The following is a 110,983-nucleotide window of genomic DNA, read 5'->3' as shown; positions in this document are numbered from 1 at the left end:
TCACATTAGATCTTGAAGGTGGTTGAAGAAGAGTGTTAGTGCAATGTGGATATCCAAAGATGTGGTCTTTGTGATCAAGCCTTGGATGTTCCATTTGCATTTTATGGATGTCGGTGTTAGATGTCAAAAGTATGGGCAAAAAGATGTTCAAGGCTTAAGCATACTATGGGTCTTGAGAATTGGTGTCAAGGTGAACCTATTTGAAGTTGTTAGTAGGAGGAAGTTGGTTGAGTCTTGAAAGTTTGTCCTAGACTAAGAGTCATTTTTTATCTAGGATGGAAAATTTTCCACAAATTTTCTTAGGCTTTTCCAATGGCTGATCTGTTGATGACTTTGTCTGAAAACCTTTCCGTTTCGTAAGCCAGTACAAACTAGTGAAGGGGTTAGAGTTGACTTAAGTTAGCTTAGACCTTAGTAGGTAGTTTGTATAATGCGACCCGAAAGGGATGCTAGCTTTTGGGGCTAAGGCAATTGAGTTGGATAGAGTCTGGAATTGGTGAAGAAAAGTGGCCGTTGCACTTTTCTAAGAAAGGTGACCCTTGTGCCTTTCTTTTGTAGCGTTGTGCTTGGTGGCAGATTGCACCTTGCGTTTCGTTAAGACTCTATGAGAGTAGTGAGCTCTCACTAATCTTGACTTAGTCTTGGTGGCTTTGCGCCTTGGCTGAGGATGGTGATGTCCAATTTTGTTGTTTGAGTTTGAGATGTTAATACCCATACTATAGCTTTGTCTATAAGGAAGTTGTGTACCGATATGAGTCCATCTCGTGGTCTTCACTTTAGTTTCGACTTAGTGTTGATCATGTATAGCTAGCCTCTTCAAGGCATGCTCAGAGCTAGTGGCTAAATGCATTGGTGAGCTTGTCGTGGTTGAGTTGGATTCGAGTGGTTATTTAGTTTGTGCTTGCCTATGAACCTTTATCTCATCCATGATGTATTACGTTCATGTTGGAAAAGTATATGACTCGATGGCATGAGTTTAGTGTTTGGGTCTTGTGAAGGCAAGTTGAAAGAGTGATTGTTAGTTGCTTTGCGACTAGTGATTCCTTGTACACTTTGTCGAGGACTGTTAACACTTGCTTCACTCGATAATGATTTGGCAGTGATGGGTTTGCTTTACTAGATGGTGTTGCGGAGGATCGTGTTGTTAAAATTACATGGGTTTTCCATGTTGGCATATTGACTCTACCTCTGTTGATATCATTTGGTTGCGTTTAGTTCATAGTGTTAGATTTCATTGAGTCTTGGACGTGGTGATTCACTCCTTGAGAAAGTGTTATCTGTAACTGAGTTTTGCTAAAGGATTGGTCTCGGATACTAACTAAAGTATCTTCGACCTTGGTTAGCTTGGTTGCTAGAGAGCTTTGAGTGGTGATACACTCGTGCCTTCTTCTAGCTTTGTTCTAGTGTTGATGGCATTGAAGTAATGCATTGTCGTTGACATTGTTGATGTTGAAATTTTAGTGAAATGAGATGTCTCTCTGCAAGATTGATGTCAAGTTTCATTAGTTTCGATGTAGATAGTGTTAATGATTTGGCTATGGCTTTGTGTTATTAACATTCTTGCATTTGCTAGTTAGCAACTATATTGACGTTTAAATGAACTGAGTGGCAAGTTGGGTTAGTTGTGTTCTAGACGAGATTGTTTAGTAGAGGATGAGTTTTAACTTTTCCTTGAAAAGTGATTTAGTCGTGGACAACACTAACTCTATAAGAGGAAGAGTTAATGATTGATATTGAAGTGATTGATTCCTTATTGGGTTTGAATTGAGATATATCAATCATTGATGATTCTTTTTGTGCTTGTTATGAAGTGAGTTACGTTTTGCTATAGATGGATTCATGGAGGATCATTTGGTGATCACTTGTTGAGCATAGCTTCGTTATGCTTAGCTTTTGGATTAATGCAGACATGCTCTTCATTAGCTTTGTATGTGAAGTTTGGCTTATGAATGTGTCGAGGAAGATATTGTGGGTTGCACTATGATTTCTTCTTTAGCATTGAAGTTAGTTCATGCGAGACTCGTGATCATTGTTATACAAGACTTGGCTATAGACTTTTTTGAGCTTTTGGTTCTTTGAGTTTTATGCTGGTTGTTCCATTTGTTAGAAGTTGTTGGGGAAGGCATTATGGCTCATTAGCTTTAATATTGAAGTTGGCTTTTGCATTTTGCAATCATTGGTGATGATTAATTATCATCTAAGATAGTTGATTATCCTTATCAAACGTTTTGCTCGATTATTGTTGTTAGATTGTTTCTTCGATGATGATTATGCATATCTCTTTTGATGGGATGATTGATGATCTTTCATGGTGGTTAATTGTTATCTTTGATGGCTTTTGGCTTTTAGCAATACCATATGTTCTTTGTGGTTTGCTCTGGATTGATCTCTTGGGTTTGAGACATCAGTAGAATGTTGCTAACACTTGCTTAAGCGACTTGAGTTCCTTGGTGTTGTTGGCTGGGATCTGTTCAGATTGACTAGTGCAATAGTTGGCATTAACGAGTGTTTGTTGGTCTTACCGCATTCATTCTGTTTTGTTGATTATTGCTCGAGTTAGTTCTGATAGATCAGGATATTATTTCCTTCAGGTGATACATTCGCGAGCATTTTGCTTGTCAGTCAATGATACTTTGTGTTCTTTGAGTTATCTTTTGTAAGTTGTTTGGCATTTTGTTTGCAATCTTTAATAGTTAAACTTTATCATTGAGTTTACTTGATGATACAATTGCTATTGAATTTTGTTGGATGGTCATTCTTGTGTTTGCCAAATTATGATGATCTTGGTGGTTCCTATCTACTATAATCCTAGTTTATCGGATGATAACTTACTTGGAATACTTTTGTGTTCTAATCTAAGGTTTAATCATTGGTAATTAAGACTCTAAGATATCATTGTCTCTGACTTTGATATTGTCCATCTATTGATCTTTGAGTTTGGGCCAGTATAGGCAGACTGGCTTCGGCACTTCGTGTGCATGTTGAAATCTCTAGTCATGGGGTAGCTACTGTCGACTAGTCACATAACCCGCCTCTCTGTCAATGTTCCTTATTCCGTTCAAAGGGCGTGACTGTGTAAACAACTCTAACTGCCTGTTTACAGTAGTCTATCTAAACCTTACCGACGGGTTTGGTTTCTTTGCTTAGGAGGGTTGGGGCCTCTGGCTTCTCTCTCTATGTTCCTGCGGGCAGGGCATATCACACTTTTGTGAGCTGGGTGGGTGACTCCCAGAGCAGCAAGGGTGGCTGACTCCGTTGGTCATTTCCTTGTCGGCGACGGCCAGAAGGTGTCTGAGCTGGTAGCGCATCTACGTTAGACAAAGAGGTTACCCCTAACTCATTTAAGTTGGTGCATTTCTCACATAGTGTGAGTCCCGTGAACTTTTTTTTTGGAGTTGTTTCCTTGGCGGTATTCTAGACTCGAGTATGCATCGACGAGGACGTCGATCTTCCCTAAGGGGGGAAAGTGTCGCAAATGTGACTTCGGGCATCGAAAGTTATCTGTCGGCTAGTCCTTACGGACACTCTTACCTTACTGCCACGATGGCAGGAGGTCGGTATTGCTGGGCCCGTTATCAGTCTCTGCCTAAGCTAGTTGAGAAACTGGTCTTCGCATGTGCACTTGACCAGATGGGCATAAGGACGGAATTCCTACGTGCTATTTGTCAAGCATACTTGACCTGGTTAGAGAAACTCATTCGTTGACTTGCACTTGCTAGTGTTGGGAACCCCCGTGATATTAAGTTTGGTCCCTCAACATCGCTAGATGATAGCTTACCGTGTCTACCAAACACCCTCAAGCTCTATTTCGTTAAAGTGGGAATTGTCATTATCCCACTTGTAAAATAAGGTTTCCAAACCTTTATATAGTATATAAATATAACAAAATTCAACTGCATTGAGGCACATGCCATTTTTCTTTAAACAAGGAAATGTCTACTCAATCACTTCTCCTCCCCCTGCCACTGCTTCACCTCTCTCTTCTCCTTGTCATCGTCGTCCAATTTCTTTCCATCCTTTTAATATTGGCTCAGTTGCTCCGAGTCTAGGTGGAGCCCAAGTCCCCATTCAATCTTTACTTTCCCCTTATTAATAAAACAACTTCGTAGACTTCCAATAACATGCTGTAACACTTCTAGTATAATGCAAATCCTCTCAAAGAATTGTCTTTTAATATTAATACAATGGCATGGAACCCCATGCCATAATAAGTTACATTTTTAAATAAATACATGCCATCTCAGACTGTTATTTTTTGCCTCCAACGCCTATACAATAATCTTGGAATTTCATCACTCTCCACACTATCAGGATTTAAACCCAATAGTAATGCCATCTCTTCTCTAATACGTCCACGCTCATGTTCAGTGGTCGAAGAACCCATCCGGTTGAGCAGATTATGGAGATGCGGATAGTGCTTGGCTAGACAATATACATGCCATAAATGATAACTAGTGTCTGTCCGATCAAATGGCTTCTGATATACCATTCCATCTGCCATTTGGTTGATTTCTGCAGCCACCTCCTGGACTGGCCGGTTCTCTATCACCATCGCTCCAAGCCATTTTGCAAGGTCCCCCAGAACATACGGTTTCTTCTCCCTAGTTTCCATACTGCAAGAGATGGGGTGCACTGCATATGTGTGCGTGTTCGCTGCAGTTTTAATCGGCGAGTCATCGATGATGAGGATTTCACTTGACCTAGCAGTCCGGTTCATCACTACAGCCTCTGGCTTGACGAAGATGGGCTTGCTACCCCTCACATGGACCATAGTCAAGCAATCCTCCTGCGTTAGGAGAAAATCAAATGGTAATATTACTCGCGTCTGATCGTGCATCATCTGTAGCAACGTTAATGCATTGTGGCGCATCATGGATGTCCAAACTCCCAATTGCAAATTGAACCCGGCCCTCTGTTTTAAGTGTCGCATGGTCATTATTAGATCCCGCAGTTTCTCCCGTGTGATTAATGTGAATCTGTCTCTTTTGACCAACTTGCGACCGCAGGCTTTGGAGGGTGCCGTGACATTCGAGGACGAGCCACGCTCATGGGAGAAAAGGACACCGTTCAGATCAAAAACAATACAGTACTTTCGCCGTGACTCTGAAATGAAATGCGTCAGCATAAAAAATGGTACAAGTCAATTTTACCATCTACAATATTAGCGAATGGTGCTCCCGATGGTCGTTCAGAGGGTTTTGGTCGAGGAAACGTGAAGGGCGGAAATACGCTCCTCTGCAATGTGGGGTCAATCGCATCCGATGGCGTGTGGGCACATGCCATTTCAGCTGTAGACTCTGGTACAACTGGCTCAACAGTGGCATGGGGTGGTTTCGATGGCGTGTGATCATACGCCATTTCAGCTGGTGCCTCCGTTGGCAAAGTGGACATGACCGAACAGGCAGCAGGGGCGGTGTAGGGAGGTTCCAACGGCGCGTAGTCAGATGATTGGGCACACGTTGAGTCCGTTGGAAATGAGGATACGACCGGCTCGGCGGCTGGGGCGGCCTCATGCGGGTCCAATGGCGCCTGGTCACCGTCAGTTGGATACGTGGACAAGATTGACTCAGTGGTATGGGCAGCATCAAGTGGAGCGTGGTCAACTTGCTTGGCGTTGATATGGATAGTAGCCTCCACCAGCTCTGATGACTCTTGCAGGCAAGTAGAGTCCACTGGCGGATCCATATGCATGTCCAAATATCTCCCTTCGATTGAGATGGTATCCTCCCTATTGGCTACTAAAAACAAACTCATTAGCACATTGAATCGACTATACTGTATTTACCATCAACTGCTATTGAGGAACTAGGACCGATATCACTTGGGTGCACTGCTGATTCTGAAGGATTGGACATACGTTTCGACCCTTGCTTGGCACTATCCTTCCTCGACACTAAAGGCTAGAGTTTGTATCTTAATTCAACTGAATAATCTCTACTTACCATTTGCTTTGCAACCTACATGGACAATGTTAGAAATGGTAAAAGGTTAGGAATGGATGTACTATTATTTACCTGATGGTTTGTCTTGTATGACCTTCCTCCGCTGCTCTTTGGCCACCTCAGGCTGGCCATCGTCGTCATCATCGTCATCGTCGTTATTGTGATCGTCACCATTGTGAGGACCATCCAAGTCCTCTTCGTCCTCCTCTTCTTCGTCCTCCTCTTCTTTGTCCTCCTCTTTGTCCTTCTGCTCTTCCTGTTCATTATCTTTCTCTGGCCCCTCATCCCCCTCCTGCATTTCTTCCATAGGCTGCTCAGGCTGGATGGCTTGTTCTTCCAGGACCATCTTGGGAAAATCATCTGGCCGAGTCTCCATCTCAAAATACAAGACATCCATAGCCTGTTTTAGTGCGTGACCTAGGACCGTATCCTCATTCGACTGTCTTAACATGGTTTCTGCACGTTCTTGCACCCTTCAAAGACGACGAGATGAGAAAAACGTGGCCCTGACTTGAAAAGCATCCCTCATCCATTGTACCTCTCCATTGAGATTGGGGAAGGGGAGTCCGCCATAGGAATCTGAGTCAGGAGGTGGTGACCGCGAGGCATTACCTATCATCTTTTCGTTGCCCTTCTTCCTTTTTGAATCAAACGCCTCTGATCCCGACGACTGTCCAACGTGCTTTCGCTTTTTATGACCACTGTCAGTTTGAGCTTGGCTGGTGCTTGCCTGTTTTGCCTTTGAAGAAGTGTCTCCTGCAAAGAATGGCATGAGACCACATGCCATTGCAAATATAATTTGTACCTCCTTTTTTCCTATTGCTTGTCTGTTTGTCCTTCTTCGATGTGCCACCAGTGCGCTTTTCAGTTCTCGTGTCTAAATATTCACAACGATCTATAATCAAAATGGCGTGAGGCCTCACGTGACCTTACCTTATGCAGGTTGTGAGCTCGGCCCAACAGTAGCTGTTAACGCCGTTTCAGCATCTGGGGGTGGCCACGCTCCTGCATACAGAGCTTGTGAGATAACATTTAAACTTAAAGTGCGTACTCACCAGGTTCGTAGAGAAGATACTGTTTTTCTTTGGCAACTGTAATTATATGCTTCATTGAAGTCACCTCTTCAATGGAGTTTGTCACCGCAACACACGGGACACCCTTGAGTAGTGCGGCTCGAAAGAATAGTCTACCGCAGTTGTACTCAACAACGCATTTGCCCTTGGAGTCGGAAGTAGGTGCTATTGCGTTGAAGACCCAGCTGAGCATTTCCCATGCTGCACCTGGAGCTTTCTCTAGATTCGAAAGCTCCATAGCCGTCTTTAGTTCCTCAGGCACGGGTAAATTGACCTCCCTCAGATCAATTCGATCGGCCTTGTCGAACGAAGCTGGGAAGTCATTCCAGTCCCACTTTGCTGCAGGACCAATAACAAGGGCGAGTGTGAAGATGCGGACATTTGTCGGTATCTTCTTCTTAGCCATTATCCCATGGATCTCCTGCATCTCCTTGCCTTTCAACTGACCCTTCACCTCGTTCAAGGCCTTTCAGAACTTGTGATAGGATTCGGAGTCGTAGATCATATAGTGGATTGAAGATTCCACCTCCGCAAGTCCCACCATTAAGTCAATGATGGAGCTGACTTCATCTGCATGAGTGATCTCCTCGTTTGTGAAGTCCATCACACAAAAGATGTTCTTGACCTGCTCATCTCCGCGGGAAACGATGCTCCTCCACCTTTGATCCTCATCCGAATTCACGTATACCCGGTAAGGTTCTCGATAGGGCTCTGCTGCGGGGTCGAGCTGTTTCTGAAGCCGGCGGTCGACATCCCTTTTAATGAAATTTGGATACTGATCCAACTTCTCAGCTTTACTTTTCGTGGCATCCCGCAGCAGATCAATGAACTTGGGGGCCCCCTTCACGTAGTCGTCGATGTCTTCATTTGACAACTCCAGCTCTTCCATCATCTCTTGCGTGGTGTCGATGCTCACCCTCTCCACAGCCACTTGCTCGAAGATCCAATCCTTCAATAGCGCACGAGCTCTCAGAGTCGTGCACAAGTCCTCGTATGTCACAATATGGCCGGGAGTCATTTTGGTCTTGTTGAAGACTACCTCACTATGTAGAAGAGCATTAGCCACTGTCAGAAGGTCGTCGTCGTCTAGAGACCGCGAGAAACGCAAGGCGTTGAGCTTCAAATCATTGGGCTTCCGGCCGTCCTCCACACCCATTGAGTTTAGCAACTCCCCGTCATGGTACCTCCTCAGCACATCTACCCATTTGTCAAAAACAACTTTTGTCGCGAGTAGAATGTTATGGATGCTGAGTGTGTCATTGACCCCCAGTGTTTTCGAGAGAAGACTCGAGAATTCCTGCAATGGAAATGGCGTGAGGCCACATGCTATGCCACATGCAACGAGGCTTACCTGCCAGGCGCTAGTTGCTAGTGCACGTCCTTGTCCTGGTTTTTCTGGCTTCTTCAGTTGAACCCAGAGCTTCCGTGTTCGTGCCAATGTCTCATGCAGACCCGATTTGTAGCACGTTTCTTGCTTGATATTCTGCGCGTGGGAGATGGATATGATAGATCGGAGGGGCGAGTTGCCTTTTATCAGGCGGACAACTCTTGTCCTGAAGACTTTCTTCACCTCCTCGCCCACCATAATATCCAGAACTATCTCTTGCATCGCCAATGTTCGGTAGTAGGGGATCACGTCTGCGATGTCGGGTGTTACTGGACTTGCCAGCATCTTCTGCTTCAGTTTCTCCACCCACTCATCAGATACTAGCCTGTGGTTGTATTTGCTTTGGATGTCGATACGGCTCACGTCGATTATATATACTTTGTTGGAATAGTAACAAGTACTATTATCTGCGACGATTTTTGCTGCCTCTTCTTGCTCTTTCTGCTCTTTGTGGCTCTTCTTTTTGGTGGGTGTAGTGTTCGAACCCGAGGCAATGGCATCACCGAGTAGCTTTTTTTTTGGAGCTGCAGGAGAGTCGGACGTTGGCTTGAGCTTGACCACCCTTTTCTGCTTCGGGGTAGTTTCCAGATCGACCCCCTTCCCCTTCGCTTCGTGAACTGGAGGCACTCTCAACGGCTCAATGTTGGAATATAGTTTTTGAACATCGCTGTAGGTGAGGTCCATGGATTCCATGTGATCTTCATAGACCCGCAGCGTCTTTGAAATTGTGGGCCTCCTGGACAACCTCTCCCTAGCTCCCTCTAGGAATTCCTCATAGCCGCTGCCCCCTCCGGGAAGCCGCTAGGATGTGCAAGGTGGATCTTGAAGGCGGACGCTGTCTCTACCACAAGTGCCAGTCCATATTCTTGCATGGAACTGCATGGAGTGTCTGTCACTTGGATGAGGATCCCCATGCATTCTTTTCTCCCACCATCTGTGTTGTACAGCCTCAGATCCTCGCCTTCCATCCCGAAAGTCCAACTGGTGAACTCCTCCCCCTTCTCTGCATCCACATTGACAGTGGCTGGAAGAAGAACGCAATTCCTCGCCTGTTCAGAAATGCACAACAATTAGAGCTGACAGATGAAAAGCTAGCAGCTGGAAATAACGTGAGGCCACACGCCATTCACCACTGCATCAGATGTTTTGAGGCTGCATCCTAAGATGGCGTGAGGCTACACGCCATCTGTAACCGGACTGCACTCGAAAGCCCAATCGGTGCATGCCAATGTTGCTACTGAATGGCATGTGGCCTCATGCCATTTTCTACTTGGCCTAAAAGACTTACCATTTGAAGCCGAATGGAGGCCGTGACAATCGAGGCCGGACTCGCTGGCGAATGTGCACTGTGTGTGCAGCGGATCGTAGCAACAAGGCTACTCTGCCACTTACAGTTGGAGAGTGGCGCTGAAATCTCCCAGGACGCCAAGTGGGCTGCGTATGGGTGGCGGAGTGGGCGGCGGAGTTGGCGGCGAAGTTACAAACTGGGTGTGTCTTGAAGTGGACGCCGATGCACACGAGCGCGATGCGAGCGCGAGTGTGATGCAAGCGCGAGTGGACGCTGATGCACACGAGAAACCTGTAGAGAAGGTAGATGAGCGCGAATGTGAGCGTGATCGCGAGTGGGAGCGCGATGCGAGCGCGAGTATGAAGCAAAATGCAAAACCTAACCTCACACGCACGAAATGTCACGACGGTTAGTAATCCCACCACGTCATCATTCCTCGGACTTGGGCGCCACCATTAATTTCTGGATCGCCGCGCGCATGCATGCACGTGAAATCCAAAAGAAATCCGCAACGTCATCATTCCTCGGACTGCATGCACGTGAAATCCAAAAGAAAGATCATGATTGGGATATCATTTAATACCCTCGCTATATTTATACCATGCATGATTGGATATTCCAAAGCATCTTGTATTTCTAAAAATGCCAAATGTTTAGCTAAATAAAGAATGGTATACAATGGAATTATAAGATCTGGTTTGTCAGAGGATTTGATATGACGTTCAAGCGTGTGGGCTCATGCAATTTTGATCCCAAAAAATGCACCAAAAAATGCTCGGCGTCATCTGGCGTTATCTCTTGAATGGCGTGAGGCCGCATGCCAATTTCAGGGGCACATAGGAGTATATTCCTAGAATATTCTGACATGCGCGAGAGTTTTTTTGAGTTTTCTGGAGATCCAACCGTTAGATCGCAACTATATTTTACAGAATGGTATACAATGTCTTTCTTGATGACCCTGCAAAGAAGCATCTCGATCGGACACCACATGAGACCACACGAGCCTTACAATGTTTCAGGGGCATTTGCCATAGATCCGACCGTTATTTTGCTCCAAGATTTTACAGTTTGGTGTGCATTGACCTTTCCATCGACACTGCAAAGGGACATCACAATCAGATGCGGGATCACAAGAAACTAACTTCACTAACTCTGGTTTCACCAAGATCTACGCAAGGAGTTATGAAATGAAAGGACCCTCTCTATTGAAATGTGTTTATGGTCCTAGGGGCATTGTGACATATCAAAGGATTTTGCATCAAGTTCTGTATTTGCATGTTTATCAAGCTACTGAATTGCTAAACCCTAAACCCTAAACCCTAAACATGTGGCAAATGCTGCGTGAAGAAAGATGCTCTTTCTGGGCAAATGCTGTAAGAGGCAGATGACGAGCAGATGTATCTCAGGCTAGCGAAGGGGACAAACGAAAGCTAGCTATAAACATGACGGGATGCAAATAGATTACTAGGCTGGTCCTGCGAAAATCAAAAACCATAATTGAAAACATTGAAAATGCAAAAAGAAAGGTTTATAATATTTTTGAATTTTAAGCAACCAAAGGAATGTAAGTAGGGCATGTGTTTGTAAGTTTAAAAATGCCTCAACCACTTAAATTCCCAAGTAAATAAAGCTGTTTCTATTTTTGGTACAGGTAAACTTTATAGCGTGTGGGCTCATGCAATTTTGAACCCAAAAATGCACCAAAAAATGCTCGACTAGCATTATTCTTTGAATGGCGTGTGGCCTTATATTGCCATAAATGGACGTACACACACAGCATAATTATTCCTTTACACGGCGAATAATCTTGGCGCGGATCGCTGACATGGCATGGAAAGTTCGAATCACTGACATGGCACAGCTGGATCGAGGCAAGGACATGATGTGACAAAGTTCAACCTCCGACAACAAAGTCTAGAAGCTACTCAGTTTGAAATTTGTCAGAGGAATCATAAGATCTGGTTTGTCAGAGGATTTGATGTGACGTTCAAGCGTGTGTTATTTTTGAATTCTCGAACTCATTCCTAGGTTTATCATTTTTGTGCGCCGTGTTCTTGGTTCCGCTGAGCGCAATGAGCGTTGCTTGTGTAAGCGGCGTTGTGGGCTGTGGTTTATCCGTCTACGAGCGGTTGTGGCATTGCGAGCGCCATTGCGAGCGGCAGTTTATGCGAGTGGCAGTTTGTGCGAGCGGCACTACGAGTAGTTGCGGTGTTGCGAGCGGCGCTATGAGTAGTTGCGGTGTTGCGAGCGGCACTGTCTTTGGTGTGGCTACCGCTTCCTCTTGATATTCGGCACTTGTGCTTCCTGGTATGTTCACCATGGAATGGCTTAGGACCACATTTAGAAATGGCATGAGGCCACATGCCATCTTGGGCCCTTGCAATTTCATGGCTAGCGTATTGTCATGTATGTTTTTACTTGCCTGCAGCTGTGTGTATATCAAGATGGCATGAGGCCTCATGCCAATTTTGTGAATGCAAAATTTCACGTGGGTGTCAATAGCATGTTTGAATAATGGCATGTGGCCTCATGCTATTGAGGTTGTTTGGTATGTTATGATTTAGGCCATTCTCCAATCATTTTTTGTATGGTCTTAACTTCTTTTCTGCACTTTCAGAATGGCCTTCAAGGTTGGGGAAAAGGCTTACATTTTGAATGGTGGGAAGAGAGTTGCAAAAGGGACCCTTGTGTCTATGGATCAGAACTTTGTTATACACTGTCAAAGGCTTGGGGAAGGCAATGCTGCTGTATCAGTAGAGACTGTCTTCGATGGGAATGTGGTCGCTATTGAACGAGGAGAGATGGTCGTCGGGGTAAATGTTGTTGTTGCCTTGAAAAATATTCAGAAGAAAGCAGATGTTGGGGACAGCGCAAGTGCGATGCATGTTCCCTCCGTGGATCTTAAGAATCGTGCTACATGGATTCAGGCAAAGGTGTTTCTAAACAACCCCGAGGGGGAGGTGGTAGCTGAGGGCTTAGCCACAGTTGTCGATCCAAGAGATGCGGTTGCTAATCAAGAATTGAGCTGGGATGATATTGGAGTTGCGATTTTAGAGGTTGTTGACACAGAAGAAAACAGTCTGACTATTGGAAGCATTGTGCGGTGGAAATTGAGGCACTTAGTGTTTGAGAATGTGAAGGATTCACAATCAAACACCACTACAACTGATGACAGAACATCTCTTCATGGGAAAAGAAAGTACACCTTCCTAAAGCGCAGCCAAAGGGATCTGAGCAATGAACCGAAAAGGCAGAAAATGGCGATGGAGGTTCGAATGGTCTCGACAGTTGCTTGTTGCAAAAGGAGGTGCTGTCAACATGCTGATTGGGATGCTATTGAAGAGGAGAGAGCAAGATACAAGACATTGTCCTGGAAGGCAGCTCGCAATTTTGTGTATGAGGCATTACGGTCATCTGTTGATGCTTCAGAACATCAGGTGGGGGGCATGGTCTTCCAGAGGGGTTTGGTCTGCATGAAGGCATGGAGAATCATTTATGGAGTCCCTCGAACCACATTCTACAGAATCAAAACTGAGTTCAAGGAACAAAGGGTTCAACAGGCAGTCCATGGGAACGACGGTACGCACAAAACCAGGGGTCATGTTGTATATGGAGAGGCAATCTTCAAGAGGTTTATCGAGACATGTAGCGAGCAGCAACCACATAAAACCCGCCTCTTGGAAGATGGAACACGAGACACCCAACGAGTTCTCCCTTCCATGTATACCAAGGGGGCCATATTGGAAGATGTGAATCGGGAACTCCAGAGTAATGGCTACAGGAAGCTGAGCCAATCTAGATTTAGTAGATTGTGGAGCAACATGTTCAGGGATGTGAGTATAGGAAAGTACTCCAGCTTTTCAAAGTGTGACGAGTGCACTGCTATCAAATGGCTTTGTCGAAGAATTCTTGCAGCGCTCAAGAGCGAGAGACGTTGGTTAGAAGGCGGCTCGACCACAACATCGAGCAGAGAAGCTGCAGGACTGCATATTATCATAACAGGATTCTCTCCATGGAGAGACCTGACTCTTACCTCTACATCATCCACGACAAAATGGACCAGAAAAAGACGTGCTTACCTCGACTCAATCCTGCCCCCAAGGCAATCTCTTCATCCATGCAGCTGCCTGTGTCTCTATTTGGCATAATCGCTCATGGGCATGGTGCCCAGAACTATGGGAACTTCTTTGTACCTCTATGGGGTGGCGGGGGTGCAAACATGATGATTGTGTCCCTAGCAAAACACTTAAGGTCTCTGCAAAGTGCGCAGACTGAGCTGAACAGCCAACCCTTGCATAAGGCCCTTGTTGATTGAACCCCATACAGGGTTCAGCTGGAGGAGGAGCAAAGGCTTGCAGTATCGCGTGGGGCCCCATGCCATCCCAGTGAATATGTTGGCCGTCAAATTGTAGGGTTATCACGGGAGGCCTCATGCCATTCCGACGATGCTGGTCGCCCGGTGAATGCACAGCCTCATCCAAACGAAGCAGAATCTCAAGGAAGTTCTTGCGGCCGATGTGGCCTTCCACCTCATCTTCTGCTCCAAACAGACAATGTTGGCAGTGAGAACAAAAACATGTACGTCTTCGCGTACTTGGCGATGCTTGTTGCCAAAGGCATATTTGAAACGGTTACACTTGGCTTTCTCATGGTTGAGCACACTCATGAAGACGTCGATGCCATGTTCAGTCACCTGGCAGAGTCCCTCCGGCGATCCAATGTCCTCACCCTCCCACAACTCTACGATGAATTCCAAAATTGCATCAAAGGCACTGTTGAAGCTGCACTTGTGACAGAGGTTCCAGACTTTAAGGGGTTTGTAAGAGGCTTCATCAGGGACGGATCTGAAATGCTGATTGGCCACTCCAAGCCTCTTCAGTTTCATTTCAGCATGCGTGACGGTGCTCCAGTGATGAGGTACAAGATGAGAGAATGGGACACAGTGTGGCTGCCAGTGGATGGCATTGAACTCTTCAAGAGAGATCCCATAACTGGGGAACCTATGATTCCTTAAGGTTCCCCACGGCCGATGCACCCGGATGGACTCAAAGACCAGGAAAGTATAGTGGCCAGGATTAGACAGCATATTGCCTTCTGGAAGAGGGGGTTGGTGTTTGGTGGAGAATCCTATTTTCAGAAGTGCAAGCCTTTGCTCGAATACTGGGAGAAGATTATATCTATTATCCAAAATGGGCCGGTTGTATATGAAGAATTGGAAGAGTCCTTTTGGCCAGAACCCAGAGCACCAGATAGTAGCGGAACAATGTTCTCTGGAAATGCAGTGACAGATAACGATGTTGAGGATCATTATTGTGGGCCGAGGAACAAGAAGCCGGATTCAGCATTCAATCCAGTACAGGTCTGCAAAGGAATGGTCGTGCTTGTCAGACCCAGTAATAAAAAACAAATGATATGGGTGGGGCGCTGCATCACTGATGCAGAGGAGGACGCGGAAACTAACTCCTTCAATATAACTGTGGAGTGGTTCAAGCCAAGTTCCGGATATACGAAGGATTGCCTAGAAAAGAGATGGGTGCTGAATCCAAGGGATCCCAGCATGAGCATATCGGTGGATAATGTTGTGCATGGTTGGATGCGGAAGCAGAGTGCCACCATCACCTTGCCAGACCATGCAAGAGATGCAGCAAGAGCATTCATAACCCGGGTTCAAGGTGAGATTCATTAATATTCCTTTACTAAGTTTCTAATGTATTTTATTTCAAGGTGAACAATCCGAATCTGAATCAGAGGAGGCGTGATGGCATGTGGCCTTACGCCATTCCTAGGTGAGATGATACAAATAACAAGTATAAATTCTTAGTTGTTCTAGCAAATTTTACTTAAAGTTCAAGGTGAACAAGCCGAATATGAATTCATCGGATTGTTATAACAAATTGCGAGGTGATGGCATGAGGCGATACGCCATTTGAGAGTGGTAGCCATTCCTATACGAGGTGAGTGAAATATTTATTAGAAATACCTCATTCAATTGTGCACTTCTAAGTCTTGGTCCACTCAGTACTGTTTGCATGTTTTTATTTTAATTCTTTCTCTAAAATGTTATTTAGCATGTGGCTTCATGCCATTGCTCTCCACAATCATGCATTGAATTTTTCTATCCTTGCATAATACTTCTCCATATATATAGCATGTGCGCACATGTGATATGGTTCATTAGGCCTGATATAGTGTGTGAGGTAAAACAAAGATGATGTGACATATGCATTTACCAATCACACGTGCATAAATCTAATAATATGGCGTGTGGCCCATATTAATGGCACATAAACCCATATTGTGGGCTTACGTGCTTTATGTACCATCATTCCCTTGCAGCGTGTGTGTTGGTTTCCTTTTATAACACAACGAACTCCATATTTTAGGGTGAAGAGCGTTCTCATGGCAAGCACAAAATCTGTAAGTGAGGCAGAAAAGGAGACGGAGAAGGAGATAGGTGAAGATGTAGAATATATAAGTCTTCCAAACTCCCCGTACTATACTCTAGGTGATCATTTTTCTGAACAAACGGCAACATTAACAACTATCGAGAACGCCCCAGTAACGTCAGAGACAACAATCCAAAGCAAAACAACTGACCCGGAGAAGGATGATAGTACCGTTGAGAGTACCAAAAAGGAGGTGTCCACTAGTGCTTAGGCTTATAATGGCGTGTGCCCTCATGCCATTTACTTGATCACCAAATACCTTTTTCCCTTTGCACTAGTATATCTTAATACCGGTCTGAGAAATAGAATGGCATGTGCCCTTAGGCCTTTTACTAAATCACCTTTGAAAGAAATGCAAGCCTCTATGTCGTAAAAAAAAGGTACTAGAGAAATTCCTTAATAATATGAATGTTATTTAGTTTCATGAAAATACACTAAGGGTCAAATGAGTTAAATGACTTCTCCAGACTAGCAATGCCTCTTGCTACACCTTCACAATTAGATTCGTTAGAAAAAGATAACATTGAATAATATCTAAATGTTCTCACCATTAAGTTATATGTCTGGCTAATAGGAATGACGTTCATCTTGGAAAGCTCACCACACGCTCAATGAACAAACAAATAGTGTTTGCGCGCATGCCATCGCTCTTCTTTAGCTTCAGATTCGGCTTGTTCACCTTGACAATGAGATTTATTATACAACCAGATGGACTCAGTCTGGACACAAAGTCACCGCGCTAGTCACCATGCCCCAGATATGTCTAGCCCCTAGACAAAAAACATATAATTTCACGTCATTTTCAAATACTTGAAAATTTGTACCTATTCCCATTTTACTGAATAAATCCCACTTTAACGAAATAGAGCTTCCTCGCTATCATGCCCTTTGTGTTGGTCTCATTTCGGTCCCAAATGCTATTCATGGAAAGTGTCCAGATTTGCTCATTTGGCATATCTACGGAATGTAGAGATCGGCCTGAACACAATGGTGTTCGTCCCGTGTCCAAATTCGCAATCTAAGGACATTCCATATTTAGTAAGTTTCGAGCTTGTCCTAGAGACTAACTCCTGATACTAAGGGAGGCTTGGGGTGAAAACCCAAAGCGTGTGTTCCTCAAGGGGGGGGGGGGGGGGGCTGTGGGGGGTTCCAAATGTGTAGTAGGGATAGTGGGTAGGTCGGGCATGGCCGACCAACCTGAGGCATAGTCTAGCTCCCGCTTGCATGTCTGTCCTTGTTCTGTGTCCGGCTTGGGTCTAAGCCCAAGTTCCATTCCATGTTAGTTGGTGGAGTACCCATGTCCTTGCGTTAGGCCACCGGTATGCCGAAATAGCGCCAGACTCCGTTTGGCTCCGTTTTGCGTGCTGGTCCTGGCATTGGGATGCTGGTTACTCTAGGACTATTCCAAGTCGCTCCGGGCCCCTGTCCCTTCGCTCCTTGGGCTTTATGCTTAGGAGTTGCTCCGTGGTTCGGTTCCATCACTCCTTGGCTCCATGCTTGGGAGTTTGGCACCGTTCTTTCGTTCAGTGGCCAAGGCCCTGACCCTCGGGTTCCTATGGACACGTGGCATGGACACGTGGCATGTGACACGTGGCATCTGTCACGTGGCACAAAGAGGGTTTAGGTTCTGCTTCGTGGTGTTATCCTATGGTAAATCACCATAGGATAAAGGGTCAAAACCACGTGCGCTACAACCACCCCCAATCTACTTCAAAAACTCCACTACACTACCACTCCATTATGAGTCTTATGGTAAATTAAGTTCTTTATCCTAACATGCCTTACTATACCCTTGAGTTTTTTTTTTGCTCTTGTGTTTGTGATGAAGTCCATATAAATATTACACTAGCAGATATAGGAATAGGTAAAAGTTGCAAAAGTTTCCTTAACTTTTCCTATGGCACTTTTACTCGCTAACAAAGTTTGCATGGTTTATAATACTCAAGAATATCAACCTTTATATTGAAAACTACAGTGAACAACATATAGCTTCTCATGAGCTTTATGTAAAAGCATAATTTGAGTGTCCTTAAATGAAGGAGATCATGGAAATAAAGCAAATTCTTAGAAAGAGGATAATTTTTACATAAAGAGATTTCAGTTTTTGGATGTAGCTCATGCTTAAAACTCTCATAAATAGGCTTAAAATAAGAATCAGTCATATACTTATGTGGAAAAGATGCCACAAAATCAGTGAGAACCACTGAAATAGCATTAATGTATGCTCTCCAACTTTTTTTTTATTACCAGGAATATAAATGATCTTAAAATGAAAATTAGCGAGGAAGGCCAACTAGCAAGCCTGTCACTTATTCATAACTGGCTGAGTAAGATAATGCTGTAGTGCATGAATGCACTTCAAAATCCACCCCCATGAGAAAGTGTTCCACTTTTGCAAGGTAAATCATGGCAAGAAATTCTTTATTATAAATTAAGTAATGAGATTCAGCACTTGAAAATTTATAGCTTTCAAAAGCAATTACATGATTGTCTTGCATGAGCATAGCACCAATTTTGGCATCATCATTATGAAGACAAGAGCTGTCATCACTACTGTTTTAAGTTGTGCAAAGCTAGATGTTGGTGCTTCATTCCACTTAAAAAGAGCATTCTTATAAAGCAAACTACTCAAAGGAGATGCTATCACAGAAGAATACTTGATAAACTTGTGATAAAATCTTGCAAGACCCAAAATGTCATCTAGAGGTCACCACATGCCCAAGATACTTAATATGATCTTGAAAGAAGAAATTTTTCTTTGGATTCAAATAGAACTCATTTTTCTTGAGTAGGTCAAGTTGTTCTTTTTCAATGAGTATATCATCCAAGTAAACAAACTCCCTTTTGCAAATGATCTTGAAATAGACTGCTCTCCTTCCTTAATTCAAATTTGGTGATAGCCACTCTTAAGATAAATCTTAGAAAAGTAACACACACCTTCAAGACGATCTAAAAGATCATCAATGTGTGGTGAAGGATAAGAATTCTTCAGTCACCTTATTGAGAGCTTGATAATCAACACAAAGTTGTATGGAGCCATCCTTTTTCTCAACCAGTAGCACTGAAGCTCTAAAAGGACTTTGACTTGGTTGGATATAACTTTTCACTTGCAAGTCCTTTAGTTGATGTCCTTTAGCTGCAAGTGATTTTGCATGCGAAACTCGATAGAGAGCTCTAGACACTGGTTATGAACCTGGTTCAAGCTCAATAACATGATTTACCATCTGTTGCAGTGGTAGATCTAAACTTGATTCTTGCTATAAGTAATCTTTATATTCTCACAAAGGAAAAAATATTGGAAACAATGGATTTTCCTTTATTGGTGCTTTAATCTCTATTACAAAAAGTATAATACCTTTCCTCTTGTTTCTTAACTTGTGTAGCCGTGATAAGTGGAGTCAAAGGCAAATTGTATTCACCCTCTAGACTTTTTGGCCACCTTCAATTTAAGAATATACTTGTAAAAGTAAAAGTAAAAAGCTTTGGAAACAAACACTAAATTATATAACTAATTTAAATAGCCTTGAAAAAATGATGCAATTATCATTAAAATGCATAAATGTGTACTTGAATACATATAGAAGGAGACTCCAATCCTTATATAAACCATTATACTATTGCAACATTATCTTTTGAAGACATGTGGGAAACTTAGATACTAAATATCATCCTAAGAATGATAAGTGGCAATCATTATAAAGTGATCAAACTAATGATATATATCACCTAGAGTCACACAGAAGAAATTTGGTTGGATGCAAAGATTGATAACAAGAGTAAAAGTTGCACCACATTAATTAAGTTTAATTATTCAATTATAACCATATAACATCAAGCAATTGCACCAATTGTTACTTTAAAAGAGGAAGAGGAAGTTTCTTTGCCATGAAAATGAATATTACACACACACACATACATATATATATATAGTTAAGGTTTCTGTAGAACAATTAACCATTAGAACCATAAATATTTGATATGAATCACATTTAATCCTTTGATTCCTTGACATTATACTCTTCTACCATAATTATATTTTACTTACTTTCATTAATTTCTATAATTTTTCCTGGACCACCCGTTTTCTTATTGTTAATATGTATATTAGCAACTATAATTTTGTAATTAAATAGTAATTTTTCTTTTTCTAGTCTTATTAGGAGAAGACTAATTAATAGTAAGGTAATTTTTTTTACTTTTTGTATAATGGTTAATTTTCTTCTAGAAAAAATAGAATGTAAAACATGTTATCAATTAATGACATATGAATATGATAATTGAGGTTGTAAAAATGGTTTAAAGTGGAATTATAAAAATTGCAATACAACAAGATCATGTAAAATTAGTATTTGGTTTATAAATAGGAATTTTATATTTGCTCAAATGGCTTCAAGTGATATATTACTGATGCATTAAAATGCCACAAAATTAAACTTGTATTGAGTTTAATTATAAAAGCCAGCACATAATAATGAATTGGTATGAAAATATAATCGTGGTAGAAGATTAAAAAGTCAATGAGTCTATAGAGGAATTGAATGTGATTTAAATAAATTGTTTATGATTCTAGTGGCTGATTGTACTGTACAAACGTTATTTGATGTATTATATAGATATGTTAAGCCAAAATAAATTATATTTCTATTATTATTATTTTATAAATAATAATAATAATAATAATAATAATAATAATAATAATAAATATTTTGGAACAATCATATATAGAAATTATTGTTACAACAAAGAGTGGTTGGATCAGTTGAACTTCACTTATTATACAGTCAACCACTCTTAAAATTTTGTTAATCCAGTTACTAAAGTTCATACAAATTATATTAAACTGACATGAAATACAGTGAAAAGATCCTTTCCTCGCTATGGTATATTGAAGGATTATACACCTCTTACTTTTAAGAATATATTTTCTAGAAAAAGGAAGAAAATTTTATTTAATATTCTATATAATTATAATAGAATAGATACTTTAATCTTGACAACTACCCTGACAACTAATCTTTACTAACATAAGCATTGAGGGATAAGTTCCCAAGATCCAGATTACATTTGATTCTCAATCTGAAAGAGATCATTCATTGTATTCTGCAATCACATGATGGAGTGTTTTCGTCCTGAGGGCCTTGAGAGTGGTTGAGCCATACAATATTTATAGTAAGGATCTAAAGAAATCCACACCAAATTCGAAAAGTTTTTATTTCTCAGCTTTCTAAACTCGACATCCTGCCATTTGTTGAATTCTCGAAGCCTCACGTGCAGTACCACACAGCCCACGCAAGCTCTCAAGTGTGGCACCACCATCACTTTTGCCCTTGAATCCATGTATCTTAGATGGGCTATGTGTGAGACACAAAATCCCTAGGCCCCAAAGTGGAGCCAGAAGGGTGCCATGTGGTGGTGGCCGAAGCGAAAACTAAACGAGCGTAACACGTTTGGACTAAAAGCTTCGACTTGAAAGGTTGAGAGCGGGAGTGGAACTCCCAACAAAGTGCTCGAGGAACGAGCACGAAGCGAGCAATAAGCGAGGTTCCAAAAAGGGACCCAAAAGGACCAACACATGACACGTGGAAGTGTCTGAGATGGACCCGAGTTGGAGTCCGAAGTGGAGTCCGAGATGGACCCGAGTTGGAGTCCGAAGTGGAGTCCGCGAAGGACCCCGAGATGGAGTCCGAAGTGGAGTCCGAGAAGGACCCCGAGATGGAGTCTGAGGTGGAGTCCGAGGTGGATCCGAGATGGAGTCCGAGATGGATCCGAGATTGAGTCCGAGACGGACCCGAGATGGAGTCCGAGATGGACCTGAGGTGGAGTCCGAGGTGGACCCGAGATGGACCGGAAATGGAGTCCGAGATGGAGTCCGAGATGGACTCGAGATGGACACGAGATGGAGTCCGAGATGGAGTCCGAAGTCGAGACCGAGACCGAGACCGGGACCGAGATCGAGACCGAGATCGGGACCGAGACCGAGACCGAGCCCGAGCCCGAGTCCAAGCCCGAGTCCGAGTCCGAGTCCGAGTCCGAGTCCGAGTCCGAGTCCGAGTCCGAGTTCGAGTCTGAGAGGGTGACCCTGGGGGGTTTGGTGAGCTCCAAAAGTATAGTAAGGGGGAGGACTGCAATGGAGCCAGTTTGGCCAGGAAAGGCCAGTTTGGCCCAGGAAGGCCGGACCCAGTGTTGGGTGATGAGCTGCCCACTGGGAAGTCCAAGACTAGAGTGAACACGGACCAATAAGCGGGGTAGCTTGGTAAAGTGTTCAAGAGCTGGCTCTAGTTCCCCTGGGAGATCAACTGGCCGATACTCCCAGTCCAAGTGTGGGTGGCACTACCTACTTGGATACCTGGTGTGGCTCAACGGAACCTCGCTCTAAACCCATGGCTAGAGCACCAAAAGGCGAGAGGTGGGGAGAGTACCCATGAGGCTTGCGTAAGGCCACGGTGTTCCGAAATGTTGGCCCAAAGTCCCAGACTGTGGAAAGGAAGAGCTAGTGTGGTGACAAGGGACACAGTCACACAGTAAGGAAGTCCTAGAGGACAGTTGGACTTAGTGGTCGGGCATGTGGGCCTTGATCCAGTGGCAGTGTTGGCGAACATGGCCAAGGACAGAGAGGGACTTGGTGGGGACCAGAAAGGAGATGTTGAGGAAGGCTATTCCCCATGTCAGTGGGCATCCTAAGGATGCTAAGGAGTGGATCTGGGATGACCACTCATGGACGGATGGCCCAGTCTTGGAGAGACGGGATTGCAATGCAGGTGGTGTTGGACCACTGATGTGACCAAAGTGATTGGGCATGGCCTAGCGTAACGGGCTGGTATGTTGGTGGTGCCTTGGGGTGTCGGTCATCGGACCAGACACGTGGAGCACTTGGACCAAGTGCAAAGGTGGAGTGGCATGGATGCCATTCTCGGGGCTAGCAAGCCCCAAGTCCTGAGAGGGACTTATGGAGGTTGTGAATGAGACTCTTCCAAGTGGTCGGAGGTGTGGTTAAGTGACTAAAGTAGAATGGAAAAATTAGTCGCTTACACTATGAATCTATGAAAGAGATCACCACCAAAGAGATTTTCATCAGAGCCCGGTTAAGGTTCGGAGACCACTCTCACTAACCAGAATGCATCTTCTAAGGTTTCCTCTTAGCTCTTGTGCACTCCTGATTTGTGAGCTTGGATCCTCCCTCCTTTCTTCTCTTTCTCCCCTTTTTTCCTTCTCATCCCTTCTTCACATCTCATGCAGAATTTTTTTTCTTTGTTTTTTCTTTCCTTAGTGCCGATCAGGGTAGTCTCATTGGTGAGTGAGTGAGAGAGCTAGACAGGATCCAATCTTTCTTAGTAGCATCACATCAAAAAGAAAGAGGAAGAAGAAGAAGAAGAAGAAGATGTGGCTTCTTCCAAGATGCCCCTCCGCCAGAGATTGATCTACTCACTCACCCTGGAAGAGCTCTAGACTTCAATGCTGGACCAGGGAAAAATCGGCAGCATGAACGTGGCACTCACTTCCTTTTAAGAATAGGTTAAGATCATTAGGGCTGCAAATGAATCAAGAGATTGAGGAGGAGGGGTTGTAGCAGCTGCCACTGTGCAATGTTTAGCAAATGCTAACATTAAAATGTTGGATGCTCTAGGACTATTCCAAGATGCTTTATGATCCTATCCCTATACTCCTTATGCTGTATGCTCAAAAGTTACTTTATGCTCCATATATTGCTCTTTGGCTCCTTGCTTAAGAGTTTGTCTCCATTTTGTCATTTAGTGGCCCAAGGCCTTGAAACTTAGATTCCACTCCACTATCATTGGACATGTGGCATATGGCACATGGCATGTGACACGTGGTACATCAAGGGTTTAGGTTCCACTTTGTGGTTATCCTATAGTAAATCACTATAGAATAAGGGTAAAAACCACATGTGCTACAGCTAAACAAAGTTTGGTGGTATTTCAACATACTAATGGCCTAATGTAAAAATATAAGTACTTCATTAGCTAGTATAATATAGAGTTTGGGCTTAGACCCATGTTTCCCTTTTAGATCAGGTTGTAACAAGCCGAATGCAAAACAAAGATAGGCACAAGTAGGAGCTAAGCTATGCCTTAGGTTAGTTAGCCATGCCCAATTTACCCACTATCCCTACTATACATTTAGAATCCCTTCTCTAAAGAATGCACATTTTGGGCTTTTACCCCAGTCTTAGGAGTTAATCTTTAGGACAATCATGAAAACTTACTAAATATGAAATGGTGGTAGATTGCAAATTTAGACACGAGAACAACATCATCATGTTTAGAATAATATCTACATTCCATAGATATGCCTAAATAACCAATTGAGACACTTTCCATTGTGACCGAACAAGACTAATATATGGGGTATAATAGTGAGAGTATTTTGGCAGACATGGTAATTTATCATTTAGCAAATATTGAGGAATCAAGCTCAATATCAAGAGGGTTCTCAACATTAGCAAGTGCAGTTAATATATGAGTTTTTCATACCAAGCTGAGTATGCTCAGCAAGAAATGTATAAAAGTTCCTACTTTATATTTATTTGGCATAAGTACATACATGATAACTAGTTTCTCAACTAGCTTAAGTTGAGACTAATAAAGGGTTTACCAATCCTTACCTTCTGCCGTTATGGCACTAAGGAAATAATATTTAAAAGAACTTGCCAACAAGTAACTTTCAATACCCATAGTCACATTTGCAATAGTTCTTTAAAAAACAATTAAGCATTGCAACTCAAGCTTTCTAATTGCAAACCTACAAAAAATGGTTTAGCGCTTCACTACTATCCATCCTATGACTCACCACTTGTAAGATTGTTATAACTAACATGCATTAAGGTAAAGACTTTTAATTGCATAATGTGAATACAAACAATGATATCATATCTCTTTGCCAAATCATCTTTCGAAGAAAAAAAGATAATTTACATACTTGATTCTTCATCTTTGATAACTCTCTTTTTGGACTCAAATTTTAACTAGTCCTTAAATTTGCATTTGCATTGCTTTCAGTCCAATATAAAAAAAGTTTACAAAAGAGCACAATAATGATTACCTAAACTAATAGATTAATCCCTACAGTTTTGATTGATCCACTCATACTCATATTTATGCCATGCTAAGGAACTATTCACCACTCATAGCACTCAATGAAGAATTATTTTGACCTATGGTAACATGGAATAACTAATACCGATAGACCCTACAACCTCAAAGTGTAAACTTAAATTGTTAATATGCCTCACTCACCAACCCAATTTTTAAAACAAGAGGAAGAGTGTTGCCCCGATTACTGGGTGGATTTTGTAAAATAAACATCAGGGACCTTTGTAGACCCTTTCAAGCAACAGCAAAAGCCCCCACACTGATTAGGTGTCTCTAAAGTATCAATTTTTGAACATTCAGTGAACAAAAAGAGTGAAGGAATAAAGTTTGCTCAACTGAATAAACAGCCCTAAAAGGTTAGTAAGTATATATAAAGATTAAAACAAGGTCTATAAAGGCGGGATTTCTAGGGCTAGGGCAGAGCTGCAGTGATGGAGCTCCAGGAGAAGCTTGAGTACTTGTCGCTCGTGTCAAAGGTATGCACCGAGCTGGAAACACACGTAGGGTGCAGCAACAAGACGCTGGCCGAGTTTATCATCGAGCTGGGCCGACACAGCGAGAGCTTGGAGGAATTCGGCGGGAGGCTCAAGGAAAACGGGGCGGAGTTCCAGGATTACTTCGTCAAGAAGCTGCTGATGATCATTCACGCCATTTTCCCGCCCGTGAGGAAAGACAAGGATAGACATCGGGGGAGGGAGAATGTTAGAGAGAAGGAGCTAGATAAAGAGGAGAGGGATTGCGAGCGGGATCGAGATGGAGAAAGGCATATGGACACGGATAGCAGGAGCAGTGGGAGAAGCAGCAGAGACGAGGAAGACCATCGTCGGGAGCCCGAGTCCAGGCCAGAGCTCTACAAGATTTACAAGGGCAGGGTGCGGAGGATAATGGATTCTGGATGCTTTGTTCAGCTTAACGGGTCCTTCGACGATGCGGAAGGACTCGTCCATAAGTCTGAGATGGCTTCTCGGAGGGTTGAGCATGCCAAGGATGTTGTGAAGAGGGGCCAGGAGGTGTGGGTGAAGGTGGTGTCTTTGAAGGGTGGGACGATGAGTCTCTCTATGAGAGACGTGGACCAGGAAAGCGGGGACGATCTGGTTCCTATTCTCAAGCCATCGGGAAATGAAGAGGATGACTTTAGAACCAATCCTTCCATTGCCAACAAGCCATCGACGACAAGGATGGGCCTTTCTGGGATTCCACTGATCGACGACAACTCAGACGCTCCTCGGCCTTCCAAGAAAATGAGCTCTCCAGAGAGGTTTGAAAGAACGCAGCTGGCTGCTTCAGGGGTGCTGGGCATGCGAGACAATCCCATGCATGACGATGACGGAGGTGGTATGCTGTTTCACGATGATGGCGCAGAAGTAGAGCTTGAAATATTGCCGAACGAGGACAAGCCTGCGTTCTTGAGGGGACAAACAAGGTACTCGATTGATCTCTCACCTGTGAAGATCGTCAGGAACCCCGACGGCTCTTTGCAGAGAGCAGCGATAACTCAATTGCCTCTGGCTAAAGAGAGAAGGGAGCAGCAGCAGCGAACAATGCTGGACTCTATACCCAAGGACTTGAATCGTTCATGGGAGGATCCCATGCCAGAGACAGGAGAGCGGCGCCTAGCACAAGAACTCCGGGGTGTAGGACTGTCTGCGTACGATATGCCCGACTGGAAGAAGAATGCGTTGGGAAAGGCGCCAACTTTCGGACAACGGTCGAAGCTTTCGATTCAAGAGCAGAGACAGAGCTTGCCGATTTACAAGCTGAAGATGGACCTCGTCAAGGCCGTGAACGAGAACCAGGTGCTGGTCGTGATTGGTGAGACCGGCTCGGGAAAGACGACTCAGATGACGCAGTACCTGGCCGAGGCGGGATACACTTCGAGGGGGAAAATCGGCTGCACACAACCTCGAAGGGTGGCCGCCATGTCCGTGTCCAAGAGGGTGGCAGAAGAATTCGGCTGCCGTTTGGGTGAGGAGGTTGGATATGCCATCCGGTTCGAGGACTGCACAGGGCTTGAGACCGTCATCAAGTACATGACAGATGGTATGCTTCTCCGAGAGATACTCATGGACGAGAACCTCTCGGCATACTCGGTGATCATGCTGGACGAGGCTCATGAGAGAACAATCCACACGGATGTTCTTTTCGGGTTGCTCAAGAGCCTGGTGAAGCGGCGGCCTGACTTGCGGCTCATTGTCACGTCGGCAACTCTGGACGCTGAGAAGTTCTCGGCCTACTTTTTCAACTGCAACATCTTCACCATACCAGGACGCTCTTTTCCAGTCGAGATTCTCTACACCAAGCAGCCAGAGACCGACTACCTGGATGCGGCATTGACCACGGTGATGCAAATCCACCTTACGGAACCGGAGGGGGACGTATTGCTCTTTCTAACGGGACAAGAGGAGATTGACACCGCTTGCGAGATTTTGCATGAACGTATGAAGGATCTGGGACCGAATGTGCCAGAGTTGATCGTCCTGCCGGTCTACAGCGCTCTTCCCAGCGAGATGCAGACTCGAATCTTCGATCCAGCTCCTGCGGGGACGAGGAAACTCGTCATTGCTACCAATATTGCAGAGGCATCCCTGACAATTGATGGCATTTACTACGTCGTTGATCCGGGATTTGCAAAGCAAAAGGTGTACAATCCGAAGCTGGGATTCGACTCGCTGGTGATCACTCCTATATCTCAAGCGTCAGCCAAGCAGAGAGCTGGTCGTGCAGGAAGAACAGGGCCCGGGAAGTGTTTTCGGCTTTACACCGAGGGCTCGTTCTGGAACGAGATGCTTCCGACGAGCGTCCCAGAGATACAGAGGGTGAATCTCGGGATGACGGTTCTGATGATGAAGGCCATGGGGATCAACGATTTGCTCTCATTCGACTTCATGGATCGTCCACAGTCCCAGGCGCTGGTTTCTGCCATGATGCAGCTCTACAGCTTGCAAGCGTTGGATGAAGAAGGTTTGCTGACCAAGGTGGGGCGAAAGATGGCGGAGTTTCCTTTGGAGCCACCTCTGTCCAAGATGCTCCTGGCGAGCGTGGACCTCGGCTGCAGCGACGAGATACTGACGATCATCTCGATGCTCCAGGCGCAAAACATTTTCTATCGTCCTGGGGAGAAGCAGGCCCAGGCGGATCAAAAGAGAGCCAGGTTTTTCCAGCCGGAGGGTGATCACCTGACGCTACTTGCTGTCTACGAGGCGTGGACTGATAAGAAGTTCTCCGGACCATGGTGCTTTGAGAACTTTGTACAGTCTCGATCACTACGAAAGGCACAGGACGTGAGGAAGCAGCTGCTTACGATCATGGACAAATATAAGCTGGAGGTGGTGAGTGCTGGGAAGAACTTGACAAGGATCAGGAAGGCTACATGTGCTGGATTTTTTTTCCATGCCGCACGCAAGGATCCTCAGGAAGGATACAGGACGATTGTGGAGAACCAGCCTGTCTACATTCATCCAAGCAGTGCACTCTTCCAGCATCAGCCCGACTGGGTGATTTACAATGAGCTGGTTATGACAACCAAGGAGTACATGCGAGAAATTACAGTCATCGATCCAAAGTGGCTGGTCGAGCTTGCTCCCAGGTTCTTCAAGGCAGCTGATCCAACCAAGTTGAGCAAGAGGAAGCGGGAGGAACGTATAAAGCCGCTATACGATCGGTACCACGAGCCAAACTCATGGCGTCTGAGCAAACGACGAGGATAGTTTGGTGCTGCGACTGAGGTCTGAGATGGAGCTAACAGGCCAGACATTGGTGGTGGTGGAAGCGTTCACCCGGAGATGTCCTTGGTCTTTTCTATAAGTACACCATGATTCTCATTGCTAACTTTGAAGGTGAAGAAGAAGTGGCTGTTGGTTGGAGTGAGACATGCCATATAGGTATGAGGAGGTTTGGCCTGAATACCCCCAGGAGCTGTTTCTACAAGACTGCTGCAAATTCCATGTTATTTTCCATCCCCAATTGTGGTGGGGTTTCCAAGGGGCTTTCCATTTTGAATGTAGATTCAGTCCAGCCAGCTGAAGTGGTCTATATTACTGTTAGAAATTTGCAACCAATTCGAAAACATGAATACAATCAACTAAATGATAAAGTTTGTGATACTTATACTTTAAGTCAAGAATAGTAATAACCTTAAACTTTTACTTGCCAGTAATAATAGGAGGTGATACAAATAAGGGAACATGATAAAGTTCTAATAAAGAAACATGGAACATTATATATAATTTTATGTGGTGGAAGATAAAGTTAATTAGTGACTTCAAATGTGTGAAAGAGTATAGAAAAATGTGAAAAAGGACTAAGTTAATGAAAACAATTAGTAACATATTAATGAAGTAGTGTATATGGTTTTCACTTTTTATTTTATAGTGTTTTACTATAGAATAACTATGGAGTGGAACCTAAACTTTTGAACTTATGAACCAATAGCAATAGAGCAAAATTTAAATTTATAAAGCCTTGGGCCACTGAATGAAGGGATAGAGCCAAACTTTTAAGCATTTAACCAAGAACCAAAGGAACTAAAGCACAAAATAACTTTTGAGTGTATAACATAAAAAGGGAAAGGATAGGAGCATAGAGTGATTTTGAAATAGTTCTAAAGTATCTAACATCTCAATGCTAAAATTAATATGTAAAACAGAGTTAAATAGAGTATGGTGCAATTTTAATATACTAATGGCCTATGGGTATTTTACTAGCATAGTATGGAATTTGCACTTAGACTCAAGAAAATTTAAACACTTTCCATAAATAACCATTAGAATTGAATAGAGCTAACATGGGGTATGTTTTGGCAAATACAGTAAACTATCACTAGATTCAATCATAGGTTCTCAACATTAATAAATGTAAGTTAACATTTGGACTCCATTTCAAACTTCATCTCATATTCTATTTTGGACACTTCCATATGTTATGACACTTGCCATATGTCAGTCTTTTTTATGTCCTTTTCTAGAGATTCATTCATCAATTGCTTCATGTTCATTTCTCGAGCACTTTGTTCAAAGTTCCACTCCCATTTTTTACTTTTCGAGTCAGAACTTTTAGTTCAAATGTATTACACTCATTAGACTTCCGCTTTAACCAATTCCACGTGACACACTTTCAACTCTTCTTTAGGGCTTAGGGATTTGCATCTCACAACTCCACCACTTATAGATGAAGTTCGATATTCTCATCGAATGATAAACCATTTTATAAAGTAACTCTATCATGGATTACTATTTTCATCTTTAAATTCCTTAATAATTCAACACTGAAGGCTCATCATGCTTTGCCCATCCTCTAAGGAGTATAGTCTCTCCAACTTAAAATTTCATTAAACCACATGTGGTGGTTCTCTCCCTTTGTTCATTTAGTTCTCGTTAAACATGTTAAAAAGACTTTTTTTTATCTCAATCTTATTATTCATTTCAGAGTAGTCTTAACCTCTATCAGCGTAACCATTATACTTTAGAACTTTGATATTAACTTCTGAAGTCAATTTTTTTGGTGTTTTTAACACCTTGCATTGCACATGTTGTGCAAACTCCATTTTCTCACCATAGGAAGTCTTTTACTTGAGGGCACTATCATTTTCTCTTTTATTTTTTACCATCTTAGGCATTAAATTTTATTTGTCCATAATTTGTGTTAGGGCTGTTTATGGCCCTATTATTTGGCTACTTTGTTGCTCCATCTCTAAGAGCTTTTCACATTGGATTATTTAGGAAATCCATCTTTGGAAACATATTTCCTTTTCCATAATTTGTTAGCATCTATCACATGGGTGTTCTTCGCTTAATTTATTATTTGGATTCCTTCCAATAATTTTTATGGCCTATTCTAGGCCATTAATATTTTGCTCTTATCTTTTGATTGTTGCACCAAACAATATTGTATCACTACCTCCATCCTTTAGATATCCTTTCAATTCTATAACAAAAGCTCTGTTTTGCTGAGTCTAGAGGGTGTTCACCTTTAATAAGTTTCTTTAGCATTTTCTATTTGAGGGTTTTATCTACAGCCCAACCTTCCTATAGGTTCTTCTTTAAAGACTATTTTATTAAACTTATAATACTATTATATTATGACAGCTTATTTCACCTAGGTGTCTTTCCTATTTAGTCACTTTAACCAAATCACATTATTACCAGTAATTCAAATCAATGCTTTGAACTAAAAAACTTATTCCTTAAAGTAACAAAAAGCTTATCTTTATTTAGCCATAGGGTCATTTAGTGACCTCACATAGACATATTAACATGTCTATCAATAGATATTAGGTCTACTAGACTTTTAAATTATTGACTATGCATCTTCCACACTTGGTAGTGCACCCAAGCTAATACTTATAACTAATGGTCCATAGCAACAAAGATTGGGTATCCCCATTTCATTCATCATGTCCTTGATGCTACCTACACTAGAGTATTTAAATTAGATATGCTAATCTTTTAAACTAAGTACACTAATTGTGTATCATGACTCTAGGGCATCCCTGCTTGGTGGTGTGCCCAAGCCAATCTCCTTACTAAGAGTCTATGAAAAAATGAGTGTCCTTATATTCCAAACTATCATCACACCTTAGTAGGTTGGGACTCAAACCTAAGCGAACTCAAACTCAACTGTAGCGTGGTTATTAAATTTCGAGAAGGCCTATGATTGTGTGGACTAGAGGTTCTTGGAGGAGTGTATGCATACGATTGGCATTCTAAGAGATATGGTTGCTATGATTTAATTACTGTACTGTGGAGCTACAAGAAGAGTCACAATCAACGGTGAGACAGGATTGAGTTTTCAACTAGGACACTTGATATGCCAAGGGTATCCACTGGTGCCCTATCTCTTTCTAATTGTGCACGTTTCTAGTGGAAGGTGGGCGCATCAAAGGACTCACCTTGTCAGCTGCAAGACAACAACTTCCGAGAATGGCAAGGATGGCTCGAGAACTTCTAAACGGAGCATTTGTAGATGATACAGCTTGTTCTTACTCGTGACCAAGGAGAATCTGGATGCAGCTAAGAAGGCATTGGAGACTTTCAACCTCGTAGTTGGTGCAGCAATTGACTAGAACAAATTAGTGGATATAAATTGGGGGTAGCCAGGTATCAAGTCTTGGGGTCAAGACATCAGCTTCTAGTGGCTCAAACCAGGAGAGGACACCAGGTACTTGGGGATTTAGGTTGGTACTCGGTTCAGTATAGCACTTCAGGATGACACCTTACTCCGAAGGATATGAACATCAATCTAGAAGTGGGCTCCTTGGAAACTTGGTTTGCCAGTGAGAGTAGTTGTAGCTAGAAGCACCATCCTGCCCAACATTTGGTACCACCTCTCAGTCTGGTTTGTCCTTGAACACTCTCAGAAAGGTACACATGATGGTTCGTAAGTATGTGTGGCAGGGCGCGCTTGTCACAAGGAGGATCATGGCCAAGGTCGCATGGCAATCCATAGCACATCCACGAGTCTTGGGAGGACTTGGAGTTATTGATCTAACCGACATGGCAAAGGCACTATAATACAAAATCCTCCTTATGGGCCTTCAACTAGGTAACCAACCTTGGAGACTCATGTTCAGGCAAAGTTTGTTGGCAATCCAGCCTAAGCACAATGCTACAAGACTGTGGGAGGAGGATTCATGTTGGATTTTTTTTTAAAGGCTAAAGCAAGTAGTCAAGGGCGACATGCTAGTTCAAGGGATTCTCAAGTTGTGGAGTGAGTTTCCAGTCAATAGGAAAATGCCGAGGTGAGCGGAGGACTGGTTGAACCAGCCCCTATTCTTGAATGACCTCTTCAAAGTGGACGACAAGACACTAGGTAGGGAAGATCATTACACAATCTGGAGAAAACTGCATGGTGAAGGCTTCCGAACTCTTAAGCAACTAGTGGGAGTTCTGGACAAGGATAGGAGGAAGACTACAAGGCATATGCAAGTCTTTAACCCAGGACAGTGGAGGAAAGTCCACCTTGATCTTCTTTGCATCATCAAAGTGGTGAGTGAGGTGAAGAAGGGGCATCTTTAGCCTAGACACTGTCTCAAACCTGGAGATTTTGTGGCTCTGCAATGGGACATGGAGCTAGATGGGGAACAAGTCAGCTTGGGGACCTGGACACGGGCATTTACAGCCCCAACACCAGCTTGGGAGAATGGCGATGTGGAGGTGTGGTTTGTTGTATCTCCCAAACAAAATGTCAGGTGTCCTTTTCAAGTTACGAGAGGTGATATGCTGCTGCCAGCAAGAGATGAACAGGTCATGCCGATAGTGACAGTTGATGAAGTCAAGGGCAGGATTCGAGTAGTACAACATGCTCTAAAGCAGTTGGTAGTGGTTCAATCGATGGCCACACTAGAGGGGGATGGCATTCTCAAATGGTGGCGACAGCAGCTCATCGAAAATCTAGATTGGGACCCAACAATATGGAAATTAGGAGTGAGGAGCTTCTTCTAGTTTGAAGTCAAGGAAGCACGGGATGGTCTCTTGACCAGCAGGGAGGAGGCTCGAGGGGAGATCCCCAAGCTCTGGAAGAAATGGATCGAGCAAGGAGTTGAAGCAAATCAAGTGGTGGACAACATGCTTGCATTCTGGAAATTACCGGTACAGGAGAAAGTCAAGGCCATAACGGGCTGCTAGTAGGATAGCGATTCCAAGAGGAAGCATGCCAACGATGCAAGGAGTATGGTGAGCTAGAGATAGTGCGACATGCACTATGGGAATGTGATGTGGCGAGAGAGGTATAGCCCTAGATCTTCAAGGTGACATAGGAATTAAGAGACATTCTAGAGTTCAAGGCTTAGAGCGAGGATATCCTCCATTGGTTTGAGAGAGCTAGAGGTCTAGCCATTGGTCCAACTTGGAGTGCAAGACGACATAGATGGAACATGTGAGTTCGGTGGGACGTGAGTTATGTATATATATATATGTTTATCGAACCCAAGCTCTATAGGGTTCAGACTCAAACCCAACTTCCATATATTCATTTACAAAATGGTATCACCTAGAATGTTTGGTATGACTCCCCACACTGGTGCACCAATTTATATTTAATGCACTCTATAAATCACAATTTAGGAACTTAGTTACTTCAAGCTTCCAAGTCTTCTCACTTGACAAGTTAGTTGACTAGCTTATAATCATGCATGGACTCCTCTATGCATAAGCACATAAGCCACCCTCTTGAAATCATTATCTTCAAATAGGGTCTTTGTTCCTTCAACTTGCCAACCTCGCTTAGCAAGTCATCTAACCAATGTAATACGGTTCGTTGTATAAGTATAAAAGTCCTTAAATATCGACTCTTGTTCAAAGTCATTTCTTTGAACATTTGGGAAGTATTTCACCAACCTTAATAACCTCATAATTAAATTATAGGAATCAAAAGGCATAGCCAAGGGTGGTTATATAAGTTATGACTGAAGGATCAAGTGGTGCTCAAAGTTACTATTAACAACCATGATGCCATGGAGAGTCTAAAGTATAGAATTGCCCATATTATACTATATGACAGTTAAAAGCTTGCAAAAGGAGATGTTTTAACAAAGTAAGAGATAGAGTCCCTTCAATGTTCTTAAAAACAATTTTAAGTAGGTGAGTACTTAAAAAGACATGTGTAAATGGTTCATATAAATGTGTAAAATCAAAGTGGCATAACAGAAGCATAATCTTGAAACTTGCCATAAGGCAATCTTTTTATTATTTACTTTTGGCCTTATATATTATTTTTGGTTATTCTCCTCTAGGCTAAGAAGGTAACTTTGCACTTTCTACCATGTATTAGCAAATATTCTTAAGGATGAATCTACTTGATAGCTTAGGGAGTAGTTCCTTAATCTAAATATGTTCACTTTATAATCCCACACACTAGAATTAATGTTGCTACTCATGAGCCTCTGTATATCTGTTGTTAGCTATACCAAAATCTTTTTGGCTTTGTCAAATTCAGATAGACAGACTCCTTCCATCTTTAGTTTTTTGCAACTTTGGACATTTAAATAGCACATTTTATTCATTATTCTTTAGAGTTTTAGTCCCTTTATTTAATGCCCTCGTGATACCAAATACCACTTTTTGAATGTTTAGAGTGCTTAGGTGTCCTAATGATAGACTTCTTTGATAATGAACATTTTTTTTATAACATTAACTCACTATATCATAATATAAGCAATTTATCCCCCAAGGGATATATTTAACCTCTTTTTTATTTCACAAAGTTTTGAACTTCCACCAATTCAATTAATTATTCCACACCTTTTATTTAGTTGCTTCATAGTCGTCAAGTTCTACAACTCATTGCTGATGCTTCCACACCTCCATCATTGTTTGGGTCAATGCACTTAAATTGCATGCATTTAAGCTTAAGCTATGCCATTAGGATTCCTTTAGCAAAGGATCTTATGAATTAACCAACTTAACTTCAAAGCCTCATTCCTTGAAACATTTAGTGTTTCCACACTATCAACTTTATAAACCTACCCTCATAATACTTCCCATTTATGTCTAGATCTTGTCAATACCATAATAGTCATTTTTTATACCAACTATCAATTAACACTACACTATAGTATTTATACATAATTTTTTGCCAAATTGTTTTTTTTTTTTTTCTATAAACACCTTTCCACAACTTTAGTATGGCACATTTTACCATCTATGAGATACCTATTATTCTCATACTTAAATCTTATGATCCCCCAATCCTTTGTAAGGTATAACACACATCGATCCAAATGTATTTCTACTAATCCTTTAGGACCATTCTTTGATTGTACTGAGTCATCCAGCTTTTCAATTTTACTAATCTGACAACCTATAAACTCCTAGCCTCATAGCTATTTTTGAAGTGCCACCACACTTGAATATAACTTATGTTATATTCATAAGGACCACCTCATCTTTTAAGCACACCCCCAAAACTCCTTAGGTTGTTTTAGCCTTTATTAAAAGTAATCTTAACTACCATTTCCTTATTTGTATTTGACTTCCTAAGGTCATTAATTCTAGTCTCAAATTCATAAGCACCATCTTCAACCATATAAGGATAATCTTGCATCTCTTTTATTATCTTAAAGTCTTTATTTTTCTTGTGATCCCAATTATAGTTATTTACCATAACCATATTAACTAATTTGTAAAGTCAAATATTTATATGAATCACACTCTAAGGAAAACTTTTTATTGTTTCAAAGATCTCAAAGTCGTTCCTTTATTAGCCCCTTTTCTATCCACCATATTGCCTACACGTTCACATATATAATATATAATATAAAGTCAACTGGAGAGTCATGCCCTCTCGACATGCTACTCCTTGAGGATAGACCCACTTTTGAGACCTTCCGATAATAATATCAAGTGGTAATATACTTGATTACCAATAAGAGTTGGATTAAAGAACAATTCCGATACTAAGTTGTAAGCAATTAAATTTTCCATTCATTTAACCATTTTTTTGACCACTTGGAGGAATTTCACTCACAATTTTTTCAAGTCCTACTCCTAACCTTATTAGCCCTATGAATACCCTCTTTGTCACTCTATTTTTGCATTTGGTCCAAGTGCTTCACATGTCCAATCTCATGATAAACACCCAAAGGTACCACTAACATATCTATCCCTTCATCTTTGTTTCATTAGTTGTCCAAGACCACCCATACCACAGTTCTATCTCCTAAAAACTAGGCCATTTGTCCATAAGTGGTCATCTCATGACCACACCTTAACATCCTTAGGGTGCTCGGAGAGATGAGGAGCACTTTTCCCCAATATCCTTTCTTCGGTCCTCATCAAATCCCTCTCTGTTCATAGTAGTGCTCACTAACACTGCCATTGTGTTAGGGTTCAAAGGCTTGACCACTAAATCCCATTAACCTCCGGAAATTCTTCACCACGTGACCATATCTTTAGTCACTACACAAGTGGATTACTTCTCTTCCTTTTCACAGTTCAGGACTTTGGGATGACTTTTTGAAACACTACAACCCAATGCTAACCTCATGGGTACTCCCCCCATCTTTCGCCTTTAAGTGCCCTAGAGATGTAGCTAGAGCAAGGTTTTAATGAGCCACACCAGGTATCCAAGTAGATAGTGCCACCCATACTTGGATTGGGAGCATCAACCATTTGATTTTCTAAGGGAGCTAATGTTAGCTCTTAAGCACTTCACCAACTTATATTGTTTGTCCATCCATATTCATTTTAGCCTTAGACTCCTTAATGGTTATATCATCACCCACCATATAGGTATAACCTTCTTAGGTCACATTGGCCTTTTTTAGCCAAATTGGTTCCGCTAGAGTTTAACCCCACTCCTTTTTGGACTCCTTTTCAGACTCTATCTTAAACTCCATTTTGGATTCGGTCCTGATGCTTCCATGTGTTACAACACTTATCATGTGTTAATCCTTTTTGTGTCCCTTTCTAGAGATTCATTCATCAATCGCTTCATGCTTATTTCTTGAGCACTTTATTTGGAGTTTCACTCTTGCTCTCGACTTTCCGAGTTAGAGCTTTTGGTCCAAATATATTATGCTCATTACGATCATTGTCATGTGGCACACTTTCAACTCTTTTTGGTGCTTAGGGATTTGTATCTCATAGTATCCTAAGACTTTTAACTATTTAAAAAAGGGGGTGCATTTTTATTCACGGACCCTTTTTTAAATAAAAGTGGCTATTGCACTTTTTTAGAAAGGTGACCCTTACGCCTTTTCTTGGTAACATTATGTTTGGTGGTAGGTTACACCTTGTATTTTATTAGATTCTATGAAAGTAATGAGCTTTCATTGATCTTAATTTGGTTTTTGTGGCTCTATACCTTAGTTGATGATGTTGATGTTCAACTTAATTATTTATAGTTGAGTGTAAGCAATCAAAAGGAAAAACTTAAGAGATAATCCATAAAAGTTCAAATATAATGAGAGGGCCCATAAATAAAAGTGCACTTCCTTTTCCAAATGGTTAAAGGTTTTGGGATATTTGGGTTTAAGTAATATTAAGTTAAGTGACCTCCCAAAAAGTCTAAATTTAGGAGCTTACATTTCAAAAAAGTCTCAGGTCCAACTTTATTGATTGGCTAGGGAAATCATACCACATATTGAAATTGATATCTGATAAGTTTAATTTACCTCTGGCTAGGCTTAACCCAAGGAATAGAGTGTCAAGAGAGTGGGTTTTCAGGAAAGCAATAACTGTTAGTTTCCGTTCACAAGGGTATAAATTTGTAAGGAAGCGTAATTGATCATAAAAAACTAAATAGAACAATTTAATAGACAATCCATAAAGGTTCAAATATAAAAGGCCAAATTTAAACTCTATCCAACTCAATTACTTAAACCCCAAAAGTCAATATGCCTTTTGGGTTGTATCATAGAAACTACTTACTATGGTTATGCTTTATTTCGTTAAAGTGGAATTTTTCATTATCCCACTTATGGTGTGTGGCCACATGCCATTTTTATAACAACAATAAAAAATTGAAGTTTTAGCTTTATAATTTATAAATTAAAAAATTTTCATATGATTTTGTGTTATAATATTGTGAAATATAAAAAATAAATTAAAAAACTGATAGAAATATTAATAAATATTAATTAAGTACTAGGAAATGGCATGTGGACACATGCTAATTAATGTCCCACTTTACTAAATAAGTTCCACTTTAACGAAATAAAGCATGGTTCAAGCTAACTAAAGTCAACTCTAACCCTTTCATTAGTTTGCAATAGCTAACAAAAATAGATTATTTAAGGTAAAATGATCAATAGATCAGCTATTGAAAAAGTCTAAGAAAATTTGCAAAAATGTTTTATTCTAGAGAAAAATACAAATTCTTAAGACTTAACCAACTTCCTCATATCTACAACTTTATATAGATTCACTTCAACACAAATTCTCATGACCTAACAAAATGCATAAGTGTTTGAAAATCATGCTTATATATCTGATTATAATATCCATAAATATAAATGAATACCCAAGACTTGATCACAAAGACTATATCTTTTGATATCCAAATTGCACTTACACTCTTTTTCAATCATCTTCAAGATCTAATATGAAGACAAAATATTAGCAAAGAAATGACATGAAAAATTAAGTTCTAAGGAAAACTCCTTATCACTCAATATAAAAAACCACTTCCACTAACACAAATACTAATAATGTCAATGTCTCAAAAATACCTATCTTCTCTATCCAATGATCTATTCGAAGTGTGAATGGATAAACCAATAAGCTAAACCAAATAAATGTTACAACCCTTTCCAAAACATTAATGGGCAAACTCTCAAGGTACCAAGATACCATTATTAACTTAGCATAATGAATCATCTTTGAGAACATAGTCAATAATGCTACTACTTATAAGTAGATTAGCTTCACCATCAACCATTTTGGGGTTAATCATCGTTTGATCAAGCAACTTCGTAACCAAATTATTGATGATCACAAGGATATGATATAGAAAGAATAATGACTTGATCATCAATAAAAAAATACTAAATAATGCCTATGCCACTAATATAAAGGTTTAGTATCAAGTGCTATCTTGATTCAATAAAATGCAATATAAATGTCACACCCCACTAATAAAGATTTACAACACCTAATACCACCAACTTTATTCACAACATAGACAAACTCATGCTACTCTCTTTTTTACTAAACTCAAAATTAATTTAACACCAAGCTACTTAAGGAGCAATAGCAAGGTTTCTATAGTATATGTAGTTTTCACTCTTTATCCTATGGTAATTTACCATCATGAAGAAGAACCTAAACCCTTTATTTGCTATATACTATATGTCATATGTTTAACAATAGTGGAGTGGAACTCAAGTTTCAAGGCCTTAAGCCACTGTATAAAGGGATGAGCCAAACTCTTAAGTATAGAGCCAAAGAGCGAAAGAAGTGGAGCATGAAACAACTCTCAAGTATACAACCCAAAGAATGAAAGATAGGAGCATACAACAATATAGGAACAATCTTAAAGCATTTAGCACATAAAATAGAATTAAATGGAGTTTAGCATTATTTCAGCATATTAGTAGCCTAATATGAGGATATTCTATCAATTAGCATGGTATAGAGCTTGGGCTTAAACTTAAGCCAAATGCAGAGCAAGGATAGGCATGTAATCAAGAGCTAGATTATGCCTAAGTCAATGCTAACCCTTTTTCTAGCTTGCAATGGCTCACGAAAATGAAATGGTTTTTGAGCAAAATGATTAATAGATCTGCCATTAGAAAAGTCTAAAACAATTTTCCATCCTAGAAAAAGAATAACTCTTTTTCTAGGAATGTAAATTGACTCAACCAACTTCCTTTTACCTACAACTTCATATAAGTTCACTTTAATATAAAATCTCATGACATATTTGATATTTTATAAGAACATCTGCAAATGCTAATGAATACTCAAAAACTTGATCATAAATACCACATTTTTAGATATCTATACTACATTTACACTCTTCTTCAATCATCTTCAAGCTCAAATATAATATTGAAATATTAACAAAAAAAAATGAAAATCAAGCTATAAAGACAACTCCTTATTACTTAACATAATAATGCCACTTCCATTAACAAAAGTGTTAGCAATGTTAATGTCTCAATTACACACTTTCTCTATCCAATATTCTACTCTAAGTGCTAACAGATCAACTAACAAATTATAGCAAATGAATGTTATAACCTTTTCCAAAACCTTAATTAAGCAAACCCTCAAGGAACTAAAGGAACTAAAATACCAACTTAAACTTAACATAATGGATCACTATTGAGAAACAAGTCAAAGCTATTTCAAAGTTACTACTTACAAGTAAATTAACTTCACTATCAACCACTTTAGAGTTGATTATTATTTGACTAAGTAACTTCGTAAACACATTACTCATAATCATATGGATATGATCACAATGACTTGATCATCAATTAAACAATACCATAAGCAATACCCATGTCATTAATACAAATGTTTATGTGAATATCAAGTGCCAATTTAATTTAACAAAATGCAATATAAATGCCACACCCTACCAATAAAGATTTACAACATCTAACTATGTCAAAGCAGCCACATTCACATAAACTTGTAAGAATAAATTTATTGCACTTAAAAAACTTGGAAACTAGATATATTTGTAGGGAAGCTCAGTATTGAGCCATTGAAGTTGTCAAAAATATTTCTGGTTCCAAGAAAACAAGTAAAAATCACACTGACTTAAGAAGCTTACAATGTCTGGAGCCTTCAGAAATTTCTCAAGGCTGGTGGGAGCTTCCCGCCTAGACCAGTAGAGTCCAAGTACCTTCAGTTCTAATCAAGTTGGTGGTCAACATGAAAATGAATGCAAGAACTTACAGCTTACTTAGTGAAGACAGGTTACCAATTTCCTGCGGAAGAGATCCTGAAAAATTGTTGACAGCAAGACTCTTGAAAAGGAAATTATTAGAATATCTTAAATTTGACTTACAAAGTCAACAGTTGAGTAAGATTTCTCATAGGCCCCAATAGTCTATTTGATGCAACATTTCTACATGGCAAAGGTAAAAAAGAGACAGAAACGTAGAAACTTCTGCGAATACTTACAAATGTTCCATGTTGAAGAATAAACCAATCTCATCTGGGATCACACTAGTTATCAGGTTGGCTTGGAAATTCCTGTCAAAAGAAGCATTAGCAAGGCTTGATGCAAGATCCTTCCTCCTTACAAATCATTCATGTAGGGAAAGTTTCTGATCTCCAGAGGAATCTGGCCTCTCATGTTCATGCTTATGATTGCTCTGAAAGATATATCAGAGAAACCAACAAAGCTATCAAGAACACAAAAGAAAAGCTTATGTGATAGGTGCCATCACTTCCAATGGAGCAATTGCATTGAATTGCACTGTGCCTCCGGAATTGATTCATGCTGGTATCCTCACCCTATCCCACGGCACTGCTACAAGGATAAATCCCAATAGTTGCATCCTTAGCTGAAATCCCATTTATATGCATCCTTAGACTCCACATAAACAACATTAGCCTTTGATCCTGTCCTTTACACACCTCACAAACTTGACATTCCGGAACTTATTCCTGTAGGTTTTTTGCATTTGGGGATCATATAAATTGAACAGCCATGATCTTTAGCCGCAAGAAAAGAGTCAATCCATGGCTGATGTCTATGTTAAAGTGTAAATTACCTTCAATTAAAGTTTTGTTTTCATAAACATTATTATCAAAGCCTACTTTTCTCAGCAATGGCCAATTCCTTATCTAGTTAGTGTTTATATTGCAAGTTAATAAGAAGTTCCTTGTTTGTTAAGATTGGATTGAGATAGATGTTGAAAGTTGTTTATTGTCCATTGTCTACTAACACCCTTTTGCTCTAGAATTATTTGAGAATGAAATTTTTATCTTTCTTATATCCTCTAACAAAATATAACAACCTTTGTTAGGATAATACTATTGAGAGTAAAGGTTTGTAGATTTTCTTATAAGCTACCTACATACTTTTTAGACAATCAAATCCCTCATCCTATTTAATTTGAATTTTTACTGCCTTCACAGGAAATATAAGCATCCTAATCCATTTTTTCTGACTTGGACCTCACAACTACTTTTATTAATTTTATTTTTTATTATTTCTAAATAAACAAATTAAATATAAAAGAAGTATTATATAATTTTAACATTTATTGGAAGGAAAGTACTCTATGCAACTGACCATTTTAAGAAACACACCTAAAACAATTTTTCACAGTTAAAATCATATACTTAATCAAATGTAATTTTATTTTAAGTTTTTATTTGTCAAAGAAGAAAAAACTAAATAAAGTAATAGTTAATTGAATTTTTTTTAAAGGATCAACAGAAGCTATTCGACAAGAGAACATAAGAAGCTGAATCTGACATTGTTGGATTAAGTGCTTGGCCGGCAATCTGGGCTCCAAGCTTTGAGTTCTCTTGATTCCTACAAGCACTAAGCAGTGTCCTCCATGCCAAAGGATCTGCCTCAAATGGCATGTTGTTTATTAGCTCCTCTGCCACTTCTAATCTCCCTGATCTCGCAATAAGATCCACAATACACATGAAGTGATCCATTCGTGCCTCAACTCCAAAATCTCCAGTCACAAGTATGAAGTTCTCCCTTGCATCGTGTAATTTACCAGTTTGACTACACAGGCTTAAGACAATTGTGAGAGTCACCTCGTTCGGCATCACTCCTTCAAGCGGGATAGTTCTAAACAAGTGAAGTGCTTCATGAGTCTTGCTGTTCTGTGCGTAAGCAGCGACCATGGTCGACCAAGACACCACATTCTTTGCTAGAATTCCATCAAACAACTTGCGAGCTTCACCAAGGCATCCACAGCTCGCATACATTGCAACTAGCGAGTTTGCAACGGTTGTATCTTGATCAAAGCCCAGCTCCACAGCAGCAGCATGGAGAATTCTCCCTTCGGCCAGAGCTGTCTTCGAAGAACATCCATCCAAAGCACTCACCAAACTTATAGAATCCACTTGAATACCCTCCAGATCCATCAATCTAAACAGATGAACTGCAGTAGCTCCATCGCAGTTCTGTCCGTAAGCCGCCACCATTGCATTCCACGACACCAGGTTCTTCTCTGGCATCTCATGGAACAGATTTCTCGCGCTGTTGACATGCCCGTTTTGGGCATAAGCCGAGACCATTGCCGTCCACGCCACTGTGTCTCGACAGGGCATCCGATCGAACATCTCTCTCGCGTTTCGGAGCTTCCCCTGCTGCGAAAACGCCACCACCATTGTAGTAAATGATGCCAAATCCGGCTTTGGAGTGGAATCAAACGACCTCTTTGCATTTACGAGATCTCCAATCTGCACAAATGCCTTCGTTCGCGTGTTCCAAGAGACGGTATCGCGTTGCGGCATTGCCTCCAAGAGCTCGATGGCCTCGTTCGCCATTCCCACGTCAAGGAAGACCATGACAACCTCATTCCACAGTACCATATCCCTCATTGGAATCTTCTCAAACATTCCCACGGCATCTCCCAGATGCCGTTTCTGGGCATATTCTGCGACCAACGTGTTCCAAGACACGATTGTCCGCTGAGGCATCTTGTCGAAAAGATTCTTTGCGGTGTCGAGAGAGCCAGACAGAGAATATACCCTCATAATTGCGTTCCACGACCAGACGTCCCACTGCGGCATCTTGTCGAACATGTCTAGTGCTGGCAGAAAATGCCGCGCCTGGGAATATGCGGTCATCATCGCGTTCCACGACACGATATCTTTGTCGGGCATCTGGGCGAAGATCCTCCTGGCATCGTGGAGATTCCCATTGCCGGTGTAGGCTGCCGTCATGATGTTCCATGAGTAGGTGTTGGGCGTCGCGATTCTCTCGAATGCCCGGCGGGATTCGTCCAAGCTGCCGCATTTGCCAAACAATTCCACCAGGAGATTGCCGAGGAAGGTGTTTCGATCCCAGCCATTTCCAACGAGGTGATCGCGGATTCGCCTGGCGGCGGAGAGCGATCTCGAATTCCCGCAAAGTCGGATGGCAGAGGCGTAGGTCGCGATGCTTTGAGGGGATTTCCAGGAATCGATGGCCGCGAGCACGTCGTGGAGGGAGTGGAGCTTGATAGGATCTGCCAGAGATGAATAGGATCTCATGGAGTGGAAGTGGAAGTGGCGGCATTTCTTCCATTGCAGCAGCTCATCCCTGATCCCGGGCGATGGTCTCGCGAGCCTCAATCAAGCTATCACACTCGTTGCCCATTCGTACTGCTCGATCGACCATGGCTATGCGAAGCTTGCAAACGCGCAAGAGCTAGGAAAAACATTTCTAAGTTTTGGATTTCTAGGAGGCTGTCTACTCGTGTTTGCGAGAAAGCAAATCCATGGAGCTGGCAATGGCGAGCTACAGACATTTGAAAGACTTAGACGAGGTAACCTCTTCGATCATACTGATCAATCTATCTTTCTTCCTTTTCTTTTTCACAGATAGTCGTTTGCGAGAGATTTAATGGTTAAAGAATCGATGCTTTGGAGGCATATTCCTGCCACTCTACAGCATTTTCGCTATACAGTTTAGGTTTACCGCTGTATCTCGCTGATAAAGCTCAAAATTCGAGAGATATATGGAGCTTGTTTCCACTCTACATTGGAAGTATACTGTTGTAATCAAAACTCTAGAGATATGTGGAAGTATTTTGCATCGTCCTGGAAGCTCAAAACTTGGAGTACTATTGTAAAGTCCTTGGCATCATCCTGGAAGCTAAAAACTCGAGAGATGGAGACTCTACCTTGGAAGTATATTGTTGTTTGCCGAGGAAGATCCTCTCCATGGCGAGTCAGTCCCGATCGCGCTGCTGCTTGCACTGCTGCTAGGATCTTTGCTCGATCGGCTCTCTCGGCTCTCTCGGTCTTTGCTTAGCAGCTCTCGCATCCGCGGAACCATGTCCATGGCGCTGAAGTATCCCGGGAGCAAGGAGCTCACCTTCACCTCCTCGCTGCCGGTGAGCATCGCCACAACTTTGGACATTGCTGGACGCTGTGATGCTGTCGCTTGGGTGCAAAGAAGCGCCACCTTGATCGTTCTTAGAACTTGTTCTTCGTCCGCATCATCCGCTCTCTTGTCCAGGAGCTCTAGTAGCTTATCATTTTGGTACAGATCCCATGCCTGATCATCGACGGCAGTTAAGAAGTAGAACATTTCGTCGATCTTATACGTACGTGATCAAGAAGATGGGTCATGTGTTCACTGGTGGTGTCCAGATTGGTTCTTCCGCTCACGATTTCTAGTGCCAAAACTCCATAGCTGTAGACATCTGCCTTCTCGGTCAGCTGGCCTCTCAGGGCGTATTCTGGAGCCAGGTATCCCCTGAAAGAAGAATCGGAGAAGATCAACTCAAGCACTTACAAGTTGAGCTCTCACATTGTTCCGGCAACCCTCGTACTGATGTGAGACTGATGATCTTCGAAGAGCCTTGCCAAACCAAAGTCCGCTATCTTTGCCACCAGAGCTTGATCCAAAAGTACATTCGTAGCTTTGATGTCTCGATGTATAATACGCGGTGATGACTCCTCGTGCAAGTAGGCGAGCCCTCTTGCGACTCCAATGCATATGTTGAAGCGAGTTGGCCAGCTGAGGTGTATATTTCGCCCCGAGGAACCTACAGAATACATGGAGCATGAGGGAAGCACTAGATTAAAGTACTTACTCAAGAGCGCCTGATGCAGATTGTTGTTTTCCATAAACTCGAAAACAAGAATCCAATTGTTTCCTTCGGTGCAGCATCCATAGAGCTTGACTAGATTGCGATGCTGCACTGTGGAGATAAGTGTGGCCTCGTTCACGAAATCGCCCGTGTTGTCGCTCATCTTATTAAGCTGCTTGATCGCTACTAACGTACCATCAGATAATACCCCCTGAAAGTCCAAACACTTTAGCTTTTTTCACTTTCTGCATAAAGAAAACTTTACCTTGTAGACCTTGCCAAATGCTCCTTTTCCCAACAATCTCGCGGGGTCAAATCCTGCCGTAGCGTTTTTTATTTCATTGTAAGAAAACATATGCAGCTTTCCGTCTAGAAGTTTGAGCTCTGCATCACACAGAACATTAGTATGAATAATCCGCAAAAACATTAACAAAAAAGTGACCTTCATCGTCGTTCTCTAAGTTCTTTCTGTGTCGTTTCCTCCACAACAAATAACCGGAAACCACAAAGAGCACCAGGAGTGGCACGGAGATTCCAACACCTATTTTTACGCCTCTGGAACTGTTTTCGCTCTGACTCGCGCCACCAGTTTCAAATTCTGTTAAACGCAAGTTTAGAACGATGACAAAGTTCAGTAGTATCTAACACTTACCAGGTAGAACTTGGATTGCGGATATCAGAGGACCAAAAGATCTGAATGGAGCACAACAAGTTCCTTTACCCATCCAAAGAAGATGAATGTCGAGAACGCCGTTAGATACATTAACGGCAGTGAAGCTCCTTGTCAAAGCTCTAAGAGACCCATTGGCTTCTTCCCTTATGTTGAAATCTTTGAGCTTCCTGTCCCCCTGGATAAAGACGTCAAAATACCGTCTACCCACTCCTGGCCCATCCTGGCCAGTGCCGATGATAATCTCTGCAAAGTGGAGGTGTACTGTGTATGAGCCACTTCGCATCCCAACTCCGAGGTACCTCAAAGATGTTGGCGCAGTTCTGGCGGTTTGATACAGTACAGCCTGCTGACCAGCCGAGCCTTCTATGCTTTGAAACCAAGTGGGGTTATCTTGAAAGGATTCCGCAAAACCAGAGCTGCTAGTTACCCATCCTCCCGTTGAATAGAAGTCCCCGTCCAAAGAACTTTGCATGTCTGCGTTAAAATCTGTCCCATCTGAAGTGATCTGAGGCCCACCACAGTTGATGGCGAATTGAAAATCTGAGAAGGAAATATGTCTAAATCAATCGAAATCGAAGACTTTATGCAGCAAATATCACTCAACTGTTTCTTTGGTTCACATTGCCGCAGTTTGCTATATCCTGTATACATGTAGCAGCATTCACATTTTGTCTGCAACGAGAACATGGTGAGATGAACCTTCTTGAAACAGGAAGAGAACCTTACCCTTGAGTTCTATTAACTTGGAACTGATTGCCAATAATGGTAGCATTCCTGTGCACGTTTAGAAAAATTAATAGCATGTTGCAAAGAAAAAACACATACTCGCTCATTTGAGAAAAAGGTCCAGTGAGCCTGTTGAACGATACATCTCTGTATATGCAAATATGTACTTGGTTAGAAGAGGAGAACGATTTTGCAGTCTACGTACAAGTCGACGATCCTCGATAGCTGGTTCGGAAGGCCTCCAGTTAGATTGTTGCTTCCCAAGAAACTGAAAATGCTCGGGTTCCCTTTAGATTTAAAACAAGAAGAAAAAACTTACAGTCTGCTAAGACTATCAATAGATGCTAAGTATGCTGGAATTGTCCCAGACAGATTGTTGAAACTCAAATCCCTGCAATAACACCGTTCGTTAGATACATCTTACAAGTTGTACACCTTCCTGAAAGCTTACAAGTGTGTGAGCTGGGTAAGATTTCCCAGGTCAGGTATGAAACCAGATAGCTGACAGTTCCTTAAGGACCTGGTGCATAACAGCCAAAGTAAATGCTAACTGCTAAAAGAAGAAAGATTCATGGCTGGCGACTCACAGTTTTGTTAGAGAAGTCAAACGATTGTAGCTAGGTGGTATTGAGCCTCCAGCTGACACTTCTCCCAGTTCTCTATGTAATAAGCTATTTAGAAATTCAAGAAGACTTTCACAGACTTACAATTCTCTCAGGTTTGTAAGATTGGCAAGAGATGCAGGAAGCGGACCAGTGAATTTGTTCCCATACATAGCTCTGTCAAAGCAGCCGCATTTACATAAACTTGTAAGAATGAATTTATTGCACTTACAAAACTTGGAGACTAGACATGTTTGCAAGGAAGTCCGGTATCGAGCCATTGAAGTTGTTGTCGAAAATATTTCTGGTTCCAAGAAAACAAGTAAACATCACACCGACTTAAGAAGCTTACAGTGTCTGGAGCCTTCGCAAATTTCTCAAGGCTGGTGGGAGCTCCCCGCCTAGACCAGTAGAGTCTAAGTACCTTCAGTTCTAATCAAGTTGGTTGTCGACATGAAAATGAATGCAAGAACTTACAGCTCGGTCAGTGAAGACAGGTTACCAATTTCCTGCGGAAGAGTTCCTGAAAAATTGTTGACAGCAAGACTCCTGAAAAAGAAACAAAGCTTTTTATTAGAATCCAACTGGCTACTTTAAATTTGACTTACAGTGTCAACAGTCGAGTGAGATTTCCCATGGTTCCTGGAATAGGCCCCGAAAGTCTATTCGATGCGACAGTTCTACATAGCAAAGGTCAAAAAGAGATGGAAACGTAGAAACTGCTGCGAAACTTACAAATGTTCCATGTTGGAGAGTAAACCGATCTCATCTGGGATCACACCGGTTATCAGGTTGGCTTGGAAATTCCTGTCAAAAAGAAGCGTTAGCAAAGCCCGATGCAAGATCCTTACTCCTTACAAGTCATTCATGTAGGGAAAGTTTCCAATCTCTGGAGGAATCTGGCCTCTCACGTTCATGCTTACGATCGCTCTGGAAGATATATCAGAGAAACCAGCAAAGCTATCAAAAACACAAAAGAAACGCTACTATACTCACATCCTAGTTACGTGACAGACACCGTCACTTCCAATGGAGCAATCGCATTGAATCGCGCTGCGCCTCCGGAACTGATTCGTGCCGGTATCCTCACCCCATCCCGCGGCACCGCTACAAGGATCCACGCTGAAATCCCACGGCGGGGAGAGGCCAATCGAGGTGCCCAGTGCCCTGAGTGCGCTCACTGTGCGGAGAAATCGAAATCGACCAGAATGGGAAGGAAATCCTCGAAATACAGAGCTCGCGCTTACCTTCTCTCGGATCGGTGACATTAGTTTGCTGCGCGGTAACGCATCGAAATAAGAAGATCGAGCAGAACCCTGTGGCGGCGATCAGCATTGCCGGCGCCATAGCCCACCGATCCATCGCCCCCGCGGTACCCTACTCGGAGAGACGCGATAACACGAGGGCTTTAGACGAAGGAAGTCTCTATTTGCTGGCGACAGGATGAGGCGAGGCTGTGAAGATGACATCCGAGAGAGCACCAAAGTATATTCGTTCAACCCGGAGTCGTACAAAAATGACGGGGATTAGAGGTGGAAGTGACGTGGTCTAAGGCATATTCTCGTATCTAAACTTATCTCCTTTAAAAAGGATATTCTAGGATTTTTTTTAAAAACAAAAAAGGATAAATTAATGGTGTGAGGTCCAAGTGTACAGTTAAGATGCCATATACTAATATTAACATAATGAAATTTTAATAGCTGTCAAATTGATTTAAATCTAAATCACTCACTCTTGTATATAAATTAAAGTTTTTTGGCTAATTAAGATGTACATTTATTATATTCCCTTTCTATATTCCATACACTTACATTAATGGAAATGAGAGGCACCTTTAATTGTCCCTAAAGAGTGCTTAAATTTAGGATTTTGGTTTAAATTTTGCATTGTTTTTTTTCATTTCCTTTCTTTTGTTCTTTCCTTTCAAGATTTTGGTTTAAATTTAACTTTTGCATTGTCTAAATTTCCCTTTCCTTTTAATTTTTTCATTTCATTTCTTTTGCCCTTTCATTTTCATTCTTCTTTATGGTAGAGTAACAGTCTTTTCCTCCTTTGACTTTAGAGCAATAATTGGTGTAATTGCTCAATATTATGCGATTTAGTTGAACAACTAAACTTAATTGATGACAGCATTCACAGTATGTGGTACAGCTCCTCTTGCTTTTAATGCCAATCCTCATGTTTAACCAAAGTTCTTTCATGCGAATTTTGGGGATGATATATCATTGGCTTAATCATTTGTAGTGCATGTGGTTTATCCTATGGTGATTTACTATAGGATAACCATGAAGTGGAACATAAATCGAGTTTCAAAGCCTTGGGCCACTAAACAAAGGAATGGTACCAAATTCCCAAGCATGAAACCAAAGAGTAATGGCTCTAGAGCACAGAATGAGTCCCAAGCATTCAGCACAAGGAGCGAAGGGATAGGAGCATAGAGCGATTTGGAATAGTCCTAAAACATTTAACATCCTAATGCCAAAACTAGCACACAAAACGAAGCTAAACAGAGTCTAATGCTATTTCAGTATATCAGTGGTTTAACACGAGGATATGGGTACTCCACCAACTAGCATGGTGTGGAGCTTGGGCTTAAACCTAAGCTGAACGTAGAACAAAGACAAACATGCAAGTGGGAACTAAATTATATCTTAGGTTAGTTAGCCATGCTCGACCTACCTACATTTGGAACCCCCTATTATCAATGCTGAAATTATCAATGTCATCTTTCATTTAATATGCAGACTGTGAGTAGGTGTTCATGGATCTCAAAGAGTTATTGACGATTCCTCCAATTTTGGCGTATCTTGACTACACTCGACCTTTTATTTTGCGCATAGAAGCTTTTGATATTAATCTTGGAGGTGTGTTGATGCAAAAGAGCCCGAATGTGCCTGGTTAGTGCCATTCTATTGTATATATTAGCCATACATTACACCTAATGAAGGCGAACTACTCCGCAATAGAGAAATAGTGTTTAGCAGCAGTTTGGGGTTTTGAGAAACTTCATATATATCTACATGGTTTTCGAATATTACTAAAAGGTGATTATACTACTATTACTACATTACTAAAGTCGAAGAACATGGTTGGTCATACTACTCAGTGGGCTTTGAAGCTTTAAATATATGATTTTGATGTTGTTCATCACTTATTAAGTTCTATGGTTGATGGTAATGCCTTTTTTTGAGTTCCTCTTTCTTCTTCACTCTTTTCTCATATTTTTGGTAAGCTTATTATTCTAGCATCTGTAGATTTTCTAAAAGAGGATTCTATGCCATCGGCGGTTGATGTATTTAAAGTTCAATATCCACAAGGTGTAGAGCACGATTTACCTTCTTTTGATAAGGTTGATTGAGCTATGGATTCGAAAGCTTTAAAATGGGTTTAAGAATCTTACATCACTTGTTGATGATTTACCATTCCAACATTTACATTCTCAATATCGCCTTGAAGATTGCCTTCTTTATTTTGTAAGGACGGATTCTGATGATCATTTACAGCTAGTGGTGCCTTCAATCTTTATTGCATAGTTTCTCCATGCCTACCATGATTCTCGTGTTCTAGGTAGGCATGTAGGATATCATCATATGATCGAGAAGTTGCACTAATCTTTCTATTGGCCAAAGATGAGATATGATATTATTCGATATATGCATAGTTACGTTTGGTGCCAAGCTTGTAATACTCCCCCTCGTGCTGTGGAAGGACAGTTCAAATCAATTCTAGTTTTCCATCTTTTTGAGTTGGTGGTGTTTGATTTTATGGGACCTTTCCCATGATAGGCTACTAGCAATGAATATGTTATTATTGCATTTGACTACTTAACTCGCTAGGTGGAAGTTAGTGCTCTTACTAGTGCCTTTACAACTACTGTTGAATACATCCTCCTCAATCGAGTGGTGTTCCAATATTTTTGTCTAGAGAAAATCCTTTCAAATAATAGTCTTGCATTTATGACTGAGTCATTTCATGTTTTGACGTCTTGGTTAGGGATACGCAACACTTTCATGAGTGTTTATCATCCATAATCAAACAGTTTAGTGGAATGGTTTATTAAAGGGATGATTGCGAAGTACGTGAATTTTTAGCATTCAGATTGAGATGGTTATTTGTTATCTCTTTATATACATATGTCATAAGGATGCAAAGCTTTGTTAGTGCTTCACCATATAAACTCCTATATCATCATGATCCAATATTACCAATAGAGTTAGGTTTAACTTCACAATTACTATAAGCTTCTAATGCTAGGTTGCATATAGTATTTAATGAGCATTCTTCCACTTGTCTGGGCAAAGTTTACCAAACATCTAAGCCGCATACAAGTGAGACAATAATGTGTAAGCAACTAAAGAGAACGACTCGAAAGACGATCCATGGGGTTCAAATATAGAGGGAAAAAGGCCCATAAATAAGAGTGTACCCCCTTTTCCAATCGGTTAAGGGTCTTGGGATATTTAGTGTTAAGCGTCCTTGGGTTTGAATAGTATTAAGTTAGGTGACCTCCCGGGAAGTCTAAACTCAAGAATTTACATAATGGTGCTACAATTCCTATCATCATCCACCTGTGGAGTACAAAATGGATGACTTGGTGTTAGTTCTGACTTGGTGTTAGTTCATTTTCCCCATCTTATGGTATATGGTTTATCTAAGGAGTTCTTTACTTAATGGAAAGGACCATATAAGGTGTTGTGGCAAGTTGGACCACAAATTTATGAAGTTCGGCATAATGTCTAGCAAGCTAATCCTCCAAAAATTGTGCATATACAGCAGTTGAAATAATTCGTACAAAGGGATCAAGAATAATTGGTACCACTTACAGATCCACCAATCCAAACCACACTCCTATATATAAACTAGGGTTTTTGGGCTAATTGAGATGCACATTTTATGTATTCCCTTTCTGTATTCCATGCACTCATAATGGAAAAATTGTTAAATAAATAATTACAATATTGTATAATATTATTAGCATAAAAGGATTTTGATAGTTGTTAGATTTATTTCAATCCTATTTATGTATTCTATATACTTGTGTTTAGAGGTAATTTTAATTATTCCTAAGGAGTGTTTAGATTTATGATTTTAGCTTTTACATTGTCTAGATTTATTTTGTTCTTATAGCTTTCTATTAGATAAAGCCCAAGGAACAAGGTTTTTAGAGAATAATGGATAAAAGATGCTATCTAATATTTAGGATTGCATTTTTTCTTTTTTATTTATCATTTATGTTCATTTTAAAGCCTCTTTTGCAACAACTTCCTCCTCCTTTAGTAGTATTCATAGCATGTGATATAGCTTGTCCTTCTTTTGTTGCTAATCCTCGAGACCAACCAAATTTCTTTTATAAAAATTCTAGAGATGATATATACTATTAATTTAATCACTTTACAATAATTGCATTATTTACATCAAAGACCATCTAAGCCACTTATGCAATTTGGTGTTTGCTTCTATAGCATTTTGATTTATATAGAGCCAAATATGCTAGAGTGAATTAAGTTAAGCATGTTATAACTAGCACTTCATAAAAAAAATGTGAAACTTCACTTGCACTAGCCACTCTTGACAACACTCTTTTGACTGACACAACATTCACATGAATGGAGTAGTTGCTAACCTTGATGTTGAAAGTCTTGGGAATGAAGGAGTTGATTATAGCTATCGATAGTAATCATCAAGTAGAATTAGCTACTAATGCTAAAAATGATTATAGCTATCGATAGTAATCATCAAGTAGAATTAGCTACTAATGCTAGAAATGATGGAAATAAGATAGGACATATAAGTGGTGATATAAGTGATGGAAATAAAATAATAGTTGAAGGCTAGGCTTTAAGTATGGTAAAGGTTAATATGATTGTACACAATATTATTGTCTAAGCTCAAAAATGAATTATCAATAAAGTGTAGGTGAAATGGCTTAAAGAGGACTTCAAAAATTTAAAATTCCACTTTGTCATCTCAAACAAAGTCATTAGGTGCATTTGGCCTATAGCCTCAACATGGCTATTTATACCTCTTTCACAGAAGTTGAATTTAGGCACATGGTTGAATCATTTATTAACTAAAGCTAAGGTGGAGGTGGTTGAATATATGAAGTAAACTAGCAAATTGGAAAAAAAAAATTTATGGCTTTATCATTATCATTCTTATAAACTAATTGTATAAACATAGTTACTTGAGAGATCAAGCAAACTTGGGATCAATTTAGCAAATGAAATTTCAAGTGTTTGATGCTTTGATGGTGTATCATAAAAAGATAAAAGCCTTTGTAGACTGAATGTTCTACATTATCAATGAAAACCACTAGTGGTTAGTGCTTTCGAGGTGTATTCAAGAAAACTTTCAAGATAATTATAAGTGATATATTTCTGTTCTAGTGGTATTTATGGAACTAAAGGATTGAACTAAGCTATGAGGTTTAATTTAGCTTGTCATAAAATCAACATGTAAAAATTCATTAATAGCTTTTGATCTCACCAATTATATTACAAGCTTAACTAGTTTGCATTTCAAGTGTATTTCCTAATCTATAAGATTAAGCACCTTTAATATGTTGACATGTTCTCTCTCTCTCAAAAATCAAAGTTGCAAGGTTATCGAAGTAGTATAAGCAAAACTTGTCGTATGTAAATGCAAGGAGTTGTTTATCTAGTATTAGATGCTTATGGATTTTTTGGTTGATGTCTGAGCAAAGGTATTTCTCTTGCATAAACTTATATTTTTCTATTTATAATTTTTCTTTTTACCTAATTGTTAAGGTAAAGCAAAACTTGTATTTGAAAATTATGCAAATGGTTGATGAAGGAAAAAAGAACCCTGAACTATGACAGATTGAGTAGTGCATTTTGAGTTTGAAGAAGTCAAAGGTCAATTTGCAATTATTCAATACAATCAAGATTGGTTGGATTACATTATGGAGATATGCTCTCATGGCAATAAACTTTTTATCTTTCTCATTCCACTTTGAAATCTTTATACTTGCAAGATATGGAAAAGCACATGAAAAATTGATTTATAACATTGCAAAAAGCAAACTCTCCTTCAATGAATAAGCTTTTTGCTTGGAGCTTCTCAAAACTTGGTATCGTAATAATGAAAAGAAATTGAAGAGCAAGCTTGAGAATGTGATGAAGAAGAAGCTTTATATTACTTAAAATATTATAGCTACTAAGGAGTTACTTCAAGCATGGGATACAAAGCCCTTTATAAATGCACACACTGGTATAACAGTTTTAAAATATGCCCAAGCTTCCTTTCAAGAGATTGAGGATGTATTGCAAATGTAATTGTGGGTATTGAAAGTTATTTGTTATCTAGTCCTTTCAAATATTCTTTTATTACTATTATAATGGCAAAAGGTTAGTATTGTTAGACCTTTTATTAATCCTTCTTGTGCTAATGGAGTTAATTGGGCATTTTGAATGTACTTAGACTGGACGAATATAAGGACAGAATTTCTATATGCTATTAACTAAGCATACTTAGCCCAATAAAGAGTTCTTGTCTCATTATATCTTGCATTAGCTAGTGATAAAAACCCCTTTGTATTAAGACTAATTCCTCAATATTGCTAATGATAACTTACCATGTCTACTAAACACCCTCACTATCATACCCATGTGTGGTCCCGTTTAATCCTATTGGTTATTTATAAAAAGTGTCTAAATCTACTAGTTGAGCATATTTATAGAATGTATAAATTTTTTTTGTAAACACTAAAACTTTTTAAAACTTAAGAATTCCAGATAAGTGATTCTCCTTCACTTGGCACTTAACACTTAACCCAAAGCAAAGTAGAAAAAATGGAAAATCAAGCAAAATAAAAAGGGAGTAATAAAGAAATATGAAACTAGTTTTGCCCATCATGGTTTTCCTTTGAATCTGGAATTTTTCACTTCCTCCTCTCCTCTTTCTTGGCTTTTTCTTTTGTGTTTCCCTCTACTTTTTCTTGCAGCAGTGTTAATATAGTGTATTATGTTGTAATGGTCATGGGTTTTTTGTATGCAATAAAGTCTATGCAATCCTCTATGGTTGTCTATTAGGACATGCATAACATTGAGTGAGATTCTCTAGAATATTCTATTGTTAAAATATTGAAAAGATTCCTGTGGGTGGGAATATACTCTCCACTTTTAGGGCAAGGAGTTCACACAATAATTGACAACTGGATTCATGTGTTTCTCCCCATGTTGAAAGGTTCAAATCTCCAGTCACAAGTATGAAGTTCTCTTTGGCATCACATAGTTTACCACTTTAACTACACAGCCTTAGGACAGTTATGAGAGTTACCTCGTTCGGCATCAGCAGCATAGTTCTAAACAGATGAAATGCTTGATGAGTCTTGCTGTTCTATGCGTAAGCAGCGCCATGGTCGGCCAGGACACCACATTCTTTGCTAGAATTCCATCAAACAGCTTGCGAGCTTCACCAAGGCATCCACAACTCGCATACATTGCAACTAGCGAGTTTGCAAGCGTTGTATCTTGATAAAATCCCAGCTCCACAGCATCAGCATAAACCTCAGACTCTTCCTATGTGATATTCAGTACTTGTGGTGAATCTGTCCTTCAATTGTCCTTCAATTTTCCCAGAGCCTGCAAAGTTCTGAATTCATAGTTTAAGCTTCATAGCATTCTATATTTAATCCTTCGGCCAGAGCTGTCTCGGAAGAACATCAATCCAAAGCACTCACCAAACTTATAGAATCCACTTGAATACCCTCCAGATCCATTAATCTAAACAGATGAACTGCAGTAGCTCCATCGCAGTTCTGTCCGTACGCCGCCACCATTGCGTTCCACGACACAAGTTCTTCTCTGGCATCTCAAGGAACAGATTTCTTGCGCTGTTGACATGCCTGTTTTGAGCATAAGCCGAAACCATTGTCGTCCACGCCACTGTGTCTCGACAGGGCATCCGATCGAACATCTCTCTCGCTTTTGGGAGCTTCCCCTGCTGCGAAAACGCCACCACCATTGTAGTAAATGATGCCAAGTCCGGCTTTGGAGTGGAATCAAACGACCTCTTTGCGCTTTCGAGATCTCCAATCTGCACAAACACCTTCATTTGCGTGTTCCAAGAGACATCGCCTCCAAGAGCTCGATGGCCTTGTTCGCCATTCCCACGTCAACCACCTCGTTCCACAGCACCATATGGAATCTTCTCACTCGCCGTTTCTGGGCATATTCCGCGACCAGCACACGATTGTCCGCTGGGGCATCTTGTCGAAAAGATCCTTTGCGGTGCCAGACAGAGAATATACCCTTATGATTGCGTTCCACGACCACTGCGGCATCTAGTTGAACATGTCTCTGCACCTGGGAATATGCAGTGCATGACACAATATCTTTGTCAGGCATCTGGGCGAAGCTTCGTGGAGATTCCCATTGCCGGTGTAGGCTGCTGTCATGATCTCAAAAATGGAGTCAATTTTTCATTACAACTTCCCCTCTCAAGATTCACACATCCAAAATTTTATCCTAAATAATATAATACATCCATGAGTGCGTCGCAATTCTCTCAAATGCCCAGTGGGATTCGTCCAAGCTGCCGCATTTGCCAAACTATTCCACTAGGAGAAAGTGTTTCGATCCCAGCCATTTCCAACTAGGTGCACGGAGAGCGATTCGAGTTCCCGCAAAGCTGGATCGCAGAGGCGTAGGTCGAGATGCTTTGGGGGGATTTCCAGGAACCAGGGAGTGGAGCTTGATAGGATCTAGATGAATAGGATCTCATGGAGTGGAAGTGGCGGCATTTCTTCCATTGCGGCAGCTCATCCCTGATCGTGGGCGATGGTCTCGCGAGCCTCAATCAAGCTATCACACTTCGACTAAAAGGATCTTAAGGGGGAAAGGAATATCCTGTTCTAGTGTAAACCCTAATGAGTTTGGGCGGGACGATGAAGCGGCAGCGGCGATCGTCTTCCCGGGTAAGCATTTTCCCTCCGGTGGCGTGTGTTGAGCTCGCTGGTTTTGTAGATTGCTGCGCGCGGTGGTGCGCCGGAGCCAGAAGGGGTGAGAAATGGTTCTCTTGTCGATTTCTTTTTCATGAACGAATTTTTTCCAGGAAACTGTCGACTTTGGTGTGGGCTACATGGAAGACAATGTGCTCGCAATGCTGGATTCACAGGGCGTCAAAGACTCCGAATCCATTCGAGACGACAGTATGAGCTCTCTCGCTTTTTATGGTTTTTCTTTTCTTTAGTTTCTCGTTAACTCTTTTCAGAGCTTTCGTTCCTGGATGTCGTTTTTGAGGAGTTTGTGATGCCCGAGCAAGCCAGGCCAAGCAAGTAAGCAAAGAAAAGAGAAAAGAAAGAAAAACTTTTCTAAGTTTTGGATTTCTAGGAGCATCTACAGAGCTGTCTACTCGTGTTTGCGAGAAAGCAAATCCATGGAGGTGGCAATGGCGAGCTACAGACTTTTGAAAGACTTAGACGAGGTAACCTCTTCGACCATACTGATCAATCTATCTTTCTTCCTTTTCTTTTTCACAGGTAGTCATATCTTACGCGTCGGAAGTCCCTTACAAAAATGTTTCCTGCATTACCTCCTTGGTAACTCAATTCACCATTTATTTATTTAATTTTCCTTTTCTCCATGTTCTGACGGATGCCTTCTAGAATCTGTCATCGCTTGCCAGAGATTTAATGGTTAAAGAGTCTCCAATCCGCGCCGTAAGTGAAATTTTATTTATTTCTTTCTGTTATTTTCTCCTTACATGCTTTTCTTTACAATGGAGTTTCAGTTTCCGGTGAAAACACTTGTGTTTCGGCACTTCATTGATCAGTTGGTCAAAGATTTTGAGCAGACACGGGCAACCTTCGATGGTATGTGTTTTTTTAAGAAAGGGTAGAAGCTAAAAGTTTGAAGATCTCGCAGGTGCAAATATGGAGAGGTTTTGCGTTTATAAGCAGTTGGAGATGTGCGGTGGAAATTCTTCCTTTGATAAGATCCTCCTGGAGTTGCTACATTTTAGTTTGGAGGGAGTGACAGAGAACAATAGTAGTCTCCAGTACTTCGACATCATTTATAAATCGACCCAAGCGTTGATATCTCTGGTAAGTTTTTCTGTGACCTTGTTGTAATAACGTCTCTTATTGTTTTCACAAGCTATTTCACCTTGATGAACTGAAAACGAGGTGAGAATCGTTGTTTATAATGGTGCGATAATCTTTACCTTTGTCAGCTTAACGAAGGATTATATCGACCAGTTAGTGGACAAACTGTTCAAGAATAACGGTGAAAAAATGCCTATTTTCTTGGAGGTGTGTTTATCTATTTACATGCTTTTAAATATCGACGATGTTTTTATTTCATAAGGCAATCCAGAAACCCGAGCAGAAGCTCCAATTCGTAATGGAGTGTTTTGTTAAGCTATTTTCCTCAAGGGTATGTGGTTTTCTTTCTGTAACTTATGATTGGAAGAGTTCGAACGTTTTTATCTTTTTGTAGCGGCCACCTATAGATTTTTCATCCTTCAAAGTCTTGCTGCAACGCTTCGATGATCGAACTGCGCAGGTCTTACTCAAAGAATCACAATCACAATTGCTGCTTGCTCACGCGTTTCAGGTATCGCTGTTTTGTTTCTCAATTTTGCAAAACAATTTCTTTTTCTTTTTCTTTTTCTTTTCTTTTTCCAGGCAATTCTCTGCAGCAATCCTTCCGACGGCTCTTCGATTGCAGGACTGTTCATCGCTGCTTTTGAAAAGCTTCAAGCGGTTCCTCGGTATGCTATGCCTAAATCAAAGTTCTCCAAAACATTTGTTTCCTGTTTTCTAGGGATTTCATTGTCCATCCGACTGCAAAGCAGGCCTTGGTTGTGGCGGAGGTCTTGAGCAACATCTGAAGTCGTCAACTCCAATTGAGAAAGACTAATCTCTAAGACAGGTAAACGCGTTTTTGGAGCAATGTTTGTTCTTGACGATCTTCACAGGTAGTAACAGATTTTTATCGGCTGCGACTCCGCTGTGGAGTGTTCTTCGGACTCTTTCGTGGTGATGGTGTCCTACTGAGGCCTCTTCTCGGAGAACCGCCTCCATTCTCACCACCCATGACTTTCGTGGTCCACTGCTCAATCAATCAATCGATTGATCAAATCCATTTATTCAGAAAAGTTTCCTTCTAACTCCAGCGAGCTTAAGTTCTTACCATGTCGAGAAGAAGCTGGTACTTGAAGTCCAGCATGTTGATCTTATCCTTCATGCCTTTGAGCTCTTCTGTTTTCCTTGCGTACTTGGCCACCTCTCTCTTCTACAAATCCAAGAACTGTAAGTTTTTGGAGCTACTTACGAGTTTTGTTTTGTGTTTTTATTTCGAGTTTTACCAGGTGTTTCCTTTCACGCCTCAAGACATCAATCTCTCGATGGATTCCCATCGCTGTTCTCGGGATTCCAGGACCTGGATCGAGCACAACTAAGACTTGTACTTCCATTCTCGAGAGAGGTAACGGATTGAGTTTTACCAGCAGACCATGATCCATCTTGACAGGTGAAAGGCTGATTGTCCAAAGTGAGCGTGATCGGCCCAAGGTTCTCAATCTCTGCTAGGTTTTGCTCCGATCGAACGCCTCTTTGTCTCCTGAGAAAACCATTTTGTTTTCTTTTTCCAGGACAATCTCGAAGAAAGGAAGCTTACCAGTTTCTAAAGAGGCCAATGACAAAGATTTGATGCATCAGCTCCTTCTCAAAGTAGCGAAGGATGCAATAAATCTTCCAAAGTGGAGCTGTGCACCATTCCAGCGTTGAATACGAGCACGTACAGCAACAGCACGAGCAAGACATCGCCAAGAGGAAAAACAAAAGAGGGGAGAAATCAAAGAGATTTGCCCTCTTCTCTTTTGCTCCAAATTTCTTGTCTTCGCAGGTTTCAAGGGTTGTGTGTATAAATGACCAACGGCTTAAGATTCAGCTGAAGTGATTAAGTAAATACTTAATCTTGTCTTTTAGGGCTGGCTAATGGACGGCTTGAGAGAAGCCGTGCAGGTACAGTTGTTAGGGTGGAGCTCTGTTTGAGACAATCGAAGCGTGGTACGTGGAGAAATACGTACCTAGGAGGAATACCCCAAGGTACACACTGTTTTTCTCTCTCTGCTGTTAAAGGAACGTCCGAAGGCCGTGGAGGGGTGGTGGTCCTCAAAGCTGGATTTCTTTCTTAATGACATCCCGCGCTGCAAGCCATCGGAGTTGAAACTACCCACACAAACCACTGTAACTGCAAGGATCTGGAGCAGCTCCTGGTAGATCTGAGTGATGGCGGAAGGCTTGCTTCTCTTATTACGGTGTGCCCTTACCTTACGCACGAGGAGAACGTCTGCCGTGTTAGATGCGCGGCTGTGGTTGAGCAACCCGGAGCTTCCTGTCGAACTTGTCGAGAGAAGCCGATCTTGTGATCCTTCAGCATTCTCGATTTTTCAGTTTATTTTTCACAGACGAGGCGATCCGTAAGGGGGCCGCTCCAGCCATGCGGCAGCTGCATGGCCACCCTCCCTCCACGTTCCACGTCCTGCAGAGGCAGCGCGCATCGGGCAACCACTTGGGCGTGCGCAGCGACCCGGAGACGAAGGTGTATTACGTGACGCCAATGGATTATGAGCCAGAGAGCCGCGGCTGTTACATGGCGAGGATGTGTGTTTCGTGGGCTCGCGCAAGAGTTCACCGGAAAAGGAGGCAGCACGCCTGGCTCGCATTGACGACGAGGACGAAGAGGACGTCAAGGCAGAGTTCCTCGAGTACACCAAGCAGAGTGAAACATCTTTCATGTTCAAGCTCCTGGCTCGCCGCACATACGACATCGATGTCTAGTCGAGCGGATGCAGCCTTGTTGGCTTTTGACTTGTTGGTTTTGTCCACGAAATCCCTCATCCAAAGATTGACCGGGAGCTCACGAATACCTGACTTTTTCAAGCAATCAATGACACTTACTTGCTTGGATCTGTGATGAGTAAGAGAACAAGAAACGATGATAAACAGACTAAATTACCTGCATTGATCTTTCTCCTGCCCTGGACAAGCACATACGATCGAGCACAACTCTTAGCAGCAGCCTAGCATCGTCATTTGCTAACATTCTATTTTGTCGACTGTGTCTAGTCCTGTACACTCGGACGTAGGGCAGATATAGATGCTGTTTTCCACAAAGTTGGCGACCACTCTGTTTTGTTTCTCTGTCTCACGAGCAGACAGAGCTGCGATCCGTCAGCAGTTGAAGTAGTTCCCTTTTATCTCGAATGAGCCTTGTTTCCTTGAAGTCTACAGCAGGGAGGAGGATCGCCTATTCAAGCTTGTGCCCCCGGGCTTGAGAGAAACCGTGGATGCCACGAGGGACGTCATCTCCTGCTTCAGGTACAGTTGATTGCAGTGTGTGGAGGGCGGAGCGCTGTTCGAGACAATCCAAGCGTGGTACGTGGAGAGCTTTGTACCTAGTTATTCACTCACATGCACATGTGCAAAGATTGCGCACTGAGTGCACTTATCTTTAACACTAGATTCACAAAAAGAGACAAAATTCCACCAATCTTGTGTTACTGTGAACACTGAACAAGTTTTTGAGCACTGGCAGGAAGGCACACTGTGTTTCTCTAGCTCTTGGCACTAGTCAGTGCAGCACGCATTGACGATGAGGAGTTTAAGGCATGCTTCCTCGAGCACAATAAGCAGGATGAAACATCTTTTGTGGCCAAGCTCTTAATCGTGTGTTTAAAATTATATAGCCACTTAATTTTGCTACTTAAAGGATCCCAATCACAAACCTCATGTGCAATCAAAGAGCTGTTGAAAGGATTGATGCAGAGAAATGCCTGGGAACAAGATAGTTCATCACTGCTTTTGAAAAGCTTCCAAGTGGTTGCTCAGTATGCTATGCACAGAACTTTTAATTCCAGAACATTGTTTATTTAGCTTTGCAAACTTTTATCAACATTTTATTTAGGGCTTCCTTAAAATCACTTTTCCTTTAACACTTACTCCAATTCTTATCCGTTTAAACAATATAAAATAATACTTTGTAAATGTTTTATCACAAGAAAGAGGGGAGAAATAGTAATTTTCCCTCTTATTATTTGCTCCAAATTTCTTCTCCCCAACCAACAGTTTAAGATTTTGAGCTGAAGGGATTAAGTAAATACTTTTCACAAATTTAGAGGATTTATCCAACGGCTGGAGATAAGGGCTTTGTACAGTGCCCACGTGGAAACTACGTGGAATAAAGTATGTGGAGGTGGCATATTCGTTTTCTACCCTAGCGAAGAACAAGGAAAAATGGAGGGATGTGTCTGGGCGCCGGGGATGAGTTCCTGGCTTCTTCCAGTCAATCGCGGCGCATTCTTCCAGCTGAATCTCTGCTGCTGCGGTCGCAAGGCGGCGTTTCGACGATTGAGGCATTGCTCGAGGCGGAATGGTATGATATTGTGAGATTTCTTGGCTTCTAGCTCTCGATTCTGGCGCAGTCATCAGTGCGTTCTGGCAAGGCGATCAGAATGTGAGGGACGATGGTGGAATTGACGAGCAACGACAGCTGCTAGAGGCGTTTAGTGTTAAGGAGCAAACAGTGGACAGTAAAACGCCTAGAGGCGAGCTTTCTACTGCTGCGATCAATGCGATTGAGCAATTCAGTCGGTAAGTGTTCTAGTTCGATCGATCGATGAGAATCCAATGACGGTTTTTTCTTTCCTTCTCCGCGGGGAAAAAAAAAGATTGAGTGGAGTGACAGGCAGGAGGATGAGAGAACATTTCGAAAGATATGCTCCAGTTTCTGTGCAAAACGAAGCACGAAACTTACTCGAGTTTTGCTGCTTTCGGTTCCTGGGAAGAGGCTCTGGAGATTTCATACCAAACTTAAAGGTAGAACTTGTCAATAACTTTGTGAAAGCGTTTGTTTGTCATCGCTCTCTCCTTCTCCAGGATGCTGCGTTTCGACGTCTCACCTTTATAACAATGCTGGCATGGCAGCAACCTTACATGGAAGCTCAAGAAAAAATTCAAGTAAGCCTTCTTTTCATTTTTTTTTTCCGTCTCCAAAACTCCTTTTGGTGCAGACACTTGTACAAGAACCAGCGTTTGCAAGAATCGCGCCCTCCGTACCTGGAGCTGCCGACGTAGCCACGGCGCACCACCTGTTTAAAGCTCTTACTGGCGACAAAGATGGTTTGTCGTTTGACACTTGGGATAGATATCTTTGCGAGCTGTGCGGGTGAGTGTCAAAACCTTTTTGTTTTTTTTCTTCGATTCTGTTTTAAGTTTTATGTTTTCTCTAAATTCAGTGTTGTAAATGGTCGACACATTTTTCGTCAGGAATGTAACTTAGAGCTCGATCGTGACGAAAGTCTTATTTGTATTGGAGCTAGCCGGAGGCAACCTGTACAGAAATGGGATAATGGGATGGCGTGGCCTGGAAATTTGACTATGACGGATCGTGCTCTCTATTTCGAGGTTTAGCTTGGTTTCTTTTTCTTCCAGCATTAGTCCTTCTGACTTTTATGTATTGCATAGCCTTTCAGGATTGCTTTCCAGGATAAACAAACACTGCGTCTCAGTTTTGATGGACCCGAGGCTAAAATTGAACGTAGGAGAGTTGGGCCCCTCGGGATGGAGCTCTTTGATTCTGCAATTTCGATTTCTTCGAGCTCGGAGTACGTTTTGAGAACGTTTTTGACTTAAGCGATGTGTAATATCTGTACTTTGAATGCTATCTTGCAGGGACGATCCATGGGTGCTGGAATTTGTCGACTTCACAGGTAGAGGTCGCCGGGAAATTTGGTACCTGTTCATTCTAGAAATGATGATGGTGCACAGGTTTATTCGAGAGTATGCTCCAAAGACGAGCGAAACTTCTCCAGAATACGCTTACGTCTCCAAGACTGGAAGGAGAAGGGCCATAAACAGTGCGCTGCTTGGGATAGCAAGGTTTCAAGCTTTGCAAGCTACCTTAAAGAAAGCACCGGAGCATCCAGAGAAACTTCTCCAGTATTCATATGTTTCGAGGACAGCAGCTGGGTTCTTGGTGCTTCAATCGCTGGCAGTAGACTTTTGGGGTGGTAGGATGGAGCTAAGCTCTTACGAGAACTCGCAGGTCTCGAAAAACAACGAACTCACTTCAAGCGGCTATATAGTTGGCACGGATGGTAGCATCTACTTTCGAAAATGGATGGACTCAGAGACGTGGAACCGCGCAGAGTCCATAGCATTTTGGAGGCAAAGACTGGGAGGAGGAGGCATGGTTCTGGGAAAGAATCACGTAGTTGGAGGCTTGAGTCAGCTGGAGAGGGCAGTGGGGGAATGCAAGGAGCAAAACAGGGAGCTTGAGTTGACGAAAGCAACCATTGACGGGGCTATAATCGCAGGAATTCCAGAAAACATTGATCTTTTCAAGGTACGCAACCTTTTCTAGCGGTGGAAGTTTTAGTGTCGTGTTTTTGTTTTGGCAGGAACTTATGTCCCCTTTGCTAGCGATGGTGATGGAGCTTAAGAAACTTAAAGAATGGAAGGAGCCACCAAAGACACTGGCGTTCTTGGCGTGCTTCTATGGTGCCTTATACTTGTAAGCACTTGGAAGAACTCTTCTCGTTCATTTTTAACTATATATCTTTTGTAGGAGATGGCTGCGCTACGTTTTTCCCAGTGTTTTACTTATCAGTAGCATCGGAGTTTTGGCACTGCGAGGTTTGAGAGCCAGTGGACACGTAGAGCCGGACTTTGGAAAAGTTACAATCCAGGAACAACCTCCCTCCAACACACTCCAAAAGATAATATCCCTGAAGGAAGCTCTGGCTCAACTGGAGACGTTCCTCCAGAACGTCAACGTAGCTCTCTTGAAGCTCCGGACGATCGCTCTGTCCAGCAATCCAAAGGTAGTCTCTTAACTTCTCTTTCATTTGGTTGATCTTGGTTTGAGTTTTCCAGGCGACCAACTTGGCTTTGCTCTCCGTGATCGCTGCCGCTGGCCTTCTCGTGACGCTGCCATTCCAGATCATCGTGGCCCTCCTTGTCCTGGATCAGTTCACCATGGAGCTCAAGTTCCGGAGGCCAATGGTGCGTGAGTTTCTCGCTCGACTCAAGGCCTGGTGGGAGAGCGTCCCTGCCGCGCCGGTTGTGGTGGAGCGCTTGGAGAAGCCTGACAACAGCTTGCCTCTACTGCCGGACAATCCCGTGATCAAGGGCGACGTTGTCATGGAGACTCTCAACCAGTGGTTTGGAGAGAAATAGTTGCGCCTCGTATTTGTTTATGTACATACTACCTTATACGCCTAGGATTAATAAATGCTTATCTGTGTTTGTCCTGCCGTTACACAAGACAATGTCCTTTGTTTGCTTGAAAATATTTAAGAATATTCAAAAATATTTTTTATCAATTTAGCATTAAAAATAATTTATTCATGAAAGATTTGATAAGTTATTTTGTAGCTTTTTGGTTTGCTTAAGCAAACCTCTAGGGGGACTGGGATGGTAGTGAATATACCTAGAATATGCTTGAATATTCTGGGATATTCTACCATCTAATGGTTGGTATTCATTTAGATTAATCTGGTATTTATAATTTATAAACATGTTTATAATTTATAAACTTTCCTAAACCCTTTCTAGTATATTCTTTTTTATTCTATTATCTAATGGTTGATATGCAATAAGATTAATCTTGTGTTTATAAATTACCAACATGCTTATAATTATAAACTTTATTTGATCAATTAGATTAATAAGTAATAATAAAATTACCATTAAGCAAACCAAGCGTTGCTACATTTAAAATTTAATATAAAAATAATTTAATATTAATATAAAGTAAATATGATGTTTTCAAAAAATATATTTCTTGTTTTTCTTTATACAAATTATTAAAAACTTAAATTTTAAACATACATACATACATATAAATTTAATTAATTTAATGAAATTTACTTTTAAAATTAATAATTTAATTTTATTAGTTTCTTTATTCAACTTGAATATATTTAATATTAAACACTGAAAATAATATTTGTAAGTGCTAATGAATATCCAAAACTTGATCATTAAAATTTTATCCTAGATATTCATAAAAAGAATTCTTAAAAAAAGGACTACAAAAGAAAGGGTTTTTTCTTTATTTTGTTGTTGAACTTGTTAGACCTAGAATGTTGTTAAACCTAGAATGGATTCTTAAGTCTATAATAAATTTTTGATACTTAAACATAGTTTTGCATCATAATATTTAATCTTTTAACACTCAAAAATTAATTTTTCTTTTTATAAATTAATGAAACCATTAATTTTATTTTATTTTCCATTGACAATATTTTAATTTATTTTTTACATTTTAAAACCCCTCAATTTCTTTTCATTAAAATTTATTCTGATATAAAACAATTTAAATTATATATTGAGAATCTAACACAATTAAATATATTCTTTTTCTAATTCATTTTAAGGATTGTTGAGATTTCTGAGTTAGGGTTTCAAAAGGAAGGACAATGGCTTTGCCCATGGTGAGTGGTGAGTATAGTCTAGAGGAGATCTTGCAGCGGTGGAGCAATCACCAGTGGCTGTTCAAGTGGCAAAGTTTCTTCTACGGGCTGGGCTATTGGCCACTTGTTTTCCAATCTCTTCTCAGCATCTTGGCGATCCTCAATCTTGAAGGCAATCCAGATAAACAGGGCCTTGATCTCCAGTTCTTCCTCACACTAGTCCCTTTGATCTTCTGTAAGTTTCTTTGCATCACCGTCTCTAGCTAGAGCACTCAAAGGATCATCTTGTTTCCACAGGTGAGATGCTAGCGGTAATCTGGGGCATCAACTTCAACACCATCTACACTCTCATCATGCTCGCCTCTGGTCTGACTGGAATCCTTTCGATGGCATGGACAAATCCCACGATTGAACTGTCCAAGGCAAGCTTGTGCTTCGTGGGCGTGCTCAACATGGCCTGGCAGCTCATGCTCGAGTTCAATGATCCTTGGATCTTCAGCTATGCCTGGTCGATCGTTCTGCCCACTTTCGCTGGCACCACCGCTCTTTCCTCTCTTGCAATCTTCTTGCTGCGGAGCAACTGGTCGATTCAGTTGGACGTCTTCTCCGGGACGCTGGCCGTGGCATACGCGCTGCTCCTCTCTCCCAACTTGCTGGAGTCTCCATGGCACCTTGTCGCAAACTCGAAGATGGCGAGAGCCATACAGAGGCTCCGGGAAGTAGCTTTCATCACAGGGAATGATCTACCAAAGGATCTTGCATCGTTAACAATCTCCAATCCATTGATATGGATCCAAGATATGGTTCACACGTTGTGAAGATCACACAGCGTAATTCGAAACAATAGCATATAAGTCTATGATGACATTTGTTTCCAAAGCTCGAGGATGAAGGATGAAAAAAAAAATTAAGCAACTTTCTCAAGGAATCAAGCCCGATATTGGATTAATTTTCGAATGGTGTGAACTTTTTAAAAGTTAAAAGTCTTTCATTTAATTAATTTAAGGGAATTTGCAAGAATATCCTGCGGGAAGCCAATACTCTCTACGTCTAATGCTAGTTCTACTGTGAATCTCTCTGGATGAAGAACCACAGTCACTTCCACACCCCGGTTTCCAGCGGGCGATGGAAAGAGATAGATCTTGCCGTCGCTCAAATCGTTGGTTCCAAACGTGACACCGGCTGGCCTTCCAAATCCAAAGTCCGTCTCGTAGACCGGATGCCGGGGAGAGCTCACCACAAGGCTGAAAGACGCTTGATCGATCTCCATCTCTGTGATGAATCCGGTTTGCATGACGTGATTCATGAACTTGAGCTGGGCTTGGTTCTTCTTCTCGTCCATGCTCACGATGGCGTCGTGCAAGAGGCCAGCGGCGTAACCAATCCCCTTGGACGTCAGATCCTCGACTCGAGCGCTCACGATCGCGGTGGCGATGGCGTTTCCCAAGTAAAACTCTGGGACTTTGGCGAACCTTCCCCGGCTGTCGAAAAGAATCGCGATCGCGGCCTCTTGATCCGGGCGCAAGCCGCGATGGCGCGCGGTTAGCGTCCAAAAGTACGCGCACACGACTTCATAGCTGGAGAAGCTGGCGCGAGTTTCTTCCAGGCATCTGGATTTGAGCTCGGAGATGTGGCTCTGATCCAGGCGGAAGAGCCTGACGTCCAGCTGCTGCGGCATAGACCTCGAGGAGATTGATTCGCGTAGTTTGGAGAGATCCCGGGGTGATGACGCTGATTTCTTGACTTTGTAGCCTATGGACGCTGCGACCTCGAATGCTTCCTCGAGCTCCATGTCTTGTTCTTCCACTTCGTATGAAACCACTGGCGGATTTCGCAAGACACCATCTCGAGCGATTTGAGCCCAGGAATTGAAGAAGTGCCATCCGCTAACGCCGTCGCAAACTTGGTGGCTGAAAGCGATCGCGACGCTGATCCCACCATCGGCAAATCTCGTCACCTGGTCAAGGAAAAACCGTGTGTGAAAACGAAGAGTCAAGGAAGGTTCTCCGGAAGTACATTCTTCCGGAAACTCCGGAGAACTTGTGGAGAACTCCGAGGATCTAAGCTTACCTGTGCGAATAGTAGTGGCAAATCTGGGCTCCATGGCCAAGCTGGAGAAGATCCCATGTCGCAAAGCTTGTCACAGAAACTCGAGGGCCGGATGGCGAGATCGCCCAGCGTTGCATCGGTCACTGCCTCCGTGAACTGGACCGAGAGCGTGGAGCAATCGATCTCGAGAGAGGAGCTCGAGAGCCTACCGGCGAGAGGATAGAAGCTCACAAGCGCTTGGGCGAGGCTGCCCTTGAGAGATTGGATGTGGCAATCGATGCTGGACGGCTCCACCGGATTGTAGAAGAGGATCCTCTTCTGGTAGAGAGCAAAGCGCATTGCTCGATCGTAGAGTGTAAGCTTGATCGATTCGCGAAAGGAGGAGGGATTGGGCGGCTCTGCCGGCGCAACCATTTGCACGGAAACGATCCTGACTTCCTCCATAGCTCGGTCGGTCTACGCGAGAAGAAGAAGAAGACCCCCTTAAAAAAGATTACGGCTTAGCACGAGGTCGCGGTCTCGAATCCTGGCAGAAAATATTCTTAGCACAACGCGAATATGCTCGAATCTTCACGAACGGCTCCTTTGTGGAAGAAAGTTCTTCTTTCTTGAATGTGTCCGCGGTGGATCATCGGCTCGGCCGCCATAGATAGGGATGATCCACTGCCGCGTCCGGCAGCGTTGCCATCGATCGAATCGGCAGGCGCTGGGACTCGGCGATCGAGGTACTGTTGCGCAGGGCAGGGTTGCGAGGTCTGGTCCCGAATTGAGGCTGCGCTCCTCCGAGGCGGCGGCTAATCGACGCGATCGCGGGGAGGACTGGATCCCGCTGCTCCGCGATCCGGAAGAGGATGAGGCGTCGATCGAGGTATGCCCTTTCTTTCAGCAAGGAATTTCGCCGAGGGGACTCTTTCCACAGGAAGAAGTGCGAGAATTTTGCATTGGAATGGGAGTGATCGCGCCAGCTTCGCGATCGATGATGGAAGAAGATGGTTGCGAAGACCTTCCGGAAGCGCGGATTTCTTTTGATCCTCTGGAAGCTCCTTCGAAGATCAAGACGTCGCCCTCGTCGCATTTGCTGGGGAAGGAGATGGTTTCGGCGATACGAAATGCGGTAGATGCTTTTGGGGAAGATCAACGTGCCAGGCAGGAGATCTCTGTGGATTTGATTGCGGACGAGCTTCTAAGCGAGCTCGAGAGAGCTGCTGCGCAGGTACTACGAAAAGTTTGCTTTCGTTTTCTCTTTGTCTGTTTAGAACTTGGAAGCATGCTTGTAACAGGTTGCTGGCATGGAATCCGAGGTGACAATGCTAAGGGAGCGCGTCCAAGCGAGTGAAACTCGAGAAAGATTCCTCCAGCAACAATTGAATCGAGCTCGAAAGACGTCAAATGGACAGCACTGTTGCCACTGCTCTTCCGCAACGCAAGTAAGCAACGCTCTTGTTTTGTCTTTGCGACGATTCTCTTTTATGATTTTCGCAGAGATTGGCCGCTCTAGAAGACTTTTCCAGGCGTAAAGACGAGACGACCCTGGAGCTGGAGCGAGAGATTCATAGCCTGCAAAGAAAGGTATCTAAGCTTAGACTAAAACACTATGAAAAAACTGACTCCTTTCGTGATTTCTTGAAGATTTCTAGCTTCCTCAACAACAGATCGGAGTGCCCGACTCCAGTGGCCATCAAAAAACTCGTTACCAGATTTTCTTCGTCGCGAGATCCAGAGACAAGCGAAAACAAAAGCGAAAGAGCTAGAAAATATGAAAAGAAAGCCGCCACAAGAGCGAATTCTAGCAGCATCCTAGCCGATCTTACACCCAACATTTGTAGATAGTTTAAATAAAGTATATTCTCCTGGATCAAGATTTAGGGCTAATAGATTTTAGGGCTTTGGGGGAATGGCGCGGGCTCACGACGCTGCCGACGCGAAGAAGGCCGATGATCCGTTCGATTCGCTCGCTCTCAGCGCCGAAAATGTGCAGCACAATCTCAGGATCGCCTACTACTGCCGGACGTTCCTGTCGATCGTGGCGGGCGCCATCGCGGGCGTTCTAGGGCTCACCGGTGTGTATGGATTCCTTTGCTACTTCCTGGTGATGCTGTGCGCATCGGCTGGGCTCGCTGCCAAGACCCGATTCAACACCAGCGCCTTCTTCGATTCGTGGCACCGCGTGGCCTTCGATGGTTTCCTCCAGGGGCTCATGTCTTTCGTGCTCTTTTGGACGCTCGTCTATGACATTGTCCACATTTTCTAGTAAAGAAGAAGATCTTTTCTACCATCGCAGCTGCTTAAACTGGACGCTCCATCTCCATTTATTTATTTTTCTCTAACTTTTGTTTATCGTTTTCTTCCTTGTCCAGTCTTTTACGTTGCAGATTTCTTCCGGATGACGCGGTGACGAGCAAGGTCTGTTTTTTCCTTCGTTTTTTGCAGCAGCTTCTTAAAAATTCTTTTCTTTCACTGCAGTGGCCATCCTCGCGACAGGCAGTACAGTCAGGAATGTGTCCAAGGTTGTGCTGTGTTTATCTTATTTTACGGTTTACACGCTTAGAAAAACTCGGTTTTTGCAGCTAGCTTCGCGTGCCTCAAAAGGCTGTCTATCATTCGCAGGCTAGTGCTGGGAAAAAAAGGAGAACCACATGGGATTTTTCTGGCCTTCCCGTAAGTTTTACATCACCTTCATCCAGTCTAGTAGGCTTTTTCTCCTTTTCTTTCGTAATCGTAGACAGCTTTTGGTTTTCTAGGCCGGAAAGATAAATCCGACTCTGATTTTTTGCGTTTGATGTGGTCACCCAGGTCGTATGAATCGTGTAGGAGCAGCAAGGAGCAGCTACTTTGATCAGTGCGAGGTGAAAGACGAGCGGAGCTCGGGAGACGAGAATGCAGGCTTGATCGAGCAGAGAAAGGCCGCAGCTTGGGCATGGTATGGTCGAGGAGGAGGAGGTGCCGGAAACGCCGATTCTCAGCATGCTGTAGTGACAGCACCAGCAGGTGCTGCTCGAGCTTCGACTTCGCGGTTTAGGATGGAAGCTTTTGAAGCTCTGGAAGAGAGTGGGAAGCTCCAGATTGTGGTAGACAACAGGAGAAGCAATCTGCTCGACGCTTACGAGCTCAATTCTTTCAGCAGGAGGCTCGAGGAAGCACTGCTGGGTGGAGGAGCTGTTGCCAAGCTCGAGCGATCGAGCAGCCTCTCGGGAGCTTTTGGAAAGAAAGGAAACTCCAGGATCATGAGACTGTGTGGGAAATTGTCCGCGGCCTTCCAGGTCCGAAAGAACCGCAATCAAGAGCACCCCTGGAGCTGTGGCGAGAAAATCAAACTTCTCTAAAGATAAAATAAAATAAAAATAGATGCTTATATAGTTGTGTAGGATCTCTTTGATCATATCTTATTTCATGAACTCTGATGAATTACACAGAAATCTACAAGAGCGATTTTCTGTTTTGTAAGTGTTATTTACAACCTTTTAACATCTGTATTGGTTTCTGGACCATTGAGAGGCAATGTCCTCTTTGATCCATCCAAAGCAACGCCGAGAACTAAGTTCTCTTCTACCGACGAAGATCTCGGCAGGCCTTTCTTGCCGTTTCCATCTCCTTTCACTGCTCTTACGCTGCCAACAATCTGCTCTTTGGCATCGTCCTGCACGTAGATCTTGCCTCGGACAACCTGTGCATTTTCACCATCTATCTCCGCCGGTTTCGGTTGAGGAGATTCTTCCCCCTCGACCGGCAGCTTTGCGTGAGATTTCCCGAACGCCGCTCCTAGCAGTGTTATGTCCTTCGAATTCAGGCCCATGGAATCCAGGCCCGCGAGTTGAGGCTTTGCTTCACCCGGATTGCCTTGACTCTTGTCGATGTTCTCGGCCACAATCTCGGACTGTGACTTTGATCTGGTTAGCGGATGCTCTGACGACAGCACCGAGCTCTCACTTATGAGAAGTGGCCTGTCGTACTTGCTGGCCGGAGCCTGTTGCGGCTCGTCTGCTGAAACTCGATGTATCGAGCGAATTGGAGTCGCCAGCCGTGCGTTGTGGTGACTGATTACTTTTAGGATATCGAGCAATATCGTCTCCTACCAAGTGAACGATTAGACAATGGAAATGGAACTGCTGAAAAGCTGACCAATACCTTCACTCGGAGGTACTCCTCGAAGTGGGATGTCTTGACAAAGCACGACACCAAAACCTGAAACGATTGAGGGATGGTAACTAGGCGAAGACAAACAAGAACATCTATCGTACTTACATGTAAGGCCTGGCTCTCTGGGTGAACATAGTCCAGGAAAACGCGTCTGTGCAATCTCTTGTGCTCAACTTGAGAATGCTTCGCCAATACTTTCCGCATGTCCGCGACGATGAGCTGCCAGAGGACACTAAAATGAGTCCCTGAAATGCTGTGGAGTAAAAACAACACTTACGGCTATCTTTCCAGCGTCTAAATGACTGATGGCCAGGTGCGTTTTGATTCGCCAGTGTGTTTTCTGACTAAGGTTCCTAACGACGCTCACGGTGAACTTGTGATTAGGAATATGGACGGCTTCACGGTCATCACCTCGAATGACAGTTGGAGACCACCAACCGACGTGCTAGCAAGCCGAATTTTAGTAACATTTTCCTTCAAGGTCCTTTGACAACATACCTCAACAGTCCCGGAAACCTCCTGGCCTTCAAATTTTGTTTGTATCCATTGATTTTCTATGAAAGGTCGAGTAGCATGAATCATAATACTCGATAGAAAGTTCGTAAGAATCTGTCAGCATTTCACAGTCAGTTCCTTTTGAGAAAAACAGCAACTGAATACTCCCCACCTCTCTGCCTGCTAACGTAACAAGAACTGTTCCAAGGCCTCCAGCCGTGATCCACTTTTGAGTCGAAAATCCTAGAAGTTCCATGAAAAGACAGACCGCTGCTACCCAAACAGACGACCGGACAGCATTGCTGATGAATTGAATCCCGAGCTGGAAGTATAAAAGACCACACGTATAAGATACCGCAACGGAAAAAATAACCACAATACATTTCGGCCCTTATCCGAATCGGGTGTTTCCAAAGACTTTTGAACTTTTTCGGTTAGGCTGAAAAGGTAAATGAAAATCAAAGCATGAGAAAAATAATACAATGGCGAAGAAAAAGCCTACTTCGTTGCACACACCGCAAACGCGAGGACTGTTGATAATGACCTTACAAAATTAATTGATCGATCTTTGATTGCCTGCGACGCTCCAGATGACAAGACCACAGGATCGATAGACCTATACACCGAAATCATGAGAAGATCGTCACTAAAGAAAATCTAGAAATCACCCGCAAATGGAGATAACACCCATCCAGATAAGTAAGGGGCGCACATAAGCTACCAATATGTGTTCCGTTTGAGATTTATGCCAGCTCTCCTTCTGGAAAAAGAACAGTCAAAAACTCTTTCACTACCAGGCATCCAGCTTACCCCAAACACGCCTTGCTGGATCATCTTTATCGTCGGAAGTAGTCCATACACCGCGAAAAATATCATGGCCAGAGGAGGAGCACAGCTCGAGAAAACTGGATGCGCTTTCAACACACTGAGCACTCTACAGCAGCCAAAGAAGAAGAAAACAAGAGTGTCAATACCTCTATGGGAGCCCAAACAAAAATGTATCTGACTTTGCCAGTGCAGTAGAAAAGATTTGGTGAAAATCCTTTCGTGTCGATGTAAGTCCGAGGCATGAAGATACCACATTGGGCTTGCTGATTGCACATTTTGGAACAGCTCTCAAGCTAGCCCACAAATGGACACACCACAAATCCTGGTTGTAAAGCTGCAAAACCACAGCTTTATTCTATGTCGTGCTAGAACAAATGTAGCTAGAAGAGAGGCCTACCCATGCGCAATTAGACGACCGCAGACCTGGCTGGAATGGAGCTTGTCCCCAGCTCTGGAGAAAGATCACGATCAAATACCCTCATTTTGATAACGCGAGCGAAATACCTGAAAATTTCTCTTGAATTGGACGCCACTGCCGTGGATTTGGCCAATTCGCAACGCATTCATCACCGCCATCAGCGCATCGCCGGCAGCGCCCTCCAAATCCCGCCCTAAAAAGAAGAAATTGAGCGCTCTAGAACCCTAGAACGCGAAAATATAAGCGAATGCTAAAGACAGTGTCCGTGAGCTAAGGACTAAGACTTTCGAGCCGATATACGCGTAGGATATCCCCGGCACGTGCTCACCGTGAAGAAGAAATATCCACTGATCAACGGTCTTGATCTTTAGTGCTCTTCACATTTTAGGGTTCTTCAAATTTTAGGGTTTTTTAAATTTTAGGGTTCTTGCAATGCCGAGGACGCCGGTGTCTGCAATTCTCGGCAATCTTTTAGGTGGCGTTCGCGGCCGCGCCAATGTCGCAGCTTGGTCTATAGCTGCGATCACCGTGTACTTCTTCTGGGTCAGGCCGGAGCAGCAAATGAAAGAAGATCGCGAGGTTAGGGCATGAAAATTTTCAGCTGCTAGATTGACAATTCTCGCGCAGGCAAGGGCCGCATTGTTTAGGGCGGAGCAATCTCTTAAGAAAGAGGTAATTTCTCCCAATTTCCGTGCTTGGATGAAAACTGAGTTCTTCTGTTCTTCGCGGCAGGCCGAGTAAGCCCAGTAAAAGAACGAGTTTTAGCAGCAGCGCGTTTTCTCGCAAGTCGGTGATGAAAAGAGAAGAAAAGGAAGAATAAAAATCTATTTGGCCCCCGGCTGGAAACTTCGAAGCCGCGTGAGCGCCCGCCTCAGACGCACGTCTTTTTCCTCGCGGCGGGGCGAGCCATGGATAGAAATTGTAGCTCTGACTTTGGCGCTCCGCGAAGCAGCACGAAGGACGGCAAGCTTGTCGTACTGGAAAGCCAGATTTTTTCTCCAGTCCGGTGTAGGCCAGGCCAGGCCAGGCCATGCCAGGCCGCAGAGCAATTGTCGCGCTCTTGGAGCCCAATATCAATGTTTCCGTCCAGATCTGCGCCGAGAGTTTCCATCAAAAACAAAAAAACGAGAATGAACTCCCAACTTTTCACTGGACCACCGCCGCTTTGGTGCCTGCCGCGAAAAAGAGGAGAGAAAAGATTGCACCACAGTCGTCCCGTCGTGTCAGTCGGAGCACGCTTTCCTTTCAGCCAAATGAGAAAGAGTAAGTCAGGTGTGTGAGAAGTAACTCCAAACCTACCTTTCACCCGTTTTTGTCACGCTTCTTCCAAGGCCGGCACTGGTCAAAAACACGGCAGTGATGAATGCGCAACCAGCGCCCATCAAGTTCTTTCCCTGGGAAAGACGCATTTTCGTTAGGAAAAAAAAAAGAAAAAAAGTCACAGAGATGCCATGACATCTCTTCGGTCACCTTTTGGAAATCGCGCAACAGCAGCGGCAGCAGCTTTAAGCTTACCTAGTAAGTTACTCGCTTTCGTCACAAATCAGCGCTCTTTGCGCACCTATAGCACAAGCAAAGAGTTTTTAAGGGAAAAAAATGTAGAAAGAAAAGGATAGGATTTGTACCTTCTAGGACAATTGTTTGTCAATCACAGTTGTCCGGGCTACGCGGGCCAACACCTATAATAAACACCGTCCACAAACGAGCTTTAAAAATCCCCATTATCGATCATGGGAGCTTCTTGCATTATAAATTACTTTAGAAGACTGCGAGAGAAAGGCAGGGTTCAAGGAAAAAGGAGATGAGATGAGCCAAAGTTTAAAGAGATCTTAAAAGGTTCCCCAAGATTTGGGAGGGAGAGCTTCAAAGTTTTGTGATCATGGATTGATAGATGAGCTAGGCCTACAGAAAAGCGGAGCAATAAGTTAGCCACTTTCTGTAGAAAAATCGTGATTAGAGCGCGCACGAAAACGGAAACAACAAGCAAACAAACAAGCACAAAACAACAAGAAAAAGGGAGAATTTTGGTTTGAGAGCTCTCACCTTGGCGCGGAGAAGAAAAAAAGCTTCGTCGCTATCATGCGGTGGAGGGAGAAGCGTTGCTGCTGCTCAACATCATCCTTTGGAACTCCTCGAAGTTCACAAACCCATCGCCATCCGAGTCGACTCCCCCAATCATCCGGTTGCAATCCTCCATTGTCACCCCCTTCTCCCCCAAGTTAAACATGACCTTGTAGAGCTCCTCCGCCGAAATGTAGCCGTTCTTGTCCGTGTCGAAGACGTAGAACGCGGCCTTGAGCTCCTCCACGCTCGCGGCCAGCGCGTCGCCCAAGATCTCCGTGTTGAGATGCACAAACTCGTCGAAATCCACGAACCCATCCCCGTCCGCGTCAACTTCCCGGACCATCGTTCTCAAGTCCTCCTCGCTCGGGTTCTCGCCCAGGGATTTGAGCACTCCCCCGAGCTCCGCCACCGAGATCTTGCCATCGCCGTTGGCGTCGAAGTAGCGGAAGGCGTGCTCGAGCTCCTGGATGTGCCTAGGATGCTGCTGCTTGTTCATGCTGCTGTGAGCCGAGGAGGAGGAGGAGGAGTCGGAGGAGATCTCGGCCGATTGGGATCTGCTGAGCGGGGCCTTGAGATCGCCCTCCATTGCCGACTTGGATGATCTCGACTCGTTGGAGCTGGAAAACGCTGACGAAGATCCGTTCTTCCTCCTCAAATATTTCGGGAGCTTCATCGTCGTGCGCGCGCCTAGCTAGCCTGGAAATCTCACCACATGCCGCCTTGCGATGCCAGCATTCCGCTACCGCTGCCCGAAATATCCAAGAAATCTACCTCTCTTTTACCTCGGATCCTCGCCGGAAAGCTCGATCGAAGGTGAGATTTCCACCGATCGGCAGCAGCTTCACTGCGTCTTCCGCGTCGGCTGCTTCGTGATCCCACAAGGCGCGCGCCTCTACCGACAAAAGAGACTTAGCGATAGCCCCCGTCCGCTAGATCAATGTGGCGCTGGCCAGATCGTGGAGAAGAAGCGACGCCATAGCCGCGCTGCTTCGATCGCTCCCCAAAATGCTGGTGAATGGCGAGAAACTTAGAGAAGAGAAAGGAAGGCCCTCGGAAAGAGAGGGCGGGCCCTTGGAGCCACAACCCTCTTGGCTCCATGCAGCCAATCAAAACCCTCGTATCCGCCACGTGGCGCATGACTTTAGGGCTCGGGCTGAGGAATATGCTCTTGTTTGTAGCGGGAAGGAGCTAGGGTTCTTGGGCGATGGCGATGGCGGTGGCGCTGTGCTGCGATGGCGCGACTCCTCGATTTGTACTAGGGATATCTCGCACGGCGGCGAGCAAGCGAGCGCGGCTTGGCAGGAGCCGGCTCACCGCGTGCAATGCGAGTGGAGGAAGCGACAAGATTCCAAGCAATCGAGGTATTTATTCGAAAATCTCCCAAAATCTCTGTCACGGAGCTCTTTTTGATGTCGCGTTCCCAGTTTCTGGCAGGCTTGGGGGTCATCGGTGGCGCTCTGTTTGGAGCGGGATTTATTCTCGGGCCTCTTCTAGACGCCATTCATTCGAGCGTTGAACTCCAAGTCTATGACAATTGGGCAATCAACATCGGGCCCCTTCGCACCAATCTCTGGGTACGTAGGACATGAGCTACTGGACAACTCCTGCTCGCTAAAAGCATTGCTTTTCTTCTTCCTGGGTTAAATCCACTAACAGGTGTTTCCAATTCTTGGGACGTTCTATGGTGTTGTTGGATTGTTGCATCTAGCACTTGACGAGCAATTCGCTAGGAACAGGCCGATTCGACCTCCAAGTTTTGAGAAGCTAGCTCTGTGTTTTGTGTAAGTCGGAATTTCTTGCAATTTTTTCTGAAGTTTAGAGTTTTTTTCCTTTACAGATATTTGGTTCTCTATCTTGAGCTGAGCGCTCAATTATACCGAGCAAATGTGCCTTACAACATCGAAGCATATATACTGTTTGCCGGCGCTCAACTCAACTGGGCTTTATTTGAAGGCACAGTGCATGGCTTTGCTCTTGCGAGCCTTGTTGGTGTGTTGTGTCCTGCCTTGGAGATTCCCATCATCAAGTAAGCTCAACAGTTAGAAAAACTCAATTTGTCTTGTTGGCTACTTCACGAAATCTTGCTTTGCTACCTACAGGTGGTTTCATTTGTGGCACTACTCGAATCCGAATATATTCATTTTTGACGAGGTAACAGTCGTGCTCATCTAGCCTTCAAGTACGTGAATATGTTTCAGGGTGTTGTTACCTGGGTCATATGTTGCTACTTTGCGTATACACCGTTTCTATCCAATCTTTCGAGGTGGCTCAAAGCAAACATTACCGCTCCATCGACGGAGAAAGAATGATATTGGAAACGCTGGTAACTCATTTGTATACATGAATGCATTTTTATCTATTTTCTTTCTTTCTCTTCTCTTTTTCAGGCACTCCAGCAAAGCTATATACAAATATATCTACTTAAGAAAACCTGATTTTCATATCAAGCATTAGTCAAGTCATTGTTGATGGTGGCTCCGGTTCCAAGCTCGACGTAGCAGGGAAACTTTGTGGGACGACAGGGCTTCGCCGCGTTGCCATATTCAAACCGGAACCACACCTTCACAGTGTTCTTCATTGCCGCGTCATTGATGAGCTTCACGCCCCGGTTGATGTTTCGAGTCTGAGGGAAGATGTTCCGAGGCCTCCCTGTTCCCGATTATGTGACCGTGTCTCCTTCACTCACTTGCGAATCGCGACTTTGGTGTTGGTGCCACTGCCGAGATTGCTCCTGCGAATTTCAGCGTAGAGCCACTCCACCACTTGGTAGTTGGATTTGCATCGTCTAAACTCTCCACCTTGACTGATTGAGCAGGAGTCCAGCCATTTCTTTGAGCCATTGGTCCCCTCCCACTGGAATGGTACGTTGCGCCGGACGATTCCTCATTGTCGCAAAGCTGATATGTCCGAAGGTAAATTTCTTGCTAGTTTTATATTCCTTTACAGTATCCTCCAGGTGTGGGAAAGTGAGTTGGACAAGACAATGCGCTAGTTTCTTTGACGAGAATAAGTCAAGCTTCGTGGTTCTTTTGATCTAAACTTCTAAGTTTTCTTTTTTACTTTTGCGTGAAGGATGGATCTCCAAAGAGAACTTGTACTATGATTCAGCGAATAACATTGATTGAGAAGAAAGAACATTTCATGGAAAGGCCACTGCGCATTGATTTTACGCAATCTTTTTCTATGGGAATGAAAAAAAATACTACATAAGATGTTGTGTGTGTAAGTGTGTGTGTAGGAGAGAGAGAGAGAGAGAGAGAGAGAGAGAGAGAGAGAGAGCGCACAAAATGGCGTATTAGATGTGATCTGGTTTAATTAGTTTAATTCGATTGCTAGTCCATCGTTCGCGCACGCGAGCATATTCGGTGTTTTCGCGAAGTAGCCAAGTTAGGGTTCTAGCGCCTCATTCGGCCGATCGATCGAAAGCGCCGGGCTTTCTTCCTTGGCGGCGGATTTGCTCCATGGACTACTTCATGGCGCCAGGGCGGAATCATCTCTTCGTGCCGGGGCCATCCAATATCCCGCAAAAGGTGATGCAAGCACTGAATCGCGGCAATGAGGATCATCGATCGCCAGCATTCCCGGTCTTCTCGCGGCAGCTCCTTGCGGACGTCACGCGCATCTTTTCCACGCAATCTGGGACTCCCTTCATTATCCCCACAACCGGTATGTTTAATCTAGAGAATAGTGTTCTCTGGGAGTTTCTTAAGAGGTTTTTTTAACTCTGGGCTTTTCTTCTTCTTCTTCTTCTTCCTGGCAGGAACTGGAGGCTGGGAATGCGCTGCTGTGAACACTCTCTCTACTGGAGATCGCGTTCTCACATTCGTGTTTGGACAGTTTAGCCATCTCTGGAGCCAGCAGCTCCAGAAACTCCACTTCGACGTGGACGCTGTCCAGTGCCAATGGGGAGGCGGAGTCGACTTGGGAGTTCTCGATTCGAAGCTCAGAGCCGACGAGGAGCACCGGATCAAGGCGGTGTGTGTCGTTCATAACGAAACTTCGACCGGTATCAACATCAACTTGGGAGTTGTGAGAGCCATACTTGGTAAGATCAAAGCTTTCCTGGGATTTTCTTAGACGGCTAAGATAATTGTTCTACTTGCTTCTTGTCTTGGAGCAGATTCAAACCAGCATCCAGCTCTGCTTTTGGTTGACGGAGTTTCGTCGATTGGAGCACTCGCGTTTCGCATGGACGAGTGGAAAGTCGATGTTGCTCTGACTGGCTCGCAAAAATCGCTCGGTCTTCCAACCGGTCTCGGTATCCTCTGTGCCAGTCCCAAAGCTCTCGAGGCCTCCAAGTCTGCTCGTTCTCCGCGGGGATTCTTCGACTGGTCAGCTTATCTCAAGTCGTACGAGCTCGGCTCTTACTGGCCATACACGCCTTCCATACAGTTGCTCTACGGCCTCCGAGCAGCTCTCGATCTTCTATTTGAAGAAGGCCTGGAAAATGTCATCAAGAGACACCACAGGCTAGCTCATGCCACCAGGTATAGTTCTAAGAGATTTTGTTTTTCTCTCTGTCTAGCATTATACTGAGCGTTTCTTTGGCTTCCACCAGGTTGGCTGTGAAAGCTTGGGGCCTCGAGCTTTGCATCAAAGATCCAGAGCTGTACAGCGATACGGTGACTGCCGTCGTGGTTCCATCCTACTTGAACAGCACAGACGTGGTTCGCGTAGCCTGGAGAAAATACAACTTGAGCATTGGAATCGGCCTGAACAAGGTGGCAGGAAAGGTGTTCCGCATCGGACATTTGGGATTCTTAAACGAAGTAAGTCTTCTCATCTCTCACTTTCCTCCTGACCTCAAGGGGATCATGCACTCTCGCAGCTTCAACTCATCTCTGCCCTGGCTGGAGTAGAAATGGCACTCAAGGACGTTGGCTTCCCGGTAAAACTGGGAAGCGGCGTTTCTGCGGCGCAGGCATACTTGCAAGAGAGCACACCACTTATTCCTTCCAGGCTCTGAGAGAAAGCGGCATCCTTTCTCGTAACTCGACGAGGTACGCGACACTCTTTTACTTACTGAAGATCACAGCATCGTGCGGGGCTGGCTACGTACGTTTCGAGAAAAAAGAAAAAGAAAGAAAACCACCTCACGGGGGCGGGGATGATTTCTTTTTTCAAACAAGTTCCTGGTCTACGAAATGGCTGGCGCTGGGTACTACTGAAAGTGAAAAAAACGACAGTGGAAAAAAGAGAAGGCCGGGACTGGACTACAGGACTGGGCGACTTACAGACAGCTCAGTGACAAATACCGAAAAAAGGGAGAATTGATTTAATAGGTGGGCGAGGCCTTCGTTCTTTGGGGAGGAAGACAACAGGGGAATGAGACGACAGCGAGTGATGTTGTGCACGCACACGAGAGAGAGAAATTGCGGTGGTCCGCGCTCGTCCAAGTGAGTCTTCGCAAACTTTCTTTTTCTCTTTTCCATTTGGAAATCACTGCTGCTGTAAGTCATGGCTTTTGCAGCGAGCAGGAACCTTTCAGAGGAGGAGAAGAAGAAGAAGAAGAAGAAGGAGAAAAGAAAGATGAGACTAGATGAGACGAGAACGAGGAAATCATGAACGACAAGCCTGTGTTTACTTTTTTGGCTTTTTTATTTTGTGGTTGGATGGATGAATGAATGAATGAATGAAAGCTTTTGAAAGGTTTTTCTATTTTTCCCTTTTGAACGGGAAACGAGAAAACTCTCCGAGGTTGTAATATTATAAGGTTGCAAGTACAGAGAGAAAGATCATTATACTAGTAAGAAATGTAATAGAGAATGGAATGGGCACCTATTTTTTCTTTTATAAAATGGTTTTGGCTTTGTCAGGAATTGAGATGTGTGTACTTTTCTGGTAGCAAGCAGCAGCACAGCTCTTTTCTGTGTCCCAAGTTATGGGGGGAAGTATAAACTTATGATATGATCGATCTCTTAGAAAAATCTGGTAGTTAGCATTGTCAAGTTTTGGATGAAACTTTTTTCTACTTCTACCAAAACCACTGGCTTTGGTTCCTGGTTAGCATTAGTATTCCTTAAAAGACTATTTCAATGACAAGCGTGTTTTACTGTAGAGCCCCTGCCTGGTTCAAAGGCCCCAAGATGAAAAGAAGATGATGCATTGTTGGTGGCCGACACTTTCACATGGTTTGCTGCAAAGATGTGAATGGCTGAGATTCCATGGGAGTTTAGGGGCCAGGCTTGCACACAACACTATATGCTAGGGATTTTGGACGGCCAGAGAGCAGATCTCTCTCTCTCATTCACGATCCAACCAAGCAAAGTATCACATCGTCCATCCACTTAATTAAAATATTACACCATGGTCTACAACCATCCATGGACAAGGAGGAGTCCCAAAAACGAGAAAAAAAGAGATCGCAACTTGGTATCATGTCTCTCTCACACATACAGTGGCGGTGGGATTCTTTTCCCCGCACTGCATTTGCATTTGGCGTGTCACACATGAATTCATCCCGCAAGCGATGATCTCGGGAAGTTTACGCATGAGTGGTCTAAAGTGCGGGCTAGAAGTGGATCAAAAGGTCGTGACCACTTTGATTTTCGTTGCAAGATCGCTCGCCTTTTCTTAAACCTTGTGAAAAAACCGCAAAGGAGGCCCGGTTTTCGCCATTGGTAATGGAGAGCCGAGAGTCAAGATGCCCGTCCCATCGCCCAGAACTCGTCCAGATTTCATTGGGCATCTCGGAAGGATCGAGAGCGATGCTCAAACGGTATATAAATACGTAGCGCTACAGCCACACAGAGCGCATGAGGAGAGAAGTACGTATTTATATAATCTTTTCGCTCCAGGAATGTAACGTGGCTGCACATGGATGCACGTGCATGCATGTAATGCAAACCATGGATTAATTTCACACCTGCCTATGATAGTGTTAATCCAAACCATAGTCTTACTCCTAATTTGATTTTTCCATGTGCTCTATCATTTGTCTGGATTTGGAAGAACTCTAGTTTTCTTGTGCATAATGTACATTTAGTATACCAGCAAGAGCTTCCAAGTCCACAGCTAGAGACGTTTAAAAGAAGTTGTTTGTTAAGCCACACTCTTTTGATCATTGAATTTAAAACTTGATAGTAGTGAGCAAGTAGGTTCTTCATTCTTTTGGGAAACAAGTTTGTTACTCCAAACAACCTGAAAACAAAACCAGAATGATCATTTCTTTCTCTGAATCTAGATACCACCACCATACCATACCATGCGTATGATGATTGGTCCCATACGATGCCAATGTATTTACCTGGGCAGTAAATACCGCAAGCCTCGGGATTGCCGTATATGTCGGCCTGGCGGCCGACAACTAGACGATTGGAATTTCGCGAGGGAAGCCCGCGTGGCACGGGCAGCCGTTGGGTGGGGGCGATCCAACGGCCACGGTTGCGATCAAATCGAATGGATCATATACTGGTCAATCTTCAATAATGCCGACGATGACGACGCGAGATGAGCGTAAGTTCTTTTGCGTGACAACATAGGATCTGCAAAGATCACAAAACACACAAGTTGTGTCAATTGATGGAAGTATATCAAAGACCACGCACGCACCAATGTTTCTAACTGCAGAAAATGCGGCTGCCCTGCAGTGGATCGGATTGGATTAGAGCGAACCAAAACAAACGCGAAAGCAAACAAAAACCTCTTTGCCTCCCTCGTCTACAAGTCACAGGGCGGTGGCGATCATCGTCATCGATCGGCATTCGCACGGACCCTCACGCACTTGCAGACAGACAGACAACCACGCAGACCACGCAAAAACAAACATTTCCAAACGTAAACAAAGGCTTACCTCACCCTGCCGCGGCCTCGGGATGGCCATTCACGAGCGGGCTGTAATTACACTGGTGGCGCACGACGGTAAAAGCCGGGCTTTGCGCGACTGGTTAGATCCAGTCCACATTTCCCAGCTCTTGTTTACCTCCTCCTGCCACAGCCAAAACAAACGATAAAAACTCTTAGAACAAAGAGCTCGATCAAGGAGAGAAGCGCTGTTGTTCGCTAGAGACTACTATAGCCAAGAGAGGTCTACACGTACCTTTTGGTGGTTTTGGCCGCTTGCTCGCCACTACTGTAGCTACTTTGGATCCCGCGAAGTTGAGATTCCAGGACGACCAGCTGAAAAAATAAAGTGAGAACGCGAAGAACTCCTGCTCTTTGTAAATTGAACGTACCCGCAGTGTGATGCCGGAGAGGGGGAGCGTAGTAAATGGATCACTGGAGGGACCCCATGCGCCGTCCCTGGTCCACCCACCACTTCACCTATCCCATACTAAGAACCCCACCACCAAGGCCAAGAGTGAGCAGCGCAGCCGCAGCACAGCAGAGATCATCGTCATCGTCGTCTAAAGCCACCTCTTCTCTCTCTCTCTCTCTCTCCTCCCAGTCCATAAGCTCAGTTGTTTAGTATTTCCGTCGACCCCCCATTCCCTTTGTTTCGTCTTTGTTTTCTCAATCACCACTGCTCGTCGTCTCGCACCACCAGCGCTGCTAAGATAAGTGTGTGTGGCATCGCTCTTTTGCCCCGGCCCCGAGCTCGGCTCTATTCTGCCAATTTAATATCCCCTGGGAGGTGCCTCGCAAATCTTGTGTCCGCAATTTTTTTGGCTCCAGATTGCCTCGCCCTTGGTGGGTCTGCCTTGCTCCCTTTCTTTTCTACTTCTTCTCCTGCTTCTTGTTGTGTGCTGCCGCTGCTGGTGCTGCTGCTGGTTATTCCCTTGATGCTGCTGTTGGTGCTGTTGTTGCCGCTGCTGCTCCTGCTCCTGCTGCTTACTCTTTTATCTATGTCTCTCCGTCACTAAGCCTGCTCGATCGACGTCATCTGTGTCTTTGCCGGGGAGATTGCTGGCTGCCTTTGTTGCTTATTTTTCCCCATCTCATGTTGCTCCACTGGGCTTAGAAAATAGCGCTGCCGGGCCAATACCACTGTGCGTCAAGCGGACTCGCGTCGTCCAAATTGATATCTTCCAACAGGGAAACTGAAAGAGGGTGAGCAAGCATTTTAGAAAGAATAAGAAAAGAAAATGAGAGATTTCTGCGAGAGTTCTCTCACCTTCGATCGCTGTACTGCAGTTTCGCTTGAGCAGGAGGCAAGAATTGGCCGAGATCAGATCAGATCTGGCCCTGTTGACAGCGCCTAAGTCACTAGTGTCGGTCGAGTAGATGAGCAGTAATTCCCTCTCGACAGGGAGCCAGTCAAGATTTCCATCTCGGCACCCGGTTGCTGGCATGTAAGAGCATGGATCCTGGCCTTCACGGTCACCACCACCAGCATCACCACCACCACCACCAGTTTGTAAGCCCGCTACCATTGGCACAGGCCGGCACCTCCGAGGAAGAGAACAGTAACAGCAGCGGCCCTGGAAGAGGAGGTCCGGGAGGAATCACCACCACCACCACCACCATCGACAAGTCCCGCGGTAACAACAAGAACTTGAAGACGGCGGCCACCACCAGCAGCAGCGGCGGGATGGGAGCCGGGGAGATTGTCCGCAAGCCCCGTGGCCGGCCACCCGGCTCCAAGAACAAGCCCAAGCCACCGATCATCATCACTCGCGACAGCGGCAATGCCATGCGTCCGCACGTCCTGGAGATTGCCGGCGGATGCGACGTTGGAGAGACTCTAGCCGCATTTGCTAGACGAAGGCAGCGCGGGCTCTGCGTGCTGGGCGGTAGCGGTACTGTCGCCAATGTCACGCTGCGGCAGCTCGCAGCACCCGGTTCCACCGTCACCTTCCATGGCCGCTTCGAGATACTGTCCCTGTCCGGAGCCTTCCTGCCTCCTCCCGCGCCTGTAGCCGTGGCGGGACTCACTGTGGCCTTGGCTGGATCGCAGCCCGGTCAAGTCCTGGGAGGCAGCGTCGTGGGAGTTCTAATGGCTGCAAGTCCAGTGCTCGTCATCGCCGCTTCTTTCGTTGGTGCGACTTATGATCGACTTCCGCTCGAGGACGAGGACCCCAACCAGGTTGCGAGTAATAATGTGTCGGCGGCTTCCGGAGTCACCTCGGATCCATGCAGCATGGCCTTGTTCAACCTCGCTCAGAATCCTCTAGCCAATTGCCAGCTTCCTCCCGATGTTCTCGCGTGGGCCGCTGCCGGGAACCGACCGCCGTTCTGACAGATATCTTCTTCTTTCCTCGTTTTAACTTCCTCTTGCTCGGGTCGCCCAGTTTCATCGGTTGCTCCAGCTGAAGACTTTGATCACTGCTCCCCACCCCGTCATGATTTTCATTCTTCTTACCCTCCTGTGCCATCATTTTCCTTTTAGCGTTCCAGCCAGCAGCTTGGAAGCTTTCTCAAATAACCCCTTCCAGTGCTGACGTTTCCGGCAAATCGATCGAGAGCTCTTGGCTGTCTAGCGTTGTTGTTACTGTCGTCCTAGTGTGTCCAATCCAACGTCACCTTGGATACCCGATGATCGGGATCAGATACGGATGTGTCTTTTCCCCTCTTTTGGTCAGCAATATTCTTCATCAGATAATATGTCACTGAACTTCTTCCAGCGGCAGCTTCTTCCTCTAAATTTCTCTTTCACTCCAATTTGCAGCATGCCTGCGATAGAAAATGAAAATTGCAAAAAAATGTTAAAACCCCCATGTTCCAGGGAAAAACTGAAAGAAAACGGATTGCAAGGAATTTCCTCACCTGGCTTCCCAACTGAATAAAAAAGCGAAGGAACGCGATCGGCTCCCCAGTGAAACATCTTGGTTAAGCTTGAGAGATAGAAAGGCACCGCAGACAGGCCGCTGTACTTGTTTACTGCCCTGCAACAATGATATTCTTGATGCCCGATCGCTTCGTTTCCGTGCATGCGTGCTCAAGAGCTGTCGACAGCTTGTCTCATCTCAAGGCTGTGTGGAGTAAGCGCTTCCTGTTCAAATTCATAGCCAAAGTATGATAACTACACCCATATTCAAAGTTGCAGAGCGGAAAAGAAAATAGCTTCACCAGGCTTGTCGTCGATCATATCCGAAAGCTGCAAGACGTGTGTGGCCGCATGCTTTCCTCCACTCTGCAAGGCCTTCGCAGCACAAACAACAGACTGAGGATTTCTTTTAAAACAACTGGTACCTGAATCAAACGTGCTCGTTGAGTTCTGTTTTTCAAACAAGCCTTCTAAAATTCCTGCACAAGTCCAGCAAGCAATCTCTGAGCTCTGCAGGGTCGGCCCTTCTGTAGATAAACGCCCAATCTTCCTAGAGGTCGTCAAAAGGGTCTTGAAACAAGCCTCACCTTTACAATCATTGCCACAAGATCTGAGTACATGTCATTAGAATTAAGAACTGGAGCTGTGATTGTTCGTTGACAAGCAATCGGCTCCATTATATTCAGCAAACGGTAACGCAGACATTACCTCACCGTTACCATTCTTATGCACCATACTTTGGTGCTTTCCAAAGCTTAAAAGCAACCTCATGGAGGAACCTGTCTGCCAGAATTGTAAGATTCCCGCATTTCTGACATAAAACAACACGCCGTTAGAACACTTAATAAAACGCCAACAGGCACACGGTACCTGGCGAAACTCTTCGAGCTGAAGACATGTGCAGTGGTCTCTACGTGTCACTGCCTTTTGGTGAAAAACCGCTAGAAGAGAACAATCTTTGCTGCCAGAAACATGTTTTTGTCGTTAGAAAGATTAAAAAAGAAAGAAAGAAAAAGCAAAACGAACAAAAACATTACCTTATGTCCTCTACAGGTTTTCCGCCTTTGATTGAGTAGCTTTGCCGTGGACGAAGCTGACGTAGCTGCTGATCGATGAACTCGGGGATTTCCACTTCAGAAAGAGCGTTCCCGTACCCAAGAATAAGCACCAGGAGGAGATTCTTTGCAGGAGCGTTCTTCAGTTTCCCAACCAGAGAATCCATCCACTCCGTAGAAATTGCTGGCGACTTTTCCAGATCGTTGTCAGCCACCAAGTGTAGGAAAAGCAAGTCGAAAGGCTTTCCTCCCGCGGAGTCGCCAACTCCAACCATGCCTAGAAATTTAGAAGGCATATCTTCGGCACCAATTCCTTCATGCAAGTCTTGGAAACGACTAACGACGAATCCTGCTTTACTGCCAACAGCAACGGCCTGCTCGGAATTCGTCACGAGTGCTGCATTCATTCCCATAAATCTGAAAGAAGATAGCAACAAAAAAAGTATAGACACCTTTGCGAAGATTATTACCTTTCAGACACAGTCTGGAAGCTCTTGCCCTCCTGATTAGAGTAGAACAGAAGGCATAAGAACACAAAAAAAAATCTCCATAAAGAAAATGCCACCTTGTCAGCATCGTAGAGATCGAGCAGCTGGATCAAAGCCTCGGCGCTTCGATTTCCATCGGAAGCAGCTGCTGAAATCAAGAATTTCTTGTTTCTACATGCTAGACGGAGGGGAAAGCAAAATCACAAGCGCTTACCCGGCGATCGAAGCGCCAGAAACCCGCAGCAGCCATCGGATGCCAGAGAATGGAGATTCGAGTGCTGCGCGGCGACGTGCGGCAGGAATCCATCGCCGAATATCACCACGGATCGAGAGGGCCCGTCCGCCATGCTCCAAAATCCTCGACCCCGAGCATAAACCCTAGAAAGCCGTTGCCAGTAAAAAAGAAAAAGGCAGCATATTCCAAGAATCGGATCACAGAAAATATGCCCGAATATTTTTAGTAAGCGTTATCCATTTAGCGGGAATATAAAGCTGGAAAAAAAGTTTAGTTTGATCGAGGTTTTGGTTATGGCGGACGACCAGGGAAGAACGCTGGAAGGATGCGAAGAGGAGCAGCTCATCAAGAGGGAGAAGAAGAAATTCACATCCAGCGTCTTGATCGCCTGCGTCATCGCTGCCAGCAGCGGCCTCATGTTTGGCTATGTGATCGGCATCTCTGGTGAGTGATCGATCGCAAGATCCTTAAAATCTCCTTTGGCTGATCGGTCGATCTCGATTTCCAGGCGGTGTGTCGGCAATGAAAGATTTCCTGGCGAAGTTCTTCCCGTCGATCAGCCGCGATCCATCGAAAGGCAGCAGTGGATCTGGGAATTACTGCCGGTACAATGACCAGCTTCTTCAGCTTTTCACGTCCTCGACCTATATTGTGGGATTGATCTCCACGTTTGGGGCGTCCTACACGACGAGGGACCTGGGGAGAAAGCCGACGATGCTCATCGCTGGGATTTTCTATCTCGTGGGGACTGTCCTCAATGCTGGAGCTCAAAGCCTTCCCATGCTCATCATCGGTCGCGTCTTCCTTGGCTGTGGAATTGGTTTTGGAAACCAGGTGAGCGTTTTTCTTCGATCTTATTTCCTCTCCAAGGCTGATCTGATCGATCGAGAGTTTTCTCTTCGCAGGCTACTCCACTCTATCTTTCAGAGGTTGCGCCACCACACTTGCGTGGAGGACTTAACATCCTCTTCCAGCTAAACATCACGACCGGGATCCTCATCGCCAACTTAGTAAACTACTTCACGGCAGCATATCCGTGGGGATGGAGGCTGTCCTTCGCTCTGGGAGGGATCCCATCACTTCTTCTCACTCTCGGGAGCTTCGTGCTCTCGGAAACGCCAAACAGTCTGATCGAGCGCGGCTACTTGACGCAAGGGAAGCAAGTGCTTGAGAAGATCCGGGGAACCGACCAAGTGGAGGAAGAGTTTAACGATCTCGTCGAAGTTGGCGTGGCTTCCAGCTTGATCAAGAACCCGTTCCGAGATATCATCCGGAGGAAAAACTTGCCGCCGCTCATCTGCGCGATCTGCCTCCAGTTCTTCCAGCAAGCTGGTGGAATCAACGCTATCATGTTCTACTCGCCGGTGCTGTTCGAGACTGTGGGATTTGGCAGCAATGCCTCGCTGGTTTCGACGGTGGTCATCGGCGGGATCAACGCAGTTTGCACTATCATCTCCATGGTGGTCGTGGATAGATTCGGACGCAAAATTCTCTTGCTCGAAGCTGGCGTGCAGCTCTTCATCGCTCAAGTAAGCATGTTTCGCTTCCAAATTCCAGTTTTTCTTATTGATCCATTCTTCTTGCAGGTTGGGATTGCGATTCTTCTCGGCCTCGGACTAAAAGACTCGGTGAATCTTCTCACGCCAATGCAGGCCATGGCGGTGGTGCTCATGGTGTGCTTGTTCATCTCTGGATTTGCATGGTCTTGGGGTCCTCTGGCGTGGCTGGTCGCCAGCGAGGTCTTCCCACTCGAGGTTCGCTCCGCCGGCCAGAGCATCACCGTGTCCACCAATCTCTTGTTCACTTTCGCCATGGCGCAGTCCTTCCTCTCCATGCTGTGCGTGCTCAAGTACGGAATTTTCATCCTTTTCGCGGCATTCCTCGTCGCCATGACGCTCTTTGCCGCATTGCTACTGCCCGAGACTAAAGGGATTCCAATCGAAGAGATGAGTGGCTTGTGGAAGAGGCACTGGTTGTGGAGGAGATTTGTATAGGAGAGAAAAAAGAGAATAACAGTATTGACTTTGACTAAGTCAATCCCTTGACTGAATTCAGTCCCGCCCAATGCGATAGCAATCACTATACTGGGCATAATATATGATTCAGTTCCACGCTGTTAAGTTTAAAATCTTTTAGTGGTCAAATAGTGATCAAAATCACCTAGAACTCTACAGTTGGGTGATCCCCTTCAATTGCATTGCTTTGGTTAGAATGAGAGCATGGGTTGCACTGTCTCGAGCTAGACACTGCCGAATTTGAAGAGAAGGACTTATCTCCAAGAACCTGTGAAGTATTATGTTTCTGGAGACAATGCAATAAAAGGACAGAGGAAATATACTAGATCTTTTCATTTGAAATGGTAGTCCGATAATGAGTCCAATAGATACTATAGTGTGAGTTCAATAGAATTAGTTGAATGGCTAATTTGGACTTGATTATGAAGTATATAAATTTTTAACATTTGAATTGAGATAATTATTTATTGTTTCTTTAATATATATATATATATATCATAAGGGTGTAGAGTTTTGTTGATGCTTCACCATATAAACTATTATACAATCATGATTTGATATTACTAACAAAGTTGAATTTACTTTTGCAATTGCTATAAACTACCAATGCTAGGTCTTAAGATTATTATTTGATGAGCATTCTTTTATTAATCTAAGCAAAGTTTGTAAAAAATTTAGGTCGTGTACAAATGGGACGACAATGGCATTATAACTATCATCATCATCCATCTATGAAGTACAAAATAGATGATTTAGTATTAGTCTATTCTTCCAATCTTATGCTATATGGTTTGTTTAAGGGGTTTTTTGTTTAGTGGAAAGGATCATATTGAGTGTTATGGCAAATTGGACCACAAGTTTATAAAGTTTAATATAACATCTAACAAGTTAATCCTCTAAAAATTATATATATGTAGTGGTTGTCAAGAACAATTAGCACCACTTACATACTAATTAATACTTCCTCTTGATATTCCTCCAAATCTTAGCCCATTCACTAGAGAACTTTGATTATTTTCTATCATTCTGAGAGAAGGGAATGATTTAAGGTTTAAGTGTACAGTTATGATATCAAATACTAATATGAGCATAATGGGATTTTGAAATTCAGACCTCTTGTATAGGTTTTTGGGTTAATTGATATGTATATTTTTATATTTTATTTTTATATTCCATGCACTCACAAAATTTATATATACTACTTTGGCATTTATATTGTAATCTACTCTATATTTTTAAATTACTGTCAAGAGCTTTTTGTTAGAATAAATAATTTAATGCCCTATACAATAAATTTTAGTATATCTTGTTATTAACAACAAGCTATGTTGATGGATAAAAAAAACTTGATAGCTTAGTCTAGTTTTTATAATATTAAGATTAGTTTATAATATTTAAAGAAAATTACAAATGAATTAGAGAAGAACCAGAAAATCACAATCATAAACCATTGGATTGAAAAGGTGAAGAAACTATTACTTAAGGTGAGATAACTATATTGTTCTGCAGAATTTGTATATATAAAAATATTATATTAATATATTTTTCTTTCAGAATTTGAATATTTATTAAGGTAAGCTGGAAAACAAGACAAACACTCATGGTCTTGCCTTGCAAAAGATGGCCAAAATATTGGTTCAATTTGAATCACATATATGAATCATAAATGGAATATCAATCATAAAATCACAATCATCAATCACAATTTGAATCACACATAAATAAATCTTCACAGAGTTTTAAGAATTTGTTATTGGTATAAATGTTAAAATGTAAAACTTTATATGATTATAACATGATCCCATCACTCTATAATGATAATATACCAAGAATATCCTTAAACATAATTAACAGTTTTGCTTATTACAAACTTTAAATGGATTTGTGTTGAACACCACAGTATAGTTCCTCACTTTCTCAAAAATAAATTATTAATAGTAAATTTTCAATAATAGGCATGAAAAGGGTTTCCCTAAAAGAATTACAATAGAAATACTAGTGGTTTAGGATTTGTAAATTGTTTTGATGACTAAACCAAAACATTTTATTTAATCTTTAATGTCTCGAGCGACAGAGAAGGATCATAATCACAGATTTCTCATAGAAATACTAAATGTGAATTGATTTCTGTTTTAACAACTTAGATAGTAATTATAACCACAACATTGACTCAAGTTTAGATATATATCGTATTATATTCTGTTGAACAAATATTGAAACTTTACTTACAGTGTGTGAATAAAATTTTATTTACAATTTCTTAAGTACATTACTGAGTTTAAATGTTGAAAAAACTCAAACTATGTACATGTTGACAAGCGCGACGACAATATCCGGCAGTCGTTCCAGTTGACACTCGATGATCCTCCTGTGAACAGCCTTGCCTTGTCGAAACGTTTGAGGGGAGCACGCCGAAACAACGGCCGCGTATGTCGAATGAGTTTTGAGTCAACAAAAATTCTTAAATGTTAGTCAAGGGCTTGACATAGTCAATCCTGTTTTTTTTTTCTCTGCTATACAAATCTCTTCCAGAATGCCTCTTCCACAACCCACTCAACTCTTCGATTGGAATTCCTTTATTCTCGGGCAGAAGCAATGAAGCAAAGAGCGTCATGGGGACGAGGAGTTCCGTGTAAAGGATGAGAGTTTATACTTGAGGAAGGACCATGGCTAAAGTGAAAAGAGATCGGTGCACACGGTCATGCTCTGGGCCTGTGGAGCGAACCTCGACTGGGAAGATCTCGCTGGCGACCAGCCACACCAACGGGCCCCAAGACCACGCGAATCCAAGCATACCATGAGCACCACCGCCATGGCCGTGAGAAGATCTTAGTCCGGCTCAATCACCACAAGAAGAATGGAAAACTTGGAAGGATTTAAGTCTTTGTACAAATTTCTCCTGCGAAGCATGGTAGCCACTTTGTCTAGTCCCACACAGCTACAAGGCATCTGTGAACGGAATCATGGAAAATGAATTTACTTGATGAAAATCTCCACGCAAGCTTCAAGCAATAGAATTTCGCGTCTGAATCGACAACCAACGTGGATTTTGTCTTTCTTATCCCCTTCACCATCCTTCATGCATGGATAGACATTGACCCTGTGTAGATCACTATGGTGTGAATCTCTCCGATAGCAGACAATGCGAGAAGCGTGAAAAAAACCACGATGGACATGACAGTCAGGAATTGACATTCGCGTTTGTGTTTATTCTGATGGAAGCAAAGTATGAGTGGAAGTTTGTGGACAATCGCACGCTTGTGGATTTGCTCCCATGCTAAGCTGGATGATTTCTCGATGGAAATCACGGGTGTACAAGCGAGGAGAGTTTTATGGCCTGAAATTTAACTTTATAGAATGATGATTTTTTAACAAGGAAAAATAAATAAATATTTACTTCTTATTTATTATTATTTATTAATCCAATTAATCAATAATTATAAAATATTTGTAATTTATAAAAAGTAATAATTTTGATTAGGAAGTGTTTAGGAAAGTTTATAAAATATAAACATATTTATAAACTATAAATATAAATTTAATCCAAGTATATTTTAGGCATAGAATTATTGGAATTGGCGTTGTGGATTACACACGGTTCACTTTCTTCTCCTGTTCTTCTACTATCAGAAGTTTTATTATTTTCCTCTGGATAAGTTATATTCTCATTATCATTTGTTGGGGAAGGAACCTTCTAACGAAGTTGAATATTGCACCACCATCCTTCCTAGTCTCTTTTTCGAGAGTTCTTGGATGTACTATCACAACTTGAAAGGTGTGGATCCCAGTGTTATTCTACATCTAAGGCATGATCCTGGTTCAACAAGCAGCTTGCAAGATCAATCCCATGTTGGAGCCGCTTATCAAGCAAGAATTGTAACTCTTTCAAATAAAATTTATCTGTCCTATGGAGGTGGCTGACTAAGTATCTTCCATTGTTCCAATACGTAAAGCTAATGGCAACATACGCAATTGCGACTATTCGTGATTATTCTATTTATTCTGGATATTCATGATGTTCCTTACTCAGGCTACAATCAAATCCAGAGATCAACTGAAGGCCGTTTTCCAGACACCTTGAAGATTTTATGAACGGTCCTGCATCTTTTCAACGTCTTATGGTATTCACATTCCACGACTCATAATCGTGTAACTGGGAGTTCTTATGATATTCGTATCAGTCAACTCCGCCAAGTTTTCTGTTTCTGACGGCAAACTAGTGGGACACCTTGTTAGTGCTCGTGGAATTGAGATATATAAGCCCAAGATTGAGCAACTTTGCCATGCTCCATTTCCCCTTAATATTCCCAAGTTGCTTTATAATCTTTTATGATCTTCTGCTCTCTTTATGTGTCAACAAGCATATGAACGTTTACTAGATGCTCTTCCATTGCGCTTGAGCCACTAGATTTCACTTAACAATTCCACCTCTTTGTGGCTGTACATCAGGAGATCATCAATATCACTTTATGTCAAGGTATTTCACGTGCCTTCTCCTCGATAGCACTGTCGGCTCTTTATTTTACTGGTTGAAATCTTGAAAACCGGAGCTGGCGAAATTTCGATTTGGTCGTTATTGCATGGCCATCGCCTTTGCTTTTCAAAAGCTTCACCATTACTTGAGATCGAAGGAAGACCGCCATTCCAACTTCACATTTCGGCTTTCTTATCTGCTGAGTAGACCAGTACTACAGGGCCAACACGCACACTGGATCCTTCAACTCCAAGTTGTTGACCAACAAGAACAAGACACGTTCTTAGTATCACCATACGCGCCGAATGATCAGCTTGCGGCTCAGCAACCACCAGTCCAGTCTTCCTAGTTTAACGTCCTTGGTATGAGGATTTGCTTAAAATTCTCCGAGGTCATTTCGCAGCGATGAACACGAGCAAGAAAATTCTGTGAGCTACATTTATAGACAGGCTCTGCAGTATTGCCATTCTTGTCAACGGTTTCAAGCAGTCCGCCATTCATATTGAGCCGGAGGGTCCCTTTCCGCACTTGGGTTTGGACTATTCGGGTCCATATCCCTTGGCTTCTAATCGTCACGCTTACATTATTGCGGTGACTGATAGCATCATAAAATGGGCGGAGGCTAGATCTTGCACTGCTGCCGACCAGCAAACCAAGGCAAATTTTCTTTACAATAACAATTTGTTGTCGTTTTGGTGTTCCAGGCTCGAGGATCCCATTTCTTATTTCTTGGGAGCAGTTGTAGCGGATCTGACTATAAAGCTGGGGATATCACACCTCAAATCGCGTCCTCAAGGCAAACGGAGGTTCGCGCAAGTTGATCTGCGCTGAGGCTGGAAAAGATACATAATTGGATCGGAAGTATAGCCTCAAGACCATAAACGAGACGAAACGGTGTAAAGCCAGTAGGTAGTTTCTCAGTCGTCAAGAAAGTCGGCCATGCGCGCGGATTATCCTGAACTAGCTTCTAAAATCGACTTAAGAGATACTCGATGAAGACCGTGAGTGACTTGGCTGCTGTTCGGGTCCAGGTTCATCCGCTTCCGGCCAATCATCATCACCTCGCGAAGTTCGACAAAAGCTTCCGAATCAAGAGGTACTATCTCATGCTCTTCGATTTTTGCTTTCTTATCTACATCCGTTTGAACTCTTTAACAGTGAAAGATTTCGGGCCTGAGTCGGGGATAGACGTCGTCCACCTCCACATAGGAAAAGTCGCTTCTCAACGTGCGCGCTTCTTGTCTACTCTCTAGCAACCAATCGAGATCTCAGGGAAAAATAAGTTTTCTTTCAGATAGTTACAGGATTTTCCGCGTTGATGATTCTGAGATTGTGTCGCTGAACAACTATACTATGCATTGTTTTGCTCGTCTGTCATATCGATATTTCTGTGTTTTCTTGCATAGTTATTTACATGTGAAACACGGTGATGATAGAATTCTTGTCCCAAGAGCGCGACACTCGCACTGTAAAAGAATTTCTCAATAGAAAGCTCAAGAGAAACGAGTTTCTCCTTGTTTTTTCTAACCAACTTACACTTTGTGTGTGTGTATAGATACGCATGCCACGTATTGTACACGTGCCTTATCCGGGATTGAGTTTCAATGGCGGTACGTCTTTCACACATTTGTCTGATCGAGTGGCAATTCCTTGTCAGCTTGGACGAGGCTAAAGAGCGCTCATAGTGGTTTCAGTGAATCTCACCTCGGATCACAGCTTTTCAGTGATTTTTTTCTTTGTTCTATCGCTAGAGCCATTCGATAGCTATGGAGTGTGCCCCATTGCGTCTCTGGACCGCTAGGGCGGAATTCGCATCCCATTTGCATAGATTTGCAGATGGGCGATCGCGGCGTTGTGGCCTCAATCGCATTGCTCTGGTCAGAGTGAGAGGTAAGCAGCGGTGGCGCTGTCTCGAGCCGGAGAATGCCACCACTGCCGAATTCCAAGAGAGGGATTTGGCAGAGAGGGATTTGCCTCCAGCGAGCAATGATCCTGTCAAGTATTACGTTTCTGGAGACAACGCCATCGAAGCAACAGAAGGACTGCTCAAGGTTGCGAGCACTGCTACTATTCTCGAAGATAACGCACCTGAAGCACCGGCTTTCCTTCAAGACGATGATAGCACGAATCTGGTCGAGGAAATGCGCCAGATCTTTGCATTTGCAGGTCCAGCTCTGGGGATATGGCTATCTGGTCCGATTATGAGTCTGATAGATACGAGCGTGGTCGGCATCACGAGTTCCATAGAACTGGCCGCTCTTGGTACGTAAAGTTCAAACCATATACTTGTTTCATCCATGGTCTCTCGTTTTCCAGGACCTGGAACGGTGGTTTGCGATGGGCTGGGCTATTGTTTCCTGTTCTTGTCAGTTGCCATCTCAAATCTTGTGGCAATATCGCTTGCGAAAAAGGTATTCACGGAAGTGTTGCTTGATGAGCATTATCTTCGGCGTGAATTCGCCATCCCAGGACGAAACGGAGGCAGCAAACCATCTAGCGAGGTTTCTGTTCGTTGCGGTTTCCTGTGGCGTGGTGATGTTCACTGTGATCAAGCTTTCGTCCAGAACGATGCTTCATGGTACGTCTCTCGAGGTGTTCTTAAGACGATAGCAAAATCGGTGTTCTTGCAGCGTTTGTTGGGGGAAACACTGCGGTTATTCCTGCGGCCGCGTGCTACGTTGATGTAAGATCCGCAAAAGGTTTTATGTTCTGAAATTATGGCTTGAGCAATGTTTCAGATTAGAGCTTTCGCTTGGCCGGCAGTGCTGGTTACGATGGTTGGGCAAGGTGCAAGGTATGTGCACTCTTGATCATTCTTATCAGCCATGCAAACGTTTTAAGGTTCTTCTTCTTCTTCTTTTCCTTAGCTTGGGGATGCAGGACTCGGTAAGCCCTCTCAAAGTGCTAGCAGTCGTAAGCCTCATCAACGCTGTAGGAGACGTCCTGCTGTGCACATTTCTTGGATACGGTATTGCTGGTGCGGCCTGGGCGACAATGCTAGCGCAGGTTCGCAAACTTATCTAGCACTTGATGATAAAGTTTGAAAGCTTGTTCTGATACTTTGTGCTTGCAGTATGTTGGGGGGTTCCTGACGCTAAAGTCACTGAAAGACAAGGGCTATGATCCCCTGGCGATCAAAGTCCCTCGCATGGAAGACCTCGCTCAAATGATCAAAATAACGGGTCCGGTCCTTTTGACGATGCTGTCCAAGGTAAGTGTGACACAGTGAGCTCCAAAGCATTAACATTATATCCTGTAGGTAGCTTTTTACACAAGTATCACATTTTTTGCAACTTCACTAGGCGCGGTGACTCTAGCTGCTCATCAGGTCGATCACAACATCTTTTTCCTGGTTACTCATTTTCGCATGACTTAGATGCCTGACAGGTTATGGTTGGGGTATTTTCATTGTTTTCGGTCTGGGGAGAACCCCTGGCTCAGACTGCACAGTCTTTCATGCCCGGACTGCTTTGTGGTGGCCAACATAAACAGGCAAGTCTCGTGCATCTCGTTTGTGTTCTTGACCTAACTTTTCCTCCATCCTTTGCAGGCACGAAGGCTGCTACAAAAGCTCCTCGCCAGCGGCGTGGTTTTAGGAATAGCTTCAGCGGTTGTAGGCATTTCGATTCCAGTCTTCCTTCCGCAGCTCTTTACAAATGATTCCGCAATCATAGAAAAGGTGGGCGATGATTATCATGCTATGGAACTGATATGATACTCTCTGGTGCACCGCAGATGCACACCGTCGTCACACCGTTCTTTTTCAGCATAGCGCTGACTCCGCCAGCCCTCGCTCTCGAAGGAACGCTTCTGGTATAATTTGCATGTACTGAGATAACTATCGGGTTTAAATAACGTTGGCATTCACAGGCTAGCGGGGATTTGAATTTTCTGGGGATTAACATGGCATTTGCTTTTGTGTGTGGAACTGTACTTATGCTGGTAAGAAAGCAAACATCACCTGGTTTAAGAATCATACACATTTGCATGAACAGGTATTTCACAAGCTTGGCTTCGGCCTAAGCAGCTGCTGGTGGACCATGGTCTTGTTTCAAATGGTAACTTCGGACACTTCTGATATGCTGCAGAGCTTCACTTTGTCTTTCTCGTTTGTTTTGTTTAGAGCCGATTTATTGCGTCATTTTCGCGTCTGACTTCATCCAAGAACATCCTAAACAACATTTAAGTAAGTTATTGTAAGATAAACTTGATTAAGTTTGAATAGGGAGACCCAGGAAGAAACAATGATACTTTTCAAACCACTATAAATTGTTGTGAATGTAAGATTACAATGTTTTTACAATAATAGTCTTTATCTTAACATTGCATTGTACTTCTTGTCTCACTAATCCTTTTGCTGTCGTGTGCTCATTATGCTCTGAACCTTAGCATGTTAGCAATATAAACATTATAAAATGAGAGGTTGTCAATTAGAGTATGAGTACATCTCTTTTGCTCAGTGTGATTAGCAACCCTAAAAAATGAGAGGTTTATGAGTAGACATGTAGCCATGTCTACTTCATTGTCAATAATATAATAAAGTGCAGGAGGTGTATGTTTCTACTCAATCATAAATCAGGATATTGAGATTATAAGATAATATTTGGATACCAATTTTTAAATATGATAAAAAATTTAATAAAATCTATAATAATATAGAATTATATTTTTATTAAACTTTTCTAATTAAAATTTAACACAACTAAACTAGTGAAATAGTATATAGAAATAAATAAATTATGAAAATTCTAAATTAAATCTTTTCTTAGGTATAGACCATTCTCTTCCATAATGTTTATGAGTTTCAAAAATTCCATATCCAAATATATAATACTCTATATACTCCGATTCTTCATATTCATTATTACTATTTTGAACATAAACAGAAAAACTTATTGAATTTTCTTTATAAGGTCCATCATTAATTTTAAAATCACACCAAAATTGAGTACGACCAATCCATCTTGTTCCAAACTTGAATGAAAATCTTTGTCTATCATTTAAATTACCTGGGATTATATTATCATCTTTTGATGCACAAGATGGATAGATAGAGTATCCTATTCTATTAATAATAAAACGTTCAATAGAAGTAGAACTAAAAAATAATAAAAATAAATTAACTATAAAAATATTTATCTTCAGCTTAAAAGACTTCATCTGGAAATTTATAAGGTAAATGAAATTTAAATGACTAATTATGTAAAGTTGTTTTCCTTATGCTAATATATAATAGGAAAAATAATAGTTTAATAGATTATTTTATTTTATTTTAAAAATAACATAAAAAAAAACAAAAATTATATTATAAATTTATAATTAATTTGTTTTATAAATGTAAAACTTTTTATCTTTAAAGTTTTTTCTTAAATTTATAATATTTATCTTGTTTATTTTGTTGTGAAGTACTTTAGTTAATAGTAATATATATAGTGGTTCTTACAAATAAAAGATCAATATTTATTCATTGTGATTATCTATATTTAAATTTATTTTTCAGTTTTTTGGAGTATTAGTTTTTATATATATTACAAGTTGTGAGTGCTTGGAATATGGAAAGGGAATACATAAATGTGCATATCAATTAGCCCAAAAACCCTAGCTTATATACAAGAGCGAGTGGTCCGGATTGAAACTAATCCAACTACCAAAATCCCACTACGCTAATATTAGTATACAGCATCGTAGCCATACACTTGGCCCTCACATCATCCCCTCCTCTCGGAATAATGAAAGACCATCAGGGTTCTCTTGTAGACAGGCCGGGATTTGGAGGAACATCAGGAGGAGGCATCGGCGGATTTATAGATGGTATTAACTGCTCTTGATCCCTTTGTATGAAGTGTTTCAACCGCTGCACATGCACAATCTCTAGAAGATCGGCCTGTTGGACGTCATGCCGAACCTCATAAATGTGGTCCAACTTGCCGCAACACCCAATATGGTCCTTTCCACTGTGCAAGGAGCCCTTTAGATAAACCACGTACCGTAAGATGGGGAAAACGGACTAACACCAAATCATCCACTTTGTACTCTGCAGGTGGACGATGATAGGAGTTGTAGCGCCGTTGTTGTCCTACTTGTACGCGGCCTAAGTGTTCAGTAGACTCCGCTCGGATAAGTGGAAGAATGCTTGTCAAATATTAATCCCATGACTTAGCATCCGCAGCTCGTGGCAATCACGAAGGTAAACCTAGCTCCATTGGTAATATTGGATCATGACCATATAGGAGTTTATATGGTGAAGCACCAACAGGACTCTGCACCCTAGTGACATATGCATACCGAAGAGACGGCAAATAACCATCCCAATCCGAATGCTGAAAGTTCACATACTTCGCAATCATCCCCTTGAACGTCCGAACAAGCCGTTCCACCAGACTATCTGATTGTGGATGATAAGCACTCGTGACAGTGTGGCAAATCCCCAACCGAGACGTCAAAACATGAAATGCCTCAGCCATAAATGCGGGACCATTATCCGAAAGAATCCGCTCTGAACAAGAATGCTGGAACACCACTCGATTGAGGAGGAAGTATCCAACAGCAGTTGCAGAGGTGCTAGCAAGAGCACCAACTTCCACCCAACAAGTCAAATAGTCAGAAGCAATAATAACATACTCATTGCCAGCAGTTGACCGTGGAAAAGGTCCCATAAGATCAAATGCCACCAACTCAAATGGACGGGAAATTGCAATTGTTGGCTGGAGATGTAACGTGATATTATCCGGTATGTGCGTAGCTGCGTTTGGTGCCAAGCTCGTAATACTCCCCCTCGGGCTGCGGAAGGACGGTTAGAAAGACTTGCGTAGCTTCTCGATTACACGACGATGTCCCATATGCCCACCTAGAACAGGAGAATTATGGTAGACATGGAGAAACCACGGAATAAAGATAGAAGGCACCACCAGCTGTAAATGATCATCAGGATCTGTCCCCACAAAATAAAGAAGGCCACCTTCAAGACGATATTGAGAATGTAAATGCCGGAAAGGTAAGTCATCAGCAAGTGGTGTAAAATTCTCAAACCCATCTCGAAGCCTTCAAATCCATGGCTTAATCTTTTGAGCCTTGCGAACCTCATCAAGCGAAGCTAGATCTTGCTTTGCACCTTGTGGACACTGAACGTCAAGTACAGCAACTGCCGACAGCATAGAATCCTCATCTAGAAAATCCACAGATGCTAGAACGATAGGCTTGTCAGAAACATGAGAAGAGAATGAAGAAGGAAGAGGAGTTTGAGAAAGGGCATTAGCATCAGCCATAGAACTCCCTGGGCGGTGAACAACATCAATATCATATATCTAAAGCTTCAAAGCCCACCAAGCAGTATGACCAACCAGGTTCTTTCACTTAAATAACAAAGTAACAGCAGCATGGTCACCTTCAAGTAACGTCCGAGAACCATGTAGATATGCATGAAGTTTCTCAAAACCCCAAACTGCAGCTAAACACTCTTTCTTTGTTGTGGAGTAGTTCATCTCCGCTGGTTGTAATGTACGGCTTATATATGCAATGGGATGGCACTAACCAGGCACACTCGAGCTCTCTTGCATTAACACACCTCCAAGATCAATGTCAAAAGCATCCATGTGCAAAATAAAAGGTCGAGTGTAGTTAGGATATGCCAAAACCGAAGGAGTTGTTAATAACTTTTTGAGATCCCCGAACGCCTGCTCATAATCCGGAGACCAAATGAAAGATGATATTGATGACTTCAGCAACGCTCACAATGGTGCAGTGCGATCAGAAAGATGATCCACAAAATGCCTGAGATACTGCACCTTGCCCAAGAAGCGCTGCACATCATTCACACACTTTGGAGTAGGGAACTTTAGAATAGCCATAAGTTTGTCAGGATTAACTTGCAAACCCACACGAGAAATACGGTACCCAAGATAACTTGTGTCCTTGGATCCAAACACGCACTTCCCCATATATAAGCTAGGGTGATTAATATGCATATTTTTATATTTAATTTTCATATTTTATGCACTCACATTAATGGAGATGAGGGGCAACTTTGATTGTCCCTTAGGAGTGCTTGGATTTGGGGTTTTGTTTTAGATCTAACTTTTGTATCATTTAAATCTCCCTTTTCTTATAACATTTTCAATTTCTTCTCTTTTGTTTTTATCTTTTAATTCATTTTTATGGCAGAGCAATAGCCTCCTCCTCTTTTGATTCTAGAGTAGTAGTTAGTATAAATACTTAATGCTATGTAGTTGTAGTTGAACAATAAAACTTAATTGATAACAACATTCATAGTGCATGGTATAGCTCTTCTTACTTTTGCTATCAATCCTCATGTTTGGTTAGAGTTCTTTCATAAGGATTACGTGTACCATTAGTTCAATCACTTTACAATGATTGCCATATATCACTTTTGGGATGATGCTTGGAATTTGCATAAGTTTCTAACGTGTCTCTAAGGGATGGCACTACAATGGTACAATGGTTTAAATGCAACTATTCATGAGGATTAAAACATTCTCCCAAATGTCTTTAAATGCATATTTACATGCTAACGATTATAATGATGCCTTCTAACAATTGCATTGTCTTTGTCAAGGGCTATTTAAGTCAGTGATGTAATTTAGGGTTTGTTTTTAAAGCCTTTTATTTCGTGCGGAGCAAAATATGTCAGAGTAGATCAAGTTGGGAATGTTTGATTAGCATTTTATTAACATTTTGTAAAACTTGTGTATATACTTGTGTAAGCGACTAAATTTTCCATTTTACTTTACGCATTTAACCACACCTTTGACCACTTGGAGGACTCTCACTCACAACCTTCATAAGTCCTACTCCCAATTTAGGGACATACTAGCCCCATAAATGACATCTATGCCACTCAACCTTTTGTATTCGGTCCAAGTGCTTCATATATTTAATCCTACTACAGACATCTAAAGATACCATTGACATATTAGCCCATTACACTAAAGCTATATTCATTCATCTTTGTCTCATTGGTAATCCAAGACCACTTATATTATAAACCTATCTCCCAAAGATTGGGCTAGTCATTTATGAGTGGTTATCCCCTGACCACAATTTGACCTTGAGCTCCATCTCGGACTCCCATCTTGGACTCATTCTTGGACTCCATCTTAGATGCCATCTTGAACTCCTACTTAAACTCCATTTCAGACTTTTTTTTTAGCTCCATCTCGGACTCCATCTCAGACTCTTTTTTGAACTCCATCTCGGACTCCATCTTGGGTCCATCTTAGACTCCAACTTGAATTCCATCTTGGACTCCTTGAACTCCCTCTTAAGTCCATCTCGGGTCTATCTTGACACTTCCACATGTTATATGTTGATTGTCTTGTGTTCTTTTTCTAGAGGCTCACTTATTGATTGTTTTGTGCTCATTTCTTGAGCACTTTGTTAGGAGTTCCATTTTTGCTCTTGACTTTTCAAGTTGGAGCTTTTATGGTCACTACCACGTGGCACCCTCTTGGCTCCACTTTGGGGCTTAGGGGTTTGTGTTTCACAACTCCACCACTCATAAACAAAGTTTTATATCCTCATCAAATGATAAACCATTTCATAAAGTAACTCCATTATGGATTACCATTTTACTTAGCACTAACTTAATATTTGTCAATGGTTCAACACCAAAGGCTCATTATATTTTTCCCATCCCCTAAGAAGTATAATTTCTCCAACTTAGAGTCTATTTTACTCTTACTACTCATTCTGGAGTAATCTCAATCTCCATCAATATAATTATTATACTTTGAAACTATGATATTAACTTCTTGAGTCAATTTCCTCCATATCTTTGACACCTTACATTGCATATATTATGTAAACTCCACTTCCCCATCCTAGAAAATCCTTCAATTGAGGGCACCATTATCCTCTTTTTTATTTTGTGCCACCCTATGCACTAAGTTCCACTTATCTATAATTTGTGCTAAGGTTATCCATGGCTCTATTATTTAGTTACCTTGCTACTCCATATTTTAGAGCTTTTATGTTCTCCACATTAGAGTCTTTCTTCACACCGGAAAAGGCTCCATCTTGAGCTTCCACACGTCCCTGAAACATTCTTGTGGCCCATGAAGCCAAGCATGGGGGAGTCCATGCATAATCACTAGTGGGTCAATTCGCTTGTTATGTGAGAGGACTTTAAAGTTCAGAGGAACTAAATTCTTAAGCTATGATTTGTAGCATGTGTTAAATATAAGTTGGTGCACTGGCGCGGGGAGTTACGCCAAGCATCTTGGTGATGCAATTCATAGATGTATATACATAAATTGGGTTTTAGTTCTTGGGTTCAAGTCCCATTGGAATATAAGGACATTCAATTTTCAATGATTATGGACTTTCAGTAAAAAGGCTGGTTTGGGCATATTGCCAAGCGAGGGATGCCCCAAAGTCATGATGCACAATTAGAGTGCTTAATGTGAAAATTTGACATATTTAATTTAAACACTCTAGTGCAAGTGGCACCGAGGATATGGGACACCCAATCTCAATTGTTATGGACCATTATTCAAAAGGGTTAAATTGGGCATACTATCAAGTGTGGGGGATGGCTCTAGGGTTGTGGTTAAGAATTTAGAGGTTTGAAAGATCTAGTGCTTATTGGTAAGCCTATTAAGCTATCTATACGGGATCATTAAGTGATTTTATGGTTGATAATTAAGGATAAATTCCTTGGTGAGTTAAAAAATAATATTCCTAGTTCAAAGTAGTGATTTGAATAAATGGTATGGTGTAACTTGACCAAGGATACCTAAAGGAAATAAATTATGGCAATGCAATGGTATTGTGAATCCAAGAAAGTAGTCTCTAAGGAAAGACCCATGGGAAGGTCATAACGTTAGGTTGTCACAACAAAAAATGTTAGGGAGACTTACTAAGGGTGAATACCCCTTAGACTTGGCAAACAAAGCCTTTATTATGGAATGGAAATGATACCTCAAGGATGAAGGTAGTGACCTTATGTTGTTTAATACAAGAATCAATGGATAGAAGTAAAAGACTAATGGTTGAGAATGGGCTATAGAAATTATTGGAAAGAATTCAAACAACAAGTTATGCAATGAACACCCATGTGGTAAATGCCAATAAATTTTGGAAAAAGAAATATATTTCTAAATATAAATTTCCCAAATGGAAGTAGTTCTCATGGGTTTAAAGAAATAACTTTGAACAAAAGTCAATGTTTGAAGACTTTCACACTTATGCAAAGAACTATGTTATGTTGGTTAGGTGATTTACTAAGTGGGATTAACAAGTTGGAAGAACAAAAACGCTAGTTGAAAGTGATGACTTCAAAAGGGCCCAACTTTGATAGCATTGCTTCATGGCAAACTTCAAAACCATATTTTTACTAGGCCACTTTGATTTTGCATAATTCCATGAACCATTTATATTTATTTTTCTATGTACCAATCTACCCAAAATTGTTTTTGGGAACATTGAAAGGACTCTATCCCATATCTTACTAATTCTTATCTTTTTGCAAGCTTTTTACTACCATATAATTTAATATGGAGTTAGCATTTGATACTCACATAAATCTTTATAGTAATGATATGGGTGTTGCTCGAGATGCTGCTTATTTAAACTCTTATGGATTATCTTTCAAGAACAAAACTTTCCATTCTTTTGACACCTTATCCCTCTTAAACTTTCCATAGCATCACGGTTGTTAATAGCAACACTTTTGAGCACCCATTTGATTCTCCATTTTCAACTTATATAACTACTCTCAATTATACTTTTTGATTTTTATAATTCAATTTTATCCATTTACTACTTACTTTTTGGTTTTATATGTTGATTATTCTCCTCCCAATTAGGAGGTTAGCTTTGCATTTTCTACCATGTCTTAGCAAGTATTTTTAGGGATGAATTTACTCAATGATCTAGGGAGTGGTTTTTCAATTTAGATATGCTCACTTTGTAATCCCACATACCAGGATTAATGTTGTTACTCATTAATTTCTCTATCTGCTACTAACAATGTAAAAATCCTTTTGGCTTTATCTACTTTGGATAGTCGGATTTACCCCATCTTTAGCTTTTGTCAACCTTGGACATTTGATAGTATGTTCTATCTATTTTTTTTAGAAATATAGTCCATTGGGCATTATCTAATACCCTCATAATAAAACACTACTTCTTTGGTATTTTTAAAGTGTTTATATGTTTCCATGATGGACTTTTTAAGCAATGAATATTTCTTATTGATATTGATTCACTATACTGCAACATAAGCACAACACCCCTTAAGGGATGTATCTAACCTCCTTATCCAACCAAAATGTCTCATTAAGTTAGCTCTAAGAAATTATTTCAAACCTTTATTTAGTTATTTCATAGTTTATTATATCCCACAATTCATTGTTGGTGGTTTCACAACTCCATCAATATTTGGTATAAGTACATAAATCCAACCATATCCAAGATATGCCAACTCTATTTCCATTGAGGTTCTCTTGGCAAGGTATTCTAATGAACCCATCAATTTAACCTCAAGGCATCATCCCTTGAGACACTTAGGGTCTCCACCCCACCAGCTCCACAAGGTTACCATCATGACATTGACCATTTATGTTTATGTTTTGCTAAGACCAAAGCAATCGTTCCTTATACCAATTGTTAATTAGCATTGCTCCTTAATGTTCACACACAATTTTTTGCCGAGATTACTTTCTTTCGTGAGCACATTTTTCACAACTTTAGTATGACACTTTTTGCCATCAATGAAATACCCATTGTTCTCATATTTAAAACTCATAATCCTCCCAAATTTTCACCAAATATAATACACTTCTATCCAAATGGGATTCCTTTAAGCCTTTAGGACCATCTTTTGACTCTATTGAGTCATTCAACTTTTGGAATTTGTTAGTTCGACATTCTATAAGGTCCTATCCTCCCAACTACTTTTAAAGTGCCACCACATTTGAATATAAATTCTTGTATTCACATCTTATTCGTAAAGACCATCATTGCAAGTGTTATTTCAATACTTGATTATCCTTGGTTCTATATAAACTATTTTCACCTTTTAAAATTACCTTTTTATATGATGAGAACACTAACTCATCATTTGAGTACACTCCTTGGATTATTCCAACATTTTTTAGACCTAGCCTTAGCTACAATTTCAAGGACATATATCCTTGTCCATATTTAACCTCTTATGGTCACCAACTCTAGCACCATCCTCAACTATATGAAGATAATTTTATAATGCCTTTATCATCTTTATCATTTTATGATCCCAAATATAGTTGTCTACTTATTAGCTATTTTACTAAATCAAATGCTTATATGAAACATCCTCAACTTTATAAGAATAGCCATTTATTGTTCTTAAGATCCCAAAGTCATTCCCTTATTGACCCCTTTTTATTCACTATATTGTTTATATGTTCATATATGAACTAAAGTGGAGAGTCATGCTCTCTTGACATGCTACTCCTCGAAAATAAGCCCACTTTTAAGACTTTCTGATGCCAATACAAGTTGTGATATACTTAACAACCAATAAAAGTCAGACTAAGGAAAAACTCTAATACCAAATTGTAAGCAACTAAATTTTTTGTTTTACTTTAGTCATTTAACCACACATTCGACCACTTGGAAGACTCTCACTCACAACCTCCGTAAATCCTTTTCCCAACTTCAGGATATGCTAGTCCTGTGAATAACATTTATACCACTCACCCTTTTGCACTTGGTCCAAATACTCCACATATCTAATCCCACTATAGACACCCAAAGGTACAATTGATATATTAACTTATTACATTAAAGCCATATCCATTCACTTTTACTTCATTGGTAATCCAAAACCACTTATACCATAAACCCATTTGAGCCATTAGTCTATGAGTGGTCATCCCTTAACCACACCTTAACACCCTTAAGATGCATAGAGATATAAAGAACACCCTTTCCCAATATCCCTCCATCAGTCCCCACCAAATCCCACTCCGTCCATGGTAATGCTTGCTATCACTCCCACTAAGTTAGGGCCCAAAAGTCTGACCACTAAGTCCCATTGACTTTTAAGACTTCCTCACCATGTGACTATGCTCTTAGTCACTACACAAGAGGATTATTCCTCTTCCTTTCCATAATTTGGGACTTTAACATAATATTTTATAGCACTATAGGCATATGTGAACCTCATGGGTACTCTCCCCACCTTCTGCCTTTGGGTGCCTTAGCCATATGGCTAGAGCAAGGT

At 42.4% G+C, this 110,983-nt stretch overlaps 17 protein-coding genes, 1 long non-coding RNA gene and 1 pseudogene across 32 annotated transcripts; 12 read left to right on the top strand and 7 right to left on the bottom strand.

Moving 5' to 3' along the window:
* Window positions 1-25,677: 25,677 nt before the first annotated feature.
* Window positions 25,678-28,985, top strand: LOC112346532 (probable pre-mRNA-splicing factor ATP-dependent RNA helicase DEAH5). Its single transcript, XM_024675688.1, has one exon. The coding sequence runs from the start codon at window positions 25,678-25,680 to the stop codon at window positions 28,951-28,953; it is 3,276 nt and encodes a 1,091-aa protein (XP_024531456.1). The 3' UTR covers window positions 28,954-28,985.
* A 14,092-nt stretch (window positions 28,986-43,077) lies between these two features.
* LOC112346493 (pentatricopeptide repeat-containing protein At4g02750-like) lies at window positions 43,078-44,865 on the bottom strand. Its single transcript, XM_024675535.1, has one exon. The coding sequence runs from the start codon at window positions 44,863-44,865 to the stop codon at window positions 43,078-43,080; it is 1,788 nt and encodes a 595-aa protein (XP_024531303.1).
* Window positions 44,866-45,417: 552 nt separating this feature from the next.
* Window positions 45,418-49,891, bottom strand: LOC9641279 (probable LRR receptor-like serine/threonine-protein kinase At1g56140). Of its 3 annotated transcripts, none has more exons than XM_024675690.1 (22): window positions 49,661-49,890; window positions 49,410-49,593; window positions 49,272-49,343; window positions 49,149-49,220; window positions 49,022-49,093; window positions 48,891-48,962; window positions 48,766-48,837; window positions 48,646-48,717; window positions 48,519-48,590; window positions 48,399-48,470; window positions 48,263-48,331; window positions 48,131-48,202; window positions 48,017-48,079; window positions 47,812-47,958; window positions 47,690-47,757; window positions 47,065-47,625; window positions 46,855-47,010; window positions 46,678-46,796; window positions 46,416-46,623; window positions 46,130-46,367; window positions 45,928-46,075; window positions 45,418-45,874 (listed from the first exon to the last, which is right to left on the bottom strand). In XM_024675690.1, the coding sequence occupies exons 1-22, from the start codon at window positions 49,773-49,775 to the stop codon at window positions 45,494-45,496; spliced, it is 3,105 nt and encodes a 1,034-aa protein (XP_024531458.1). In that variant the 5' UTR covers window positions 49,776-49,890; the 3' UTR covers window positions 45,418-45,493. The 3 variants fall into 3 exon arrangements, with proteins under 3 accessions (XP_024531458.1, XP_024531460.1, XP_024531457.1); XM_024675692.1 differs by having other exon boundaries at window positions 46,130-46,623; window positions 47,812-47,859; window positions 47,911-47,958; XM_024675689.1 differs by having other exon boundaries at window positions 46,130-46,623; window positions 49,661-49,891.
* An 8,415-nt stretch (window positions 49,892-58,306) lies between these two features.
* On the top strand, window positions 58,307-60,545 carry LOC9633006 (negative regulator of systemic acquired resistance SNI1). The gene is made up of 16 exons (XM_024675785.1): window positions 58,307-58,350; window positions 58,400-58,435; window positions 58,488-58,584; window positions 58,647-58,710; window positions 58,766-58,859; window positions 58,915-58,974; window positions 59,041-59,094; window positions 59,166-59,247; window positions 59,300-59,478; window positions 59,531-59,559; window positions 59,607-59,685; window positions 59,741-59,809; window positions 59,873-59,989; window positions 60,061-60,146; window positions 60,200-60,307; window positions 60,354-60,545. Exons 1-15 carry the CDS (start codon window positions 58,321-58,323, stop codon window positions 60,264-60,266), a joined length of 1,143 nt encoding a protein of 380 aa, XP_024531553.1. The 5' UTR covers window positions 58,307-58,320; the 3' UTR covers window positions 60,267-60,307; window positions 60,354-60,545.
* A 3,123-nt stretch (window positions 60,546-63,668) lies between these two features.
* LOC9633518 lies at window positions 63,669-66,700 on the top strand. Its single transcript, XM_024675753.1, has 11 exons — window positions 63,669-63,814; window positions 63,864-64,032; window positions 64,110-64,257; window positions 64,318-64,398; window positions 64,452-64,606; window positions 64,677-64,845; window positions 64,906-65,045; window positions 65,113-65,785; window positions 65,841-65,953; window positions 66,008-66,263; window positions 66,316-66,700. Exons 1-11 carry the CDS (start codon window positions 63,676-63,678, stop codon window positions 66,616-66,618), a joined length of 2,346 nt encoding a protein of 781 aa, XP_024531521.1. The 5' UTR covers window positions 63,669-63,675; the 3' UTR covers window positions 66,619-66,700.
* Window positions 66,701-67,840: 1,140 nt separating this feature from the next.
* Window positions 67,841-68,723, top strand: LOC9633005. Its single transcript, XM_002970838.2, has 2 exons — window positions 67,841-68,091; window positions 68,154-68,723. The coding sequence occupies exons 1-2, from the start codon at window positions 67,863-67,865 to the stop codon at window positions 68,672-68,674; spliced, it is 750 nt and encodes a 249-aa protein (XP_002970884.1). The 5' UTR covers window positions 67,841-67,862; the 3' UTR covers window positions 68,675-68,723.
* A 110-nt stretch (window positions 68,724-68,833) lies between these two features.
* Window positions 68,834-70,372, bottom strand: LOC9633517 (shikimate O-hydroxycinnamoyltransferase). Its single transcript, XM_024675754.1, has 2 exons — window positions 69,927-70,372; window positions 68,834-69,813 (listed from the first exon to the last, which is right to left on the bottom strand). Exons 1-2 carry the CDS (start codon window positions 70,347-70,349, stop codon window positions 68,845-68,847), a joined length of 1,392 nt encoding a protein of 463 aa, XP_024531522.1. The 5' UTR covers window positions 70,350-70,372; the 3' UTR covers window positions 68,834-68,844.
* Window positions 70,373-70,514: 142 nt separating this feature from the next.
* On the top strand, window positions 70,515-71,764 carry LOC9633516. 2 transcript variants are annotated; one of them, XM_024675551.1, is made up of 5 exons: window positions 70,515-70,773; window positions 70,825-71,118; window positions 71,186-71,332; window positions 71,388-71,474; window positions 71,535-71,764. In XM_024675551.1, exons 1-5 carry the CDS (start codon window positions 70,561-70,563, stop codon window positions 71,733-71,735), a joined length of 942 nt encoding a protein of 313 aa, XP_024531319.1. In that variant the 5' UTR covers window positions 70,515-70,560; the 3' UTR covers window positions 71,736-71,764. The 2 variants fall into 2 exon arrangements, with proteins under 2 accessions (XP_024531319.1, XP_024531318.1); XM_024675550.1 differs by having other exon boundaries at window positions 70,515-71,118.
* A 2-nt stretch (window positions 71,765-71,766) lies between these two features.
* LOC9633004 (ER membrane protein complex subunit 6) lies at window positions 71,767-72,182 on the top strand. The gene has a single exon (XM_002970836.2). It carries the CDS (start codon window positions 71,800-71,802, stop codon window positions 72,154-72,156), a length of 357 nt encoding a protein of 118 aa, XP_002970882.1. The 5' UTR covers window positions 71,767-71,799; the 3' UTR covers window positions 72,157-72,182.
* Window positions 72,183-72,192: 10 nt separating this feature from the next.
* LOC112346498 lies at window positions 72,193-73,257 on the top strand. Of its 2 annotated transcripts, XM_024675552.1 has the most exons (4): window positions 72,193-72,308; window positions 72,369-72,412; window positions 72,473-72,563; window positions 72,699-73,257. In XM_024675552.1, exons 3-4 carry the CDS (start codon window positions 72,542-72,544, stop codon window positions 73,226-73,228), a joined length of 552 nt encoding a protein of 183 aa, XP_024531320.1. In that variant the 5' UTR covers window positions 72,193-72,308; window positions 72,369-72,412; window positions 72,473-72,541; the 3' UTR covers window positions 73,229-73,257. The 2 variants fall into 2 exon arrangements, with proteins under 2 accessions (XP_024531320.1, XP_024531321.1); XM_024675553.1 differs by lacking the exons at window positions 72,193-72,308; window positions 72,369-72,412 and having other exon boundaries at window positions 72,436-72,563.
* A 66-nt stretch (window positions 73,258-73,323) lies between these two features.
* LOC9633003 (mechanosensitive ion channel protein 2, chloroplastic) lies at window positions 73,324-76,091 on the bottom strand. 3 transcript variants are annotated; one of them, XM_002970685.2, is made up of 13 exons: window positions 75,870-76,086; window positions 75,763-75,816; window positions 75,545-75,699; window positions 75,348-75,471; window positions 75,206-75,297; window positions 75,040-75,153; window positions 74,919-74,976; window positions 74,710-74,859; window positions 74,541-74,651; window positions 74,320-74,487; window positions 74,148-74,261; window positions 74,031-74,087; window positions 73,324-73,974 (listed from the first exon to the last, which is right to left on the bottom strand). In XM_002970685.2, exons 1-13 carry the CDS (start codon window positions 75,939-75,941, stop codon window positions 73,357-73,359), a joined length of 1,887 nt encoding a protein of 628 aa, XP_002970731.2. In that variant the 5' UTR covers window positions 75,942-76,086; the 3' UTR covers window positions 73,324-73,356. The 3 variants fall into 3 exon arrangements, with proteins under 3 accessions (XP_002970731.2, XP_024531317.1, XP_024531316.1); XM_024675549.1 differs by having other exon boundaries at window positions 74,031-74,261; window positions 75,082-75,153; window positions 75,870-76,091; XM_024675548.1 differs by having other exon boundaries at window positions 74,031-74,261; window positions 75,870-76,089.
* Window positions 76,092-77,490: 1,399 nt separating this feature from the next.
* On the bottom strand, window positions 77,491-78,912 carry LOC9633515 (annotated as a pseudogene).
* A 134-nt stretch (window positions 78,913-79,046) lies between these two features.
* LOC9633514 lies at window positions 79,047-80,995 on the top strand. Of its 6 annotated transcripts, none has more exons than XR_002992447.1 (9): window positions 79,047-79,208; window positions 79,282-79,421; window positions 79,504-79,628; window positions 79,685-79,873; window positions 79,947-79,998; window positions 80,046-80,170; window positions 80,235-80,613; window positions 80,671-80,759; window positions 80,804-80,995. XR_002992447.1 is itself a non-coding variant. In XM_002970835.3 (7 exons), exons 1-6 carry the CDS (start codon window positions 79,052-79,054, stop codon window positions 80,154-80,156), a joined length of 774 nt encoding a protein of 257 aa, XP_002970881.2. In that variant the 5' UTR covers window positions 79,047-79,051; the 3' UTR covers window positions 80,157-80,170; window positions 80,235-80,995. The 6 variants fall into 6 exon arrangements, 1 of the variants encoding a protein (XP_002970881.2); XR_002992446.1 differs by having other exon boundaries at window positions 80,663-80,759; XR_002992444.1 differs by having other exon boundaries at window positions 80,235-80,759.
* A 250-nt stretch (window positions 80,996-81,245) lies between these two features.
* On the top strand, window positions 81,246-83,486 carry LOC9633513 (serine--glyoxylate aminotransferase). 2 transcript variants are annotated; one of them, XR_002992482.1, is made up of 6 exons: window positions 81,246-81,513; window positions 81,608-81,892; window positions 81,968-82,334; window positions 82,406-82,616; window positions 82,676-83,243; window positions 83,318-83,486. XR_002992482.1 is itself a non-coding variant. In XM_002970834.2 (5 exons), exons 1-5 carry the CDS (start codon window positions 81,309-81,311, stop codon window positions 82,811-82,813), a joined length of 1,206 nt encoding a protein of 401 aa, XP_002970880.1. In that variant the 5' UTR covers window positions 81,246-81,308; the 3' UTR covers window positions 82,814-83,486. The 2 variants fall into 2 exon arrangements, 1 of the variants encoding a protein (XP_002970880.1); XM_002970834.2 differs by having other exon boundaries at window positions 82,676-83,486.
* Window positions 83,487-84,880: 1,394 nt separating this feature from the next.
* Window positions 84,881-86,120, bottom strand: LOC112346539. Its single transcript, XR_002992472.1, has 5 exons — window positions 86,022-86,120; window positions 85,886-85,965; window positions 85,640-85,774; window positions 85,051-85,331; window positions 84,881-84,987 (listed from the first exon to the last, which is right to left on the bottom strand). It is a non-coding gene; the product is annotated as an uncharacterized LOC112346539 (long non-coding RNA).
* Window positions 86,121-86,250: 130 nt separating this feature from the next.
* On the top strand, window positions 86,251-88,482 carry LOC9633002 (AT-hook motif nuclear-localized protein 16). The gene is made up of 2 exons (XM_024675731.1): window positions 86,251-86,835; window positions 86,920-88,482. The coding sequence occupies exon 2, from the start codon at window positions 87,086-87,088 to the stop codon at window positions 87,962-87,964; it is 879 nt and encodes a 292-aa protein (XP_024531499.1). The 5' UTR covers window positions 86,251-86,835; window positions 86,920-87,085; the 3' UTR covers window positions 87,965-88,482.
* A 608-nt stretch (window positions 88,483-89,090) lies between these two features.
* LOC9633512 lies at window positions 89,091-90,409 on the bottom strand. 3 transcript variants are annotated; one of them, XM_024675659.1, is made up of 6 exons: window positions 90,250-90,409; window positions 90,113-90,183; window positions 90,018-90,049; window positions 89,530-89,964; window positions 89,363-89,453; window positions 89,091-89,303 (listed from the first exon to the last, which is right to left on the bottom strand). In XM_024675659.1, the coding sequence occupies exons 1-6, from the start codon at window positions 90,380-90,382 to the stop codon at window positions 89,217-89,219; spliced, it is 849 nt and encodes a 282-aa protein (XP_024531427.1). In that variant the 5' UTR covers window positions 90,383-90,409; the 3' UTR covers window positions 89,091-89,216. The 3 variants fall into 3 exon arrangements, with proteins under 3 accessions (XP_024531427.1, XP_024531429.1, XP_024531430.1); XM_024675661.1 differs by having other exon boundaries at window positions 90,113-90,180; XM_024675662.1 differs by having other exon boundaries at window positions 89,190-89,303; window positions 89,363-89,448.
* A 154-nt stretch (window positions 90,410-90,563) lies between these two features.
* On the top strand, window positions 90,564-95,633 carry LOC9633511 (sugar transport protein 13). The gene is made up of 5 exons (XM_002970832.2): window positions 90,564-90,714; window positions 90,779-91,104; window positions 91,176-91,799; window positions 91,857-92,258; window positions 95,568-95,633. The coding sequence occupies exons 1-5, from the start codon at window positions 90,564-90,566 to the stop codon at window positions 95,631-95,633; spliced, it is 1,569 nt and encodes a 522-aa protein (XP_002970878.2).
* A 2,746-nt stretch (window positions 95,634-98,379) lies between these two features.
* Window positions 98,380-101,080, top strand: LOC9633001 (protein DETOXIFICATION 46, chloroplastic). Its single transcript, XM_024675729.1, has 14 exons — window positions 98,380-99,021; window positions 99,076-99,170; window positions 99,229-99,337; window positions 99,390-99,442; window positions 99,498-99,553; window positions 99,627-99,765; window positions 99,833-99,970; window positions 100,019-100,087; window positions 100,147-100,251; window positions 100,310-100,438; window positions 100,495-100,572; window positions 100,630-100,701; window positions 100,755-100,817; window positions 100,883-101,080. The coding sequence occupies exons 1-14, from the start codon at window positions 98,526-98,528 to the stop codon at window positions 100,943-100,945; spliced, it is 1,665 nt and encodes a 554-aa protein (XP_024531497.1). The 5' UTR covers window positions 98,380-98,525; the 3' UTR covers window positions 100,946-101,080.
* The last annotated feature ends 9,903 nt before the right edge of the window (window positions 101,081-110,983 follow it).

This window comes from Selaginella moellendorffii, unplaced genomic scaffold, assembly GCF_000143415.4.
Source record: "Selaginella moellendorffii unplaced genomic scaffold, v1.0 SELMOscaffold_15, whole genome shotgun sequence".
NCBI classification, from domain to species: domain Eukaryota; kingdom Viridiplantae; phylum Streptophyta; class Lycopodiopsida; order Selaginellales; family Selaginellaceae; genus Selaginella; species Selaginella moellendorffii.
Note: the sequence above shows the minus strand (reverse complement) of the source record. Positions and strands in the feature narration are given on the sequence as shown.

Bases quoted from the DNA above. Each gene is read 5' to 3' on its own strand.
- LOC112346532 (XM_024675688.1), top strand. From the start codon at position 25,678: ATGGAGCTCCAGGAGAAGCTTGAGTACTTGTCGCTCGTGTCAAAGGTA.
- LOC112346493 (XM_024675535.1), bottom strand. From the start codon at position 44,865: ATGAGATCCTATTCATCTCTGGCAGATCCTATCAAGCTCCACTCCCTC.
- LOC9641279 (XM_024675689.1), bottom strand. From the start codon at position 49,775: ATGGATCGGTGGGCTATGGCGCCGGCAATGCTGATCGCCGCCACAGGG. The intron at 48,080-48,130 runs GTAAGTTTTTTC...GAGCATTTTCAG, and splicing joins ATTGATAGTCTTAGCAGACT to TTTCTTGGGAAGCAACAATC. The intron at 47,626-47,689 runs GTTGAGTGATAT...TTTCCTTCTCAG, and splicing joins CAATGTGAACCAAAGAAACA to ATTTTCAATTCGCCATCAAC.
- LOC9633006 (XM_024675785.1), top strand. From the start codon at position 58,321: ATGAAGCGGCAGCGGCGATCGTCTTCCCGG. The intron at 59,095-59,165 runs GTAAGTGAAATT...ATGGAGTTTCAG, and splicing joins AAGAGTCTCCAATCCGCGCC to TTTCCGGTGAAAACACTTGT. The intron at 59,990-60,060 runs GTATCGCTGTTT...TTCTTTTTCCAG, and splicing joins TGCTTGCTCACGCGTTTCAG to GCAATTCTCTGCAGCAATCC.
- LOC9633518 (XM_024675753.1), top strand. From the start codon at position 63,676: ATGGAGGGATGTGTCTGGGCGCCGGGGATGAGTTCCTGGCTTCTTCCA. The intron at 64,258-64,317 runs GTAGAACTTGTC...CTCCTTCTCCAG, and splicing joins ATTTCATACCAAACTTAAAG to GATGCTGCGTTTCGACGTCT. The intron at 64,846-64,905 runs GTTTAGCTTGGT...TGTATTGCATAG, and splicing joins ATCGTGCTCTCTATTTCGAG to CCTTTCAGGATTGCTTTCCA.
- LOC9633005 (XM_002970838.2), top strand. From the start codon at position 67,863: ATGGCTTTGCCCATGGTGAGTGGTGAGTATAGTCTAGAGGAGATCTTG. The intron at 68,092-68,153 runs GTAAGTTTCTTT...TTGTTTCCACAG, and splicing joins ACTAGTCCCTTTGATCTTCT to GTGAGATGCTAGCGGTAATC.
- LOC9633517 (XM_024675754.1), bottom strand. From the start codon at position 70,349: ATGGAGGAAGTCAGGATCGTTTCCGTGCAAATGGTTGCGCCGGCAGAG. The intron at 69,814-69,926 runs GTAAGCTTAGAT...TTCCTTGACCAG, and splicing joins TGCCACTACTATTCGCACAG to GTGACGAGATTTGCCGATGG.
- LOC9633516 (XM_024675550.1), top strand. From the start codon at position 70,561: ATGATCCACTGCCGCGTCCGGCAGCGTTGCCATCGATCGAATCGGCAG. The intron at 71,119-71,185 runs GTACTACGAAAA...TGCTTGTAACAG, and splicing joins TCGAGAGAGCTGCTGCGCAG to GTTGCTGGCATGGAATCCGA. The intron at 71,475-71,534 runs GTATCTAAGCTT...GATTTCTTGAAG, and splicing joins TTCATAGCCTGCAAAGAAAG to ATTTCTAGCTTCCTCAACAA.
- LOC9633004 (XM_002970836.2), top strand. From the start codon at position 71,800: ATGGCGCGGGCTCACGACGCTGCCGACGCGAAGAAGGCCGATGATCCG.
- LOC112346498 (XM_024675552.1), top strand. From the start codon at position 72,542: ATGGGATTTTTCTGGCCTTCCC. The intron at 72,564-72,698 runs GTAAGTTTTACA...GTGGTCACCCAG, and splicing joins GGGATTTTTCTGGCCTTCCC to GTCGTATGAATCGTGTAGGA.
- LOC9633003 (XM_024675548.1), bottom strand. From the start codon at position 75,941: ATGGCGGTGATGAATGCGTTGCGAATTGGCCAAATCCACGGCAGTGGC. The intron at 74,860-74,918 runs GTATTGTGGTTA...TTATACTTCCAG, and splicing joins ATTCGGATAAGGGCCGAAAT to CTCGGGATTCAATTCATCAG. The intron at 73,975-74,030 runs GTATTGGTCAGC...TTCACTTGGTAG, and splicing joins AGGAGTACCTCCGAGTGAAG to GAGACGATATTGCTCGATAT.
- LOC9633514 (XM_002970835.3), top strand. From the start codon at position 79,052: ATGGCGATGGCGGTGGCGCTGTGCTGCGATGGCGCGACTCCTCGATTT. The intron at 79,874-79,946 runs GTAAGCTCAACA...TGCTACCTACAG, and splicing joins TTGGAGATTCCCATCATCAA to GTGGTTTCATTTGTGGCACT. The intron at 79,999-80,045 runs GTAACAGTCGTG...AATATGTTTCAG, and splicing joins ATATATTCATTTTTGACGAG to GGTGTTGTTACCTGGGTCAT.
- LOC9633513 (XM_002970834.2), top strand. From the start codon at position 81,309: ATGGACTACTTCATGGCGCCAGGGCGGAATCATCTCTTCGTGCCGGGG. The intron at 81,514-81,607 runs GTATGTTTAATC...TCTTCCTGGCAG, and splicing joins CTTCATTATCCCCACAACCG to GAACTGGAGGCTGGGAATGC. The intron at 82,335-82,405 runs GTATAGTTCTAA...GGCTTCCACCAG, and splicing joins AGGCTAGCTCATGCCACCAG to GTTGGCTGTGAAAGCTTGGG.
- LOC9633002 (XM_024675731.1), top strand. From the start codon at position 87,086: ATGGATCCTGGCCTTCACGGTCACCACCACCAGCATCACCACCACCAC.
- LOC9633512 (XM_024675659.1), bottom strand. From the start codon at position 90,382: ATGGCGGACGGGCCCTCTCGATCCGTGGTGATATTCGGCGATGGATTC. The intron at 90,184-90,249 runs GTAAGCGCTTGT...TCTTGATTTCAG, and splicing joins TCTGGCGCTTCGATCGCCGG to CAGCTGCTTCCGATGGAAAT. The intron at 90,050-90,112 runs GTGGCATTTTCT...TACTCTAATCAG, and splicing joins ATCTCTACGATGCTGACAAG to GAGGGCAAGAGCTTCCAGAC.
- LOC9633511 (XM_002970832.2), top strand. From the start codon at position 90,564: ATGGCGGACGACCAGGGAAGAACGCTGGAAGGATGCGAAGAGGAGCAG. The intron at 90,715-90,778 runs GTGAGTGATCGA...CTCGATTTCCAG, and splicing joins CTATGTGATCGGCATCTCTG to GCGGTGTGTCGGCAATGAAA. The intron at 91,800-91,856 runs GTAAGCATGTTT...TTCTTCTTGCAG, and splicing joins TGCAGCTCTTCATCGCTCAA to GTTGGGATTGCGATTCTTCT.
- LOC9633001 (XM_024675729.1), top strand. From the start codon at position 98,526: ATGGAGTGTGCCCCATTGCGTCTCTGGACCGCTAGGGCGGAATTCGCA. The intron at 99,971-100,018 runs GTAAGTGTGACA...TATATCCTGTAG, and splicing joins TTTTGACGATGCTGTCCAAG to GTAGCTTTTTACACAAGTAT. The intron at 100,088-100,146 runs GTCGATCACAAC...GATGCCTGACAG, and splicing joins TGACTCTAGCTGCTCATCAG to GTTATGGTTGGGGTATTTTC.